Source organism: Oryza sativa, chromosome 2 (assembly GCF_034140825.1).
Source record: "Oryza sativa Japonica Group chromosome 2, ASM3414082v1".
Lineage (NCBI taxonomy): Eukaryota > Viridiplantae > Streptophyta > Magnoliopsida > Poales > Poaceae > Oryza > Oryza sativa.
Genome location: NC_089036.1, coordinates 21946497 through 22063259, shown reverse-complemented (window position 1 = coordinate 22063259; position 116763 = coordinate 21946497). Strand labels below are relative to the sequence as shown.

General features: G+C 42.7%; 12 protein-coding genes across 21 annotated transcripts; 8 read left to right on the top strand and 4 right to left on the bottom strand.

The window, feature by feature from the left end:
• The first annotated feature begins 8762 nt into the window (after window positions 1–8762).
• Window positions 8763–13760, top strand: LOC4329716 (probable protein phosphatase 2C 15). Its single transcript, NM_001416682.1, has 9 exons — window positions 8763–9199; window positions 9603–9774; window positions 10150–10300; window positions 10391–10454; window positions 11166–11273; window positions 11798–11923; window positions 11999–12237; window positions 12698–12900; window positions 12975–13760. Exons 1-9 carry the CDS (start codon window positions 8969–8971, stop codon window positions 13007–13009), a joined length of 1329 nt encoding a protein of 442 aa, NP_001403611.1. The 5' UTR covers window positions 8763–8968; the 3' UTR covers window positions 13010–13760.
• A 2619-nt stretch (window positions 13761–16379) lies between these two features.
• Window positions 16380–19500, top strand: LOC4329715 (thioredoxin-like 4, chloroplastic). Its single transcript, NM_001416680.1, has 4 exons — window positions 16380–16852; window positions 17009–17062; window positions 17191–17312; window positions 19210–19500. Exons 1-4 carry the CDS (start codon window positions 16412–16414, stop codon window positions 19235–19237), a joined length of 645 nt encoding a protein of 214 aa, NP_001403609.1. The 5' UTR covers window positions 16380–16411; the 3' UTR covers window positions 19238–19500.
• Window positions 19501–19694: 194 nt separating this feature from the next.
• LOC4329714 (uncharacterized) lies at window positions 19695–21123 on the top strand. Its single transcript, NM_001416681.1, has 3 exons — window positions 19695–19890; window positions 20460–20528; window positions 20627–21123. Exons 1-3 carry the CDS (start codon window positions 19720–19722, stop codon window positions 20825–20827), a joined length of 441 nt encoding a protein of 146 aa, NP_001403610.1. The 5' UTR covers window positions 19695–19719; the 3' UTR covers window positions 20828–21123.
• A 1118-nt stretch (window positions 21124–22241) lies between these two features.
• Window positions 22242–24089, top strand: LOC4329713 (uncharacterized). Its single transcript, XM_015769756.3, has 4 exons — window positions 22242–22430; window positions 22540–22636; window positions 23595–23747; window positions 23838–24089. The coding sequence occupies exons 1-4, from the start codon at window positions 22289–22291 to the stop codon at window positions 23872–23874; spliced, it is 429 nt and encodes a 142-aa protein (XP_015625242.1). The 5' UTR covers window positions 22242–22288; the 3' UTR covers window positions 23875–24089.
• A 3861-nt stretch (window positions 24090–27950) lies between these two features.
• Window positions 27951–33057, top strand: LOC4329712 (beta-1,3-galactosyltransferase 7). Its single transcript, XM_015769753.3, has 11 exons — window positions 27951–28363; window positions 29555–29654; window positions 29749–29807; window positions 29912–30114; window positions 30768–30831; window positions 31478–31550; window positions 31642–31762; window positions 31844–31931; window positions 32017–32142; window positions 32219–32328; window positions 32418–33057. Exons 1-11 carry the CDS (start codon window positions 28254–28256, stop codon window positions 32564–32566), a joined length of 1203 nt encoding a protein of 400 aa, XP_015625239.1. The 5' UTR covers window positions 27951–28253; the 3' UTR covers window positions 32567–33057.
• A 1068-nt stretch (window positions 33058–34125) lies between these two features.
• On the bottom strand, window positions 34126–39364 carry LOC4329711 (uncharacterized). Its single transcript, XM_015769750.3, has 5 exons — window positions 38668–39364; window positions 36656–37311; window positions 36485–36571; window positions 34903–35877; window positions 34126–34724 (listed from the first exon to the last, which is right to left on the bottom strand). The coding sequence occupies exons 1-5, from the start codon at window positions 38774–38776 to the stop codon at window positions 34578–34580; spliced, it is 1974 nt and encodes a 657-aa protein (XP_015625236.1). The 5' UTR covers window positions 38777–39364; the 3' UTR covers window positions 34126–34577.
• Window positions 39365–50162: 10798 nt separating this feature from the next.
• On the top strand, window positions 50163–53195 carry LOC4329710 (uncharacterized). Its single transcript, XM_015770892.2, has 2 exons — window positions 50163–50331; window positions 51719–53195. Exon 2 carries the CDS (start codon window positions 51745–51747, stop codon window positions 52831–52833), a length of 1089 nt encoding a protein of 362 aa, XP_015626378.1. The 5' UTR covers window positions 50163–50331; window positions 51719–51744; the 3' UTR covers window positions 52834–53195.
• Window positions 53196–54029: 834 nt separating this feature from the next.
• On the bottom strand, window positions 54030–57081 carry LOC4329709 (uncharacterized). Its single transcript, XM_015770891.3, has 3 exons — window positions 56172–57081; window positions 54697–55033; window positions 54030–54569 (listed from the first exon to the last, which is right to left on the bottom strand). The coding sequence occupies exons 1-3, from the start codon at window positions 57045–57047 to the stop codon at window positions 54433–54435; spliced, it is 1350 nt and encodes a 449-aa protein (XP_015626377.1). The 5' UTR covers window positions 57048–57081; the 3' UTR covers window positions 54030–54432.
• A 2723-nt stretch (window positions 57082–59804) lies between these two features.
• On the bottom strand, window positions 59805–63320 carry LOC4329708 (uncharacterized). The gene is made up of 2 exons (XM_066307873.1): window positions 62679–63320; window positions 59805–59955 (listed from the first exon to the last, which is right to left on the bottom strand). The coding sequence occupies exons 1-2, from the start codon at window positions 63172–63174 to the stop codon at window positions 59951–59953; spliced, it is 501 nt and encodes a 166-aa protein (XP_066163970.1). The 5' UTR covers window positions 63175–63320; the 3' UTR covers window positions 59805–59950.
• Window positions 63321–81263: 17943 nt separating this feature from the next.
• LOC4329705 (homeobox-leucine zipper protein HOX7-like) lies at window positions 81264–95367 on the top strand. 6 transcript variants are annotated; one of them, XM_066307020.1, is made up of 10 exons: window positions 81264–81534; window positions 84008–84124; window positions 85812–85864; window positions 86927–87042; window positions 87576–87648; window positions 88751–88910; window positions 93117–93376; window positions 93524–93777; window positions 94392–94471; window positions 94638–95367. In XM_066307020.1, exons 7-10 carry the CDS (start codon window positions 93184–93186, stop codon window positions 95074–95076), a joined length of 966 nt encoding a protein of 321 aa, XP_066163117.1. In that variant the 5' UTR covers window positions 81264–81534; window positions 84008–84124; window positions 85812–85864; window positions 86927–87042; window positions 87576–87648; window positions 88751–88910; window positions 93117–93183; the 3' UTR covers window positions 95077–95367. The 6 variants fall into 6 exon arrangements, with proteins under 6 accessions (XP_066163117.1, XP_066163119.1, XP_015626180.1 ...); XM_066307022.1 differs by having other exon boundaries at window positions 87576–87656; XM_015770694.3 differs by having other exon boundaries at window positions 84008–84128.
• Window positions 95368–105284: 9917 nt separating this feature from the next.
• LOC4329704 (probable protein kinase At2g41970) lies at window positions 105285–108128 on the top strand. Of its 2 annotated transcripts, none has more exons than XM_026022593.2 (8): window positions 105285–105511; window positions 105769–105942; window positions 106063–106316; window positions 106409–106535; window positions 106824–107097; window positions 107207–107339; window positions 107448–107534; window positions 107617–108128. In XM_026022593.2, exons 2-8 carry the CDS (start codon window positions 105858–105860, stop codon window positions 107746–107748), a joined length of 1092 nt encoding a protein of 363 aa, XP_025878378.1. In that variant the 5' UTR covers window positions 105285–105511; window positions 105769–105857; the 3' UTR covers window positions 107749–108128. The 2 variants fall into 2 exon arrangements, with proteins under 2 accessions (XP_025878378.1, XP_015627379.1); XM_015771893.3 differs by having other exon boundaries at window positions 105313–105511; window positions 105717–105942.
• On the bottom strand, window positions 107296–111277 carry LOC4329703 (pentatricopeptide repeat-containing protein At1g09900). Of its 4 annotated transcripts, none has more exons than XM_015771889.3 (3): window positions 109417–111277; window positions 108412–108547; window positions 107296–107725 (listed from the first exon to the last, which is right to left on the bottom strand). In XM_015771889.3, exon 1 carries the CDS (start codon window positions 111212–111214, stop codon window positions 109550–109552), a length of 1665 nt encoding a protein of 554 aa, XP_015627375.1. In that variant the 5' UTR covers window positions 111215–111277; the 3' UTR covers window positions 107296–107725; window positions 108412–108547; window positions 109417–109549. The 4 variants fall into 4 exon arrangements, with proteins under 4 accessions (XP_015627375.1, XP_015627377.1, XP_015627378.1 ...); XM_015771891.3 differs by having other exon boundaries at window positions 108494–108547; XM_015771892.3 differs by having other exon boundaries at window positions 107296–107554; window positions 108494–108547.
• Window positions 111278–116763: the final 5486 nt, after the last annotated feature.

Sequence of the window (116763 nt, the reverse complement as noted above, 5' to 3'; positions counted from 1 at the left end):
GTCTGCAAAAAAATCGAACATCATTTTCGTATATAGCTCCTTAAGAGACCCGCATGCAAATCTATTTTCGCATACGGGTCTCTTAGGGAGCCACATGCAAAAATAAGCTTATTTCATATGTTGTCCTTTTAGTGCTTCGCATGCGAAAATAACCAATTGTTTTTTTTAATTATCTCCTCCTCTCTCTCTCCCACTAAGTCCTCATCTTCCCACTCTTTCCTCCGGCGACGGCAGCGGGGAGGGCGGAGGAGGCGCACGACAGCCACGGTGGCCCTCCCCCGCGCGGAGGCCGGCGGAGGAGGCGCACGGCGGCGGCAGTTGTCCCCCGCGCGGATCCGGCAACGATGACCCGCCCCTGCGTCGATACGGTGAACGGCCAGCCTCCCCCGCAACAATGGCTCGGGTAGATGCAGCGGGCTAGGGTTTTGAGTGGCAGTGGCGACCAGGTGGTGCCGAATCCATGGGCTAGGGTTTGGATCTTTTTTTAAAACTTTTTATTTTCACATACAGATGGCTTAAGCGACGACATGCGAAAATCGGATTTTCACACGTGGTTGTTCTACCCGTATGCAAAGATTTGATTTTCACATACACCAGATGGATCACCCACCCGCATGTGAAAATCAAATTTAATCGTCTGAAAAAAATGTTCAGTAGTATGCGAGATATATGGCCACAGATCCCACCCCATAAATTTTTTCACCCTGTCACATCGAACGTTTGAACACTTGCATGGAGTATTAAATATAAACGAAAAAATAACTAATTACATAGATTGTGTGTAAATTGCGAGACGAATCTTTTAAGCCTAATTGCGCCATGATTTGACAATGTGGTGCTACAGTAAACATTTGCTAATGACGTTTACAGGCGGATTCTGTAATTTGTTTTGTTATTAGACTACGTTTAATACTTCAAATGTGTGTCCCTATATTCGATGTAACACACCAAAACTTTACACCCCTGGATCTAAACACAGCCTATATATTGTTAGCATCGGCAGTTTATGAGCATCAAGCACGGGATTTTCAACATGGAGCTGTTTAGTTCGACCGATCGAAGGACTGGAAAGGATGGGCTGTGTCTCTGTAGCATTATTGTAGCAAATAATGGATTAATATACCTTGTTAGATTCGTCTCGCAAAATAGCCCATAGATTATGAAATGGATTTTATCAATAATCTACGTTTAATACTCCTAAATAGTAAGATTCCGAAGGGCTATCTAATAGTCCGGAGGATCCAAACAGGGCCTGTGTCGGTTGAGAGAGTTCGATCGATCGATCGTCAGCACATGCGTAACTTGTCCGCGGGCAGAATGATCAGTTCAAAAAACATAGTCACCACCTTGTTGATCTACAGTACGTAAAGGAAAGGTAGTCTCAATGGTTGGACCTCTATTTATTTAAGGAAAAAGTACGGATCTACCCCCTAACTCGAAAACCAGACATCGTTCACCCTCTACTATTCATACTGGATGAATAACCCCCCTAACGCTGTTCCAAGTGGTTTTGACTTCAGTTTGCATACGTGTCCGCCAACGTGGCATCCGGTCAGAAAAAAAATCTAGGCCCACATGTCTACTCTTTCCTCAAGCAAGCCCTCTCCAATCCCCATTGCCCCCTACTTCCCTGTTCTCTCTCTTTCTCTGTGTCTATGAATGGAGGAGGACGGAGAGGGACCTCACTCGAGGAGACAGCAGCGGCGGCTGGTGGCGGAGGCGGATCGGCGTGAGCTCGGCCGGTCAGGTAGAGCTCCTCCTCGTAGTCCTCCTCAGCCTCGTAATCGTAATCGTACATCGCGGCATCTGAGTGCGGCGGCGGAGACAACCATGACCTCCACAACGACCATCACCTCGCTGCCACCGTCTCCGGCGACCACCACCTCATCGACGGCAGCGGCTGACGTGACAGCGCATGCAGGGCTCCACCCTGTTTGTCAGCGTTCTGTCCAGCCCCGCCCGCAATGCCCCCTTCCCCAGAAGTGAAGGTGCGGCGGTGGAGGTGAGCTCTTCATTAACGGCCAAATCCGGCCAATGCGGCTCCCGCCGCTCGAGCGCTCGACGACATCGGCGGCAGCGGCGAGCCGACGCGGGAGCATGTGAGGCTGGGGTGGGGGACGAGCGCGGCGGATACCTCTCCGTTCCGCACATGGTTGTCTCTGCCGCCGGATCTTCATCTTTGATTGTGTCGTCGTCGCCTCCGCGATCGCTGCCGGTCATGCTGCCAGTCGGCACCGCTCTCGCTTCCGCCTCCATGCCGGGCGCGCTTGCCGCCGGTCGCGCCGCCAGTCGTGACGCTCTCGCCTCCGCCTCCATGTCGGGCGCGCTTGCACCCCTCCATGGCGAGTGTGTGCGGGAGAGCGGGCTGGCCGCAGCAGCCGCGCGGTTCAGAGGAAGAGAAGAGAGAGGGGGGTGGTGATCTGACAAGTGAGCCCTAGCTTTTTTTAAAAAAAAATTTGCCGACTGGACTACCACATGTGCTATTCGAACCCTAAACCGCTCTCAATAGTACCCTGGGTTTTTTTTGTCCGGTATTAAAAATTCAGGGTGAACGATGTCTAGTTTTCGAGTTTAGGGAGGTAATTCGGTCGACCGCTATAGTTCAGGGGGTAATTCGTACATTTTCCTTTGTCTGTTGTATGTTGGGCTTTATGTTTGAGCATGAATGATATGGTTTTTGATGAGTCATCAACTTTATCCTATATGCAGATTCTTTTCAGGGCAATTTATTGGTTCCGGTCCTGGGCTCTGCTACAAAAGTGTGATGAAGATAACAAATTTCTAAAGTCAACGTGTCGTAATCTTGAGATAACTGTTATGCATTTTTTTTGTCAACTTTGGATTGAGGTTCACAAATAGGATCTGATAATTATGTACTCTTTATCTTGTGTTGACGTTTATTGCTTTGTATTCGCTTTAAATTTGGGAGTGGTTTTAAGCTTACTTTGAGATAACTCGCTTTGAATGATTTGGTGTAATAATTGGCCGTAGCTCATTAAGCAAAGGCCAGGATGGTTTTCTGTTCATTATCTTAAAATATAAAAAGTAAAACACTGTATGAACTCCCAATGCCTATAAAAAAAACCGTAGAAATATATATCCGTTTACACAAACGATACATCTTATAAAACTATCGGTCGAGATCCGTAGAGTTGAATCGAATCTTGCTCTACACAGTAAATATTTAATTATGAACTAATAGTAATAATTCCTTTTTCTCTAACACAACTTTTTAATTACATCCTTACCCTAAAAAAAGGCATTTTACATGCTTACGGGCCGGCTCACATTTTGTCTTTACAATGGTTGAGCCCCGTTTGTTTTAGGAGCAAAAATATGTGGTGCAAAGGTTCAAAAATAAACGTACGGATTCATCCATGCCACCTCGAGTAGAATATGTTTACTTTTAGATTTGAGTAAAGTGTACGAGCGGTCTCTAAACTTGTGCATATGTGTCACCTAGGTCCTTAAATTCACAAAATGCATTTTTTTGGGCTCCTTAACTTGTCTAGTGTCTAGGGTATCATATAGGTCCAAATAGGCTCCAACTCACTCCGTGTGCTGATGTGTCATACCATGGTGGTACCTATGTGTTAGTAGAACCCATATGTCAATCGTATATAGAAAAAAAAATAAGAACATTTTTTCTCCTCTCTTTTTTCATTTATTTTTTTCAAAATTAAAAACATCATTTTCTCTCCTCTCTCTCCTTTATTTTTAAATTTTATTTTTTATGCGAATGACATGTGGATCCCATTTACACGTAAGCATCACTGTCGCATGCCACGTCATCTCACAGAGCAGGTTGGAGCCCGTTTGGACCTACATGACACTCATGACAAGTTCGGGACTCAAAAATGTATTTTGAGTGTATAGGGATCTAGATGACACATTTGTACAAGTTTAAACACCGCGCATGCACTTCACTCTTTATATTTAATCTGGAGTAGAAGTTTTACTAAAAGTATATTCGAGATAACGTGGAGGAATCTCATACGTCCAATTTTTTATCCTACGATAATTTTCAGGTTTGCACTACATATATGATTTACACCCTATATTTTCGCGTTTTACGAAGAGACTCCACTGCAATTGATCTAGGAATCTTGGTGTTACTGTTTGCATGCAATGGAAGCAGTAGTAGTAAGCAGAGTGGCATACTGGCATGGATGAGGCCGTGCTCCTCTCTTCATGGACCTACGGGATAACGGGCTAACGGGCAACTGCCATGCATTGCTAGCCGGGCCCATCTCCGGCCTGAGCCGCTCGTACCACTAAGAAATAAGTTCACTTTGTGACCCTCAAAAGTGATCGAAATCTAATCCGTGACCCTGAATCGCAAAACCAGATATCTTCACCTCCCAACTCTTAAAACCGGTGCAATTTGACTCCCTCGGTGGTTTTGGTGGGCGGTTTTGCTGACGTGGCGCCTACGTGGCGGTATTGACCCTGTCTTTCTTACAAGTGGCGATGACGTGGAGCTTATGTGTATTAGAATTTAAAAAAATTATGGGGCCCACATGTCATTTACACAAAAAAATATTGTGAAGCCCACATGTCATTTAAAAAAATTGTGGGGCCCACTGACATGTGGGGCCCACATGTCATCCAATCTCTCTCTTTCTTCTTCCTCCTCCTCTTTCTTCTTTCTCTTTTTCTCTCTCTCCCCTTCGGTCAGCGCCGACGAGAGAGTAGCAGCTGCGGCGCCATCGCCCGCATGGAGCGGGGAGTAGCAGCGGGTGACGCCTCCTCCCCAGCGGCAGCGGTCGGCGCCTCCTCCAACCCCATCAGGCGTCGACTTCGACGGCGGGGATGGCTAGGTCAGGGTCCAAGACGGGGGCGTCTTCTTCAGCGACGGGAGTGGCCGGGTCGAGGTCTAAGACGGGCGTCGGCTTCTTCTTTAGCGGGCGACGGCGCCGAGCTCTCGCCCCTCCTCACCCTGGCCGAGGCCGACCTCCACGCCGCGCACAAGCACGCCCCCCGAGCTCCATCTCGCCGCCGCCTCTTTCTCTCGCCGAGCTCCCTCTCCGTTGCCGACGGCTCACAGGAGGGGAGGAGCCAACTGGAGGAGGAGCCGTCCCACTTCACTGCCGTCGCCGCCACTCCGGACCCGCCCGCCGCCATCGGACCTGCTCGCCGAAGGGGGAGAGAGAGATAAGGGAGAGAGAGAGGAACGAGGAAGAAGGGTTAGATTGACATGTGGGCCCCATAAATTTTCCTTTTGTGTGGATGACGAATGGGTCCCACGTGTGTATGTTTTCAATGCTAATGCCACCTATGCGCCACGTCAGCGGGAGATCAGGTCAACACTGCCACGTGGACGCCACGTCAGCAAAACCGCCCTTCAAAACCGCCGAGGAAGTCAAATTGCACCGGTTTTAAGAGTTGGGGGTCAAGATATCTGGTTTTGCGGTTCAGGGTCACGGATTAGATTTCGATCACTTTTGAGGGTCACAAAGTGAACTTATTCCTACCACTAACGGTCACACTGTACGCGGGCCAGGGCACTGAAGAACCCACAACGACATATCCCTGGCCCACGTAACCCATAGCCCACGAGGGCCCATGGATGAGCTCGGTTGAGTGAGAGAGTCCAGATGACACATGCGCGGTGGGCCCATCCTGGTCAGGTGAGGTCAGTGGTCAGAGTTGCCACTTGCCGTTGGGCACATGGCGGTGGCAGGCAGTACGCGTCGTTCTATTTCTACCCGCCACCGTGACCGAGTTGCCGCCCAACAAAATTTCCCGCCACCATCGTCCATAGGCCAGCCAGCCATCACCGCTGGTTTTCTTTCCTATTTCTTCCATCTTTCTTTCATGGGAATTTTAAGTATGATTTGGTTTAAGAGAAAGTTTAATAGTACAGGCGACGTAAGCTTCAAATCATCTATAGTCAATTTAATAGATAATTTGTACAATAGTTACATACTACACTATTAATACCTGGTCCCACTTGTTATACACACTACGTCTTAAAGTCCGTGCTACAGCTGGGCTACAAATCTGTAGCCCCGCTGTTTTTCTCTTTTCTCTTTTATCTCCTTAAAATATGTTTATAGCTGGCTTATAGCCTGCTATTGTACCTACTCTAAGGGGTGGTACCAAAACGTTTCATAATAAATTATAGCCACTCATTGAATCCAACAGACATGACGCAATGGTTCACACTGCTAAAAAAGTCAAGGATCTTACTTTTACCAATAGACCAGGGAACTTGATCATGATGTTATTATTGTATAATAACGACCGTATTATGATATCATCTCCATATAGGTCAACATGTAATAGTGGTTAACAGTAGCACACTCAAAGCTTTGAAATAAGCGAGTGGTCATATATTTTTGATGGTTTTCTAAATCCTTTCCAAGCACATATGACCTTCAATAAAAACATGGCGAAAAAACTCCTACTATATTTTTTTTAATAACTTCCTACTTTACTCATTCTTCTATATTCGTTTGAGGGTAAATTCCACGAGATTCTTTTTTAAATAAAATGAGCTGTTTTCTTATGAAAATCATTCAAAATTTCCCGCCACCGTCGTCCATAGGCCAGCCACAGCCACCCAGCCATCACCATTGGTTTTTTTTCCTGTCTCTTTCTTCTTTCTTTCAGGGGAATTTTAAGTATGATTTGGTTTAAGAGGTGGTAGTGTGGTACCAAAACATTTCATTATACTATCCCATAATATAAGACGTGCACATATTTTAAGATTCAACATTTAAAATATTTAGCCAACACCTAGTATAATATGAAATGAATTTTATTTGTTCAAACTTACATCATTAGATTGAGATTTAAATTTACTTTTATATGGCTATAATTTTGTTGCTACAAACCTTATAGCATATGAAAAATTATAAGCTAAAGATTAGTTTTTGAGATCGTAACAACTTTGGCCACGCCTTATATTATGGGATAGAGGGAGTAAATTATAGCCACTCGTCGAATCCAATCAACTGGTATGAAAACCATGGTTCACACCGCCAAAAAAGTCAAGGATCTTAGTTTTACCAATAGACGAGGGAACTTGATCATGATGTTATTATTGTCCGATAACGACAATATTATGATATCTGTCGACGTTTGATGTCGCAATTCCGGTATTTGCATAGTATGGGGATCGTTGGTACTAGGATATACACGAGGCTGAGGTAAAAGAGACGGAGACGAGGATTTTTATACAGGTTCAGGCCCCTGAATTGTTAGGTAATAACCCTACATCCTGTTGGCCGAAGCCGATATTGCTCTTATTCACCATAATCACACCAGTACAATATTTGGAGTAGCCTTGGGGTAGCCTATTTAACTGTTGTCGACATGGCGGTCTGAAGGTCTGACTCGTAGTCGACAACAGGGTAGTATTCCTCCTCGAGTTCGTGCCCGACGAAATCAAAGATAGCGCTAGATCCCTACGGCCGGCCTCTGTAGGTACCGGATATGGTCGATCCATGCGTATCTCTGATGTCGATATCCAGCGGCTTGTCTTGGCGTATGTTGGCTTGTATGTTGATCTTCTGTCTTGATCTATTGTTCCGTGTCTTCTGTGGTGGGTGTTGATTGTGGTGGTCGTGTGTCCCCTCTCCTCCTAGGGGGCCTTATATTTATACCCATAGGTGTCCCCTTGTCCAAGTAGGACTAGGGAAACTGATATGGATATAATCCGAGTAGTACTTGTCGTTTTCATGTAGAACTCTGGTTGTGTTTCATTATCCGGAACTCCTCCTATATCCGCAGGTTGTTTCCGTATAGGACAAGGTATGTGGTGGGTCCTGCCGAGATTTAGTCAACTACTATTAGATATGTGGTATCCATAACCCTGACAATATCGTCTTCATATAGGTCAACATGTAATAGTGATTAAGCTTTGAAATAAGCGAGTGGTCGTATAATTTTGATGGTTTTCTAAATCCATTCCAAGTACATATGACCTTCGATAAAAGCATGGCAAAAAAAACTCCACTTTACTTTTTTCTTTGAGAACTTCCTACTTTACTCACTCTTCTTCCACTCACATAATAAGCGAGCATACGTTTCTATATTCTCAGGATATATTCGGTTCGGAGATAAATTTCACGATATTTTTTTTAAAAAATGAACTGTTTTCTTATGAAAAGCAACCAAAATTTATGTCCTTGGAACGAGCACTAAAACTTCTTCTCTTTTTCTAAAACAAAAACCTGACAGTAGGGTTAGAAAACCGATCAATCGGTTTTCATGAAATCGCTTGATCTCGATTCGTGAAAACCGATCGACAATAGCTAGTTTTGTCACGGTATGGACAAAAAAAATGTCAGTTTTTATCGGTTTTCGATAAACCGATGATGAACAATTTTAGGCTGTGTTTAGTTCCCTTTAAACTTCCAAAAATTCCATCACATCAAATGTTTGGACACATGCATGGAGCATTAAATGTGGATGAAAAAACCAATTGCACAATTTACATGTAAATTACAAGACGAATTTTTTAAGCCTAATTACGTCATGATTTAATAATATGGTGCTACAGTAAACATTTGCTAATGATGGATTAATTAAGATTAATAAATTCGTCTCCTAGTTTACAAGTGGAATATGCAATTTGTTTTGTTATTAATTTATATTTAATACTTCGTATAAAAAATTTTTAGCTGTGGAACTAAACACTGCCTTACTTCGAAAATGAAAAAGGTAAACAAACCCTTCCCCGGCAGGCGGGGTGGTGGAATCCTCGTCCCTCGCCTACTTTTTGCCCCAAAATTGTCTAATGCGCGTAGCGGGCTGGATTTGCGCGTCCTTCCCCCCATGTGATCTCCTCCCTCCTCTCTCCCTCTTCTCTCCTCTCACACCTCCACCACCACCATTCTCCCTCTCCTCCTCCTCCCCCCCAAAAAAAGGGGCACCACCACCACCACCACCACCGCATCGCTCCACGCCAAAACGGGAGCGGATTCGGCGGTGGCGGTGGCAGTCGCAGGGAGGGGGGGGCATGTCGACGCGGTCCAAGTCGGTGCCGGTGCCCGCGGGGGGCGGCGCGGCGACGGTGCCGCTCGCCGTGCTGCTGCGGCGGGAGGTGGTCAGCGAGAAGACCGCGGCGGAGCGCCCCGAGCTGCAGGTCGGGCTCTTCAGCCAGGCCAAGAAGGGGGAGGACTACACCTTCCTCAAGCCCGACTGCGAGCGCCTCCCCGGCGTCCCCTCCTCCTCCTTCTCCGCCTTCGGCGTAAGCGCTCTCCTCCCTATCCATCGCCGTCTTCCGCGACGCCGCCCCCCCCCCCCCCCCCCCCGATCCGGCTGTAAGCCGATCGGTGGTGATGCGCGATCGGGTTGGGTGGGGGGCGAAATGCGGGTGGAAAGTTGGGTAGGAATTTTTTGGTCGGCTCTCGGTGTGCCGTGCCGGAATTTGCCTGATTCGGGGAGTCTATTACTGTTGATCCAAACTAGTACGATTTGTGATGATTTGACGTAGGATGATGATCGATTGATCAATGGACATGATCACGCCGTGTTAGTTACTACAGTATTGTATAAGAATTGCCTTGGGTTCATTTCTAACTGTCAGTAGTAATTGTGATTATGGGATGCATGAATTGAGCTTTAAGTACCTTAACCGCTGTCTGTTGCAGCTGTTTGATGGGCACAATGGGAATGGAGCCGCGATTTACACCAAGGAGAATCTCTTGAGCAACATCTTGACCGCAATCCCAGCTGATCTCAACAGGGAGGATTGGCTTGCCGCGCTTCCGAGAGCGATGGTTGCAGCATTTGTCAAAACTGATAAAGATTTCCAAACGAAAGGTGCGTGAGGATAACCAGCCTGGTGGGTTGAGGTGCAATTTTCGTGTGGCGCCACACAAAAAACCAATAAGGGAATCTTTTGTTTGCTAACTATAAGCGAAAATGATAGTAATAATCTGGAGTTAAGTGACTCTTGCGGTTGTTCCTTTTTGGTAACATTTTTGAACAATTTAGTGTCTTGTCAATGCATCTTGTTACTAAAACCAACCAAAGTTTGATATGCTGCTAGAAAAGACGACCATACATTTTACCATGGAGTTACATGGATAGCCATCACTATTCATTTTTTAATTCTTATAACTACATATTTAATGTTATTATTTGCCAATTATCAGAGCTGAGCCTGATATGTCTATATGTTTTTATTTCTTGCAGCCCGCTCATCAGGGACAACGGTGACATTTGTCATAATAGATGGATTGTTTATTACCGTTGCATCTGTTGGTGATTCGCGTTGTGTACTAGAAGCTGAAGGTTCTATTTATCATTTATCTGCTGATCATCGATTTGATGCCAGTAAAGAGGAGTAAGTTTTTTTTTTTCATCCTGATATACGGCTCTTGATTTTCTCATGTCAATCATCTATCTTTTATTACTTAATAATTTTGATCTGCAGGGTTGACCGTGTAACAGAATCTGGGGGTGATGTTGGTAGACTTAATGTCGTTGGTGGTGCTGAGGTTTGAACTTTCCTATCCTTTTTTTGTCACTCAAGTGACCCTGCCCTGTTTTGTGGTTCAATATTGCCATTTTCTTTGCTTAAGTTCATCACATGGGATTCTTTTTTTTCTGGAAGGGTGTAATATTTGTGTTGTCCATACTCCAATCACAAAGACCCATCTAGTTTGATCTCTTTATTTGTTCACGAATACTTGTCACCCCAAGCTCTCCAAAGCATTCATTTCAGTTTTGCCCCTGCTAATTCCCCCACCACCTGCAGTTTTTTTTTTTTTTTGGGGGGGGGGGGGTTGGTGGGGGGCAATGTTTATCAATTTATTTATTGAGAGTAATTTAGTTGAATTGGATAAAAACAAATGATCTCCTAGTTAAGCATGCGTCATTAAAAGTGACAAGTGTTCGCAAACAGGAGTAGTATGCTCACCACTACAGTAAAATTCTGCAGGATAGTGTGCTGTGTATAGCTGTATTGACATTGACAGCCAATTTTTCTAGCATCATAGTTGCATATGCTAGCCTTGCATCAACAGTGTAGCAGGGGAGGATATGCCATGTTGGTCAAGAGAAAAAGGATGGGGATAGTGACTGATGCAGGTGGAAGCGTAGGAAGGAGGCGTACTGTTGTTCTTTGTTAGTTTACTGCTTAAATGTGTTCCTTTCCTTTTTCTGCTTGCTTCATTTTTTTTTATTTTTGCTTTCTTTTCTACCCCCAGATTGGCCCTCTTAGATGCTGGCCTGGTGGTTTGTGTCTATCAAGGTCAATTGGAGACCAGGATGTGGGTCAATTCATTGTTCCGGTTCCTTATGTCAAGCAAGTAAAGGTATGCCCTGAAGGCGATTTCCAATTATGTTTGTTATATTGTTAGCAGACTAGAGTACTAAAAGAAGTTTCACAGCTTTGATATTTATGTTCCTCAACCCCATTTCTTCTGTAAATCATAGAAGTAGTGAGTCTCTTGGCAAGCTTAATATCTGGCATGACACTCTTATAAATTCTTCCCTATTGTCAAAATTGTCTATTTCCATATATATACAATCTATGGTCTTTGCAACTAGGCTACTTAAAGCTTATATTTGCATTATGCTACCAATGTGAATCTGCATGCTCTCCTTATAGTTTACTTTAATCACATCAGTTTGTCAGTCCTAATCTTTAGCTGCATGCATTGTCATTTGTTTGTTTAAAAAGGTTGCCAGTTATTACCTTTTTTAAAAAAAGTTTATTGACAATTTAAGGCTTATATTTTGTCTCTCAGACATTGACAATTACATGAATTGACAAGGTTATTCATGTAATTCGTCACTTGATTACGAGAAACATTAATATGCTTTCTAATTTCTGTAGCTATCAACGGCTGGAGGCCGGCTTATTATTTCAAGTGATGGTGTTTGGGATGTCTTGACTGCAGAAGTTGCATTTAACTGTTCACGAACACTTCCTCCAGAGGCTGCTGCGGAACAAATTGTCAAAGTATAATTCTCCCTCCCCACGATCTTACCTCTTAAGTAGTACATGATACTCTTCTGACAATTGAAATCCTTTCAGGAAGCAGTGCAACAAAAGGGACTTAGGGATGACACTACTTGTATTGTTGTTGACATACTACCAGACAAAGCAAATCTTACCATGCCACATACAAAAAAGCAACCAGGAATGGGTGTTTTCAAAAACATGTTTCGCAAGAAAACACCATCTGATTCATCATCCCATACAGATAGAGAATATATGGACCCAGACATTGTGGAGGAAATATTTGAGGACGGATGCGCATTTCTTTCCAAACGGTTGGTTCACTAATTCTGTCTTGATAACCCACTATAATAAAATTATAAATATATTTACATTGAATATTACCAACAAATCAATAGCATTAAGTGTGCCCCTCATGTGAGGGAATCAGTTCAAGACACTAACATTATATAGAGAAGTTGAAATTGGGACATACATTTTTCGCTGTAACACAGTCAAATTCAACCGAAGGACCTTCTCAGGAGCATGTGACATAAACATAAGGCTGGAAATATCAAACACGTACCATCAAACATGAAGTAGTTTATAGATGTGTACATCATAAGGAAGGTTAAATGGAGTAAAAATTGACACAATTTGAGCCAGACTACAATATACACTCAAATAGTACAACAGTTGAAATTTTTGGAATTCGAAACTGGACTTTCTATTGCAATCCTGTCTGATCAAACATCCTGAATATGTTTGTTACATAGTTTTTTCTAATCACTACAGGTTGGATTCCGAATACCCAGTTCGAAATATGTTCAAGCTCTTCATATGTGCCATTTGCCAAGTGGAGTTAAAACCAAGTCAAGGGATATCCGTACATGAAGATTCATCACAACCTGGGAACTTGCGTCGCTGGGATGGTCCATTCCTTTGCCAAGGCTGTCAAGAAAAGAAAGAAGCCATGGAGGGGAAGCGTCGTTCACGAGGTCTAATTTGCAGCACTGTTTTATATACTTATTATGAGGCATCAAATTAACTTTCTTATATGTTCTTATTACAGATTCTTCGTCTAGAAACAGTGGGTCAAGTGAATAGTCATTTATTGTTAGATTTATCAGGAAGCTACTGACCTTGCAGCACACCCAGTCCCCCACAAGAGCCGAAGATTTTGCACCACTTGCCATTGTATTTGGTGGCACCTCCTCTTCAATAATATGGACTTTCTCGGAGTTCTGATATAGAACGACAATTGAATTAGCAGGGAGGAGGTGGCTTCTGTTGAATAGCTTTTATGGAAGTGAGAAGCTCGTTGTCTTTGACACTGCTAGCTTCATACCCAGCAGCTTTACTCTCATTCTTTTGACCATGATGGCATCTACATGTTGAAAGATGATCCATGAAGACTGGTATGACATGTCTATTCTGAGGTCAACTAAATTGTGAATTACTGACCGTATAGAGCACTGATGAATAGCAACGGCATTGTGATTCTTAATTAGGACTAGATGACTACATCAATATTTTTTTTTAAGGCCGACCTTGATTCGTGATCGAAAAATATTCATTCCTGTTGAAGTCCAGCCTTTCCTTAACTCCAATGTAATTAGCATCGGAACAGATTCCTTCAAACTGCTGTGATTAATCAGCAAGACACATCTCATTGACCTGTATACAATGTACAGAATCTTGCTAACTAGACAGATATGTTTCTCCAACCTGACCTGTAGCTACTGTTGATTATATTCATTTGATTTGGTGTCCATGCCTGCATACAAGTCTGATCCGCCTGGGAAATGTAAGTGTGGTTTATGGTTCTATGCATGACAACATGAAGATCAGTCAAGGCATACTATTTGCAGACACCAGAGATAAGTACTAGATTTGCGGGATAGCCCATGCATGATGTTTGCTAGTGTTGGAACTTGGAATGCTCTATCTCTTGTAACAGTGGTTTAAACCACTATAAGAGCAAGTATAATAGTAGGTTGTAAACGAACTAAATGTTGAGATGGAGGAGAGGAGAGAGGAGAAGCGGGCTATAAACTTACCGCCGGCTTTGACACAAGAACCAAAAAACTCTGTGAGAGAGACAAATAGGTCCTATATTAATTATAAAGAGCTAACTATTATATCGGTGGACTAAGAAAAGGCTGCAAAGAACCTTATAGCCACCAAGTCGACTATATTATTAGCCTTGCTCTAAGAGCAGGTACAATGGTAGACTATAAGCCTATAAACACATTTCAAGGAGATAAGAGAGGAGAAAGAAGAGCAACGGGTTACAGATTTGTAGCCAGCTGCAGCACAGACTTTAAGATGCATGTGTGTATGACAGGTGGGACCAAATAGTAATTGTGTAGTATATGTTTATATGTAACTATTGTATGAATTGGCTATTAAATTGACTATAGGTGATTTGTGTAGATGATGTTTAACAGTATAGCCAAATGTTAGCTCCAAAACATCTATAGCTAATCTAATAGCTTATTCATATAATGGTTACATATAAAAATATACTACACCATTAATACTCGGTCTCACCTCTCATACACACACAACGTCTTGTAGTTCGTGTTGCAGCTGGCTATAAATTCGTAACCCGCTTTTTTCTCTCTCTCTTCCATTTTCTTCTTGATATATGGTTATAGCTGGCTTATAGCCTGCTATTGTACTTGTTCTAAGTATATAATCTAGCCTTTTTACGTCATATCTAAATAGAATACAGACAATTCACGCAATAGCTATTTCAAATATTTGGTCAACACGTGCAATGGCATAGATAGGAGTAGTATTAAGCTATCTATTAAACGGTTTGGTAATATTGATAGACGGTAACTCTCCTCCACCTCATAATAAATCTTATCTATATATTGATATCACATCATTGTTGGGGGGCATTTAACCTTTTGCCACTTTTAACCCTTAACCAATCCTTGGCTGCACTGTAGCATGCACTCAATAAATGTATTCCCTCCTGTTGCAAATATTCAAACACTTCCGACAAGATTTGGACAAACTTGTAAATTTTAACCATCAATTCTATATTAGAATAGGTTAATAAAATATAATAAAGTTCATGATATTATGGTAATACTTTCGATATACCAAACCCTTTTCTTAAAGCATTTGAGACATCATTGATGGTATGAATTTCAAAAGTTTTACTTAATCTAATCCTAAGCATCAGTATTTATCGAAGGGAGTAGCATGGTTAAGTTGTAATAGACAAATGTTGAGAACAATTTATTTTTTTCCCTAAAATTAGAAAGAAGAGAAAAAAAAATCCATCGGCCACGGGCTCGGCCTAGCAAACAGGTGATTTTTGTGTATTCCTCTATAGTTTAACTTGAGAGGAAACCTTGTATCACGAAGTCCGGTTGAGATTGCACTAACACTTATGAGCCAAGTCTGCTACAAACAAACAAGCACACCTATAACTCAATCCCATTCCTTAGCTGTGAAAACAATTCTTTCTCGCAGTTTTGTTTCTTAGTCACAGTAGTAAAAAAATATACAAATATTTTTATCTAAAGAAAAAAAATCAAAATAAATATCCATAATATGATAATTCATGGCCACAATGCAGCCATGATCACTGCCTCCCTCCCCCTCCTCCGACCGCCGCTCTCTCCTGTTGTCAATTACAATTGGCAATGTAGAGCACAAGGGTGGGGTTGATGTGAAGGAGCACGGCGACGGAGGCAGAGTCATCATAGAGGAGGCAGATGTGGAAGTGCCCACGAGTGAGGCCGATGCCATCCCTTGCCTAGTCGCTGCTGCTGTTTATAAATTTCAACTCCGCCTTTCGCCGGTAGCCACATCAGAAATATTGTGTTTGTTGTAGTGGGCCAATATTGTGGTTATTGTTAAGCTGATCCGACACTAAAAAGGAGAAAGTATAGGTGTTGGAGGAGGAACAAACAGCTCAAAGGACAAAATAGTCTAGAATAGCGTTTCGACTAATACACCTTGATCGAGAGTGACATTTTATCAAGCCCTCAAGTTAGCGGCGGAGCCAAGGCCCGGCCAGCACGGGCAGGCGCCCGCTCCGCCGCATGCATGCATCCATACATTAAAACTAACTATGGTGCTTAGCCATTAGCCTATCTACATACATGCACCATTAGATTAGCACTAATTATCATACTTAGTCATTAGCTAATAGTCCAATTTACTTCTATCCATGATAAAATGCTATATGTATCTGTGTTTACTTATTAATTTGTTTTCTATCGTTAGGTTTGCTCAGGCTAAAAAAAATTTCTAGATCCGCCACTGCCTCAAGTGATGGCATTTTAATTGAACCAAAATTTTTCGATGGCTACAAATTTCTCCAATTCCCAGCTGCGGAAACAATTCTTTCACCCAGCTCTGTTCCTCGGTCACCCACAGTAGCAGCGCAGTACACAAAAAACACCAAGAGGAAAGTTTTGTCAAAAGAAAAAAAAAATCAAAAGCAATATCCTTAGCACGACAATTCACGGCCACAATGCAGCCATGATCACCGCCTCCCTCCTCCCCCTCCCCGCGACTTCCTCCTCCTCCGGCCGCCGCTCCCTCCCGCCGCCGACCACCACCTTCCCGAGACCTCCTCCTCCCCTCCGCCGCCACCGCCACCTCTCCTCCTCCTCCTCCTCCGCGTCGTCCACGGAGAGCGACGGCGGCGGCGGGAGCACGAACGGGTCGCTGCCGGGGCTCCCCCCCGTGGTCGTCGAGGAGGAGGAGGAGGAGTTCTGCCCGGTGGAGTGCGTGACGGAGTTCAAGACGGAGGAGGAGCTGGCCCGCGTCCTGGAGCGCGCCAAGGCGACGGGGGCGCTGGTGGTGGTGGACTTCTTCCGCCCGTCCTGCGGCAGCTGCAAGTACATCGAGCAAGGCTTCATGAAGCTCTGCAAGGGCTCCGGCGACCACGGCTCCTCCGTCGTCTTCCTCAAGCACAACGTACGTTAGTTAATTAAGCCATTCCTGATTAACCCCTCACCCCCGCGCCGCCATTGCTGTGGCAAGCTTGTCGATCGGCTAATTCGTTGGACAAAAAGCCAGAAAATTCTGAATCTGAATCTGAATCTGAATACCGGACGATGCGAATGCATGCAGGTCATCGACGAGTACGACGAGCAGTCAGAGGTGGCAGACCGGCTTCGCATCAAGGTAACCGATCAAATAATCATATCTGACTGGAACAATCGATCGATCGATCGAGTGAGTTCTTGCTGTGGTGGATCGATCTGATCATTGCGCAAATGGTTTGTGAGTTGATCCGTTGAGCATGTACGCAGGTGGTGCCGCTGTTCCATTTCTACAAGAACGGGGTGCTGCTGGAGGCGTTCGCGACGCGGGACAAGGAGAGGATCATCGCCGCCATCCAGAAGTACACCGCTCCATCGTCGCCGCCTGCTGAGTAAGCTAGCTACCATCAAATGTTGTTCCATCAAATGGTAGAATCAGTGTCAACGATCCCTGCTTAATTAGTAAATTCTTGTCTGGCTTCATACATGTACATAAATAAGCCGTAACGCTTACTAGCAACCAAAAAAAAACTCTATAAGTATTTTTATATATACATATTTGTTCTTAGCAACGTAGGTTTTGTTTGGCACAGCTCCAGGTCTTACATCTACGACAAATTTAACGCTTGTATATAATATATTGGGTAAATAGCTAATACAGTCTCTGAAGTTTCGCTTCGAGCTCAGTTTAGTCCTCGAGGTTTCAAATCGTCCAAACAAGTCATCCAAATTAATCATTTGGGTTAATATGGTCCTTGGACTCACAAAAAGTGCCACGTGAGTATGCTAAGGCTGTGTTCGGCACTCCTTGCTCCCAACCAATCTCCCTCGTTTTCCGCACGCATGCTTTTCAAACTACTAAACGATGCATTTTTTTGTAAAAAGTTTCTATACGAAAGTTGTTTAAAAAATCAAATTAATTCATTTTTGAAAAAAAACTAATACTTAATTAATCACGCGCTAATGGATTGCTCTGTTTTCCGTGCGGAGGAGATGGGTTCCCAACCCTACGTTACGAATATAGCCTAAGTCATCATCGCATGCAGTGGTATGAATGAAATGATCATTCTACCCTTATATACTATATAGAAAAGAAATAAAAAAAGAAGATGAATGGTTCACACGTGTATGATCGTTTTAGAATTGTCACTTACGATTGCTGTAGCCAAGCACTGATCGTATAAATTCCTTTGTTGGCCATCCATCCGCAACAATGCTGGGCTTGGGCTGGCCTGTTATTTTTTCTGTTTGTCTTTTTTTTCTTTTCTATATGGTATATATGGGGTAGAATATGATCATTTCATTCATACCGCTGCATGCGAGGATGACTTGGTATACTCAGGTGGCATTTTTTTGGTCCAAGGACTATATTAACCCAAATGGTTAATTTGGAGGACTTGTTTGGACGACTTGAAACATCGAGGACTAAACTGAGCCCGAAGCGAAACTTCAGGGCTGTATTGGCTATTCACATAATATAAAATTGGAAAAATTGGTTATATAGCATCAAAAGTTCACGTTTTTGGTTTTATAGCACCGAAAGATACCGGTTCACTTTAATAACACCCAAAGTTCACCATGTTCCCATTTTTAGCACTTCCGTCAATTCTCGATCTTTTTCGTCCGTCTTGATCTAGCCACACACACGATATGACGTTTCTACCCCTCACAAGTACAAGTAGAATGCATGTCAATGAGGGGTAGAAACGTCATATCGTGTGCGTAGTTGGGTCAATAACGATCAAGACGGACGGAAAAATTGACGGAAGTGCTAAAAATGGGAACAATGTAAACTTTGGGTGCTATTAAAGTGAACCGGTATCTTTCGGAGCTATAAAACCAAAAACGTGAACTTTCGATGCTATATAACAAATTTTGCCTATAAAATTGTAGTGGTTAAAATTTTAAAATTTAATCTAAAATGAGAATAAAATGATTTATTCAAATGTTATCAATGTAATCGTATATCTAGATTAATGGATTCGTGAAGATAGAAACACACAGCTTTAAGAAATCATAAATAATAAAAGCTAATGCTGTAAATTTAAAATTCAAACTAGTAATATGAATTTGAATTTCGCCTGCGGCAGACAAGCTGGAGGGCAAAGTGGCAAACGATGGAGCTGATAATTCCGCCTGCACCGTAAAAGCTAACTTTCTAACAGTGTGTTTACATGATTTACCATATAATGAAAACCAGTCCATTATCTAAAAAAAATATAATGAAAACCAGTAAACATGAATTAATTTGGACTTTGCTTTGATGGCGCTATCCGTTTCACATTGCAGATCAGAGGAGCCATCACAGGAGGGATGATTCCACACAGGGTTGAGTTGCGTGTCATGATCTGAACTCAAAGTATTAGCGATCTCACTACAACGAAGAAATTGGCATTCTATATAGGCCAGTGTATCATTAAATTGTTCAGCACAAAGAGGATGCCGCTATAGTTATAGACTTATAGTTAACACTGCTGCATCTTTTGTGCTACAGCACAATTGTACCATTCCTACGGGGTGTACATTTCCCCCTTAATAATAATAATAAAGAAAAGAAAAACTTAGCTGATTCCACAGTTCAGAGTAACTCCAGACATTTGGAAAAATGAATTTTACGGCGCATGGTTCAAATTACGTCTATAACACGGGAAGGCGTAAATGTGGGTTTACGTCAACCCTGCTCCCGGAATTCGCTGGTGCAGTGTGGGCCCATGAACTAATGTGGGCCTAAATAGGCCCAAATACTCATGACTAGAAACTGAGCTAAGCCCACAGGGGAAGAGGGGGAGACGCGGCGAGATGCGGGGAGTCGGGGGCCCGCTGCTCACCATCGGCGACCTCCTCAGCGACCTCGCCGTCGACGGCGGCGCCGACCTCGCCGGCGGGGAGGTGTCCGTCCCGTCGTCGCCGTCGTCGGCGGGGCAGCAGGCGGAGGAGGCCGACCCATCCGAGCTGAACCGGCTATTCGGGGTTAGGGCTCCCTTCCTCTTCTTTCCTCTCCTCCCCGTTCCTAGATTTGGTCGGCACCAATCGATCGATCCATCCTACCATATGAGATTTAGTTCCCTAATCATGCGTCCGTCCTGCAATTGGTTCGATTTCCTGAGCTATCTGTTGGGTGCCGGTATTTTCTGGTTAAGTAGGTGAAGAATTAATGGGCCTGATACAGTTTATGAGATTGAGGAAATAGTCTACTCTACTTTCAGGCGAGCTTAAGTTGATGATGATAGATGCAAGGGTTAGATAGAGTGGTTCTTGGAAACTTGGATTCATATTTGTGCTTAATTTTGCTTGGCGACTTTGCCAATCTTGTGGAGCAGATCAGATGTTGGACGAACTGAATTTATTTATTTATTTTGCCAGGCCACGAACTGAATTTTTTTTGGTTCAGATGTGCTTCAAATTGACCGTGTTTGCTGTAAAATTCAAATTAAATCTATAGTACAGATGAATGATCTTCAGGTTATAAACGGCATTAGTTTGCAGATGTTCATCATCTGTTCATAACTAAAATTTGCACCTGTTCATCATCTTATCAGGAGCACTATGACAATTTGATGAAAGCGCTGCAAGAAAATGACCCTTCATGGCCTTCATTGATGCTGAAGGTGTGTATCTTGATCTCCTTTTGTATGCCGTTCACTGTAATTGCCTACTCCAGCCATTTAAGCTGACGATGTTGCTTCATCATTGTTTCTACCACCAGCTGTGCACGGCTCTGAAGACCGCAGATAAGCTGGTGAGCTGTGCGAGTATTGATGCTGAGCAGCTGCTGCAGAAGGTAGAGTTGCTGGAGCGCCTCTTAGTGAGGGGCGATCGTGCGGTCACGGCAATAGTTGAGGAACTCCAGCGCTCACGCCCCTCCGAGGATAGTCACTCATCGAAATCAAAACCAAGTGGCAAATAGTGCCGTGATCGTGTTAACTCTTGTATTTGATCACATAGATCAGGGCAACTATTGTCAGTGTTCATGAGACTGAAGGAGCTGTTTGTTGGCCCTTTCATGAATTTCAACAGTATCTGTGTAGCTGCTTATATTCTAGCATTTCCTGGAAAAATCTGTATTTCCTGCAATAGAGTGTGAAATTTGCTTATTGCTTGTTAATTCTCAAACTTGGTTCCTGCTAGTATGCATTCAGGTCTGGAGTCTGGACCCTGAATTTTGAGTTTTGGGTCCAAAATTACAAGGAAAATGAAATCTTGACTGAATTTGTATGATTCATGAAGTGAATTGGACTAAACCAGCTATTTCAGACAACATATTCCAGCTATGGATAGATGCGTATCTTTTGCAACAGAGATGATAGGATCAAACATGCATTTTTGTTCTGCCCGTTTGCTGATGCAGTGTGGGAGGCAATTAGACAAAAGTTTGACCCCAACTTGTGCAGGAGAAACATCACAAACATGAGACAGTAGATTTTTGACTTCCTGATGCGTGGATCCAACATTCAGAATACTGCTCTTGCTGCGACCTTTTGGCACATTTGGGAGGCAAGAAATGATGCCAGGAACAACAATGCTTCTATTCATACGTGGATTTTCTATTCATTTTGGTGTATGTGGAGATCATTGTACAGTACTGCTCCAAACCTGTGAATGTCTCTAGTGTGACGACTCTACTTCAGTTTTAGGATGGATTCCAGCACAGACTGGAACAATGTTCATAAACGCAGATGCTGCACTTTTCCACTCTTCACGTCCAATGGGAGTGGGTGTCCTGATCTGAGACAACAATGGCTCATGTGTTTTTGCTTTCAACGAGCTGATCCCAGGGATTGCGAGTTGCGACGTCTGACATAGATGAAGCAATGACGATCCGTCGTGCTCTGTCCTTGGCAAATGGAAGAAAGGCTTTCAGAAAATTATTTTGGCTCAGACTGCCTTCCGGACATTCAGGTCCTCATCGGTTGCTCATATTTTTAATAAGAAAAAAAGTTCATTAGAAAATAAAAATTAATTTATAAGTAAAACTTTTTTTATATATGTGTTCTTAACAAACTCCCGAGAGTAGCGGCTGGTCAGGCGAACCAATTGGTTTACCGCTGCTTATGTCAGTGCAAATTGGCGGGTTCTTGATTGCGCCGCGTTGATATGTGAATTTAGCAGCTTTGCCCGTGCTTGAATTGCAGAAACTCCATACATATTTACCGTGAAATTTCTGTAAAGATGGCATTGTCTAACCGGTGCCACTACATCAAATTTTACAAACTGGAAGGACCAATGCGTAAAAGAAAATGTATTTTCTTTTTGCGATTAAAAGAAAATGTATACACCCGCAGCAGGAGGGCTAAAAGCAGCAGCTTTGCAAGGACCACACTGAAAAAAAAGCTCTCAACTTTCTCCGTTCCTCTTCCCGGCGGCGGCGATGGATACCACCAGCTTCCCGGCGGTGTGGGCGGTGGTGGGGCCGGGCGTCGCCGGCGCCGTATTCGGGGTCGGCTGGTGGTTCTGGGTCGACGCCGTCGTCTGCAGCGCCGCCGCCGTCCCGTTCCTTCACTACCTCCCCGGTAACACCACCTTCTTCCTCTCTCGCCCTAATCCCCCAAAGATCGAAAGATTGAAGCCTTTAACCTAACCGATCGAGGGTGTTGGGGGTTTGGTTCTTTTCTTTTTTAGGGTTATTTGCTTCGTTCGCCGCGCTCATGTTCAACTGCGTGAAGAGGGAAGACGCCAACTACAATTACTACTCGCCCTACGACGACTCCGAGTGGAGGTGAGGGGATAATTTTAAGTTTTTTTTCTTTGTTTTTCGCTCCTTTTTTTAGGTGGGTTTTGTGTTTAGTTTGCGAGGGTTTCTGCAATCCTGCCTCTGGTTTTGCAGGAGTGTTGGAAACTTCAGTCATGATTTACTGATTCATGGGTATCAGTGCTATCGCTGCTTATGGTTAGATTATTTACTGGTCTGGGAGCTTGATTTGGGAAGATTAATAATGCTTAACCTTGCCAGTTGTGATTTAGTGCTACGCGCATGCATCCATTGGTGCAACTCAGAGCTGTTAGTTTTTGGTGCTTTCTGAAGAATGCGTGTTTACACTTGCGAAATGTGATTAGGAACACAGTAGTGCTCATTTTGTATTCTATGCGTGGAGAAGAGAGCCATATTTCTTTAATTTAGTTTTGGGATATAAAGGAATAGATGCTAGAATGGCAATGATACGAGACAATGGAAACGGTATATGGCTCTGTAAACTGTGATTTACTTTCTCAGAGAAATATATGAAGCATGATTTTTCGTTGTCAATGAGTGAACGAGATTACCATGGAATAAGAGTGAATCATTCATTCATCTTCGATCTGTTACTCTTCTGAGGGATACATCTACATTATACTGACAACAGTTGTGCCACACAAACTAAGAACAGAATGGCACATCATATTAGTCGTTAGTTCATTATTACTACCCGCAACTTATCGAATGTTCGATTTGGTTTTCTGCATGCTGGTGTTTTAAAAGATGATTCTGTTATTCAAACCTCTGACAAGCCAAGACGGCCATGCATAAACCAGTATGTCGAGTCATGATGATATCTAAAAACCTGTCTGATCTGTTGTGTACTTGTGTCTGTCTACTATTACTCCCTTGTAAAGTGGTAACTTTTCCATATTAATACAATTCCATCTGTCTGTCATTCATTATCCACTGTATGACAATGATTACATTTAAATTGCAGGTTGAAACTCTGGCTTTTTGTTTCATACGTGGTGTCTTTTGTTTCCTTGGCTGGGGCTGTTGGTTTTTTGGTCCAAGACGCACTTACAGATACAGGTCCATCTGCATGGACTGGTGTTGCTGGCGTCCTACAGTCTGTGTTTGTGCTTATAAGGTATTAGCTCTACCTTTCTTTGTGTTACATTTTCCCTCACACCCTTATTTTTCTGGTTTTTATGGTGTTGGTGATATTTATGCCTTGCAGTGGGTTGATGTACTGGACTTGTCATTCTGAAGATTGATTTAACAAGTATGCCAAGATAGACGAGGAATGTAAAGGCGATTCGGAAATAACCTTGTTACGGGATATGTGAAATTTTGTGTCGCACTATACAGTTCTGCTCATAGTTTAGTAACTCTGTAAATATAATTGCATAACAAGCAGCTCAAGTTAGTTTCACTGTGTTACTTTGGAGTAAACAGACCTTTATGAATATAAATAGCATATATGGATCTATATCTTTTTGCGCTAACCAATTTTACATGAAGTTTACTTGTTGCACATATGGTTTTCTATACTCCTTTAAAAAGATTCTAATGGTGGTGGCAGATTACATCACCTATTCCCATTGTGGTTTTATACATTATCCCTTGAACTTCTTAATATTACATAACAACTAGATCTACATAGATAGCCACATAAAATTAAATTGAGGTGAGTATTCCTTGTAGCAAAAAGGTGGGTAACGTAATCATGAAAAAATGTTTTATTTATTTAATGCAGTATTATGATATTCTTTTCCTTTTATCCGTAGCAAAGCAAGGGCATTTAGCTAGTTTATTATTAAATGTTAACCATTTCAGATGTCTTTTTTTATCGCGGATAACCGTTTCAGATGTCATCCCTAAGTGAATACGAAATATCTGATACTTAAACGATAAGAATGCGAAATATGATTCAATCAGAAAGAAATAGTTATGTGGAATCAATAATTCATATTTCTGGGGACATGTATTCACTTCGAAGATTGGGTGAGGTATGACAAGTAAGCTCTTGTATCACATCATCTGCTTATGTCCAACCTAAATGCTAGACTGGTCAGTATACTGCATCTGTAAGCTATCCATAATCCTCTTTATTTTTAGAAAAACCAAGTCCAGGTAGTTGCATGCAGAAAATACTTCCTTGAGTCCTAGATACGTTTCCTACCTAAATTAAGTCTACTAGCAACTGATAATAACTTTACAACCTGCTTTACACAATTGCATTCCACATGTTCCACGGAGATGTATGCATAGACTTGTCTGAAGTTATCCTGCTTGAGCTTGACCAGTAGGCCACTGACAGATACACATCTTTGTAGAACAGTGGGAATTTTCTTTGCCTTACAATACACGTCCTGAGTATATTCGTGGATTCTAATTAACAGTTCATGAGTTGGTGTTGATTTGCAGGGGGCTTTTCTAAGCTAAAGAAGTCCCTTTTCTGAAGACTTCACTTGATGTATTGGTCCAACCAAACCTCTGATGCAGAAGACGATAGGGTGTAACAAGGCATGGTTTTCTGGCAAAGTATTAGCCATGCCACTCCTGTGCTTATCAGTTATCAATCATTTTCAATTGGGATTTGGTTGTTGACATTACTGTAGTACTACTTAGGGGGGCTGTTTGAACAAAAAAAAAATTCATGTCGCCATTTCCAAGTTACTATATTCTCTGTCTCAAATTAAGTTCACTTTTATACATGAATTGTCTATTGGACATAGCCTACAGAGGGTGTACTCTGTTGGGTTGGGGGAAAAATAGTTCCTAGATCATGGGTATGATTAGTATGTCACTACCAAACAATGTCAAAAGTGAGAGAAGCAGCTCCAGTATGCCACTTGAACAGTCTGAAACCTCTAGTGTCACAAAGTCACATGCCATAGCCCAATTACTTCCAAAAAGAACATTCAGTTTTGCAAGTTGAAACTTACCAAACATTTCTACCTAACCTGACCTTCTAGTATCCATTTTAGATAGAATGTTTCTACTACCTAACATGGTCAATGTTAAGCTTGCAAATCATCTCCCTACATAATAAAGTACTGGTATATATATGACATCAAATCATATATGTATGCGATTGTGGTCCATGCATGTAGAATCTTTGGTGCAGAATCTAATCATAATTATATAGGCCCGGCTCAAAGCTTATTGGCTTTGTGAAATGATTGGCTGGTTCAGAAACGAGCTGCCAGGCAACCACTGCAAGAAAATGGGTTGTCCACCGGCGTCTAATTGTGATTTGTGATCACAAGCTCATGCATCAACATCCACAAATGACAAATCTTTGTCAATGCTTGACACACCACCTCAGATAGGTTTGTTTAGCAGTGAAGCTTAATTAACCAAGGGGAGATTTTCTTTTTCTTTTTTGGCTTAGGCCATAAGTTGGACTGGCCACAAGCTATGTAAAGCATATGCCAAACAAGTCATCATTTACATGTTCACATAAATAAATTAAGTTTTTTTTAATGTGTATAATCCATTGTGTTCGCAAGCAAAATAGAATCCGTTGTATATTTTAATAGGAGGGGGGAAAGAACCAGCAACTGGATCGAAATAATGCAGAACCAGATCTCAAAGAAAAAAAAAATGTTGGCCGGTGTCCCGACATGAAAGTAAGTTCGTTCTAGAAGAAGATTATTGTACATCTATGCATTCGTAGTTTACTTGTATCCGTTTTTCTAACATACGGCACTATTAACTTTTTTACTTAATCATTTGTGTTATGAAAAAAATAGTGTAAATACAAGTTAGGATTAAAGTTTTCTTATGGTAAAACAAATCACAACAAAACAAACAGCATTCATAAAAGTTTTTTAAGTAAGACGGGTGATTAAACATATCAGAAAGTTAACCATATCATTTATTAAGAAAACATATTAGTATTATATATGTGTGTTATAGGGATGAGTGTACCCGTATAGTGGGGGTCTGCGTTTCTATGTTGTGCTGTGCTTATAAAAAAATATTACATATGCTTTCATGTCATACAATGTATCGACGAGTTTCCAGCCAACCATCGGAATTGCGTAAAATGTCACTACCAGCCAACTCATCGTGCATGGCACGTTGGTGTTGCCGCACGAATGCACGTAACTGAGCTGAGCTAAGCTGGCGGTTTGGACTTTTGGACCATGGTTCTTCTTCCTGCCTAACAACTAGCATGCACTAATGATTCTCTTAACCATTGTTTCCTAATTAATCAGAGTGGTGCTTGCGTCTTGACTATCGAATCTCCGGCTTGACTGGCAAAAGAAATTCCCAACCGTGTTGGCTAGCTCCAATGTCGCCAGCACATCTAATTGGATTATTCTTTTATTCCCCTTTTGCTACTACTCCTAGTTATTAAGTTTATCCATTTTAATTCTGAATGCCAGCATATCAAATTGGCTGTATATTTTTTTTACTTGTTTGTACTGAATTTTCTTATGTTTGGTCATCTGTTCAAATTTCAAAATGTGGTTTTGTAACATGTGGAGACCCAAAATTAGCTCATGTGGTCACATCCAAGAGAGGCATTGGTGACCTAACTCAACACACTGTCCCAGGTAATCCAACCAAGCAGCAGGTACTCCCGTCCTCTCTGGCTAATAGTAATAATTTAGCCCAGCGTAACATCACATGATTAAACAACTAATGGGTTTGTATCCAACCAAAGCACACCAAAGTACATTTTGTATTAATTCTACAACCATTGCAATGTTGCTTCATTTGTATATTCATTCTTAATATACTCCCTTTTATACTTCAAATGAAGAATTTTTCATGCCACAATTAAAGTAGCTGCAAAGCCAAGAAAATTTTTTTAAAGGCCGGACAAATCGACAATTCTATTTTTAGTTCTTATTTTTTAGATAATATTTTCGATTTTTATATCAATATTAAAATACTACTTTCTCCGTTTCACAATATAAGTCATTCTAGCATTTCCCACATTCATGTAGTTGTTAATGAATCTAGACGTATTTATATATCTAGATTCATTAACAACTATATGAATATGGAAAATGCTAGAATGACTTACATTGTGAAACGGAGGGAGTATTACATATTGATCGACGAGCCCGGGTTGCTAGATGATGGACCCACCCACTGAATTCGAGGGAAGAGATTTTTGAAGAAAAAAAAGGGAGGAAGAAACAGAGTTGGAAAACAGAAGAAATATACTGTACTTACCAGCAGCACAGCTCAAAAGGAGAAAGACAAAAACAAAAGAAAAAGAAAAGAAAGAGAGGAAAAGGAAACTGAAATGTTAATAGTGAATAATAATTTTTAAAAGCTGTGAGGAAAAAGGAAAGGCAAAAACAAGGAGGAGGCCATCACGCGCTCCATAGTTTCGTTTGTTTGAGACGGCGAAGCCAAGCAAACCAAAGCAAAACCAGCAGCTGCTTCCTCCTCCTCCTCATCTCTCCTCTTCCTCTTCTCCGGTCGGCTCACCGCCAATCTCTGACCCCTCCCTGTTCTTCTTCTCTATCTCCTCGCGGGTTTGGGCCTTGCCGCGCCAACGGGGGGAGCTTCTTGTTCTTCGTCTTGTTGGTGGTCAGGGTTTTTTTTTTTTTTTGGTTCCGACGATTTGGAGGCGGCCAAGATCCCGGGGGGGGGGGGGGGGCGCGCTGGAGCTCGGCTGGCGGCGATGATGATGAAGGGGAAGGGCGGCGCGGTGGACAGGCGGTCCTCCGCGCGGTGGAGGATGCTGCTGCTCTGCGCATTCTGCTTCGGCCTCGGCATGCTCTTCACGGATCGGTGCGTCTCTCTCCCTCTCCCAGTTCCCCTCTCTCGCCGGTGGCGGCGGCGGATCTCGCCGTGCGGTTTCCTTGTTACGGTGGTCGGGTAAAAAAAGTGGTCTCTGGGTGGTCATTGGTAGATTCTCCCCTGGTCTTTGACCAATCTGAGATTAATCCTTCTTTTTTTTTGAGATCGACCCGTTTGAGATTTGGAGTTTGAAAAGAAAAGCTTTCTAATCATAGCCAATGGCGTTTCGGGCTGCTTGAAAAAAACTTGGCGTGCCAAGATTTGTTTTTCTCCTCTTCCGGAGTTCATGGCGATCTGGGATTCTGGAGTTGGTGAAAAGATCGCCTTTTTTTTTTTAAGAACGGGAGATCGCGTTTCGATGTGGACTGGTGCAGGTGTTCTCTTCTGCTGTATCTGCTCGTGCGTGTGTGGTTAGGTGATGCTTAGCTCACTGTTTCCGCATTAGTTTCTACCCAAAAAAAAACTTTGCTATTTTCATGTTAAAGGAAAAGGGAAAAAAATGCTGCATTTAGTAGAGTGTAATCTGGTTTAATAATGGAAGAAGGATGGGATTTTTGCTGTTTTGGGTGAGCTAATTTTGGTTAGAAATCGAAGAAGGATTGGAATTTTTGCTTGTGTTAGGTGAGCTTCTTTTCACCTAATACCTGTATGAGATCTATCAAAAGCTTGCATTTTGAGGATGTTTTGCTTCTCCCAATGAAGTGGTGGCCTTCCTGTGTGGATTCGTACTTGATGTAGACACTAGACAGTAGTAATGCTGTGTGTGGGCTTATTTTCATTTATGATAGCTTTGGATTCGGAACAACTGCATTATTGTCATTGAGTGTTATGGTCGGATTTAGCTTTTCAACCTTTTTAAGGAGGAAATATATTTTTGCAACAAGTTCAAGTTATACTTTTCTTGATGGAATTGTCTTCAGTAGTTCAGTATATTCCATTTAGACTGGAACTTGGCATACGAACTAGCTGGGATTTGGTATCATAGTTCATAGGTTCAGTTGCTCATTTCAAATATCGAGGCTGTGAAATAGTGAAATTAATCAAATAACGGAAAGGCAATGACACGGGTTATTATGGTTCCTGATCCTTTTTATTTTTGAATTCATGCATTTTGATGATCAGATTATCTTTTCTTGGTTGCTCTTTCATCTCCCTGACGATTTCTTTTGGGTGGTTTTACAGTTTTTGGACGGCACCTGATACCAGTAACCACATCATGTCTCAACGCCGGAGGCAGGATAGGGAGTTGCAACTCATATCAGAGGATTGCAATACAAAGAGGGTGGGCTCCAAATTTAAATAGATTCACATGGTTCTAGTCTTTTTGCCATTGATCTCATGTAATCTGCCATATGCTTCTTCAATTGGATTTGCAGAAGCATGGAGAAGACAAGGACATAATGGGTGAGGTAACCAAGACCCACGAAGCCATACAGTGAGCTCACTTGACCCTAGTTGGAGTTCACTTTATGGTTACGAGTTGCTTGAATATTTGTTTCTGAAAGGATTCTCTCCTTTGGATTTGTTTTGTGGCGTTAGATTGTTGGATAAGTCCATCTCCACGCTGCAGATGGAACTTGCAGCTAAGCGTAGCACGCTGGAACTTCTCCGTGCTGGTGGCTCACCAGTAACCTCAGAAACTAGCCAACCAAGGAAGAAGGCATTTGTTGTAATTGGAGTAAACACCGCATTCAGCAGCCGCAAGCGCCGTGATTCAGTGCGAGAGACATGGATGCCTCAAGGTTGCTATTTCTTGTATTATAACTTTATGGATGAACTAGCAAGACGGTTCTATTATTGTTAGACATTTCATTTTTAATCATCATCATCTCCAAGGCTCTTAGCTTGATTATTTAGTTCCTAGTGGCCCAATGGTTGCTGCTATAACGATATTTGTTGGAACTAGTTTTTCATCACATGCACGTCATGTGGCACATGACACTGAATTCTAAGCTCTCTATTTTATCTGACAGTTTAAATTTAAATAACATATTTTGACTTACTACGAATTAGTTTATTAAGTAGGAAGCAATTCATAGTTCTACTTGGACTAGCTTAGCTTAATCTGTACGAGCATGCAATTAGTCTAGAAGATTGACCTTAGTCTTTGCCATTTACGTTGACGCCATCTTCCATAGATAAGTCATAAGTCGAATGTGATAGATGCTGGTGGTATCTTGCATACTCTTATAGGAGTCAGCACTTAAAATTCCTTCTGGGGTCCATCTTTCTAGGAAATATGTATAATGCATATGATCATTCTGTTCATATAGTTCTGCTAGTAATTTTGGAAATATTTATGATATCATCACCATGCTAATTGTTAGCCCTTCCATTGTTGGATTCCATAAGCTATCATTGTCGTCATTTTTTAACTAGAACTTCTTGTTCTTAGGTGCAAAGCTGCAGCAACTAGAAGATCAAAAGGGAATTGTTATCCGCTTCACTATAGGGCATAGGTAAACAGAGGGTTCTTGTACTCCTAGTGCGTTTTACAGTTTAATCAGTAATCACTTGTCCTTTTTATCTTTGCATGTGGTTTCAATCATACATTTGGACATTCGGTTCTCTTTTATGTTAGATAGCAACTTCTTCCACTATACCTTTATTACCATAACATGCAAAAATATGCCTGCAAAAATAGCATGCAAATAACCTCCTGAAATGTCAGAACTGGGAACTGGTATAGTGGACAACATTATAACATACCTCATGTTGCAAAAATATGTAGTTCTTAAGTATCTTTGTCATCAAGGACATTTGGATTCCATCCTTGTGCTTGCTAAGAGCTAGTTTGTGTGCAGAATACACCAAGTTCCTAAGATTTTTGAGAATGCACTGAAATCTAGTGGATAATTTGTTTATGTAGAACTTTATAAATCCATTTTTGCTTCCTCTGTTTTGTAATAATCAGTTGTGCCAATCTGAAAGGGCTTTTGGTTGTGCATAGCTGACTTCAATGATAAAACCAGAATTAATATACTGCCTTGTTCTATAAATCACCGCAGAACACGTGTTTTCATATGTTCCCATATATGTGTATATCGAAACTTGAAATACTTTTTAAATTTCGTATAAATACTAACTGCTTCGATGGCTGTGCAGTGCTACATCCAACAGTATATTGGACAAAGCTATAGATTCAGAGGATGCTCAGCATCGTGACTTTCTTAGACTAGTAAGTAATGCTTTCCTGCCTTTCAAAGCTTTGAACATGCTTTCCTTGAACCAGCACTGACATTTTACCATGTGTTCATTTGTTCAACCAGGACCATGTAGAAGGGTATCATGAACTCTCAGCTAAGACAAAGATTTTCTTCTCTACAGCAGTTGGTATTTGGGATGCTGACTTTTATGTGAAGGTTGATGATGATGTGCATGTGAACTTAGGTGGGTATATTTTTTTTTTCACGTGCCGATTGGCCTTATGTTGAAATCTATAATAACCCACTTCATGTGACAACATAACAGGAATGCTTGCCACTACCCTTGCTCGGCATAAATCAAAACCAAGAACGTATATTGGATGCATGAAGTCAGGCCCAGTTCTCGCTGACAAGTAACGTTAACTCCCCTATCTTGAAATTTAAATTTGACTTGTAGCTTGAAGTAAATGTCTGCTTGAACTGGCTCCTTTCATACAGGAATGTGAAGTACCATGAACCTGAGTACTGGAAATTTGGGGAGGAAGGGAACAAATACTTCCGTCATGCTACTGGGCAGATATACGCGATTTCAAAAGACCTCGCGACCTACATTTCAATCAACCAGTATGTTTCCTATGCCATGCCATGCAAAATCCTTATGACCGAAAAAATACTAATGTTTCCAATGATGTTTTGTCAGGCCTATCTTACACAAATTTGCGAACGAAGATGTATCACTTGGTTCATGGTTTATTGGTTTAGAAGTGAATCATATCGATGAAAGAAACATGTGCTGCGGGACTCCACCAGGTGCGTTTCCTCGATCTTGACCAATGCTTCTCGTACACGCTTCCATTTTTTCATCCCTTCCCTCTAAATTTTGAATAACAACTCCGCAGATTGCGAGTGGAAAGGACAAGCTGGCAATGTCTGTGTGGCGTCTTTCGATTGGAGCTGCAGCGGCATATGCAAGTCGGTCGAGAGGATCAAGGAAGTACATGCTCGATGCGGTGAAGGAGATTCTGCTGTTTGGAGTGCTCTAATCTAGCGAAGAAAGAAACCCGCTGCCCCGTAAATATTTAACATACAGGGTAGGCTCGCATGGTGACCTTTGCACAGGCGAATGCTCCCTCGTAGGCTCAACGAGGCTGATGATTGATGGAGAGATCTTGCTCCAGCGACAATCTGGAAATGTTGGAAACAGGGCATATTATGGTCTCACTCACCTTAGCTGATGGACTCGACTCATTTCTGGTGGTTTGGATTGACGAGATGGCAACACGGCTACGCAACTACACAAGTGCTAGCTTGAACTGAAATGGTGAAATGTTACTTGTTCAGAGTATTCGGTAGATGTGGCTATTTTTTGGTGTCACCATTGGTGACTTGGTGATGCGAAGAGGGAAGGAGAGACCGGAGTGGCTTGCATTTAGATGTAGGGGGGAGTTGTTTCTCAGGTGCCGTGTACCAAAGTAGAAAAAATCGAAGTGATATGTAGAAAACGTTGTTTCATGCAAATTTTGATCAATTCTTTTTGTAGTTTTTTCTAGAGTATTTTCATTTTTTTAGTGAATTAATCCCTGCCAGAATATGGAGTTGGCTGCTGGCCATGGTGCGACAATCAATAGTCACCGTTTGTTCCTGCTAATGACGTAGCATCATTCACTCAATTTCGTGCAGGTCATTTGACATGTGGGCCATGTGTCAGTGAGCAGTGGAGGATAGGGATGGCAATCGGGCGCGACGGGCACGGGTAGTGCCTACCCATACCCGTGTCCATGAGATTATTTGTGCCCGTGGGTATACCCATTACTACATGACAGGTAAGGATGTTTGCCCATGCCCATTGCCCGCGAGTGTCTTGTGCCCGCGGGCGTGCCCGTTTACCCGACACAACAAAAGCAGTGGAACAAGTCTACAAGCTTCTAAGTTCGAATTGAACTTAAAACATCAAATATTCTCCGTCTCGGTGTGGTGTCTCTCCTTTGGCGGCGATAGAGTAAGGAGAAGAGAAATAATAAGAAAAATAAAAGGGAAACCGTAGAAAACAAAGAACGTAGCTTATGTATTCTAGTGGATTTTGCTCCTCGCCTACATGTAAGTTAGACTTCACGGGTAAACGGGCATGGGTAGTGATTACCTATACCCATACCCATTTAACTATCGGGCATAGCTTTTGACCCAATAAGATACTCATGGGTATAAAATAGAGAACAAACCCAACCCTAATAAAGTTTTTAACCACAAGTAAACGGGCAAACGGTCACAATTACCATCCCTAGTGGAGGACCCTCTCAGTCCCTGGTTTAACAACAGAGTTTTCGAACGCGCTGCAAGGATCAAATTGTCTCATACGAAATCCCTGCATTATAATCCTTGATTCCTTGTAAAAGGATGATCAGCAAATGTCTGCCCATTGAGAACTGCTGGATCAAAGCAAGATCATTAGTAATTGAGAACTGCTGGATCAAAGCAAGATCATTAGATGTTACTATCATGCACGCTCAGAATGCATCTCCCTGAAGATTATCTTATGAAGGGAACACCGAGAAACAACAACTAAACACACCACAGTAAACGAACGAGAGACACAAAAGGAGACAGACCTTTTGAGACCAATATAACTATTCACCTTTCCTCATGTTAAAAACCCATCTTATCTTTTTCCAAAACAAAGATAAGCCCTGAGAAGGGGGAAAACTTGAACCTATTCTTTTTAAAGGACAGCACAGCCATGCGCCTCCAATAACCGGACTTACATTTTGGTATTCCTGGGAAAAAGACGACAAATCCTAAACTTCCTCTGTTTTATCAAGCAAAAAATTGTCAGAGCTACCAGTGAACCCCCACCTCCCCAAATTGCTGGACAAGCGTCAATAGAGGAAAAAAAATAATCTTGACTTGTTAATCTAAGACAAAATTCAGGCCAAGACTCCCTTTGCTACCTGTCTTCTCAGCATCCAAACAAAACCAACGCCCAATTGCTCACTGATGTGTGATTGGCAATGCATTTTTTTGCAGATAGCTACTGTGGCCTTACTCCCTAGCACCTGCGTTCTTCAAGCATTGTTTTTATCCCCTGCGTTAGGCTTCATCAGCTCCTTATCCAGCCCTCTGCCCGAATAGATATACAGGAGAACGATCTTGATGTTGGCATTGTCTTCCATGGACAAAAGTTTCTGCTCTAGCTCCTCATTAGCCCTCACCTGAAAGATTAGAACAAGTGTCACAACAAAATGATAGCAGAAGTTTCTAAGTAAATAAAGATTACTGAAACACTATCAGATTCTAACTTTGGTGAAGTGGGCATGTTGAACAATTATTTTTTGTTTAAGGAAAACAAAGATAGACCAATGAGAAACTAGGATGCAAATGGAAACTTACAGTGACAGCAATCTCTTCCAGTCCCAAAGGTTCCACCTTTTTGTCTTTTTCCCAGCCGAGAGATATCATGAAAGCCACAAAATCAGCAGGAAGACTATCCTCAGCTGGATGCTCCTCATCTCCTGGTTCGGTAGTCTCTGAGGATGAACTAGCTTCCTCACTGCCAGACTGGGATCTCTTGTACCCATCATCTGAATCAGCAGGTGCTGATGATGAACTGCCTTCGGTATTGTTTGATAGGAACACCCGGAATTCATCTCCCCTATCAGAAGGTTCAGATGATGAGATGGACCTGCTTTCTACTAGAAGATTCTGAGAAACCCCATCTGCAGTGTGATCCAAGGATGAATTGTTCTCATTATCAGACAGATGCCTCTGAGATCCATCAGAAGAATTTGCTTCTTCACAGGAACACTTTCCATTTCCCATACATTTTGTTCCAGAATGATATAAGGATATATCTTTTCCAGAATGATACAAGGATACATCTTTTCCAACATTAAGACAAGAATCTTGTTTCACATCAGCTACACTGGATGGTGATGGACAACCTGACTCAGCAGTTGAGCTTGAACCATTTGAAGACTTGATCCTCAACGACTCAAAGAATCTATGCTTATCTCTTGCATTTAATTTTTTATCTACATAAGCACTTTGCAGTATAGAGAGAGGAATGTCATGGGTGGCAACCTTAAGCTTTTGGCTAACACATGGCTTTTTCAGTGGTTCCACTGAAGCAACAGGAGCTGGAGGAGGACTCATAGGATTGTCAGGACAGTCTTTGGCAGTGTGTATAGTACAGTTTTGCTCTCGGGTGAGGATTTTTAGATTTCCTGCGTGAGATACCTTTGAAAGATCAGTTTTAACTGGAGCTCGAGCAGAGCCATTTGTGGACGGTATTAATGATTGATGTGCCTTGATGGGACCAGAAGGATCTCCATTTCTCACACCTTTTGTTTTTGAAGAATTTGTTACCTGAATAATGAAATGAATTACTTAATCAGAACACCCAGTGCTGCAGAAGTTGTGGTGAAACAAAACATAACTAGAAGCAGCAGCTTAACACAAAACACTTTTTTTTTTGGGGGGGGGGGGGGTGGGGGGGTGGGGTGGGGACTCACTGCTAGCAAATAAGGTGGTTGTGGATAAGATCGAACCACTGAACTGGGAATAACAGCAGAGCATCCATAGAATTAGGGATTACTAGGAACTGATAGTTGCAGCTTTTATATATCATGTTGAGTAGTTTTAACACCTATATACCAGGGGGCATGATAGTCTCTATCTCACTCATGGTATTGTAAACCGTCTAGGATATTTCCAAATGGTAATTACACCATGAACAATGAAAAATGTTTTCTGTGCAACAATGGTGATAGGAAATATCCATCCCAACAATAAAAACTCTTTATAAGTTCATTTATGGGATCACTAAAGTATTTGGCAAATAGAAGTGCCAACATTTAATGGAAATCAATTAGACTCTCGCCAAAGACCAAAAGTTAATCACAAATGATGGCAGACAATAGACACCTACTAAATGTGAATCATTATTTTGATGTCAAGGAAAAATATAACTTACTGAAGATTTGATTGCTGGAGATGTCATAGGCCTTAGAGTGTTCTGTCTTAAACTGATTTCTTCCATCTTTTGGGCTTCCATCGATAACTGTTAGGAGAAGAATATGCACATGAATCCAGAAAGCCAAGAGATAATCGCAAAATGTATCAAAAAACTCATTATGTGCAATACCTGAGGCCCAACTGACAAAGGAACTTGCATCACAGTCTCCGCCATGCTCAATGAGATCCCGCTGTTCGGCGCTGCCTCAGGCTGTTTACTAGGAGCCGGTCGTAATACAGAAGATACACCCAGGTTTTTCTTTGGCTCACTTGAGCCAGGGACATCCGCTAGCAGTGAATTCCAACGATCCGGTGCAACAGTTCTCTGAATTGGAGAGGCAGGAGATGGTACTCTGTTGATATCTTGCCTCTTGTCATCAAAAGGCAGCTGTGGAAATTCTCGTTCAAAGGAGCCACCAGTACCAGTATTGTTTCTAGAGGTATTACAATTATTTGGACTAACTACACCTTTATTCCATGAATCTGTCCTCGAGCGGGAACGATTCAATCTATCCCTTTCCGGTCTACATGTACTAAACGACCCAAAACCGTCTGCTGTAATGGACCTACTCTCTCTGTCACGGGAGTCAAATTCTTTCTCTCGCTCCCTTTCCCTGTTTCTACCAAAACTTGCATAACCCCTCGACTTTCCCATACCATCCCGGTCCCGGTCATGTTTACGGGGCCCATTTGAGGAAATCCGTGACGAAGATGTCCTAGAATTCTGGTCACGGTGGTGGCCAGATGATGAATGGTTCCTTGATGAACCACCCCTACCTTGGTTATCTGAAAATGCCAAGAAAATATTTGTTACCAATGTAAATGATCATATATAGTTTACCAAATTCGGAAATAAGTGTCTTAGACTTGACGGACAATGATATCACTAAAAACTAAACAGCATAAGCATCCTCAATGCGAAGCCCTACAATGATAGCACTGAAAACTAAACAACATAAACATCCCTATGAACTAAACAGCATAAACATCCTCAATGCGAAGCATGGTTTCTGTTATCGTGAAAAAACTAAGCACTACCATAAATCCAGTGATATCACTGGAAACTAAATAGCATAAACATCCTCAATGCGAAGCATGGTGTTTGTTATCAGGAAAAAAAACTAAGCACTACCATAAATCCAGTGATATCAGTGGAAACTAAACATCACAAACATCCTCAATGCAAAGCATGGTGTTTGTTATCGGGAAAAAACTAAGCACTACAATAAATCAACTGATACAGCCAAAGAAACTTCTCTGTACTCTACAAACATCCTCAATGCAAAGCATGGTGTTTGTTATCGGGAAAAAAACTAAGCACTACAATAAATCAACTGATACAGCCAAAGAAACTTCTCTGTACTCTATTCCATATGGTCAAAATAAAATGTCATGTCATTTTATAAAGATTACAAATACTTATCACTTCAGTTTTTCTAGGCCCACCAAATGAACTTTGTTAAATGTTATCGGTGATATTATTACATTGACATGTATATAATTAATAGAGGCAAACATGTCATAAATTGAGTAGTAATCACTTGCTTGGTGTGCATATAACTAAAGTATGTCTCTCTTGTAGATAAGTTGTGGCAAGCATGATAAGATTTTCAACAATATCACTATATGTTTACAGTTATTTGAAGAGAGTAGTATCTTAAGCTTTGTTACATTTCAGTGACACCAACAGAGCATGTGCCTAGAAACACCTTATAGCACTCAAACAATAAGCATTATTTCGTGATACAGGACACATTGGTTGTAAAAAGATACAGATGAAATCTACCTGATTACTCTTAACTTTTCCATATCAGTCACCTAATAATCAATTATGAAACTACATAACAAATTCAATCATATCAACCAAAACTACGAGTTAGAGAGTACATTAAGAGAAGATTGCTCCCATGAACATCTCAATACAGAACCACCAAAAAACCCTAAACTCATGTCTGATTGCTATGGAATGAATCAACAACTATCACCGGTTTCACACCGATATCCTGATGCCACTATACAGTATATAACACATAGCAATTCCCAAAAGGGGATATATATCACATTTATAGCATACTAGCAATCACAAGTGCAACAAAGGAAAAGAAAAAAAAACACAAAATTGGCAAGGCCAGTGGAGCTCACCTGGGCCTGGGCGGGGCGAAGCTACGGTCCAGAGGTTGGCGGCTCCCGTGGTGGTGACCTGGCCCTGCACCAGCCATTGCGGCTTGAGCGCCGGTAAGTCCTGCTCCATGGCAGCCGGCGCCTCTCACCATCTACCCACCTAGCAACGGCGGGGAGAGAGGGATGGCTCCTCCTCCTCCCTCCGATCCAATCAGCGCCCACCAGCACAATCAATCGTCCTCCGCAATGCGACACCACAACCACACCACACCGACCTCCGCCTCAGCCGCCTCCTCCTCCCCACAACACCAGGGGGCGACCTCCACCTCCTCCTCCGCTAGGGCAGCCTCCTCCTCCCTCCCCTCGCGCGGGGGGGCCCAAACCCTAGCGAGGCCGCCCTCAAACCCTAGGGGGGGTGCCTCACCCACTAGACACGAACCACACGAACCGCAATTCACACACCCACACACACCAAAAAAGAAAAAAAAAACAAATTCACGCCGCCTCCTCCTCCTCCTCTACTCCTGGAGGCGGGTGCCTCCTCTCCTCTCCTCTGATCGGCGGACGAGTCTCTCGAATCCGCCGGGGAATCGGCGGCGGCGCGCGGCCCGGCGGCTTCCGCGGCGGCGAGGGGGAGGAGTCGAATTGGAAGCGGCCGGCGGCTGCGGGGTGGAAGGGGCGCAGGCGCAACGCGAGAGCGAGCGAGAGAGAAAACAACAAAAAGAAAAGAGAGAAAAAGGGAGGGGGTGGGGGGAGCTAGGTTGCGGATTATTATCGCGGGGGTTTTATAGGATTAAGTCGTGGGGGGGCTCTTGGCTACCACGGTGGCTATACTTAGTTAGATACGGTTTTTCCTTCTCCTTTTTTTTTCATTGGAATAGAAAACTCACGCGTTATTACTACCGGTAGTCTTCTAGATGAACTTTATCTTAGAGTCAGGGTGGTTGTGTATGTGTTGTGCCTATTTTTCTCTTATTACGATTTAACTAATCAAATTAAATTAGTATGATATTGCTGTGTAGATAATATATTGTATGTTTATTTTTTTTATTATTGTTAATGGTTGGTGAAGTGAAAGTGGGTATTATCTAGATAGTTGTTCTTCCTTGTTTTCAATATTATTTTTTATATTAACTGAATGAATAAAGATTGGTAGATAGAGAATGTTTTTATTTATGCCACTATAAAAAATGTCACTTTAAAGAATGTTGCTCAAAATCTAGAAACTGAAAAAAAAAAGAAGAAGCAAAGTCGATATACTACTATAACCTTCTTGTCATCGCCCATCTTCTTCCTCTCCCTCCTCACTTTTGTATATTCCTCTCATCCTCCTTTTCACTAGTAGCCACCTTAAACCCTACGATCCTCACCGGTCATCAATGGCTTCCCTAAACATAGCGGACAATTCATACGCAATAGATACTAGGGTCACCACCTCCTCCAATCTCCTTCAAAGGAACACTTCCTCTTTGGTCGATAGTCCTATGAATCTGTTGAGAAATAGCTCAAGATCAACTTGGTGAATTGAAGTGACTGATGCTTGGGTTTCAAAAGGGGCACAAACAAAAAAAAAGATAACTTTTAAAAGATTATGCATATATTTGTGGTGGTTATAGGAGTTGTCTACCTATTGCACTGATGCACTCAATTGATTTGGGGAGAAACCATATGTAATTAGGAATTCCATGTAATTGTTACCAATTCTCTGTATGGATTTTAGGTGTCGAAAAGCTATTATTAATTAGTCTAAGATTGCATCATCGGTTGCAAGCCGGAGTCCTCATGTGTATCCATTTTGGTTGTGTTTGGACAATTTGGTTGATCGAGTTGAATAGTTATGATTACATTGCTTTTATTGGTAATGCTAAGCAATTTGATTTCCCCCTTTTTATGGGTGAAGTGAAAGTGGATCTTATCTAGACATACGTTTTCCCCCTATTTCTGTGTTATGTTTACTTCTTATTTTAACTTAGTTTGTCAAGACTGGTAAGCAAAGATAAGGGAAAAAATAATTTATAGTACTCTAAAAATTAACTCTTTAAATAAGGGCACTAAGAATCTACAAACTGAATTGTAAAAATAACATATTAAAACATAGTATTGTGTTTGATATATACCATTGTGGCCTTCTTGTCCCTTTCCATTTTCTTCATTCCTCCTTCTCACCGTCCTATAGTTCTCTTCTCTTGTCGTCCAACCATATTGAGCTCATCCACTACTATTTCTAGTCATCGACTCATCGTGCCAAGCCCTACCTTCATAACAACAATCTTCAGAGACTTAGGCCCTGTTTGATTCAGCTTAGAATTATTATAATCTGGATTATTATGAGTAAGCTGAAATAAACAAATAGCTTATTATGATAGATTATTATAATCTATAAGCCAGATTACTATAATCTGGTAAGCCACTCTAAAGGTGCTTATTTTAGATTATTGGGTGACTAACAACTAACAAACAGATAATAATCCAGAGAAACAAACAGCTAGTAGCTTATTCTATGTCGGCTTATTATAATCCAGCTTATAGTAATCTAATTCTATAAATCTAGATTACAATAATCTTAAGCTGAAACAAACAGGGCCTTAGTGTGCTTGGAAGTAACCTCTAGCTTTTTTATGGAATTATCACTTACTAGTGTATTTGCATAATGCTCCCCTCAATCCCTCATACACCTCTCCTTTGGTCTTTTGGTTGGTGAACCATGCGGGAATCCTATACTGCAAGAATATATTTTTGAAAAGAGTAAATTTTGTAAAACTACAAATACTTTATACGATCTATTACAAAACTACAAATTTATAAGAACTTGTTTCACAAAACTACAGATTCAGTGTCTTTGTTTATCACAAAACTACTTGTACTTTGCACATATATCACAAAACTACATATTTAAGAACTTGTTTCACAAAACTACAAATTTAATATCTTCATTTATCACAAAATTGCAGGTTTATTGTCTCCATTATCACAAAGCTATAGGTTTTATAATGGAGACATAAAACCTATAGTTTTGTGATAAATTAAGACACTAAATGTGTAGTTCGGTGATAAACGAATACACTAAATCTATAAGTTTATGAAACAAGTTCTTACATCTGTAGTTTTGTGAAACAAGCTCTTAAATCTGTAGTTCGTGATAAATTGTACAAAATACTTATAGTTTTGTGAAATTTATTCTTTTGAAAATGAAGAGGTTATTACAAGCAAAACATAACAAAAAAAAACAGTGTTATGTAAAGGGTAGTTATAAACTTTGGCAGTCAATTCATGATGACAATGGTTGTGTTTGCTATGTCATTTTTACTTCCTTCTTTCATAATTAGAACATGGCAACAATGACATGTCATAGATTTGTTGGCTTGTGTACTTTTTTGGTTATCAGACACATAATGCACCTTTACTTAAACACGACTATCATGATTCATGAGTAAGGCCTATTTGATTATGTTTTCTATGAAACACTTATATATACAAATAGGACCTCTCACACCATGAATCAATGTCACCAATATGAAATAGGGACACAAGCTCTATAATATTATTTCTATGATGTGTTTATGTACAACGATGTATGGAAAAGAAGTGACGATGGATTAAATATGCTGATAACATTGGCTAGAAGCCTCAATATTTTGTAACAGTACAAAGGTTGTGCATACTTTTCAAGTATTTATAGCATAGATAATGATATGGCAGTGTCATGACCAACTTATTGTAATGTCCTTAGAAAAGAAGATTTCTTATGATAATAGGCCTTTAATTACAACCCCATGAAATCATCTTATATTATTTATCCATATGCTAAGCTGGTCTAGTAAAGGGGCAAAAAAAAAACGAGTAAATTTCATAAAACCCCACTTAATTATGGTCAAAGTTGCACAAAACCATGGGGATTTTGACACGTGATGCATAATCCCAGGTATTATGGTTCTAAAGCTTCACAAAACCACATTGTTAACCAATTTGACATGATCCTATATCAAAATTTTAAAATGCTATACATACATGGACGCAACATTTATATGATGGATAAAGAAAACTCATGAATATTATATGTGATTGTAGAACTAAAAATGTGTTAGATCAAAGTCAAAATGATCAATAGTGTGGTTTTATGATATTTTATGATTATTTGTCACATGCTAAAATTTCTGTGATATTGTGTAACTTAGACCATAATATGTGTGGTTAGGTTAAATTTACTGTGAATAGAGAGAAAGAAGACAAATACAAGGAGATGGAAGCATAGAAGGTGACAGCAGAGGATAATTCAGTGCCAAAGTTGACGAATGAGCTTTACTATCGAGGTTATAGGCCTTTGTGGAATATCATTATATTTATTTGTCCTAATTGTTGCCCAATTTAATGAGCTTATAAAGGCAATTACAATATCACAATAAAAAGTCTATAAGGATAGACACCCTAAAATCGATGCATGAATAAAAACCTTCAAAAGTAAAGTTAGATGTAAATTTCACCACGAGGATACATATGCCATTTTTCTGAAATTTTTCCTATATGGATATAAACCAAATAAAATTTGAAAAAAAAAATCCAACTACCCCCCGCATAAAAAACTTCAAATGGAAGTCCATTTGGCACCCTAAACTTTAAAACCGAACAAAGGTCTGCCATGATATTTAAACAACCATATGCATACCTCTGTTCAGTTTTGGATAGTGGTTTTTGTGTATTTAGGAACTTAAACAAACGGCTTTAAACAACTAATATAATATATTTATGTATCATCAATTGTAGGTTGTCAATTTATAATATACAGTGATGTCATACTATTGTTACGCCGGTACTTTTCTTGTAAGTAAGAGCGAATAAGGGGTAAAAAGAAAGATTATATTTAAGTGAAAATTTTAACATGTATGTCCAGTACGTATGTCACATGATCAAATCTCAGCTAATGTATATGCAAATTAAATAAAAAAACACTTTGTAAAAACACCTTAGGGACCGATATGAACGGTATTATAAAATTTAGGATGCTAAATGTAAGGTTTCAAACTTTAGAATGCTAGATGGACTTTCAAATAAAGTCTATGGGGTTATTTGGATTTTTTTCTAATAAATTTTTGTCCTCCAAAGTAAGATGCTATTATTTTTTAGTAACAAATATAAAGAAGATTCACATAGCACACGTTCATTGTCTTGATGTTGCTCATGCTGACCTATTTTGGTTAGGCTCTTCGGATCGGTAGATCATAATTGGTTAGATATGCATACTGGTACATGTTAAGTGTAACTCGACGTTCACGATAACATATAAGTTTGATGCATTGTATGAGATCGTGTGTGTCCACCTTTTATGGTAAGAAACCAAATACAGAATTTAGGCATGTCATTCTATATAATAGTGACCGGAAGCGGATCCTCTGACTTCGACCACAAAGTCACGGCCGTGCAGTCCGCGTTGTATCCACCATTGAACCAATCCAGCGGCTCTTATATGCTTCTTGTGCTGATCGCTGAAGCAAGCTTGGCCGGCCCATCAGCTCTGTAGAACCACGCCAATTCTTATTTTGTCGCCAGAGTTTTTTTTTCTAATAAAAGGTATCACCGAATATAACACTCCAAATCTTATTTTTCCTGTCTTGGTTCTTCCCTTCTACGTTGTAAAAGAAGCAGTCAACTGAAAATCCAATTTTTACCATGGACCAATTTCTGTGTGGTGAAGTAAGGAAGAAAAGACTAGTAGAGAGCATTATGGATCGAGCAGTAAAATATGACTACTACATGCTTATTATTTGTGATACCTTAATATTACAGAGTTATTTTGGTTTTTTTATTTTTTGAAAACTAGTTATTTAGTTATGGAGCTTGTGTTACAATGCATCGCCTTTATTTTAGTTATGTATTCAGTTTTGTCCTTAGATTGAAGTTCACTCATCTGCTAGTACCCCTTATTTTGCAGGCAACAACGTACAGCGAAAGACCATCGTGGAGTTGATGGGCCGGTGTCGGGTCCCAGAACTAATTACTTGGATCTGACTAAAATTAATGTATCAATCTCTAGATCAGTAAATATTGATACATACAATATAGCTGGTTCTTCATTGCATACGTTAAAGTTTTACAATACTAAGGGTTTTACAATAATAGGTACTCACCTAATTAATCATATGTAGAACTAATACACAGCGGAAGTTTTTATACATTCTGACTAGGGAGGTATAACCTCTAGGGATTCTCTAAGTTATCGGGGTCATCGTAGTAATAGTCATAGGGGTCCTCCTCTTGACCCAAATCTGAAAAAGGGGTTATAAGAGCAAGGATGAGTATTCACAATACTCAGCAAGTTATCATGGAAATATGTTATGCATTAGCATATAGTAGGGTTCTTTGCAAAAAGCAGTAATAAACAATTTGGAAGAATTATAGCAAGAATTTATAAATACGTAGACTTTAAATTTCTAACCAGGGTACCATATGAGTCCCGGTACTCAATTCCATGAGTACGGCTATTCGAATAGTTTCAAAGATATTCTACTGCAGCAGATGTACGATTTACCAGCAGTCCACGACTTGATGATAATCATCAGCTTTAGTCATGGCCCAGTATTAGGTTATTAACAATTGTGGCAACTGTTCCATGAACTTATATCCTCATATGCTCTGAACGTAATGTTAACAGCAGCAAGAGGAGTTCTGGCGTTCCTGAGGTATTCAAAGGGAACTGATCGTATGACACCACGTCATCTCGATCAGGGTTTAGAAATATACCATATAATTTATACTTGAGTATCACAAACCATTTACCTATACATGGTAATGGTTAAATTTGCTCTTCGCGGCTATAGTTGCCTCCTGTGCGAGGACTTAAAAATAAGAACCACTATACAGAGGTACCACATTGCTAATTAACATAATAAATAGGTCTGTCCGCATTCTAGAAACTGCGGTCGTACCCGTTTGTTCGACATAAGTACCTGGTAATAACTATATCGATCGAGACAATACTATCCACCCGGAAATCATCCAATTCTAACGTACTGTCCCAATCTAAGGATAAGATATTTTAGCCAGATTGTAAGCAAAATAAGCAATACTAAATTATCTGGGTTTCTATGGTTAAATTGTGTATATAAAATAGAGTATTGAATAGAAGGCTATAAATAAATAATTTATAAAATATAGGCTTAAATGATCAAAAGGTGTATAGTAACTGGCCTTGCTCAATGTCCTGAGATTGACTGATATTATCTAGTATGTCAGAAGAATCCTCAAGACCTAGGGTTAGACATATAAAATTCAAATTCAAAAGGAATTCAAATAAAATCCAAAAATAAGAAAAATAGAGAAAATAGAATAAAATAGAAAAATAGCAAAAGGGGTCTCAAAAGATAGAGAATGATTTTAGAAGAATTTTTGTCCAAGTTTCACTGGAATTGGATCTATATTTTAAAAGATATTGGCTTCTAAAGTTTGAAAATCAATTAAATGTGAAATGGCACTGTGTGTGGGTCCCACTTGTCAGTCTCTCTCTCTCTCTCTCTCTCTCTCTCTTCTCTTCTTCAACCTCCAGCCGATCCCCAAATGCGGCCGGCGGCGCTAGGGTTTGGGATTGCAGCGGCGATAGAGGAGAGAAGGGGTTGCGGCCGAGGAGGGGAGGGAGCTAGGGTTCTCCAGCGATGGTGAGCGGCAGCGGAGGGGTTAATTTGGTATGTGGTTGGGCTGGCGGCTAGGGTGGCGGTGACATGGTTAAGCTGTGAAGGTGTTCGGGGTAGTGAGAGTTAGACAAGGCTCGGGGAGGGCTCCTAGAGCATCTACGAAGTTCCTAGAGGGATTTAGGTAGCTTGCCGACCTTCGGCAAGGTGCAAAAAATACTTGCCGACGAGCGCCTCCATTGGCGGCGATCGTGCTCACGTCGGCAGCCCAGAGGGTGGCATGGTAGTGCAAACTAATTGCTAAAATGGAATCTAGGGAGTATATAGATGGTTTAAACGAAAGAACTCACCGAGATAAGCTGAGATGAAGGATTGCGGCCGGAAAAACTTCTCGGCGGCGAAAAACAGAGCAGAGCAGGGGCGACGGTGCTCCGCTCGGTGCGGCGAGGTAGAGCTCGATGCAGGGCTTCGGTTAGGACTTAGTATGATAGAACATAGCTGATATAAGATGTTCTAAGGGTTATTTAGGGTGGAGGATGGTTGAAAGGGCGTGGAGTCGATCGCGCACAAGGTGTTCGACCGACGAGCGAGAATGGTTGATGATATGGATTGGTGAAGCAAAGCTTCGGGGTTGTGGGGCTATGGTTGTTGATGATCGATGATGGACAAGGAAGGGATTGGGGTCCTATTTATAGGGCCAGGGGGAAAGGATGAGCTCAGACGCCATCATCGCCATGGATGAGCTCGGGAATTGGATGGGGCAAAGGTGGCAGAGGCTGTGAGAGGGCGGGCAAGATCAATTTGAGTGGCGGGAGGCCACGTTCGAATACTTACCGACGAAGGATTGGCTTGACCACGGGTAGAAACGACTGGCGACGTGTTGGCGCCAATCTAGGCGCGACGCGCGGCGGCGACGAGGGTTAAAATGGCCGGCTCGGCGGTGATTGGTTTGAATTGTGAGAGGGGAAACCACAGTCTATCTTTAATTCAACCGTGCGGCAAGTCTTGGCTCGATTCACCCCGGGTAGAATCAAAATCGGACTCGGCGGCGGCTTTGGACGGGCGTGCACGGCGTCGTGCGGCGGAGGTAGTCCCGGCTTTGTCGTCGCCAAAATTGGTGTGGCGGCGGCGGTCTGAGAGCGTCGTGCGGCTGGCGGTGCGCCAAGGCGGTTGGGCACGCGCAAGCGGTCCCGAGGCCGACACGCGGCGGCTCGGCGCGTGGCTAAGTCGGACGCTAGGCAGCATGCGTGAAGGGGAGGAAGAGACAAAGAAAACCACGGCTTTGAGTAGATTGTGGTCCCCAAGGACCATATCTAAACTTTGTGCAAGATTGGGTAGAGGTTGGGCTGCTCTAGCTGGGCTAGGCATTTCATCGAGCACCTTGAGTGCAATGAACAGTGTTTTCAGAATTTTTTAAATATTTCCCTAGAAAAGAATGAATTTAATCTCTGAGTTTGGAGGGGTTTCACTAGGGTTTGAAGTATAGCAAATTCTCACTATTAATAGGATAAACTAAGGGAATAATTTGAAGTTTGGAATTTGAGAGAATTTGCTCAAATTCACTAAGGTTTAAAATAAAGGGAATAGTTAGGGTAAATTAGTAGAGTTCTAAGAAGTAACACTTAAACCAATTAAGAATCAAATAAATTTTTAAATTACCCTAATCTAGTCAAAAGCCAGCATGATGCAATCAAATTATAGTTTAAAATTTGAAGATGTTACAGCCGGCTTGGCCTGCTTCGGCAATCAGCAAAGGCACGTAAATAAGAGCCGTCAGATTGGCTCAACGGCTGATATCACCCAACTGCACGGCCGTGACTTTGTAGCCAAAGTCAGAGGATCCATTTCCATAGTGACCTGACTGTTTTTCCCTTGCACCTCTGCAGTACAGTAGCCCACACGTAGGTCACACATCAGCAGTAAAACAAACCGAATGCACAGTAGCAAGTCAAACCCGGACGAACTCTCCATCTTCTTCGCCACCGCCTGCCGCCCAACGTGCCTCCTCGCCTCCGCCTTGGCCGCCACCGCTACCGCCGGGACTGGCACGGAGCGGGAGGAGATCTGTCGTCGTTGCTAAAACCACCTGGTGCTGTTGCAAAAATATTTACCACCCCTTTGTTTCTACCAGCTGAGATTAATTTATTAACTCTCTTTAACAAGTGTTGATTTAGTGAAGAAATATTTTCCTTTTAACCAATTAGGTAAGCAACACAAATGCGTATATCCTCATGAGATCGGTTTATCCTCATTCTGCATATTGAAATAAACTTTGTCTCCGACAACGTTACTTGAAATTAATCTAATAAAAACAAGAAGAAAATGGATATATATTCTAGATTATATTATGCTTTCTTTTTATTGCTGGAATAAGGTTGATCTGCATCAATTCCTATTTGTAATTCAGATTGCTTTTATTGCTGGAATAAGGTTGATCTGTATCGGCAAGATCAACAACCCACGGAGAGGTGTATCGATCGATAAGGCGCAATGCAACGTCTTATACGATTGTAGTCGGGTCATCAACGTTTCTCCTAAATCGTAGTTATTATCAACTCATCGAAAGATCGGGCCAACAACAGCCGTGAGTGTAAAGTGGAACTCAAGGTTTATCAAAAACATCCCTCAACCTTTTCCCTAACACCATCTTGAGCTATTTATTAAAGTTAACAAGACTATATAGCACAATAAACCCACTAATCAGGATATATTATTAATCGTTTGAGCTATTATTGGTAAGCATATAAAAATAAACTAAGCAATAAAAATAATTTATGATAATATATCAATGTTAGTAGCGGGTTTAAAAGAAAATGATGGAAAATAATCTATGATGAAAAGAAAACTAAAGCCACTAAAAAATTAATTATTTTGGCTACAACCGATAAGCTAACCAACACATGATGAGAAACTATGTAGCCTGGATAGGAGATGGCCGCCTTTTTTTTTTTGGTTGAAGGGTAGGGTGGACGGGGCTGCCCGGAATAAGGAATATTCCCTCAATGTGCTGGATGAGTGCATCCGACCGATTTGGTTGGATGAAGCCATCAAGTTTTTGTCCTATTCTGATTGGTCGCGGTTGGTTTGATTTTTTTTGTTAAGAAAGCTCCAAAAATTTTTTCTCCTAAACCATTTATCTAATTTATGATTTGATTACACAATTATATTTGTTACTATAATTAAATCTTTAAATAAGATATCGGATGATTATATTTTGATAAAAAAATATATATGACAAACTTTTGGCTTTTCCCATCCATACTATATCCCTCCAACCAAACAAGAAATTTGGTCATCATATATATACAAACCAAACAAAAATTTAGATCGCCATATCTCTACTATTATAAAAACTGAAGATGTTTTTGTCGGTATTTTGATACGTCATCCGTGTATTAGTCGGTTTTTAAGTTTATTTACTTTTGAAAATACATATCCGTATCTGAGTCTTTTTTAAGATCATTCACTTTTTAGTAATACAAAAGGAATCATATAAGAAATATGTTTAAAAAAACTCGCATGCTAACTTGAGACGATCGGACTACTAACTGCAGCTCATGATTTTCTAATAAAATATATATCCAAGCGAACTCCCACAGCGAATTTCATCTTAACTAAAACTATATGACAACAACAAAATTAAAATAGACTTCACCCGTTGCAACACACGGGTATTTATTCTAGTTCAATAAAATATGAATGGCCGTATCCCATCCATGCATGACCGTGAATCAAACACACCGTAAATAACAAATATTGAGTTATAATTGGTCAGCTCATTTTCTAGTTATTTCAAATTTTCAGATTTCCACGTTTGGGTAGGGTGGGGTCGTGGGGATGGTATGTGCAAACAATCCGGGGGGATTAAGTACTAGGCGAAATTACTAACTTACCCTCACCATTAGTGAGTGAGTACTGTAATCCTGTGAGTTTCCACCTCGTCAGTTTGCCCTTCCCCACCGCTGCCGCCTCCGCCTCCGCCTCCGCCGATCCCCATCCATCCATCCGGCGAGCGAGCGAGCGAGGAGGGTCGCCGTCGCTCGCCCTGCTGCTTCCGCCGCATCCGGTACGCAGATCCTCTTTCCCATCTCTCTCTCTCTCTCTCTCTCTCGACCCACGCACTCTTTCTCGAATTTGCGTTAACCCTAGCTTCCGTTCTTGAAATTTGCCTTAACCTTAATACTAGTAGCAGTTTGATGGTTCCCAAAAAGGTTTGGGGGGTTTCAACCGAACCCCCATGTCCCATGTTAGATCCGCCACTGGGAATGTGCCTGTACAATTGTTTGTGTTACATTATGTGCTAAATCTGTTTCTGATGTATGTGAAAAATATCGTACTCTTTTCTTCTTCATTTTGATGCTTCATTTCAGATATATTACAGAGCTTTGAAGGTTTACCTATTTTCCATATGCATAGCTTTGATGATTGGTTTTGATTTTTTTTTAGTGTGTTTTGTGTGTTCAATATTGATTGTATCATACTCTACTACTTTCCGTTGTATGCCTAGCAAGCTTCATGTGAAAGGCCAGTTGAGTTTAAACTATGAAGGTCCCAATACGCTTTTTGGGACATATCTAGTGGAAATAATTATTTTTTAATATCCTAAAGACATTTAGGTATGATACAAAATTTACACTAAAGAAAACTCCCATAGCTTCAGATTGAATTAAATAAATTTACCTAAACTTCTTTCATGTTCTCTTTATTGCATTTCCCCCATTTTGTGCATGTCCCCAAGTGATGTTCAGGCTGTCTAATATGTTCCATGGAAGATAAGTATGGCTTTACTGCAGTGGTGAATGCGGACTATGGAAGATAAGTGTGGTTGTAGTGGTGAATGCATACTGGGTAGCTTGCCTTCATGCTGGATGCTCCTTGTCTCTCAGTCTCAGTTTTCCACCATGTTTGTCAAGTTAATCAGATGCATGGGAGGGGAATTTGCCGAAACCATCCTTTATTTGTTACCCTCCATAAGAATCTCCAGCTTTTTGTATATAGGATCTGTGCAGCAAAAGTAAGTTGCCCTAGCAGTCTGTACAAAGAATATCATATCTATTGCTAACAAAATATGTAAATTTCCTACCATTTATTCTGGTGGCAATTGAATATCTAAGGCCCTGTTTGTAGCATTGGGATTACATAGAACAGAAATTCCTACTAACTGGATATGGTGTCTCGTATGATATCTTTGAGAGAATCATACTTTCGAAATGGGTCCTAAACTTAAGTGCAGGCAGTGATTTTATATCCATGCATGCTTTAGTATCACTAGAATAGAGTGCTAGAGTCACAACTTTAATTTGTAGCATTAAGTCATTAACATAAATGGGTCCTAAACTTAAGTGCAGGTGGTAATTTTATGTCCATGCATTCTTCAGTAGCACCTGAATAGTGTGCAAGAGTCGCAATTTTAATATGTAGCATTGACATATAATTGTCCTTCCATCCTGCAGTTCCCTACTTATATTATTTTGAAGAGATGGGTAGATCTCCAAGGGGCCGGAACCTCCCAGCTCGTCGACGTGGATCATCTTCATCTTCTAGTGATTTACCTTCCTGCTGCTGGAAGATGAAAGGAACATGCGAGCAAAATGATATAGCATTGGTCTCTGAGAAAAAAGAATGGAAAGGAGCTTCTTGCCCAGTTTGCCTGGAGCATCCACATGATGCTGTCCTCCTCCTCTGTACTTCTCACCACAAGGGTTGCCGGCCATATATGTGTGGTACCAACCACCAGCATTCTAACTGCCTCGAACACTTCAAAGAAGCTTACGCAAAGGAGAAGTTGGCCCACAGTGTATTAATTGAGTCTTCACCTGGCCTTTCATTATCTTTGAATTCTCAGCCAGCCAGCAAGCAACAATGTGCAATGGAACTTGCATGCCCTCTTTGTCGTGGGGATGTCAAAGGATGGACTGTGGTCGAACCAGCTCGCCAGTATCTCAATCGCAAGAAAAGAGCCTGTATGCATGATGGCTGCTCATTCATTGGTTCATACAAAGAACTTTGCAAGCATGTGAATTCCAAGCATCCTTCAGCAAAACCTCGTGAAGTTGATCCTGCACATGCAGATGAGTGGAAAAAGTTTGAATGTGAAAGAGAGCGGCAGGATGCCATTAGCACTATCAGAAGCATGACCCCAGGGGCTGTCATTATGGGAGATTATGTGGTTGAGTTTAATGGTGGCAGCAACAACAATTTACTTTCTGATGGAGATGACTTGGAGGAGAGGCTCAACTTCTTCACATCCTTAGATCGCACTCTGAATGAGAGGCTTGACTTCTATGAGTCATCAGATAGTAGTTTGGATGACAGCATTGACTTCTTGGCATCCTTATTTGGCCATGGCAGGAGAATTGCCAGTGGTGATTCATACACCAGAGCTTACAGAAGGTACAGGGAGAGGCCTAGGCGTAATGTCACAGCTAGCTCGGTCGCTGCCTCTGATATCCAGCATGATTCAGCTAACACTCGAAGGGGACGTGTCAGTGGTATTCGGGCCATAGGGAGGACTTCGCGGCGGTACCATCCTGTGGTGACTCATGTAAGGTCAACACATGGCATCTAAGAAAGGGAGCTACCACGGGTTCTGTTCATTCTATCCATCCGCAAGGGAGGCAAAATAACATACCGCGGCATTTGATGCCTGGTTTTCAGAGGATCATCATGTTCTTCCAGTACCTTTTTCTTTGCTGAGACAGGCAGCAACCGAGGATACAGGTTGGACGGAGATCTCTGTTAGGGCACTGCTCATGCCTATATAGGGCAAAAACAGTGCTGCTTTTTTCCGGTGCTGCCTTGCATGGATTTTGTGAATGCCCTTTTCTTTTCCTTCCATTGGATCGACGCAAATGGGTTTTTTTGTTTGGCAGCGATTGCTGTTCCAAAACATGAACATCATGAAAACTTATTGGGCATATTTGCTTGTCATGTGCTGCCGTTTTGTATCCATGTTCTAGTGGATCGCACGTTTGATCCTAGCGACTTATTAGCTATTATTATCATCCATGAGCATATCTTTTGTTTGTTGTTACCATGCTGCAACCTGTTACTGTTGATTTGACAGGAACGCTACAGCAGTCATATCAGTTTGTTGCTATTGAGAAGAAGTTTGGGGAAAGTTGGTACTACTTCCGTCCCAAAATAAGTGCAGTCGTGGGGAACCGTGTCCGACGTTGACCGTTCGTCTTATTTGAAAAATTTATGAAAAATTTGAAAAAAATTAGTCATACATAAAGTACTATTCATGTTTTATCATCTAATAACAATAAAAATACTAATCATAAAAAAAATTCAAATAAGACGAATGGTCAAAAGTTGAACATGAACAATGCAAAACTGCACTTATTTTAGGACGGAGGGAGTAGTTTGGAAAAAAAGTTAGGAGTTTATGTGTGTAGAAAAGTTTTGGATGTGATGGAAAGTTGGAAGTTTGGGAGAAGTTTGGTGTGCACTAAACAGGGCAATTTTGAATTTTGCGAAACATTTAGGGTGTGTTTAGTTCACGCTAAAATTGAAAATTTTGTTAAAATTGGAATGATTTGATGGAAAGTTGAAAGTTTATGTGTGTAGGAAAGTTTTGATGTGATGAAAAAGTTGGAAGTTTAAAGAAAAAGTTTGGAACTAAACAAGCCCTTATATGAGAAATGATCTAATCACTAGGAAGGGATGTCATTGAGCTTTGTAAGAACCATGATTCATCGTTAGAGATTCCTACGCAACAAGAATACAACATCAACCTGAACAAATCTGGAAAAAAAAAAGTCAACCTGAACATCACTGTAATCGTTTCATGAAATCAACCTATACAGTATACAACGATCACTGTTCTCTCATAATCTCATCAAATCAAGCTGGACAACTATCCCATCCCATTATTTTTCATACAACTAATGCTCCATCAGAATCTGCCTCAAACAAAGAACCATAAAAATTTTTAAAGAAAAACATACAGCTAAAAACTTCAGAACTGTTGCTTCGTTTTTGTGCCGGACATGGCACAGAAACTGAACTATTATCTGCAATTTCTGCACTCGATTTTGTATTGTACAATCCAGGAAGCAATATGAGACGATGCAGAGATCTTTGATCATCAGAAATCTCGGCACGGCTGCAGAGCAGAGAGAGAGCTGAAAGCTTCAACAGGAGGCAAAAGCTCCTTCAGGCCTCAGGATATGCCGACCGTCTTCCCCAGCAGCCACATGACGAGGGAGAACTCGATCATGAACAGCGCGTGCAGCCACGTCCGGTCGACGACGAAGCCGTACACCGTGATGCCGGCCCGGTTGTTCTCCAGGTACGTCACTGACAAAAAAAACACCACCACCACCACATCGATCAGGTCAGGACGAACTGATGAAATGAAATGCAGCTTTCACATATGTTTGTTTGTTCTTTTGTTTGTTTGTTTTGTTTTGTTGTGAGCGCTTACCAAGTGCCTGCCTCTGCTGGAAGCAGTGGTTGTTCTGGAAAGGGATGTACTTGGACTTGGGGTGGCCGGAGTCGTCGTCGTCGCTGGAGGAGGAGGAGGAGGAGGAGTCCGACGAGGACTCGCCGGAGGCCATCCAGTAGGCGTTCACGGGCACCAGGTAGCCGACGATGCGGGGGAGGTCCGGGTTGGGGTCCTCCTGGTCGTTGTCGAAGGCGTTGATGGTGGCGTCGGCGTGCCACCCCGCCGCCACGCTCGTGATCGCCTGCGTCTTGTGCGTGATCTTCGCCGCGCTCTGGAGGCACACCAGCAGCCCGGCCACGAGGCTCAGCGAGCAGAGCTGCACAACATGTGAAGCGACAAACAGATGTCAGGTACTCGAGTCTCAGACCGAGGCCACTGAAGCCAGTGGCTGACAGAATGAAAATTTCCAAGTCCCCCGGCAAAAACTTCCAAGTCTCACGGTAAAAATCAGAGTTCACGATGAACGCAGGGATTTACTGCTGGGTTCCTGGGTTAACTATCAGAGCAAACACATTGAGTTATGTTTAATATGGAAAATGATTCTCAAGGAACAGATGGCTGAAACAAAGACCAAGTTTTATCCATTATAAAAAAAAAGGCCCACTGAATGACCACTATAAAATATACTTCAGTTTTATCAGAAATTCCAACATTCCATTTTGCAACCTAATTGTTCTTCCTGATCTTACTTTTGAAGGATAACATTCTATATTCAACTTCAGGAATATGCATTTCCTCAAGCATCTACCAGGGAATTTGTCTCTTTTAACATTTTGCAATACAAATCTAGCTAGCTGTATAGCCCTTTTGAGACACAGACAACTACTGATGGAGTGGTGATGGGAATGTGGATCTAGTTGTCTGCTGTGGACATGTGGTGGGTGGTGGAGGTTCATGCACTGTTCTGTTCTACTTCTAGAGTTATCTGAACATTTGTGCTTCCTTTTCAGGGCGTGCAAGCTTCTTCTAGGACTAACTTTACTTACAGTGTGGCTAGCCAGTAGCCACTTGACCTTGCTCAACCTGATCTGGCATTTTCACTATCCCCAACAGCGGAATTCATATTTCTGAGCTTGTAGAAAGAAACAGGGATAGAGCAGAATTAACAGTTACTAAAAACTGCTTCGATTCAGCCCCTTCTCATCATTCCTGTCCCAATTTTACATGTATCCAATTGCGGTTTCCATTTCCACCGAATCATTTTCCTATCTTGAAGAGATAAATTTGTAGTGATTACTTACTGCTAAATGCTACTACTAATTATGCAGTGAATCGCATCTTTGAACAATGCATATTTCTGATTCAGATCGTTCATGATGCTACTGATATCTTCATACCAAATCGGTAATCGCATCACCTTGATTTCTCGGTGAAGGAAGCAATTACTGCTTACCTTTTAACATAAATCGGAATGGAAGTAAAAAAAAAAGGAGGAGCAGAAAAGGAAGATTTACCGCGAGCTCGCCGGCGGTGGCGAGGTTGATCTGCGCGTGCGGCCTGGTGGTGGCAAGCAGGGCGGCGAACTGGCTGGTGGTGACGAGGACGAGGCAGCAGAGTATGAAGCGGCGGTAGCGGTGGCTGATCCTGTGGAGCTGCTTCCTGATGCGGCGGTGGCTCTCGAGCACGGCGGCGACGTCGGCGAACCTGCAGAACTCGCGCGCGAAGCCCTTCATCCGGAGGATCTGCAGGTAGCAGATGGTCCGGAAGAGGACGCAGACCATGAAGAAGACGGCGGTGCGGTAGGCCCAGGAGGCGACCTCGACGGCGCACGCGGCGGCGGACCACCACGGGGAGCGGAACGGCGGCGCGGCGAGGTACCAGTACGCCTTGTAGGCGGCCTCGGCGAGCGTGCAGGGGAGGAGGAAGCAGGCGAGGACGCGGAAGGAGCCCGCGAGCTCCTCGATGTAGCCGGACCGGACCTCCTCGGAGTCGTCGCGGAGGCGGTCGAGGTAGAGCAGGCGGCGGAGGCCGCGGCCCTGGAGGAGCGCCGTGAGGGTGAGGTAGGCGAGCGCGGCGGCCAGGGTGAGCGACACCTGGACCTGCCCGTCGAACGGCGACCCCCCGCCGCCGACCGGGGAGGGGAGCGCGAGGGTGGCCGCGGACGGGGCGGCGACGGCGAGGAGGAGGAAGGCCGCCCACGACGCGGCGCCGCGGGCGCGGGTGGAGTGGTCGACGCACATCCACGCGAGGCAGGAGCGGAAGCTGTGGAGCTCGTCCCCAGCGTGCGACACGCACCGCGCGTACTGCTGCTTGCGCTGCGCGGAGGACGAGGACAACGACTTCCGCGGCAGCAGCAGCGGAAGCGACGACGGCGGCGCGTCTTCCGCCATGGCCGCGCTTTCTCCTTTCCTTTGGCTGGCCTTCGCCTTCGGAGTCGGGGTGGTGGGGGTTTTGATGGCTTTGTGATGTGAGGCTGCAGGTGGGGCCCCTGGACATGGACTGCGTACGCGACAAGGAAAGTTAGCCAGTTAGCCAGGTGGGACAACGGTATTGGTGAAGGAAGCTGGTCGGAGCTGTGTACACCTGGGTCCTGTGATATTCTCCCCCGGGTTCCCGGAAATGGCCAATATAAAGATGGTCTAAATTAGGATGGTAATTAATTAGTACTACTAATATTTCTTTATATATTTGTGGCATGATTTAAGTGTAAATAACAGGCCGCAAGTTTCCCCAAAGCGTTTTGGGGTGGGTTTACCGTGATCCCACGGTCTAGCGGTAACCGCGTGGTTACCGTGAATACCGTGCGGTTATCACGAGATATATCGTGATTTTAAAAATAAGAAGTTTAACCACACGATTTTGTAAACCCTGATCACAATTCACATCTACACAACCCCCATGACTTATAAACCGCTGTCAAAAATTAAATTTTAAATTTAAATTTAATGTTTTTCAACATTTACTTTTGAATAGTTAAAAAATATATATGCAAAAGTTTTATCTATAAACTATTTTTTAATTATTAATAAACCGCTGCGGTTTATAATAAACCATGGGTAACCAATAGGATCCTGCAACTGCGACACCAATACTAATAGCTGTGTGTGGGGGTGATGTTCACTGCTTTAACACTGGCTGCTAATTGTCACGTTGTGAGCACAATTATTGCGGCTCATCGTGACACGTCGGCCGTCCACTTCCTTGCCCAAGGCCCCCCACCAAATACGAGCTCTCCACCTCATGTCGGAGACAGAAGATAGATACAACAAGACAAACGGAAAGAATCCCAGAGAGAGAGAGAGAGAGAGAGAGAGAGAGAGAAAAGAAGGCCGAGCTACCTGTCAAGTGTCAACAGCAGCGCACTTCACTCCCCCACTTTACCACTATAATCAAGGCTTATGCTAGCTAACCGCTCTATTGATAACCCGTTAGGAATTTAATTAGCACTAGTTCAGTATGGGCTAGCTTGTCGCATGGCGCATATGGTGCTCTGCTGATCTGCTCCGCTGTCTGACAGCCGCGAGTGACAACCATGATCATGTGGTGCCAGTTACTAGTCGCCTGAATCAGATCACTAGGATCGCGGGGTGAACGCAGCGTGCCACCTGCGAACTCCTGTTTTTCTGTCCTGCGAAATGGACAAGACGATGCGCGGCGGTGGCGGCGGCTTCGTCGTGGGTTCTTCTCCGATTGGTAAAACAGTACACCCGGTAGATTGTTATATTTTTCTCACGAAATTATATATAGATTTTCACATTTTTACTATTAGAATATATTAAAATGATAACATAATTTTAAATTATGTACTAACTTACCAAACTAACGTGATATATATGTGGTAGTGGTTTATTATTTTATAATTTTAAATTTTGTTCTATATGGACTCTAGAATACCATTCCAATATTTTTTATTATTTAATTTCGAATTTTCATTTTTTTATAATTTTATTCCCATATGGACTCTAAACCCTTCTTTTCATATTTCTTATTTTTAAATTCCAAACTTTAGTTATTTTAAATTATATTCCTATTTGGACTTTAGCCCCTTCTTTCAATATTCCTTATTTATCTTATTTTTATATGGACTATATATTTCTCTTTCAATATTTCTTATTTTTATTTTTTAATTTATATTTATAAACTGTATTTTATATGGACCTTAGACTCTTCTCAATATTTATTTTTTAATTTTTAATTTGATTTATTTCTAAATTATATTCTATATGGACTATAAACTATTTCCCAATATTTTTTTAAAAAAAATAATTTTATTTACTTTTATATTGTATTTCTATATGAACTATGTAACCTATAACTTTAATTTTATTTTTTTGCGGGGATATAGCTTTAATTTTATTAACATTTAATTTCGAACTTCAATTAGTTTTAAATTGTATACATGGACTCTAGTATCCTTTTTCAATATTCCTTATTTTTTTAATTCTGAATTTTTTGTTTTCTTAAATTATATTTCTATAGACTTTATTTTTTTTCTTTCTATCCAATTAATATAAGGATATCTAGGCCGTTGGAGCAAATGTAAAGGCTCTTTTTTTATTACTTTAATAAGTTAATAGATTGTATGTAAATGTGATATGCTTTCCTAGCTTTCTAATAGTGTAGTTTTTATAAGAAAATAATATGTATAAATTATTTCTAAAAAACTGTGTTTGACCTAGTTCTCAATTTTATAATAGCTGATTCATTTGTACCCTCGAACACTGATCGCAAAATTATTCAGCTATACAGCTTTTTTTTTTTTGAGAAAGAGCGGACAATTTATTTATTACTGTCCACATTTACATTCCTATTCATATTACAAGGAGGATTTGAAAACCAAAGATAACACCCCTCCTGTAAAGTAGAAGCAAACTTAGCTAAGTTGTGAGCATCAAAATTACAAGCCTGATTTTCATGACGAAACTCTACTTTTGCAAAATGCTTCCTTCTTGCCTCAATATCATTTAGGACTGCTAAATATTGGCACCTTGGTTTCTTTGAGATGCTCCTAATGACCTCAAGGCAGTCTGAGGCTATACAGACCTCTGACATATTACAGCCCATAGCTATTGCCAAGCCTTCATTGCATCCAAGTGCTTCCAAAGTTGCCGAGTCAGAGAGCCCTTCCCAGACCATAGCACTGGCTGCCACAAATTCACCAGATACAGTATGACACACTGCCCCAACAGCTCCCTTGTTACCCCATCGTGATATTGCTGCATCCACATTTATCTTTACGCAATCTTCTGGAGGTGGCATCCATACTGGTACTTTAGGATAAGTCAAGTGCTTCTTATCCTGTAGGCATAGAGGAATATTAATCAAATCCATATCAGCTAAATATGATTTAATAAAATGCATTCTTGTTAAAGGGCTTTCATAAAATTCGTCATGCAAAACTCTCCGTCTAGCTCGCCAAATTGCCCAACATGATACAAGTAGCTTCGTCCTGTCTCCAGGTTTTAAAACATCAAGCATGTAAAAGAGCCAATCCTTGGGATCTTTAATATTCGTGGTTGCAATTAGTTCTGCAAGATCATTATCCATCAAAGCCCACACACATTTTGACATAGTACAATGAAGAAGTGCATGATCCCAAGTATCCTCTGCAGCACCACAAACTTTACATATACAAGTTGTACTCATATTTCGTTGCTTAGGCACCTTCTCAGTTGGGATGGAATTCAGTGATAATCTCCAAGCAAAAAATTTCACCTTAGATGGCCAGCTATACAGCTAATAAAAACTAGGAATAAGTTCACTTTGACTCCCTTAAAAGTGACCAGAATCTAATCCATGACTCTAAACCATAATACCGGATATCTTGACCCCTCAACTATTAAAACCGGTATAATTTGACTCCCTCGGCGGTTTTGGATGATGGTTTCGCTGACATAGCGTCTACGTGGCAGTATTGACTAGGTCTTCGTCCTATGTGGCGTTGACATGGCGCTTAAGTGGCATTAGAATTAAAAATATATATGCGGGGCCCATTTGTCATTCAAAAAAGAAATTGTGGGCCCACTGACATGTGGGGCCCACATAAATCCCTTCTTCCTCCTCCCTCTCTTCCTTCTTTCTTTCTCTCCCTTTCTCATCGGTTCTTCCCCCTTCGGCCGGCGGCGGGCGGTGAGGGCCGAAGCTGCGCTGGGTGACGATAGCGAGCAGCTGGCGGGCGGCGACGAATGGCTCGACTGCGTGTCACGAGTATACTAATTCTTCAGCGAGTTCGTGGATATTTGAGGAATTGGAGGGAGGAAAGAGCAGCTTGAGGAGGAAGAAATTAACCAACAGCACAGGTGAAGAGAATGGACTTGAGCTGGGCTGAATCAATCCCTTAGACAGCATTTCTTGGACTTGAGACTCAATCTCATCTTTCTGGGATGGAGTATAACGGTAAGGCCTCACGTTGACAGGCATTGCTCCAGGGATTAAAGGAATGGTGTGATCAAACGATCTCACAGGTGGCAGACCCTGAGGTTCCTCAAATACTGAAGCAAATTTATTTAGCACCTGTTGTACTGCAAGAGGAAATTCTTCTGAAGGTTCCAGGTCTGTAACACAACACAGTTGAACAAGATTTGCTACTGCCTGTCTATGTTTCAACCCATTCAACTATTTGGAAGGAATAAGTCCGCACTGTGCAGTGTTTGACAAAATTCCCTGCAAAGTAACAACTGGATTCCTGCCTTCAATTGTGAGAGATTTAGTAACCCAATTCACAGTCATTGGGCTGTGCTGCATTAGCCAGTCCATTCCTAATATCATGTCATAATTTCCCAATGGTAATATCTTGAGAGTAGTGCAAAATTTCTGTCCTTGAGTGCTCCATTCACAGGCCGGAATTTCAGACTGACAGTGCAAAGTAGCTCCATCAGCCACCTTCACTTGCAAATTAGTAGCAATCTGAGAAAGTTCCGATAACCCTTCTGCCACTCGAGCACTAATGAAACTTGCAGTGCTACCAGAATCTACCAAAATAAAAACGTCCTTGCCTTGAATCTGACCCAACATCCTCATGCATCCACTAGCTTCAGATCCTTGAACTGCATGTACAGAGATTGCCATCAACACCTGACTGTCCGATAAAACAGAATTCTCAGGATTGCAAACTGCCTCATCACAAGCTTCATGCAAAACAGAAAACAGCTCCTGAACTGCATGCAATTGCACAGTGTTAGCACACTTATGAGTGGGAGACCATTTCTCAGCACATATGTAACATAATCCTTGTGCCCGACGCTGTGCTTTAAGAGCTGACACTTTCTCTGAAGATGCAGACAATCTTTTAATTTCCCCTTCCTTCTTCTCATCCACTCTTGCACTCTGAATTACCCCCAAATGACGACCAGGAGGCAATGGTAAAGGAAAAGCTCCCTTAAAATTTCCACCAGTCTTGTGCTGCCCAGAACTCTCAAACTTCTTGCCCTCCTTCACCGGTGTGGAGTCAGATGATTCCAACACTTCCTCCTGCAAGGAAGCAACAGCCAGAGCAGACTCGAGATTCTTGGGTCTCTGAAGTAAAACAGCATTTCTAATCTCCCGACGCAACCCATCAATAAATCTATGTGTCAAGTAACACATATTTACCCCAGGATCATAAACTAGCAATTGATTCATCAATTCATCGAATCGTTCATAATACTCCCAAACCGAACCCGTCTGTTTAATTTGATCCATCTGTCTAATTAGCGAATCATGCTGGTCTCTATCAAACTTATCAGATACTGCAGCGCAAAAATCCTCCCAATTAGGGAACCGCAAGTGAGCTCTAGTTGATCTCAGCCACGAAGCAGCCCTCCCAGAAAAGTAAATGATAGAGACTCTAACCCACAACCCTGGATAAGTGTTATTCACATCAAAGTAATGCTCACACTTCATTCTCCAATCATGTGGATCTGAACCATCAAATTTTGGGAAATCTAACTTAGGGACTCTATGGTTAAACCTACGCTCTCCCGAATCAAAATCATTTTCCCAATCCAAAATTCCCAAAGATGGAGCAGGTGAACTGAACGTACCCTTGACCGAGGTCGGGACCACGGTGGTAACCACACCTGGTGCCCTTCCCCGGTGTTCATGTGGATGTTGGCGGCCACTGGCCCACTTGTCTCCGCTGTCCCCCGCCGCAGCCACGCGCGAAGCTGGTGGCGTAGGAAGCAACGGCGCCTTCCTTTCCTCGTCCGTCAACGGAACTCGAGGGGAAGACGTCGCCGGCGGCGCGGACTGCGATTTGCCGAGCAGGTCCATTTGCTGGCGGATATCACCCACCTCCTCACGCAACTCCTTCACTGCCGCTTCTACTTGCGGTCTCCAGTTGGTCACGCCTTGGTCCAGCTTGTTGACGGCGGTTGCGTCTCGCCTTGCGCCCGATTCAGCGAGACAAGCGACTCCTGAATCTCCATTAAGACCTTGCCAAAGTCGATATTCTGCTTCTCCATCGCTTCGACCTGCAGCTGAAGGCGAGATGTATAGCGTGGCTTCTCCAGGATCGATGCTCTGATACCAAATTGTCATGAGTACACTAATTCTTCAGCGAGTTCGTGGAGATTTGAGGAATTGGAGGGAGGAAAGAGCAGCTTGAGGAGGAAGAAAGAACAGAACAAGATAGCAGGAAGAGAGATTTGAATCAATTGGGAATTGTTGTGTACAATGTTTTTCATATCCCTCTCTCTCCAATCCTGCCGACCTTTATAGCAATGTGCTCAAGGTCTCTCTCTCTTACCGTGGCCCGGTCTCTGACTACCGGGTCCACACACTCTGTGGGTACATGGTCGGTCCGATCTTTTGGGTTGACTTGTGTTCCGAGCCGATGTCGTGACACGCACAGTAGATGGCGATGGCGTGACACTGCGCGGGCGTGCACGGGAGGCGGCAGACAGCAGCGGGCCAGCTGCAAGCCAACAGTGACGCCGGCAAGCAAGCTGCAGGCAAGTCTGCAATTTCATTATCACCAGCAGATAGTTGCTACTGTAGCTTTGATGGGGTTACTAGCTCAGCTCGGGTTCGAACTCGTAGAATGAATTGACGAGCACGTCGTCGGCGAGCTCCAGCCTGTCGAACTGCTTCATCACCAAGTCGAAGTACGCCGGGTACGGGCCGGGGCCGACCTTAATGAACCACGGCAAGCCCTCCAGCTCCAGCGCCGGCAAGCCGATCAGCGCGATGGCGCCGGCCTCCACGGGGACGTGTACACGGCCGCACCACGCGTGGCCGTACACCACGTTGACGGCGCACGACTGCGTGAAGAACGTGAACGCCACCGCCACAGCGCGCGCCCAGAGGAGGAACGCGTCGTAGACGAGGACGCGCACGGGGCGTCCACCTCCACCCCCCGGCGGCGGCAGCGGCCTCGTCCCGGAGGAGCTCGTCCAGCGTCACCGCCCACGCTGACTCGAGGCGATGGATGCGGAGCCGGCGAGGAGATGAACCCCGATGGAGAAGTCGGGGAGGACGACGCCAGCAGTGGCGAGGTGGAGGTGCCGGCAGTGGCGAGGTGGAGGCGCCGGCGACAGGGACTCATGACGCCGGCGTGGCCGCGTGGGGGAGAGAGAGAAGGAAGAGAAAGAGGGAGGATAAGAAGGGATGACGTGCGGGTCCCAGATATCAGTGGGTCCCGTATGTCAGTGACCCACAAAATTTTCTTCTGAATGACGAATGGGTCCCACATGTATGTTTTTAATTTTTAATGCCACCCAAACGCCACGTCAACGGCAGACAAGGTGAACATTGCCACATAGACGCCACGTCAGCAAAACCGCTCTTCAAAACTACCGAGGGAGTCAAGTTGCACCGGTTTTAACAGTTTAGGGGTCAAGATATCTGGTTTTATAGTTTAGGGGTATGGATTAGATTCGGATCACTTTTAATGGAGTCAAAGTGAACTTATTCCTAAAAACTAGCCAAACCAGCTGGAGGCCTGGAGAAGCCAGCCCATCAAGCCCATCAAGCCAGTCCAGCGGCCCAGCTCAATGGACAAAGAGTACAGTACACCAGGCACCACCGCACCAGCTGACCAGGACCAGCACAGCACAGTATGTGCCTAGGGGATGTGCATGTGGTATAAATAGAAAAAAAAATTATTCTTACACACACAGAAAAGCAAAATGCACTGAAAATATAATAAAGAAAACTATATATAAAAGGAATGCAGCAAAATGGGGGATGTGCATGTGGTATAAATAGTAAAATGCATCAATACTAACACAAAAAATGAACACAAAAAATGCAAAAGAAGAAACTGAAAAATATAAAAAAAATGAACACAAAAAAAAAAAGCAAATAGGAGTCTTGGGGATGTTCGTACAGAAAAGCCAAAAAGGGCGTGGTCGGCAGGATTCGAACCTGCGCGGGTAGAGCCCACATGATTTCTAGTCATGCCCGATAACCCAAATTTGTCATATTCATAGTTTCACCGATAAATGGCAGCAAAGTGAACGCCTCAACTCTAGACTTCTGCACTAGCAAGTAGCAACTACCGACCCAAGTTACCAGCAAATCTCTAATACCGATTTCTGGGTCTAGGATCTGCCTTCCGATTGGGCCACGTGGCGCCCTAAAATTTTGGTTAGACCTCACCCAAAAATCTGCCAAGTGTCGATCTGGATAACCTTTCGCGCATATTCCAGTCTTCCAGCACATCGTCCGCCTCCTTCGCCTCTCACGTGACGGCGCGCTTGGTGGCGGAGACGCCGCCCGCACCCCCTCCCCTTCTCCTCCTTCCTGCCCCGGCCGTCGACTCCTCCTTTTCCATGCCCCCGCCGCTGCTTCTCTCCATCCGCGCCACCTCGGCACGCCTCCCTCCACATCTCGGTGGAGCTTAAGCACGTCGCCGCTTCCAGACGACAACTGCTCCTACCGGATCTAACAATGCCTAGCTCGGAGGTGCCAGAGCTTGCCGCCGCAAGCTTGGTGGTTGGATGCCTGGATCCAGGGTGGACCAGCGAGGAGAAAGGGGTTGCCCCATCCGCACCACCCTAGTTCGAGAAGATTTTGGAGGTGTCAGCGGAGCTGTTGGCGGCCGGCAGTCGGATGACGTCGGAGCTGGTCAGCGCTCAGCTGCTTCCTGGTGGCGCCGAGCAGGCCTTGTCCGTGCAGCTTGGTGACCTCAGCCACCTCGCCTACTCCCATGCCAACCAAGCCCTCTTCAGCCCAATGGCCCAACATACTAAATCATGCTTTCACTCTGAATAAAGCTTTAATTGTGGCTGAAATTACTCGAGCTGTGCTGTTCTTTGGCATCGATTTTGCATGATCTTACCAAGAGCAGAACATAGTAGCTTTAATTGCTATTGCTTTTTTTTTTCGAACGTTGCTTTGCTGTATTCTTCCTGAGACGAGTCATTTACTCTACTTTTACTTTATAGTTAGACGTGAATAGCTCCGTATCTTTTGAGGGAGAGCCTAGAAAAAGTTCAAATCAAGATTTGGGGCTTACCAAGAGGAAGGGAAAAAATCAAGGCAAGATTTGGGATAAGGTAATTCTGGGATTCATCTTGTAGTTGCCTTGTAATTTGTCGGAGGAAACTAAGACCTGTTTAGTTCACACCAAACTTCCCCAAACTCCCAACTTTCTATCACATCACATTACATCCAAAACTTTTCTACTCACATAAACTCCTAACTTTTTTTTTCAAATTACCAACTTTCCCTAAATTTTTTTCCAATTTCAGAAACTAAACACAGCCTAACCAATGTTACATATGTTCTGCATTCCTCGGCAGCCTATAGTGAAGCTGCTTAGTCCAGCCTGTCACTGCCAACGCCTAAATATAGCCTATGTTTTCTCTTTTTCTTTGATCAAATGTTTAATAAAATTACAGTAACAAGTACTATCTTCGTCCCAGAATATAAGTATTTTTAGAGTTGGGCACGGTTATTAACAAAGTAGGTTGAAGTGAATGATGGAGGATTGTGATTGGTTGAGTAGTGAAGGTAGGTGGGAAAAGTGAATGGTGGAGGTTGTGATTGTTTGGGAAGAGAATGTTGATGTAGAAGTTATTATATTTTGGGATAAATCTTGAGAGCTAAAAGTTATTATATTTAGGGACGGAGGGAGTAGTGAGTTTGCATTGAATTTTGATACAGTCAGGAAGTTTTTATGTTGGAAATATCCCTCCTCCCCTAGGTTAGTACTGGGTTGGCAATTGGGTGGCTAATTTCGGTTGGGCGCAGTGAAGTGCATAAATTTTATGCTGAGTGGTTCTGTCACAATTAATGGGTCATTGACTTAGCCTTGGACTTCCAAAATTGGGTAGTGAGGAGTGGATGATTTACAAGGAGCTTTGCTAATTTGCGAGTAGAATCGTAAGAGTCTTTCTCTATCCAGTGGCAACTATGCTTTAGTTGGGATGGTGGTTTAGAAGTTACAACCTCTGACAAGATTTGTTTATAAGTCTTCAATTCACGACTCATTTTTTATCAATATTTTGAGTTTTGTGGGTTGATTTGTGAGATGTAAAATTGTACAATGTCTCATAAGAATTTATCAGTAAATGTCTTTGAATGGATATGATTATGTTTATATTAATTTAAAATGATATGTTATTCAATTTCCAAAGATGGTAAATTAATTTCTCTGAATTATTTATATGAGGATGGAAGTGAGGTTTATTTTAATTTCTAAATTGATTTTGCTTTTAAGTATCACCATGAATGTGACTTAAAAACTAATTAAAGAATCCGTCAGTAAACCATAGCACAACCTATACGCATGAATGCATATATTAAAAAAATATGCTAAAATTCATGGTTATATATTTATGGTTTAAACTGTAAACCGAACAAATAGATGAATAGTAATGATATATTTTTAAAGAGTAAATTGCACACACGATACAACAGACAGGTGGGTGCGATATAGTGAAAGAACTTGAGAATTGAACGTCCGAGTGCAACAACTTAACAAGTAAGTGCGTTCTAGTATAAGAACTTAACAATTTATTATTTTGGTGCATCAACTTGGCTAAGCATATGATATGTGAGTTTTTTTTTCACGATGTCAATATGCCATTACAAAGTAATCTTATGGATATTACATTTAATCTTTAAGAACTATATTGCACATAGTAATACAATTTACATCCAATTACCTTTAAGAATTTTTTTCTTCACATTCTCAAATATTAACCGAAATAATAATTTCTAAATCCAGTTTAATTGACTTTCAGTTATTAGTTATTAGGATAAAAATATAAATATACTTAAAAATTGAATTTATATAAAAAAATGCTCCAAATAATTAAGTTGTCGCATAACTCTTAAATTTACTTTATCAAAATCGTACCTACCATGCAAGTTGTTGCATTTATATGATCACTTATAAAGTTCTTATACTAAATTGCACCTACCTGCCAAGTTCGTGTATTAGAATGCTCATTTTTCAAGATATTGCACCAAATTGCACCCACCTGCCAAGTTGATGCACCGTGGATGCAATTTACTCTATTTTTAAATCGTAAAATTTACGATGGCATGGTTCCATAGAGATGGGGAAAAAAAGAAAATAGGGAAGGACAGAGGAAAAAGATGAATCTAACGGGTGTGTCTCACGTGCCGTGCAGATGTGGAAGAAGATGAAAAACGTGGCGGCGAAGTTATGGTTCCATTTTTGTAAAATTTGACTTGCATGGCTACGAATAGACGAATTGTAATATATTTATCTGAATAAACACATTTGCAATGACACAGATCAAATTAACCCTTAATTTTATCGAAGACTTGCTAAATAGTACTGCATGCGAAACGTTTACAAATTTGGACCATTAAAACATTCTATAGGCTAGCACATCAATATTTTCTACTTCCTGATCCAATATGCGGCAAAGCGCATCTATTTTGAGATGTTATTTTGAGCTTAGATTTTTTTTTGCCGGTTTCCGTTTATCTAGGTGTAATATATTTGTCGGAAAATAAACACTAAACTAATTATAAATAACTCTACAATGTTTATATATCCTAAATGAAAAAATATAAAGATTCACGGGCTATTTTTAGTTGGTGCGCCAAAGGCGCACCCATTTTCTAGTATGGTCCGAAATTATCACTCTTACAGGCCAAATTTATCAGCAACTACGAACGGAGATTTTCAATGCCAATGGGCAAAAATTTACGAGCTACCACGGGATAGAATTACCAGCAGGTACGGGCCAAAATCACAAGCAGCCATTAAAGTATAATTAATGGGCTTCTTTTCGATTGCTTTTGTTGGGGTTAATTAATGTTTGCGGAAATTGGGCTCTGTTTAATTTGTGGTGGGCCGATGTCAGAGGAGTTCAGGAGCAGGTTTCAAATGAAATGTGAAGCGTCTTATTAAATACGAACTGAAAAATATTGTGCAAACTGAAATGAAAATGTGAATGCGAAGCGTCTTATAAATACTAGTACTAGTATTATATAAAGAGAAAATTCGATCCATAGCACAGGAAAGAAATCGGTACCAAAAAATAGCACACAAAATTTTCACTTTCGGCGAGAAGCACAGGCCACCGTTTTTCCTTCGTCCCGTAGCACTTCCGTCGCATTGCGAGGTAACGGCGTTAGATCGGAGTGGAGAAAAATATTGTTGGATTCATTTGCCCTTCGTCTCTTCTCCCTTATTCCCCATTTCCTTGCTCTTTCCCGTTCATTCTCTTCATTTTCCGCTCAGCAAACCCTAACCCTAGTTCTTGTTGGCAATGGCGGCTTCGGGTAGCTCAACTGTTCGTGGCTCACATGTTGAGGGATCCATGCTCCGCCATCCTCGTCATGCATCATCCTCTTCCACTGGTCAGATTCGTTTTACTCCCTCCTCATTGTTGCCATTGGTGTATTATCCGGATTGTGGAGAGCAAATTGTTCGGTATGTGTCCCGCAGCAAGAAGAACCCAAATCGAGTGTACTACAAGTGTTCAAACCGCACAGAGGTAAAGTACAAATTTGTTGTGATTTATTTTTGTTGTTTGCACCTGTATTGTGCCTAATAAGGTGATGAATGGGTTAAATTTGTAGAGGAATGCCCCATGCGATTTTTGGTATTGGAAAGAATGCTACCAGAAGTACCTTATCGATCATGGATTGCTGAATGGAGATGCTAGTAGGGAAGAAATCAAGGGAGATAGTTCTGAAGAGGATGAAGTTGAAGACCTAGGTTCAAAGAAGAAGCTTATAGATGTTGTATTGATGATGAGGTCCGAAGTGAAGCAGCAAACTCTCTATTTGAAGATTGCAGCATTTGGCATTGTTGTTTTTGGTGCTGTACTTTTAGGTATGATTGCTGTAGTGGTGGCAAAGGGCTTTCTGTGAGCTCTGCTGTAATCTGGAAGTTAGTTGTGATCTCTGATGTATGTGACAAGTTAGTACTTTTGTATGTTTATGCACTTGAAGTAATGGAGATTATGTGATGATAATTATTCTAATCTTAATGAAATGATGATAATTATGTGACAAGATAGTACTTTTTTATGTTTATGCACTTGCATAGTGTGACAGGAATAAAACATGAATACTTAAGGATCAGATTTTGAGCGCATTTGTTCTACCAAACATGTCCACACATAATAGGATAGATTAACAGGTGCATACAAACATAGAGTTTACATGGTCCATGGTCCATGGTCCATAGAGAGATACAGAATAGATTAACAGATCCATAGAGAGATACAGGTCCATAGATTAACAGGTAGTATTTTGGTTCATTTTGTCCTAACACTAGCTGTCCTTGCTTTTGTCTTTGCTAGCCTGGGAGGAGTTGTCCTTGTAGGCGGCTGAGATGTAGAAACTACTCCAGCAGGATGTGAAGGGGATGTAGGCAGTGGCTGGTGACGGAGCTTGGGGCTCCTCACTGGGAGACCGCGCAGGCCCCCCTTTGCCGGTTCGGCCGGGGGCCCTGGGTGAGATTCTAAGCTCCTGGTCTGTGGAAAGTTCACGAGAGTGGAAACACACAAGACACGGGCGATGTATACAGGTTCGGGCCGCTGAGAAGCGTAATACCCTACTCCTGTGTTTTGGTGGATCTGTGTATGAAGAAGCTACAAAGTGTGAGCCAGCCCCCGATTGTTCTGGGATCGTTTTTCTCCTCTCCCTTTCTACGTGGGCAAGGTCTTCCTTTTATATCTCAAGGGGATACCACATGCACCATCTCTCCCTCTCTTTCTTTTGTGTGGGGACTCATCCTCTCTTCCCTCCAACTTGACTTCTCTTCATTAATGGAAGGAGATTTGTATGGCTGCCGTCCGAATGACCTTCTGATGGGACGGCCCATACCTACCTCCACTTCCACCGGAAGCAGGCGCGACGTGGGAACATGGCTGTCTGCTGACGACATGACCATTGTCAGACCGGTCACAAATCGGTCATTCTTGTCCACCACGTGTCAGTTTAACAATCTGCATGTTCGCCCTTCTTCATACAATATCTTGCCTGTAATGGTTAGAATGAAGCCTGGTATATATCTGACCGGAACCAACGTGCCATCTCCAGGAGCTAACACGCCGGCTCCGGCTAGGGACGAGTGCTTGGAGGCTCTCGTCCTGACGGGATGGGGCGAGGCGTGCGTCAGACCGCCTGTCGCCACCTAACCCACGATCTGATCGGTCTGTGACTGGTCACTGACCGGATAAACGAGCGCGCTGCACTGCGTTACATGCGGCGTTTTGCGCTCGTCCAAACCGCAATAAATGCGGTTAGGTGAGCCCCGCTATGCTCACCTACCCCATATACGCGGCGCAAAACCCACAAGGGGTCGGGGCGCCTCGGCCCTCGGGGCCGAGACGGGAGCGGTCCGACCCCTCAGGGAGACAAAGAGAAGGGCGACCGTATCACCCTTGGGCCCGACCCCCCCGAGGGGGTTAGGCCACGTGGGTGATCGTGTCTGCCTCAAGTCTCTAAGTCATGATACTCCCGGTCCCATGTCACCGACAGTAGCCCCCTGCGTTATGCCAGGGCGATCGCCCTCCCCGAGGGAAGCGGTCGGGCGTGACGCCACTTCTAAGGCCTGGTGACAGGTGGGGCCGGTTCCTACAGGTGCCGTCGAACTACATCACCTAGAGGGCGGTGTGAGGCAGCTGCGATGGGCTTGAGCTGGCCTCGGGGGCGGAGACGAGCTCGGGAGCTGGGGTCCACTCCACCACAAAGTCGGCGAGGGCCTGGCTCTTGATCGCGTGGCTTGGTTTCAAGCGCAAATCGAATTCAGAGAGTTCGATTGCCCATTTCACCACCCGTCCAGTACCCTCTCGGTTATACAAGATTTGGCCGAGGGGATAAGACGTAACCACCGTGACCCGATGCGCCTGGAAATAATGGCGCAACTTCCTCGAAGTTATCAGGATAGCATAAAGCATCTTCTGGGCCTGAAGGTATCGGGTCTCAGCGTCCCGGAGGGCCTCGCTAACGAAGTAGACGGGCCGCTGCACCTTTCGGCGGGGCCGATCTTCTTCGTCAGGGGCCACATCTCCAGGGCGCTCTCCATCCGAGAGGCCACGCGGGGCGCATTCGGCTTCTGTGCCGACGACCTCGGGGTCAGAGGGCGACAGGCGCGGCCTTCCCGCAGTGGCCTCGGGGCCATCCTGGGGGTCGGGGGCGCCTGGCACCGTCGGACAAGCAGGCGGAGGGCCAGCTCCGGTCGTCGGGGGCCTTAGGCCGCCGTTCGGCTCGGGGGCCTCTCCTCCCTGCTCTCTCTCTCTTCGGGCAGAATCCCGGCGGTCGCAAATCGCGCGCATCAGCAAGGGAAAACCGACCGACAATAATGAGCGGCCCCTCGGCTCGCGTTTGCCTTCAACTCCGACGAGGAGTGCGGTGACGACGGTGCGGACGACAGCGACAACAGCACAGATACAGCCTTTAGGAAATCGAAAATGCTTTTATTGAGATACAGATGTAAGAGAAATAAGAATATGCATATGTGGTAGCCCCCGGCCAACCCTGCACGCCCGAGGGGGGTGCGGGGTTGGCCCGAGCCCGAAACCTGACACCCGATCCCCTTTAGGGGTAGAAGCGACGAAGGTGTTCGATGTTCCACGGGTTAGGCAGCTCTGTGCCATCGCCCGTGGCCAGCGGAACGGAGCCCGGCCGGGGGACGCCGATCACTCGATACGGACCCTCCCACATTGGTGAGAGCTTGCTCAATCCAGCACGCGTTTGGACGCGGCGTAGGACGAGGTCGTCGACGCAGAGTGATCGGGCCCGGACGTGGCGCTGATGGTAGCGCCGCAGGCTCTGCTGGTAGCGCGCGGCTCGAAGGGCCGCGCGCCGCCTTCGCTCTTCCAAGTAGCCGAGGTCAGGGAGTGTCGGCTTCCTTCTTTTTGTCGCTCGCAGGCCTCCCCTTTCGGGTGGCCAGCGAAACGCCTTCGACGGCGAGGACATGACCCTCGTCGTCGGAATGGGCCGACCTCTTCTTCCTCCTCCTGTCCCGCCGCCCTGACCGAGCGGCGGACCCGGGGGCGGCCGAAGCTGCCACACTGGAACCGGAGGGGTTCCAAGTCCAGGCCTCCTCCTTGCGAGCCACTCGGTCCACGAGCTGAAAAAGCTCCGCGGTAGTCTGGGGCTCTTTGGAGGCGATCTTTTCGAGCATGCGGTTGTGCCGCACACCCCCCCTGAACGCGTAGATCACCGCGTGTGCAGGGATGCTTGGTATGGTGTTGCGGACTTGACAGAACCGCTGAATGTACGAGCGAAGTGACTCATCATCCCTTCGCTGTACTGCGTGCAGGTCCGCTTCTTCACCTGGGCACGGATATGTGCCTTGAAAGTTCATGGTGAACTGTTGGCACAAATCCTCCCAAGAGTGGACGGACGCGGGTGGCAAGTTCATTAGCCAACCCCGTGCCTGTCCCTTCAGGGCCATGGGAAAGAAATTCGCCATGACCCTGTCGTCACCCCCGGCGGCCTCGATCCCGGTCGTGTAGACCTGGAGAAACTCGGCGGGGTTGACGCTCCCGTCATATTTTTCGGCGATGGTGGGCCGGAACCTTGGGGGCCAACGGACGTTCCGAAGGCTCGCCACAAAGGCTCTACAGCCGACACCACCAACCGGGGGCACGGAGGGCTGATCCCCGCGTCCGTGTTGATGTGACACTCCGGACGAGGAGGCGCCCTCCGTTGCGTGGGCAGCACGTCGGCCATTACGCCGGCGCTCGATACTGATGCGGGCATCCGGCCCCCCACGCAGATCTTCCTGGGTCGGAGGCGCTGACGAAGGAGTGGCGGCCGAATGGCGAGCAACAGCCGCCGCTCGCCGCGCCCTCCGCCTTGACGACACGGAGCCGGTGGTAGTAGCGCCAGAGGTCTTGGTGGCGGAGGACCGCCCACCAGCACCTAGGCGCTGCCGTGCCGTCATGACCAAGTTGGCCACGTCGTCCAGCCAACGTTGGGCTGGAGACTCCGGGTCAGGGACAACGGGCGGGTGACGTAGGAGCGCGCCCGCAGCTTGGAGCGCGCCCTGGGGCGTGCTGCCGTCACCGTAGACGAGGAGGCGACGCTCCCCATCTCGCCGCCCTTCCCCATCGCCCGTGGATGTCGAAGTCGCGGATCCTTCGACCCTCTCGAGCACCTCCTCCCTCCTAGGACTTTGGCGTGGAGGGGGCGGTGGAGTACGAGCTCGACGGCATGGGTTTGGCTCCCCATCGTCACCGCTAATGCTCGGAGAGAGGTTGTGCGCCTTTGCTTGTTCGGCCATTGGGCTGAACAGGAAAAGCTTGGCGCACACGAAAGAGTGCGAGAGCTCAGAAGATCTCTCGCAGAGCCCCCTACCTGGCGTGCCAGATGACGGAGCTTGCGGCTCCTCACCGAGAGACCGCGCAGGCCCCCCTTTGCCGGTTCGGCCGGGGGCCCTGGGTGAGATTCTAAGCTCCTGGTCTGTGGAAAGTTCGCGAGAGTGGAAACACACAAGACACGGGCGATGTATACAGGTTCGGGCCGCTGAGAAGCGTAATACCCTACTCCTGTGTTTTGGTGGATCTGTGTATGAAGAAGCTACAAAGTGTGAGCCAGCCCCCGATTGTTCTGGGATCGTTTTTCTCCTCTCCCTTTCTACGTGGGCAAGGTCCTCGTTTTATATCTCAAGGGGATACCACATGCACCATCTCTCCCTCTCTTTCTTTTGTGTGGGGACTCATCCTCTCTTCCCTCCAACTTGACTTCTCTTCATTAATGGACGGAGATTTGTATGGCTGCCGTCCGAATGACCTTCTGATGGGACGGCCCATACCTACCTCCACTTCCACCGGAAGCAGGCGCGACGTGGGAACATGGCTGTCTGCTGACGACATGACCATTGTCAGACCGGTCACAAATCGATCATTCTTGTCCACCACGTGTCAGTTTAACAATCTGCATGTTCGCCCTTCTTCATACAATATCTTGCCTGTAATGGTTAGAATGAAGCCTGGTATATATCTGACCGGAACCAACGTGCCATCTCCAGGAGCTAACACGCCGGCTCCGGCTAGGGACGAGTGCTTGGAGGCTCTCGTCCTGACGGGATGGGGCGAGGCGTGCGTCAGACCGCCTGTCGCCACCTAACCCACGATCTGATCGGTCTGTGACTGGTCACTGACCGGATAAACGAGCGCGCTGCACTGTGTTACATGCGGCGTTCTGCGCTCGTCCAAACCGCAATAAATGCGGTTAGGTGAGCCCCGCTATGCTCACCTACCCCATATACGCGGCGCAAAACCCACAAGGGGTCGGGGCGCCTCGGCCCTCGGGGCCGAGACGGGAGCGGTCCGACCCCTCGGGGAGACAAAGAGAAGGGCGGCCGTATCACCCTCGGGCCCGACCCCCCCCCCCCCCCCCGAGGGGGTTAGGCCACGTGGGTGATCGTGTCTGCCTCAAGTCTCTAAGTCATGATACTCCCGGTCCCATGTCACCGACAGCTGGGAAGAAGATGAGGCATCACATTTGGACTTAGACCTTGTCTGGGGCTTTGAGACAACTACCACTGCAGGTTTGGTCTTCCTGAAAGAGAACCAAAAAATTGTTAGCAGTACAAAAAATGCAGATTAAGATATCAGAAGGAGAAGCAGGAAAACTAGACCTTTTCTTTCTTTTTTTTGGGGGGGGGGGTGCTGGAGCAGATGCAAGATCAGATAGGTCTACGCACTCAGGTTCCTTGCAAGTTCTAGCTTGATTCCCAAATCCTTGACATCTCGAGCACCTTTTGCACTTTCCCTTTCCTTTCCCTTCAGCACTATTTGGCACACGATTTTTCTGAGGTCTTCCTGCTGATCTTCCAAGCTTTGGTGGCAACATTTTGAACCCTATGTCAACTTTTGGCCATTGGGTCTTGTCTGACATGGGTGAAGCATCTAGGCCCCCGGTGTTAATTTTGGTAATTAATGACAAGCACTAATTGTGGACTAACCGTTGTCTTTGAGCTATACATTTTAAGTTAGGTCCACGTCATATGTGCGCATGGATGATTATCGATGGATTAAAATTGACGGCGCAAAGCAAAGGGAAAGAAGACGGTAAAACTAGCGCTTTAATTTAGAATTGATCGAGGTGTAGGGCGATCAAATTTGCTAGTTTAATTTTAGTTTCGCCGTACTATTAAGAGGGGTAATGACCTAGCAAAGAGATGATTTTAATTGCCACATTAGGTCATTGCATTTTCATTTGTGCTCTCTTTTTCATTATACACACATTCACTTGCAAATTCACTGGGTTCGGCCTGACCAGGGGCGGTCAGACTGGCACATAGTGGCGGTCTGACCGGCGTGCCCTAGCCGGTCTGACCGGCCCCGCGGGCGGTCTGACCGGCGGCACTTTCCCAGTCAGACCGGCCCCCTGGAGGCCGAGATGATGCTGCTCGGGATGGCCGATACAGAGCCGACGGAGCCGTAGTCGGTCAGACCGAGCTGATGGCGGTCTGACCGAGTCGAGGCCGGTCTGACCGGCCACCCCATGTCGGTCTGACCGGTCAGGCCGATGGGGCCCTCTGACAGCACTTCAACGGCTAGTTTTCTAGCCGTTGCAGAGTAGCACGGTCTGACCAGCCACATACCTTCGGTCAGACCGGCAGAGCACAAAGTTGGGGGATTTCGCCACCAACGGCTAGTTTTGGTGGGTGGGAGTATAAATACTCCCCCACCAGTAGCAAGGGGGCTCTCTTGGCACCTAATTCAATTGCATACACCCCTTGCACCTCTCTCACACTCACTTGAGCTTTGTGTTCATCCATCTAGTGTGTTAGAGGGTTGTTTAGCTAAGAGTCAAGTGCATTTGCTTCCATTGTAGAGCTAGTGTGGCACTTGATCATCTCCACACCGGGTCATTGCTTGTTACTCTTGGAGGTTGCCGCCTCCTAGACGGCTTATGGAGGAGTTGCCCGGTGACCTCTCCGAGAAGATTGTGGAGGCGGCCCGGCGCCGGTTTGTGAGTGGTTTGGAGTTCACCACCTTCAGAGTGAAGGAAGAACTACCCCGAGTGATCGAGGCTTGGGTAGTCCTCTCCGTGGGCCGGCTCCCGCCTTGCCCACCCTTGACGAAGGGGGCGTGCGGTGGCTTCGTGGTTGAGCGGTGGAGTTGGGCTCGCCTCAACGGGGAGTAGGAAACCGGCGAGTTTCCGAACCTCGGTGAAAAATCTCTTGTCTCATTGTCTCATTTGATTGTCACATTTACATTTATGCAATTTACTTTCCTAGAGATATAATTGAGCCACTATCACCCTAGGTTTGCAAAACATAACTTAGTTGCTTAGTTAGAGTTCACCCTCACCAAGCCTAGCAACTTAGGTTAGATTTGATTAGGTGTTATTTAATTTTTAAATCGCCTATTCACCTCCTCTCTAGTCGACATCTCGATCCTACAATGGGTACAATGGAACTTGCATATGCAAACTTGAACCTATCTACAGAGAAAAATTCCCCAACATAATCTTCCAAACTAGCTCCTCTGATGGAACAAATGAAAGCAATTGCATGTTTGCATGGCTTGCCAGAAATTTGCCACTGTCGACAAGTGCATTCCCACTTTTCTAGAAAAACACCATAAGTGTTGTGTTTTTTGGTTTTCATATCAAAAACTGTCACCTCTGCATCAGTAAGACCACTTCTTGCAATTTCATAGTTTAGTCCTCTACTCTTGGCATTTAGAGCTCTAACAACACTAGGAAGAATTTTATCTGTTAAGCCTTCTGCAACTCTTTTTCTCCTTGACATCTGCTTCATTATCATTTGTCTTAGCTTATTTACTAGGTCAATAATAGGCAAGCCTTTTATATCACTTATCCATGCATTGAATGATTCTGCAAGATTATTACACACATACTCAATCTTGCATGCTTCTGAAAACTTGCTTCTTGTCCATGCACGTGGATGGTGGACTTCTAGGTACTCATAAGCAGCAGGGCATGCTTCTTTAATCTGATCCATGTACTCTTGGTACTTGTAGAGTGAAAAGGTTCATGCTGCAGGCCACATATTGGAATCAAATACTTCACCCCTGAATTTTTTACTGAAGTTCAACATGAGATGTCGAAAGCATTCCCTATATTCCACTGTTCGACCAAAAACATCACTAATTGTTGTTTGCAACCCTTGCATGCATCAGTATGTATGACCAATCCATCTCGAGTACCTACTGCTTGTTTCAACCTTTGCATGAACCATTCCCAATTTTCATAGTTTTCCTTGTCAAAAATTGCATATGCCATTGGAAAAAGCCAATTGTGACCATCAACTCCAACTGCTGCTGCTATTTGCCATGTATATTTCCTAGTCAAAAAACTAGAATCACAACCTAGATATGGTCTGCATCCTAGTAGAAATCCATCAATGCAGGGTTTTAATGCAACAAATAACCTCCTAAAGAAAACCTTTTCCCCCATTGCATTCACATCGATGTCAACAATGCTACCTGGCATTGATCTTTCTACCTCAGCCTTAAAACTCCACAGAAGCTGAAAGCTAGCCTCCCATGATCCATGGATGTCATCCTTTGCCTTTTGGAGGCCTTCCCAAGTTCTGCCATACCTAAGAGTTACATTATATTTCTTCTCCAACCTATCTTGAAGTGCCTTGGGGCCAATGTTAGGCTCTGTGGTCATTATTTCCTTAGCCCTATCTGCAATCCATCCTGAGGATGCCATCTTCCACTCAGCTTGCTTGTAGTAGCACAAGTAGGAATCTCACTTAAGCGACTGATCTGCAATGCATAACAAAAGTAGGATGAGATGCCAATATTATAATAAAAAGATAAAAAATGATATGCAATAACAAGAAAAAGAGTCAAATAACCTTCCAAACACTAGATTTGGTCTCTTTCCTCGCATATATCCTCCATGTGCAGTCTTTTGTTTTAGCACACTTTGCAATATACCTAGTCTTATTACTATGGCTAACATCGACCTCAAATTCTCCTTTTATTGCAAACTGTCTCATTGCAAGTTTAAAAGCCTCTCCATTTGGGAATGTTGCATCTACAACAAATGTAGGATTCTCCCTGTTGTGCACAAACAAGGGCACAACATTGCCAATCTCATCAATAGGTACTTCCTCTTCAGGGACATGCTGCGGGTCAAAATCATTTGGAACATCCTGAGTAGCTACCTCATTCCCACTTGACCTCTCTTTATCTGTCTTCTTTCCACTAGTCCCTTCCTTCTGAGATTCAAGATCTACAACTCCATATAAGTGTTCTTCATTCACCCCAATTGGTTCATCTTCAGGATCTTCAGGATTACTAATAGGAGTATCATCCCAAAACATAGCTTGCCATTTACTAGATGCTTTTTGTTGCATCTCTTTCTCACCTACAACTACATTGCCATCTCCATCAGCACCACTGCCATCACCATCATTGCCATCACCACCGTTGACATCAACACCAGAGTCATCACCACCACTGCCATCACCACCAGGGCCATCACCACCATTGCAATTGGCATTGCCATTGCCATCGGCATCAGCAACCTCAACAATATCCTCCACCCTAACCAAAACACTAATTTCGCGAAATAGAAAATTTGAATCTACCAGACTTCTCAGTGCAGCATCACTAGTCAGTGGAAGGTATTGTCCTGTACTATCAAGATATAACATGCTAGCTTTTTGATTGGTTCCCCATTCAAAATGTTCTTTAATCTCATCAGTAAGCGCAATCAAGTTGAATTTATCTCTATCAACAACTATGTCCCATTCCTTCCCATCACAAATCACTTCGACATCACCCTTTCGAGTATATGATCGCATAGTAATGCATACCCGATATGCCGAAAAGGGATCAACCCTGCCATAGCAAGATTGATTCCTATAGTTAGCACACACATTCCTAACCCCTATTTCAAAGAACAATGTGATTTGTGATTTGGTTGTAGAACAATCTTACCAAAGAGGGATGTCGTCTGGAGCAACCATCTAAACAGTCTATCAAAAAGAGTCTAACAAAATCACATTCCTGCTTCAGAAACCACAACAAACAAACAAAGAACATTTCTTCAGATCTAGGTTGCCCCAGTCAAAAACCCAACCACAAATTCATCATTGCACATACCGTGAGAGAGCCTTGAGCATGCAGCCGCGATATAGCCGCCAGCTGCTAGCAGTCGCCGTCTCCCCTCTGCTCGCCGCCGTCGCCGTCGCCTTTCCCCTTTCTCTTCCCCTCAAGCAGTGATATCAGCGTAGGACAAATTGAGTGGGCCTTGCTATACAGATAGAAGAAGGGCAATTTGGTCTTTCTATCTGTTGACTAACAGCAAAACACTTCACTGGATGGATGAATGCGATGGAAGTGCTACGGGACGAAGGAAAAACGGTGGCCTGTGCTTCTCGCCGAAAGCGAAAAATTTGTGTGCTATTTTTTGGTACCGATTTCTTTCCTGTGCTATGAATCGAATTTTCTCTTATATAAATACAAATCTTGTGCAAAATTGAATAAAAACTAAAAATAAATTATGCAATTTATTTTTATAAGAAAGGCGTGGTCGGCAGGATTCGAGAACCTGCGCGGGCAGAGCCCACATGATTTCTACTCCCATGCCCACTCTTTTTATCAGTTTGTCAAAAAACGATAAGTATTATGAAAACTTTTTTTTATTCACAATGATACTTTATATATAATAAAATAGTTTTTCTAAAAATATTCCATTTTTTACTTGATTTCTGTGTTTTTTCTCTAAGTGATCGCTATCTCTTTTATATATGTAGGTATGTTTATATCTCTCCTATAAACCTTTTCAAGTAGGCAACCAATCATTTTTAATACTAATCCTCTCGTATAGTGTGTAATATAAAAAATACAATGTAACTATTTAAATTTAGAGTGTAATTACAAATATAAATGTAAGTAATTTATAGTCTACCAATGATTTAACTTGGATCACAAAATTTACTTTAAATATTACAAGTCCCTAATAAAATATAATATATTTTAATTGCTCTACAAGGCAATTTGCCTGTGTGCAGTGACGGTGAGGACGAAATACTTTGTAGTCCCCCCTTCAAATCTTGTAGGCACACACACATTTCAGAATTTGAATGCATCTCAGACCAAAAGTTAGCTAAATTAGATGCAAAATAATAAAGGCTTCATAGGATGTAGATCTCTCTACTCTCTCCAAATGCGAATGCAAAATTTTTCCTGGGCCGGGCCTCCTCCAGCTTTCGGCCCACTACCCCCTCCCACAAGCAAAGCGAACATTCTCTTCCATTTTCCTTCCCTTCCCCACTCGCACGCCCACCGAGCGCGCGGCCGCCGTTCGCCTCGCCCCCCGCCGCGCCGCCGCGGCCACCAACACCTGCTCCGTCTCATCCCGGCGGCCGGCGGCCGGCGCGCCTGAGGGCTGGGTGCGGGGATTCCCCCGGGCGCCGGGAGCCGATGATCGATCCGCCGCCGCCGCCGCCGTGGCCATCCCCGGCGTGGCGGCCGGCCACGGCCAGCCTCCTCCGCATTCATCCTCGCGGTGGTAAACGCTTCCGCTCGCCAATATGAGGTTCAAATTTGACTCCGAGTCGAGCGTCTCCCGGCGCCCGCTCTCCGCCGACCGGGTTGGTGTAGTGTAGAGTGGGGTTTGTACTTGTAGCGGCCAGGGTGAGAGGCTGAGAGGCTGAGAGGAGTATGCTGCCATGGACTAGCCATCGAGGCACTAGGGTTCTCAACTTCGTACTGTAGCCTAGGCCGTCCTGGAGGCTGGACGGCGGCGCGATGCTTACTAGTCCAGGGTTCGAGGTAGAAGTGTAGTGGTAAAACCTCACTTGGAAACCAGACTCAGTTAGCTGTTCTAGGAATGAAGCCTTTGAGTTTGGAGTGATGGTTGTTATCCCTTTGGGCAATTGGGCTATCACAGTTGCGTCTATAGCGACTCAAGTTGTTGATGGCTTGACGCCCATGAAGATAAGTTTGCAGCCTGCGATGCTGCGACTATTAATGTTAGAATCAACTGTGAGATGGATACTGGGTACATTTGCAATTGACATATTCTTCAACGGATATGATCGCTTTTTTCCTTTTCGTTCTGTGGAGACCAATATGTTTTAGGGGCATCACAGAAAGAAAATTTGCTACATAGTGAATCAAGGAATCAACTACATGGGATCGGTTTCTTGTATTTGTTATTAGTGTTTGGGATTATACACCAATTTGTAGCTGCATAAGCAATGGCTCACTGTCACATTATAGTAAACGGCAATAGCTCCTGATGCTGTTTTGAATCAGTTGAAATAATGCCCTGGTGAGAATCTTTAAGATAATTAATTATTTCGTCAACAATTATTCTTGATTTGGCCAATTTGAGCTAACAAGCAGTGAACAGATGTGACTTTTGGTGAGCTGGTTGGTTTAAGAAAGCAATTGCGTGCCCTACAAAGATTTCGTAAACCCAGTGACCATGGAAAGTAAAACTCTAGTCGTTTTTTTTTTAAAAGTAAAACTCTAGAAAATATGAAACAGACAACTGGACGATAGTTTCAGTTGGATATATGTGCTAAGCTAAACAGTTTTTCTAATTAATCAACTTTATGTGCTAATGCTGAACCATAGCGCCTTTATTCCTACTAAAAACTATAATCCATTTGGAAGTTAATTGTTCAAGTGTATGTTTTGTATGGTACTACTATTGATTAAGTGCAAATTATACTTATGGAACTTGGGTCCCCTTACTTAATAAAATTTAATTATGCTTCATATTTATCTTCAATCTAATTGAAGGGCTAGTTTAGAGTTCCTGTGCTTTGTTCTGAGATTTAGTTAGCCAAGGGAATCTCTACCAATTATAATGAGCTTTTTCATGCAATAGCTTCAAAATATGCTTTCAGTTAGTTGTACATCCAAAATTCCAATACAGATATACTGAGTGTCTCAAAAGTCAATGTAATGCCGAATGAAGGCACAGAATTCTGATTATCTTGTAACAAACAATGCTGTTAATGTCCGATCTATGTGATACACCAACTTCCTATAGCTTCCTATGTTGCTCTTCCATATGAAAGTTATAAGGTTCTATAAACTGGCAGGTCAAAACCATTAGATGTTTTCTTAAGTTGGTAGATATATTAAATTTTGAACTTCACAACTACTCTGCTTCATCTGTCCTAACACTTAGTAGTTTTGGTGATGTGGCAAGAATGTTTTACACTAACTCCTTATTTATATAGACTACTTTTTTCCTATTTAGAAGGAAGAGTTCTCTTTGGTTACTTTTGCCTGTTATCATTAATGTGATGTCATTCATTTATTTTGTAAATTTGCTTGTCACTTGGAACTTTTTATATGGTCTTCCTTATCTGTCGTCTATCAAATACTCACACCAGCCAATCAGTTCAAATACTTGGGAGTACATCCAATTTTTTATAGTAAAAGCATGCCATCCTATTTGGTTGAAGGTTGCTAATGATTCTGTGGGAATGCCGAAGTGCAGATGAGAACTTTGGAATTCCTAACCTCATGCCATGAATCCATATGAAAATATAGCACGGGATAGATTCTTTGCTAGCACATGTCAACTGCCAGCCTACCAGATCAGTATAGTAATTGACATGCAACATTATTCCTGGGTATACTGCCTGTGTTTTATCAACTTTGCATGAACGCTATTTGTTGCTTTTCAGTATGACACTAATTTTACAATGCAGAGCATTTTTTTAAAAAATAAAATATCCAAATTCAGTTTGAACAGATGTGATCATGAGAAATTTTTTTAGGAAAATTCAGTAAATACATTATAGTTATTGATTTAATACCATGTCCTTTTTCATTGAACACTGTGCCTTCTCTACTGTATTGTCTTGTATCATGGACAATCACATCGTGTTTCAATTCTGTGCTGGGTTGTTTCGATATATTAATTTGAGCTATGTTGATGATTTACACTAGCAAACTACTTCACATTTTGTAAATTTATACTAAAAGCAATGCTAATGATTGGAATTTTATTCTGTTAGGGGTGTTGTTACCATGGAAAAAGATTGAAGCTTCTGCAATTATATCTTTTGACCTTCTGATAGTCAATTCATTGCTTTTAAAGCATATCAAACTAATGCAAGTTGATGGAAGTGATGGTGGGTAAGAAACGAATCAAATTCTTGCTCTGTTTCTCATAATAATACATTTCTGCAATCTGTAATTTCCATGGTCCCAGTGAAAAACCTACGTCAATATTTTATTTTTCGTATTCACCATATAGAGATAGTCTGGTACAATTTTGGCTTATGAAACCATAAAAAAAACACAAATCTCTGCATTTTGCAACTGAACTGTCACCTTTACATATCTAGTATTGAGGCCCTCTTGAACTGAGCTAACAGAAAGATGCTTCTGCATTTGATTAGACATTAGATCATGAGTACACAATGCATGCATGAGCAATCTTTATTGCCTGAATGCTTACGTCCATAAAAATATACTTGTGTGTTATAGTTAAGTCTAGCTTGTCAGCAAAATTGACAAGATAATGAATGAAAATACAGCCAGGATTTGATTGATCCAGTCAGAGGGTGCTGCTACTTGCATGACTACTGGCCCCCTTCCATTGCTCTGCCTCACTCACTTTTCACGCTATAGTTTAGGGGGAATGAAGCATCTTCTCCAGGCTCCATGTACTTTTCAAATGCTAAACATTCCTGCACAATTAATGCACATTGCACAATTAATGAAGGTAAGGACTCCAGAATGATAATTGATGTCTTTGAGTTTGCTTAGTCAACTTACCTAGCACAGAAAGAGAGATTCATGAGTTATGTTGAATAATAAAAGGTGATGTTTACAACCGAGATGTTTGTAATGCCACCGCCCGATAGGTACAGGGCCTCTTCAGAAATTTGAAGCATCCAGTTTGCTGTGCCGTTGACACCTCCAATTGCAGATCTATATGCAAATGCAGATAATGATTGGTGCTGGGTTTCTAGTTCATATAATATGTATATATTGTCCTATTGTGAGATCACTGCAATCGGTATTCTTGTTACATACGCTTCTTGCGTGCATCTTGTACTTATGGACTTCTTAAAACTCTCTAAGTTGGCTCATAAAATAATATTTCAATACCAATCACATTTGAGCATTGTTCATTGGAATTTTGGTGCTTTGATCTTCCTTTCTTTTCTTTTGAGGGATTAATCTGTTGAAGTGTCAAGTGAGCCGTATTTGTTGGTGAAATCCGTTGAACTGGGAACATGATTTTTTTTTCCAGAAACTAAGATAAATGATGCCCTCGAAAGGAAGCCTCATGTTATTTTCATTGGAAAAGCTTCATATCTGGGTTCATTTTTCATGATTTCTATTGAATATCTGTTTGGTGTTTGAGCTGTTATGTTTGTGCAAAGGAAGAAACTAAAAAGGAATGAAGAAATCATTCAATTGATCCCTGGAACAAGCTCCTGCATTTCATGTCCAAACATTCTATAATGTAAAACATTGTTACGATTTTCCAGGATTTAGCATGGAGACTCGTGCAAGATTCAGCTTCTAATTTCTGTATAAAGTCTGATATTTTAGATCGTGGTGTCTTGCATTGGTTTGCATTTTAGACATGAACTGTGTGTCCTCTGCAGTTCACTCTTTACTAGCATGCTGCTCTGTTTGCCTTTTCTCCCGCGTGCAGTTAGCAGACTGCAATGCCGCATTCCAAAACTAGAGTACACCGGTTTCTGATTTGTTCTGTACCGACAGAATGTAGTACAATGCATGTTGTTTCTAGGAAGAGTGGTAGTACAATTGTACTTATTCTCTCCTTTTACCCTATCACAGGTGACTGCAGATAACAGCAGCAATGCAAATATGCAGTCGCTCTGACGCTACAGGTAAATCACATTTTCTACTGAAAACATGCCCTGAGCATCTGTTCCTTTTTACTTTTGATCCTTGTGCCCTCCTTATCTTTTCTCTGCTTAACTGCATATATACCGTGGACCTTAGCCGAAGCTACTGTTAATAGTAACACACGCACAGACTGAGAGGGAGGGAGGTTTGGTGGGGAAATAAATTAATCTTGCCCTAATGCTCTATTAATGAGTGTCTTGAGTGATACATAAGGCTTATCCCGTAGCACATGCTGTAGGCAAACAATGCCATGGTGCTCCTGAAAGAACATTTGATATAACAAATACGATCACATGCTGCATCCGGCAAGAATTACAGTACTATTCATAGAGGAAGTGGCCGTGGCATGACTTTATTTTATACTCTTTCTTCAATGGCGATGTGAGTTTGCCTAGTTTGTGCTCTTCTATCCAGTATCCACCAATCTCATATGTGCTGCAACCTGTTCCATGCTTAGTTTCTCTTGAATGTGAATATCTTGAATTTTCTTTTTAACATTGGTAGAAAATATGTAATTGACAGCGCTACGCCTACAGGGACACAAACCTCTCATTGTTTATCCATATTCATGAGGGCATTATGACTAAATGATACACTTCCACGTACAAAGAGAAGGAACTAAACTGAACATATTAGATAGACTTTATATTACAAATAATTAGGAGTTGCTCAAGCATGAATGTTATATTGTTATTAGATCTTTAAGCTATACTGCATTCAATAACCTCAGGGCAGCAGTAACATGGACGTGGAGTAACCCGCTTTAAGAATATGTGGGCCCTGGAAGTCAAATAATATAGAAAGTCAACCTTTGAAAAACAATAAAAGCTCAGTAGTGCTCGTGGAGTGACAGTAGTTTATTCTCAGTATGGGAATTGGGGACTCTATGCTTTTGTTTCAATGTGTTCATATGCATTCACTTGTGATGTTTGGACAAATTTGTTTACAACAACTATAAATTCTTAAAACAGTTCATAAATGTTGGTTTTTACTAGTATGAACTCAAAATGCTCATACTTTAACCTGCTGAAATATTTTAACAGGCAGGCAGTCTGAGTTGCATGCATGATATAGAGGACATCAAGACCTGTCAATCGTATTATTCCTAGAAGTGGCACACAAATGACTGTTTACAGATGGCAGTATTCAATGTTATCAGGTTTTCTTTTCATATATTTGATGCCTGTTACACGCAAGTCAAATACTGGAAATGATCCCATATTATATCTTTCTAGCAAAATATAGATGTGTGCTTTAAAGTGACTTGAAAAGGCTATGACAGTGTTGTTCTGGCATGGCCTCTTTAAATTATGCCATCTATCATCGGTAAACAATGGTAAAAATGTTCATTTAACATATTTCATGTAAAGTGCAACTTAAATTGATCTTATAAGAGCTAATACATAACCCTTTTCTAGTATATAGGAAGATGCATTTAAGACTGCCATGTCATTCTTGAATCTATCCTTGTTTAAGGTGCATTGTTTGCTGCTTAGCACAAAATCAAGAATTGGAAAGTTCTATGGGATTGAAACTTAATAATCTAGAGCATGAACTATCTGAAGTTGGTATTTGCAGGTCATGAACATAGCTTGATTGTTATTCACATATTTCCCATGACTAACATTATAAACTTGAATTTCCTAATAAGTCAGTTGACAAGCATCTGTACATCATTGTTTTTTTTTTCAGTTGTGGCCGCTAAGAAATGATCATGGACAAGTCATGTAGCATTTTAATATTCAAGAAACTGCCATGCTACAAGGTCACTTGGTATCTATTGCATATTGTAAATTTTGTTAATTGTGATGCCGCTGTTTTAGATCTATGTTATCATGTTCTCTTCTTATAGTTTACGTCGAGTATAATTGACGTAAGAGAATGACACCTCAGTTCCTATAGCAGACACGCAACTTACGCGATGTATTGTCATGTTGCACACTTATTATTTCCAATTAATAATTATCATGTAAGAACTAAGAAGGATAGATCAGCTGATGCATTTCTGTAGGAGGCATTCATTAAATATGACATATACATATCACATTCGTTGGCACTATACATTTCATTTTACACCTATACCTTTCATAACTAAAAATGAACAATTATTAAAAATTTAAATTTTGTGTATTATGACTGTCATAGTGTCATTCCTTACCATCTTACGGATCTGTTGGTTCTCCAGTTACACATTGGTTAATTAAGTTAGCAATAAGAATATGTAGAATGCTTAACTGTTATAGTTTTCCCTGCCAAGGCTTTGTTCTGTGGTAACTATGGCAAAATATGGCATGGAGTTCTTCAGTTTCGGCACAACATAATCAGTTGTGCTATTTGGTTTGTCAGGCTATTAGCACATCTGGATTATGTTCTTTAGTTTTGCTTGGTTCATCCCACTTCAGTTTTGTCTGTATGGAGGGATAGCATGTGCTTGTGTGCTGCAATGTTTTTCAGTGCATCAGAACTTTTTGTACTGTATGAAATTATGAATTGTCATGCACATCTAGATTTGGAGCAGTTCAAGTTCTACATATGGAACACGATACTCTGATGTGTAAAAGTTTCCAATAAAGTCCACGTTAAACATTCAAATTTGAGAGAAAATAGCGCTAGTGTTGTTATCCACTTCGACGGAAGACTCCACATGGCGAAATGTGTTCTTCAATCTAGAAGGATATTCTAGTTTACATATATACAAGAGGCAGTTTTTTCAAGTGTTAAATTGGTAATGATGGATTAATACATTGATTGATTTGTATTTCAGATTTTAATGTGCATGAATTAATTGGAGAGATTGCCGATATACACAATGTGCTTGGTATTAGTATTGCATCATGAAAGTTAATCACTGCATCAACTTTTTTCAGAAATAATCTATCTGGTGTCCCCAAACGGTTGATGTTTTTCCAATAATTTGGAACCACCAATCAATAACCAAAGGTCTTTGCTACATCTGAATCGATGAAGGCCTGCTGCTAGTGCTTTTCTGACGACAGGTGGTGTAAGATTGTTCCCAACAGATCTGAGGTATGTTTCTTCTTAAGACATTGCCTGCATTTATTGATTGGATGCCTTTACGGAAAAGCATCATATGAACCACAACATGTACATATTAAATGAAGGATATGGATGAAGTTTTGGTGATTGCATCTAAATGCAGAAACATAACAAACACTCAATAATATCTTATGAGATGGCGGCATACAGAGAATCTGATTTTAAGTTGATTTCTTGTGGTCTTGTGAAAGTGAACAACAATTGCAAAATAGGTTATTCATGATTTGGTGTTACTTTGTCATACAGCTCTGTCATAGCACATAAAATAGAGTCAACCATGATTTATGAAATACCAAGTGAATGACTAAAATGTGCAATACCAAGTAGTTTGGATAACACAATATTGGAGACTGTTTCAATAATAGAGGCTAAAATCACGATACCTGAATGAAAGTTGAATTTCTGCCAATTAAAGAGAATACATACTCCTTGAGAAAAGCAAGCTAGAAGTGCTCTTAATTGCCAAATTCTCTTGTAAAAATGTCTGCCTAGTTGATACTAAAGACTGATTCTGTTTTAAAGCCTAGATTTGTTTTACCTTAAAAAAAGAACTCCAAGTCTTTGAGCCCTCACTCTGTAATCCGACAATAGCTACTTATGCAGCTGTTTCTGCTAACACTTCAATCAAAGCTTTTGCATCACTGGTCAATGTGGATTGTATGGTGAGTAAACTAGAGCGAAGCTTTGTTGATGACAGTGTAGCTTGCAAATCCAATTATATTGGTTTATACAGAGCATCCGAATGATGGCATTCTAGCCATTCCTATACCTCACTTTTATTATAGTTTAGAAGACCTAGTAGCAATGAAATTGCCAACTGGTTTGGATAGATTGATATCTGACTTCACTATTTTTGTCCAAAAAAACAACTGATTTAAGACCTGCTACTACCTCCATCCCAAAATGTAAGAAGTTTTAGGGTTGGACATGGGTATTAAGAAAGTAGGTGGAATTTAATGGGAGAATGTTGTGATTGGTTGAGAAGAGGAAGTAGGTGGAGAAATTAAATGGTGGAAGGTTGTGATTGGTTGAGAAGAGAATGTAGGTGAAGTTGTTATATTTTGGGATAAATTTTGAATTGTTATATTGTTATATTTTGGGATGGAGAGTAATATATTTGGCTCTTTAAGTCCTGCTAGGAGGTGTTGTGGCTTGATTTGAATCCATTTTCAACTAAATTGTTCTATAGTTTTGAAACATAGTTTTGTTATGGAAATTTAGTACCCTCACTGTATTTCTTTTTATGCTGACACATTGAAAATGCTATCACACTTATCTGGACCAGTTAGCTTTGGCATCTAGGATGATACGCATCAACCTTTTCCTGAAGGTTTACTTCTGTTGTATTGATATGTATGCTCTTTTTCAAAGCATATCACTTGGATCTACATACTCCTATTATCTCATTGTACCGCAGCTTCATGGGTTGTTAGGAATGGGTTTTCATAAAAAAGACAAACTATATTATGATAAAATGAACTGTCACATTTACATTTTAAAACTAGTATTGTTTGTGCTCTACTAAGAAACCTTCAGCTTCTCCAGACCCAGCCTTCAGAACATCACCTGTTTAAAAATACTAATCGGGTTTTAATACAAGAGAAATCATAGCAAGATAGGTTTGCTGTTTGCATGTGGCAACCAAGTTTCTCCCGTTGGTTAAACGAAAAAAAAGTAAATGCACGATAAGGCATGAAAAATTAGTTGTATTACTTTTCTGTTGAAGACGCAACTCTCTTGAATATAAATATAAAATATAACCGCAGAGGACTTCTCCCCTGTGTTTTGTTCAAAAAACAGCATCATCTCCAAACTTCAAAGTATTATTTTCTAATTTTGTGATATGTTTTAAAGTATGAAGAACATTTCTAGCACACAATGATGTGGCATGATAACCAATGGTATTATAATTTGTAGAGAGCTTTATTCATTCTGCCTTCACATTTGAGTCTTTCAATTTGGAGTTAAAATTTGAATACAATTTTACTATACGTTCATAATTTACTGAATGGCATAAAACTAATAGAAACTTCTATAAAACAATACTGCTTCTATAAAACAATACTGAGTGCTTCTTTTTGTTCCAAAATATAAATACGTACTGATCCATCAAATAAGTAGTACGTTCAGACTTTAAAAACAAGGGCTAGATATTACAGGTTTTAGTGCTGATGCTTCAGTCTGCCATCTCTGAAAGCAAGATATATAGATGAAAAAAATAGTTTTTTTTTCTGGAACATTCAAAATCAGTTACTTGCAAATATTCATGAGGGTCGGAATTTTGGCCTCATCACCATCAGTTGAGTGCTCTATACTGAACTGTCTACTTTCATCTATCTAAAGAATATTCTCAGACGCAGACAATAATAAAATGATCCTAAAATTCACTCATTTTTCTGTCCTATTAATTTTAGATCCATAGGCTGTCAACAGGCAATTTGTCTTCATGATAAAATTATACCCTTGACCATGTCAATCAACCTTTTTCTCTATTATATATAACCATACATTGTCAAAGAATATTATAAATATATTACTGGTTCTAATTGTCAAAGTACGGCCTTGCTGAAATTTTACTGAAAGCAATGTTCTCATTTTATAAGGTATGTGATAGATTCCTACTCAAATCTTTCTTTTGCAAGTAGAGCAATAACAGTCCTTAGTTGTAATCTATGACATCCCTCTAGTAATATCATTACGTGATGATTGGAATTCATGTGCATGTGTGCTGCATGATTGATGTAGCAATAATCAAATTTTCTGCAATGTATTCCATCAGGACACCAGAACCTTGGGTTGACTAAAGTCACTGTTGGAAGATTCATCAGTTTCAGTATAATCTTTATGCATTATCATGCATAGCATTAAATTCATTGTGGTCAATCAGTAGTATACTGTCTCACTATACCAGAATATAGTCTTAGTTTGAACTCATGCTTCATGTTAATTAGTCCAGATGAAACTTGCTCAAGTTACATAGCAATTCTGGTTAGATGCATCTAATAGGAGTTGCTTTAGCATTATTTACTTGTAGAACCCACACATCTGTACTCACTACATACTCAGCGTGTTTCCTTCTTAAATCATTAACTTCTTTTTCCTTCTTTTTTTTTCTTTTTGCATAGAATCACATTCTCATACTATCATGGTCATCTATATCAGTAGATATAGGCCCCACTCAACTCAGTTCATAGATGATTCCAGTTCAGATTTGACATATACAGATTCTAGACATTACCAGTTTACCACAGCTTTCCTACTTACCACCTGGTGATATACGATTAATTCAATGAGACTTTATTGCATTATTGTTTTATTTTATATTCATTTTATACCACTGGTTTATTAAATAATCTTTGAGGAGGGATAACTTCTGAAGCAATTTTTATGACAAAGTAATTTCTACCTTTGTTATGCTCAGTATCACTGTCTGTACAATTAAGTGATAATTCAAAAACTGTGAATAGATGGAAGCTTTCAGCCATGCTTTTTCTTTCAAAGTTAAAAAATGTTGTACTGGAGGAAATAATCTCTCCTTTTTCCCCACCTAATTTCCTTCTGTTTCAAGAAACATTATGGTCAGTTGACACGGCTCTATCGCAACCATTGGAAATCTTTAATATTTCCTATATAACTTCTGCATATTGAGACATCTATATATAAGCTATGACTACAAAAAGAAATGGTATGTTTTAATTGCCTAAAACGAAGTACAATGATTTGGTAATAAAAAGACCTTTTATGCATATGAAAAATACTAAACTACTGTGAGACATAAAGAGTTCATATTTCTCCAATATTATTTACATTCGTTAATCAGAAAGAATATATACTGAAGGAACAACTCAAATATAGAATGTCCATGCGGAAAATCCTCTTGGAAATAAGCAAACCTTCACTGATATAATAATTCAAGAATCACCGAGCTAATGGCACATGAACTTTTGATTCCAATTATTTGTGATTAGATTGATCACCTTCCCTAGCATTAAATAAACAGTAATCTAAAACTATATTCTGATTACTTAGTCATCTTGGATACTGTTATTTTATTATTCTGGTCAATCTCTGATGATTGGCCCATCACCACTATATATATGATAGTTGCTTATTGCTTCCTCTTTGCCTCCTCACTCCATGACCCCTCTCTCTCCTTGATATGGAACTTGAGCTTAGTCTAGGGGACTCTCCAGCTCCAGTGAAGGCCACCATTGCGCCTACACCGGTGCTTATACCAACATGCATGGGCGATGAAGAAGACCTGGAGCTTGTGCTTGGAGTAAGAGCAACTAGAAGAGATGAACAGGATGACCAGACAACATGCACACAATCATCAGAAGAAGCTATGGAGGGAGAAGAAGATGAAACTCGCCCTCATGGCGAGGCTCCTGTCGAGAGCTTGAGCTTCCCTCTGTTTGTATCCTCTGCAGAGACCGGTAAGCGAAGGAGAACTTTACATATTTGCTCTGTTGTTATGATTAGTTGCAACTTCCAGGTTGGTCTGTAGGTGGTTTAGTACAGCAGAGCTTAATATATAAGAGCATGAAAAATCGTTGGATGGTGATGAGTCCTTTTCTGTGTAGGCAGTGCGAATTCAGAGATGTGCACACGTGGTTTTGATGTGAACACTCGGCCAGCAGACGGAGGCGCAGAGGCAGGGAGGCCTTCGTCACCATCTTCTATGCAGGAGGCATCCACGAGACAGCAGGTAGCTGATCAGGAAGCTGCAGACGATGAGGATAACGGCGGTGGTGGCGCGAGGAAGAAGTTGAGGCTATCCAAGGAACAGTCCTCGTTTCTGGAGGATAGTTTCAAAGAACACAGCACCCTGACTCCGGTATGTGTCGTATCTTGCTCAATCTTTCCAACTTTTACAAACCTATCAAGCATCAGACCGCATGTCCTATCAAGTATATCAGGTCTCTTAATTTGCAGATGCTGTCTAGTTCATATAAATTAGAAGGATATTGTTCAATCAACTTAATTTACCTCCTCTTCTTGACTTTGTTCGAAGAGATCAGTTACATATAGTTTCGATGCTACAAAGCGTTGAGAGTTATAACAGTTTGATGGATTCCATATGTTCTTCAGGAAACCCTATATAATCATCACACATCTCTGTTTTCTACTAACACGGTGCCTTAGATTATGAAATAGTCCAAATTAGTTCCAGAGGACATTGGTCTTCTGATGGCAACGGATCCTTGTAACAAAATAAAAATTTTGAAATCTTGGCAATAAATGTTACATCTCACTTCAGTGGTTAACTTACATATCACATGTTTGATTTCACACTCGAGTGTGATTGGGATGTTAATTTACAGTTTAAGCTTCCTTTAGAAAAAAGTTCCAGCATATCGCGATTAAAGTCAATAAAGCTAAAGTTCTTTGTTTGCATAAGATCGATACAGCCGAAATGAAATCAAAAGTTACCTTTCATTTCGTATACAGAAACAAAAGAGTGATTTAGCTAATCGGCTCAACCTTCGACCGCGCCAAGTGGAGGTCTGGTTCCAAAACAGAAGAGCTAGGTAACAAACAAACCATACCATATACTACTAATCTCCCTTTAATTTGCTGTGTTCTCCAATATCTCAACCAAATTAAGAATGATGCTAGCTATAGCTAGCTATTCTCCAAACTATATCATGATTCATGAATCAATCATCTCAACATATATGTATATATCATTCTCAGGACGAAGCTGAAGCAGACGGAGGTGGACTGCGAGCATCTGAAGCGCTGCTGCGAGAGGCTGACGCGGGAGAACCGGCGGCTGCAGAGGGAGGTGGCCGAGCTGCGTGGCACTCTCCGAACCACCACGTCGTCGTACCCGCCGCTGTACGGCCTCCACCACCTACCAGCTGCTGCCGGCACGGTGTTCCGGGTGTGCCCTTCATGTGAGCATAGCAAGGTCGTTGCTGCGGCAGCTTCTGAGAGCTTCTCTCCGCGCGTCTTCGCCGGCGGCGGCGCCCCTGCCGCCATCACCGCTGCCGCCGCCGTGCCGTCTCCGGGCGCTGGCTCACCGCCGTCGTCGTCCGCCGCTTTGTTCGGCGCCAGACGGCCTCATTTTGGCCCCTTCGCCGCCGCCGTCATCCCGCCGGTGCTCCGCCGCCAGCCATCGGCGACGTCGTGAGGTCTTAGCTTGCAGTTTTTTTTCTTGCACTGCATCTGCATGCACATGCTAATTAAATATGGGATATATATATACGCGTGCATTGATCATGTAAATGTTTTCCCTTTTATGTTTGTTGTTCATCAAAATCATGCTTATATAGGGAAATATGTACATATAGTTCTGTTCATAGAAAAGATTAAAGTCATACATATACTTTGTAAAAATGTAAAATCTAAGAGTAGAGTAGTGAATGTATCTCTCTCATGCGTGCCTAACAAATGCTATGAAGTGTTGTGATCTTGGAAGCTACTTGGTGTGAAACTGTGAATGTGTATTATACTAGTGCATGTATCTCTCTCATATATATACCTAACCAATGATACGGTGTGTATTGTGATCTTGTATACATATATGTACTGTATTAGTACTTTCCTCCTGACATATATATTTAATCATTTGTTTATTGAAAAAATTTATACAATTATTATCTCTTTTGTTTCATAGTATTTTAAGCATGCATAACTTATACTTCCTCCGTTTTAAAATATAAGGAATTTTGAATGGATAAGACACTTTTAATATAATGAATTTGGATATGGATTTAAAATATAAGAAATTTTGGACGGATAAGAAAACTTTTAGTATAATGAATTTGGATATGGAGTCTGTCCAGATTTATACTACTAAGTAAATCTCTCATCCGTCCAAAATATCTTTTATATTTTGAGACTGAGTAAGTATTTTATAAAGTTAAAGTTTTAAATAAGTTTAATGATAAAACGTATGTTTAAAAGTGATGTACATTTAAAACGGAGAGTTGTAGGTGTTGGAATTAATTCTCCGGTTGCGTAATTGACCTTTGGTCGGTTTGTCTTTACGCGTTATGATAAGGTTCGTACAACATCATATCATGCATATGCATCCTCTCCATCCTGCAGGTAGCCAATGTGGCACATGGCTAATAAAGTTCCGTTTCCATTTGTATGCTAATTACTGTATAGAACATTGTTGACATATGGCTATTAACTATATCATTTTTCGATTGCACGTCACCAAACACATATCCATTTAAAGCGTGTGCTGATCCTTACACATGGTCAAGAGACGGAGAGCCTGTAAAAATCAAACACCATATCCGTTAGTTAGTAAACGTAATTAAAGGCAGGGTGGAACCGAGAGTAGAACAGTTAAGACTAGATCCCGGCCCTAAATACCTTTTTTAAGATAATAAAATAAAATCCAGTCTTTACTTAATGAACTACAATAAATTATTATACAAATTCGCTCTAAAGCAATCGCACACAGATAGTTTCACACGAACACACCGAGATTTAACAAAACGCAAGCACAAACGAATAAGCACCAAATACAAGATAAAGAACCCATAATTATTGAAACCCTAAATACCCATTAAAATAATACTCTAAATTTTAAACAATTAGAAGAAAAAAAAGGCCTAATTAAGTTACACATACAACTCCACCATCAAACATGCCTCGGTTGTCATGCACATTTATCCAAAGGTAATTAAATGAGAACCATACCAATCCGTGATGCTCAATTATTAGATGCAAATTGATCACCATTAATCATTGAGGATCCACTTGGCGCTACGTACGCACACGTGTGAAGAAACATATTGAAGCTTCTCTCGTTGTTTTGCGCAAGTGTCACACCGGAATGGACTGCAGGCAGTTTAATTACATGACTAATTACGTGGTTTAGTTTAATTACTCTTGGGCTGGGGAGTTGTTGGATTAATTGAGTAACACAAATGTCACAGTTGAAAAGATCATTAGCGACAGGTAGAAGATAGATAGATAGATAGCTCTAGCAACACGCTACCTATGTTTTAGAACATGAATACCATTTCCCTGGATTATGCCGGAATTGAACTGCGGTTGGATTTGTCCAACCAGGATCGATCTATCTTTAACTAATACTCTCTTTATATCAAAATATAAAAGATTTTGATTGATATGATATATTATAGTACAATGAATAATATGTACATTTTTGCCAACTTCGAATGAAGGTTCACGAATAAGATTTCAATAATTGTAGATATTTAATCTTGTGTTGATGCTTATTAGTTTGTGTTGCTTTCTGTTTTGGTCTCATTAGATTGTGAACGCTTTTGAGCGATTTGGTGTAATAATTGGTTGTAGCTCGTTGAGCAAATACTGAAAGTATATTTCATTATCTAACAAAAAAGAATCATAATACAACGAATTTGGACAGGCTTCCTGTATAGATTTATTGTACTATGATATGTCCCATCCAACCAAAATCCATTATATTTTAGGAGCGGAGGGAATATAATAACAATATTTTGAGAATATATAACTGTGTACGCATGGGTAAGCAAGTGCACATTTTTTTCAAATCCGTAATTAAAATTGTAGTTAGGTTAATCTCACGATTACGTAGAACCTGGAGCTGTGGTTAATCGACGCTAATTAATCGGCTAATTAACAAAGCCAAGTTGCTGAAAGGGCATGCAGCTAGCCGGGCTCTGTACACGTGTGATGGGTGACCAGATAGAGAAGGATTTATTCGCCATCAGGACTTGATTGGGTGGGCCCATGGAGGTTTGGATCGGAGACACGTGTCATGCTAAGCTAATGCAGCGCAGTGATAGAGTGAGCTAGCTAATTTGCACCAACCATGAGTTAACCAATGAACGGTTCAAATTAAACCACTATTTTGCTCTTTGTTGCTATATGTTGATTAATTGATCACGACGTGTACTGATCAAATTTCCTGTAAAAATGATCGGTCGATCGTAACATTGGACATCTGGACGTAGTGATGTCGTAGATATGCAGATCGATCGATAATTATTGCCAGATCAATCTCCAATTAATCAAAGCTCTTTTTGCAGGATTATATATATATATCCATGGTGTGACATGACTGATTGTATGCAATCATATCAGGTGTTAGATGGAGGTTAAAGGTCGATGGGGACTTTAGATGGAGGTTAAAGGTCGATGGGGACAACGTGATAATGTCTTCAATTTCATCCGTGCATGTCTCGTATACTGTACAGGTATTGATGGATGCATGCGATGGTCGTATCATATATCGATGTGATATGTTAGTTTGATTAGATGTTCATTTGGCATGTTAGATTCCTAATTATCAGTTTCACAAGTGGCCACGTTCTTTTCTGACTAAGATGTAGATTCTAGATCGATAAACTGTGAATTTTATGCAAAAACTTTTTATATAAAAGTAGTTGTAAAATATCAAATAAATCTATTTTTAGTTTGTAATAATTAAAAAATAATTAATCATGCTCTAATGGGTTTTTCGTTTTACATGCTCGTACTTAATCTTGATATTCGCCTACGTTTATAATGGGTGTTGGTTACAAATCTGTTTACCCTTGAGCTCATGGTGACCAGATCTAACGGTCTCAGTATAGCGGTATGCCTGTTGAAGGGACAACCATGTTGCCTGCTCCGTTAATCCCTAGTCGCCAGCTCGCCACATAAATTCTCTAGGCAATTCATATTATCTGCGCCCGCTGCCACTACAACATGACCCTTCAGCATCGAGATGCTGAAATGTAGTTGCCTACCAAGAGCAAGCCAAAGTCGAGCCACGGTTAGAAATGTAGACACCTCCGAATGAAGTGGTTAGATCTGTAGAGAAGAATTAAGAGAAGGAAGAGAGGGAGAGGGAGAGACACGACTTATATGATATTTCACCCCACATGCGGCTCGGCTTGACTCGGTTTTTTGCCGGTTCATTAAAAAATATTGATAGAAGTTTTCTCTATTGGTTAAAAAAACCGATACTGTGATTAGCATTTTTGCTCATCCAAAAATATTTGCAGGGTAATTAGTGGCATAAATACATATATTGTGGTGTTTGAATCTCCTGAAGATGAAGATGAAGATAAAGATTGTTTCACGTAAAACGAGGTGGTAATAATATGTGATTAATTGAGTTTTAATTATTACAAACTTGAAAAATAGATTAAACTGATATTTTAGAGCAACTTTCATATATAAAGTTCTTGCACGAAACGCACAGTTTAGTAGTTTGAAAAATATGCCACGAGTATCTAAAATTTAATCCATGTCTTGTTGGAGAAACGAACACAGAGTGTTGCACGTTTTTACAAGCAGGGGCAGTGTCTCTATAAACATGCCTAAATCCTTTTAAATCACTATGTATTTTTTGAGAGAGCAAATATCCTATAAGTTAAGCCCTACTCGAGTTCTAGGCGTAGAAATTTTTTTGGCTCCACCCCTGTATACCAGCAATAGGCCAACGATTATTGATGCATAGTAGGAGTAGCTAGCAGAAAAGATGAAACTGCTAATAGCGCACATGCAGCACGCGCGCGTCAGCGCACGTACGTGTACTAATTAATCACCAACAGGAATAAACCCTTGACACGCCTTATAAATTTTCCAACGATGATGATTATCATGGAAAGACAATTTATGCTGGCAAGACAGCAACAGATCGATTGATACAATTGACACACACACAAAAAAAAAAATGTCTGCTGTCGCATGGTTAATTCTGTCAAATATTAATTAGCTAACCAAATGACACATACGTGTCGGGTTCTTAATTAAATATTACAGTTTGGGGTCTAAATGTCTAATTACCTAATGGCTCAAAATGTGACCTAAGGTTAGGTAGAATAATTAATCAGAGATTGACGTGCGCATTTGATGGGAAAACATGTGTATAGTAATTAATTAAGTGATATGTTTTTGTTTGACTTCGGTAATTTTCAAGCGTACGTGTGTAAATTAATGTGTAAAAGAATGGTGCGATATGTGTGATGCTTAAAAACAAGTAAAATCGCACGATTTGAGAATGGAGTTGCCATTGTTTTGTCGCATTCGTTAACTTTTGCATTTACGGGTTCCGGCCGGATGATACTGGGGACGACGTAATATGGACACACAGTATTTCCGACGGCTGAAAAATATGGGGCCATCTAAGGAGGGAAATGGTTAGAAAAACTATGTACCATTTTTATTTTTATTTTTTTTTCTCAAAAATGGAATTAGAATGGTAGACCCGAAAACGGTAACGATATCAATAATATCGGTATATCGGAAACAATACCATCAGAACGGAATATACTATTGGTCAGAAATCGAAAATTCATGTCGGAATCAACGGAGTATGGCATAGCACACATTTAACTATGCACGTAGATGACTTTTTAACTTTATTATTGCATCGTCACACTCCACATAACACTGTTATATGATGATTAATGATATGATAATAAGTTTGACAAGCAATATAAATGGTTTGTTGGAACCATGCCACCCTAATTTTGCAAAATTTGAGATATGCCACCCGTATCTCAATGACATGTAGGACCCACATGAGTCAATGACATGTGGGTCAGGGTGGCATATCAAAAATTTTGCAAAATTGATGTGGCATGGTTCAAATTTTCCCTATAAATAAAATTCAACAATACTTTAACATTGATAAGTTGAGGAGACCAAAGTTCACCAAAATCCACATGCCATGTCAGCCATGTCATAGGGTTAACAACATTTCCCTTGTCACTTCCTCTTTTTTCGGGCTGCAAGCTTACCAGCCTTCTTTTATTTATGGGCTTCCGATGGGTTGAGCTGGCTGAGTCGCTGGGGAACTTTTGAAATCTTTTCGGAATTTTGACAAAAAATACCGTACAACTACGGTTACCGACCAAAACGGTGGAAAAACCTCCATCCCATTTTCACTATCATTTCCAGAAGATATTACTGTTTCCATTTCCACCATAATCGGTTACCAATACCGACTGAAACGATCGATGCAAACTGGAGATGGCAGCTGGAAATCTCGGAAATTTCCGTACCGTTTTCACCGGCCATCTTTTTGTTGAAAGATTTTTTTTCCTTATTTCTTCAACACTTTTTAACTACTAGATCCACGCTCAAACAATTAATATATTAACTTTTTTCTTTAATTTATACAAATGAAATTATAACTTATTTTTTAGAATGTTATTATATTTTTAGCGTGGATCTTGCTAAATATGAAACAGTAAACTATAACCTAACAAATTAAAGCATAAAAAGAATCTAGATTAATCCTGTAAATAAAAAAAAACTAAAAGCTACATTGAATTTGTACTTAATTAAGTTGTTTTATCCTTCTCAACTCAAAATGTAAATGTAAGTAGTTTTGGAATTTTTAGTCACTATTGTTTTTCTTCTTGTACGTACTTGCTAAATAAATGTTATTATTAAAAAAAAGTACATGACTCATATTTTTCAATGTTGTACTATAAATTAAAGGCAACTAAGTCATTTGATTTATTTTCTTCATCCTTGTGACACAAGTTGAACTAATACAGCTTACATTTCGAAAACAACCACACCTAGAGCAATATATAGAATTATAAGGTACAACCAAATTCGGATTTTAGTACTTAATTTTAAAATCAAGTAGATATTTTTTTCCGATGATTTTCTTCAGTGTTATCATTAATGGACGACTATAAGCTACAACCAAATTTGGATTTTCTAAATTTTAAATTTTAGATGTGGTTGTTAAGCTTAAGAGCAAGCGGTGGAACTATCTTCAAAATTAATTCTAAACCATGGAAAAAAAAACGAGCCCTACTACACAACTTGTTCTCCAAATCAAACATATAGCTTCCAAAAGTGAGAATAGGATGGAGACACATCAATTCCCTTTTGGTATACAAGCACACATATATTCAACCAACGCATAAGTTGGATAGATATATGGCCCGAGTCAGCAATAAGCGCAACTTGCAGGTTTTGGATACGCGCGTGCGCGGCGACGTTGACGCGCGCACGCGTGCTGCATCGCGCGCGCTGACGTTGCCTACGGCCCGGCCCATGCGGCCCACAGAAGGTGTGGACCTGTTGGTCCCCAATCGTTTCAAGCGTCACAGTGGAGGCCCAAAACTGAAGAAAGGATATGAGATGGCTTTTTTTTCTTAAGAAAATAAGAGAGCATAAGCTTTACCTCATATGTATTGATAGAGCATAGGAGATGACTAATTGTAGTGGGAGAAAAAAAATCAAGGTCATGTATTTTGTCTGTCACCCCAGTGGAATTTCTGATCGTTGCAATGATACAAAAAAATTGGATGCTTGTCAGGTCAGAAACAATGGTAAAAAGGTTTCTGTTACATCAGTTGAATTACTGTTTGTTAGAACTTAGAAACAATTAATCTTAGGGTGTGAAAACGGCTAGTCAGCCCATTAGACATGAGGCTCGAGAAAAAGGATACGGGATAGAAAAGTGGGTACCCGTGTATCTTGCGTGTAGGTTAAGTTGGCAATGGTGTCAGAAAAATGCACCAGAAGTCGCCTTCCTTGATCCATAAGTGGTCACTGTCACAAATCTCGAGAATAACCGTCAAGGAATGTTCAACTACATCTACGACACCTTGTGGTCCCGCTGAGACAAGGAGTACATTATGTGCGCCTATAATCAATAGTAAGTGTGTTCCCTAAATATACACAACAGCGTGACACATATAGCTTTAGTATTTAACTTTCACTATATTAATGCTGCAGTGCCCATTGAATCCTTCTGGTCATAACACCTAAGTGGAGTACATGCCACTACCTGAACTCCAGAATTGATAAGCAGGCATATGATTGGACCCCTATTCAACTAACGATAGATGAAGTGTGGGGCCAATACGTGTAAAGAGGAGGCCTCAGGAAGATAGGACATGACACCCTCATCCACAAAAAAGACTTCCCGGTGAAGTAACAAATAGGTGACCAGCACGGATTCCATGTGTGCCACAACATGCGCCTTCTATATATACAGAGAAAAGGTGAAGACTTTGGCTGAATTTGAGGTCGGTGGTCTTAATTGTGATATACTAACTACATCGATGTACATATATATGATCGATCAACTAATCTTGAATTATGACAATGTAGGGCAAAATTACCAAGTCTCTGCCTACCAACTTTGAGGAGATTCGTGAGGAGATAGCCGGCTTCATCCTCCGCGAAATAATTAACCCCAAAGGAATGTTTAGGCTTAAACTAAAATAATGAATATTGTTGAACTTTTATATTTAGGCAATGATGAACATTGATTAAGACCTTGATTATGTAACTATGATGTTTATATTTATGTATATATTTCTTATGTCTATGTTAATACTTGCTAAATAAATATTTCATCCAATTAACTCGGTTTTGCAGGTGAAATATGTTAAATATGTGAATCGACGTAAAATATGTGAATGGATGTGAAATATGAGATTAAAATAGATGTTCTGTGAATATGGTTGTGTGAAATATATTGATAGCTGTGTATGTGAGTGCATGTATATGAATGGGTGATGCTGGGGATATTGTATATGCATGTGTTTCTGTCATTTTTGCAACGGGCATGGCTAGCAAAGGCCTGAGGTTAGCCAAAAAACAAAATTTATTTTTTTGTGGATTATACTCATCTGTGACGGGCCATAACTTAGTGCCTGATTGAGATAAGGGTCATCTGTGACGGGCTATAGTTAATGCCCGATTGAGATGATGGTCATCTGTGACGGGCTATAGTTTAGGCCCGATTGAGATGAGTATCATCCCTGACGTGCTCTAGCTTAGACCCGATTGAGGTTAGTAGTCATCTGTGACGGGTGCTATTTGTGGCCCAATTGAGATAGATCATCCGTGACGGGCTATAGTTTGACTGGTAATCTGGGTCAAAGCTATTGGTGACGGGCTTTAATTAGGGCCCGATTGAGATAGGTTCATCCGTGACGGCCGTTTGCCCGATTGAGATAACTGTTCATATCTGTTACTTCTAGCATGTGACGAACGCCGTGCCCGATTGAGATGGGGCTTACCGTCCGATTAAGATGATGGTATCTATTCTAGTGCGTTAGTATCCTCATGCAAATTCAAAACGTTAGATATTAGACTCGTGGAAAGGATACGGGAGAGAGAAAATTAAAGTGAATACTCGATACTACCTGCATATGAGTTCGAATCATACTAGAAGAGTTTGTATATGCTTGTATTTCCTGTATTATCAAACATATAGTCATCATTTAATGAGCTCCTAAGTAAAGAGGGTTAATTGGATTCATGCCATTATAATTTTGCCTGTTTCGAAATATACCATTACTATTTGTGAAATTGGAACCATACCATTACAAATTTATAGGCATTCCAGATGTGCTATTACTACCTCTTTGAAGCATTGTCAGAAATTTATTGACCAAAATGCCCCTTCCTTCTTCCTTCTTCCTTCTTTCCCCTTCCTCCTCTCTTCCTTTCCACCAGTGCCATAGCAATGTCTAGGAGTGAGCGCAAGGCGAACCAATCAGCGAGAGTACAAGTGCCATCGGTAGCGAAACGAGCGAAGCTAACGCGATGACAGTGCATGCGAGCTCGTGGTTACCCTGAAAGAGGAGGCAATGCCCATGAAGCACGGATTGGCGCACACCATAGCCGTCGTGTAGACAATGCTCGAGCTCAAGCACCACATCTCTTCTCCAGTGACGTCAGAGGACGGCGAGATGGTGGTGAGCTCCACCTCCTTTCCTCGTCGGGCCTCTTCCCGCCGCCGCGTTAGATCTACCCTTCCCGCGTCCATGCTACTCCACCACACCGACCACCGAGGATGGGAGCCATGGGAGGGGCTTTGGTGGCAATGGAGTTAACCTTCCTCTTCCCTACCAGAAGACATGTCAGCCTCTACGCAACCATTACCTACTATTTGAATCGTTTTCCTCAATCCCTCTAGCTCCAGTATGAAATGAAGTGGCGGCTCTGCATCCGCTAACGACGCCTCGAGGATAGAAGGCCGCGGCAATCGCTAAGATGGATGCCCTCCGCGCCCAAGCTCATTGCTGCGGTGCCAGTGGAAGGAAGAGAGGAAAAGGGAAAGGAAGAAGAAAGGGACATGCATTTTGGTCAAAAAAATTGATAATACTTCAAAGAGGTAAACAGTGGTATATTTGGAATACCTGTAAAATCATGATGGCATGCTTTTAGTTTCATGAATAGTAACTGTGTATTTTAAAATGAGTAAATTTATAATGAATATTAACTGTGTATTTCAAAACGAGTAAATTTATAATGATATGGATCCAATTAACTCTAAAGATTATGGCACACCTCCATAGTTTCATATCATGTGATCGTGCTAACAATAGTCAATAATAATGGGGAAGGTGCTCAAGCACAGAGGTTAGTTAATTACTCCAATTAATTGACGCGTCCGTGCGTGCGTGTGTGCGTGTGGCGGTTAAAACGGGTGGGAGAGGGGGCCAGGGGGGTGTGGCTCCTTTGGCGCGGAAAGAGGGGGAGCTCCCGCCATTCCCCACCATTAACCTCTTCTCCCGGGGAACAAAACACCGCTGTTCTTCCCTTTGCCCCCCCTCGATCGATCGCCATCGATCGATCTCGTGCGGGAAGCGATCGATCTCGTGCGGGAATCTTTGGGGGAGGTAAGAATTTCTACCGTTTTCTGCATGCCGATCCAGATCGCATATGGAGCATGCATGCATCCTCTGTTTTCTTGATCCACGATCCCCTCATTGCTTCCGATGATTGCTTGATCATCTGGAAATTGTGCGTTGATTTTAATTTCTTTTCAGTTAATTTTCTGTTCCTCGGAAAGAGATTGATCCGTTTCGTGAATTGATTCTTCAGGGATTTAATCTGTTGGTGTGCACGCGAGGAATTAATCGAAAATGGTTTGCAGGTCGTGCGCGATGATCCGCTGAGCGGGGGGCGGCCACCAGATCAGCCCGCGCATCCAACTCCGGCGAGAGGAGGAGGAGGAAGAAGAAGATGTCTTGCTGCGGAGGCGCCGAGGAGGACAGCTACGGCCCGCCGGCGAACCAGGCCGCTCCGCCGCCCAACGTCAATGCTCCCGGTGCGTCTCCACATTCCTCTTCTCCGGCGGCGGCGGCCTCCTACATTCCTCTCCTCCTTTGCTGACCGATTTCGTGACCGTCTCTTGGTCTTCTTCTCCGGCGACGGCGGATGGAAGCAGGGAATAGAGGCGGGCCGAGAGGGCCGGGGGCGGCGCGGCCGGGCGGGCCGCCGAAGCCGGTGAACATCGACGTGCCGGCGATACCGTTCGAGGAGCTGAAGAAGATCACCAGCAACTTCAGCGACCGCGCCCTCATCGGCGAGGGCTCCTACGGCCGCGTCTACAACGGCACGCTCAGCGACGGCCGCGCCGCCGTCATCAAGAAGCTCGACCCCGGCGCCTCCCAGGAGACCGACTCCGAGTTCTCCGCCCAGGTGTGCCCCAAAACACCCCACTTCTTCTTCTTCCTCCTCCTCGCGACATGAGCCATCTTAGCTTTTTGCTCATCTTCATCTCGTCGCCATAGATAGCGATGGTGTCCAAGCTCAAGAACGAGTACTTCCTGGAGCTCTTGGGCTACTGCTTGGAAGACGGCAACCGCATGCTGGCCTACCAGTTTGCAACCATGGGTTCTTTACACAACATTCTTCACGGTAATAAGTCTTTTCCATTTCACTACTACCTTATGTTTTTCTTACATAATGGAATAGAAAACCATCCCAGTCATTACTCAACGAACTACAGCCGATTATTACACCAAATCACTCGAAGCAAGTGTACTTCAAAGTAAACTTAAAAAAACACTCCCAAATTTAAAGCAAACACGAGATAAAGAGCAACAGTAAAATCCCGACAAGTTTACGCCCATGTGATCAGGGGGCGGAGCCAAAAAATCTCCACACGTAGGGCTAAGCTAATTAATGGTTTTGGATGTGATGCAGGTAAGAAGGGAGTCCAGGGCGCGGAGCCCGGCCCGGTTCTGAACTGGGCGCAACGGGTCAAGATAGCTTATGGGGCGGCGAGAGGGCTGGAGTACCTCCATGAGAAAGTGCAGCCATCGATCGTTCATCGAGATGTTCGGTCTAGCAATGTTCTTATATTCGACGAGTTCAGCTCGAAGATCGCCGATTTCAACCTGACGAACCAGGGCACCGACACCGCTGCCCGGTTGCATTCGACTAGGGTGCTAGGAACATTTGGATACCATGCTCCAGAGTAAGGGAGAGAATGATTGATTTCTCGCGTATCAGACTGTACAGCATGCTTTGCCTTTTGCAGGATTTACTTGCTGACGATTTGTTGGTCTGATTATGGTGATGTTCAGATATGCCATGACAGGGCAAATAAATCAGAAGAGCGATGTTTACAGCTTTGGCGTGATTCTATTGGAGCTACTAACCGGAAGGAAACCAGTTGATCACACCATGCCAAAAGGGCAACAAAGTCTTGTCACTTGGGTAAGGAGAAGTTTTATCCTTCAACAAAAGATAACTTATTACAATATATCCTATTTCAATCTTTCCATTTCCAATGATCTTACATATACCATGATCTTTGTGAGGCAGGCTACTCCAAGATTGAGCGAAGATAAAGTTAAGCAGTGCGTCGATCCAAAGCTCAACAATGATTACCCTCCGAAGGCTGTCGCAAAGGTAGCTATACTGTAGCAAATCTGACAAAATTCAGAAAGCAGCAGTGAGTGCCATTGTTTTTTCTTTCATGATTTTTTTTCAGCTAGCAGCAGTTGCAGCATTGTGCGTTCAGTACGAAGCCGACTTCCGACCGAACATGACGATCGTCGTGAAGGCAATCCAGCCTCTTCTGAATACAAAACCAGCTGGGCCTGCAGAGCCACCACCTGCCTGATCAGATTGTATGGGAGTTCTGCTCTAGGCAGACAGGGGAAAAAAAACCACACAAACTTTGCATGGTTTCCTGTGTTTTCACATCAGGCAGTGTATGTTTTAAGAAGCCATGCAACTTGGAGGAGCACCAATTCGGCATGATTTTTTGTAAAACACTGATCCATTGGTACCACAGGGTATATTACATATAGAGGGGGTATTTTGCTAACTGGTGTAATGAATTAAGTTATTCTTTGTCGTGTCATGGTGTAATTTTAAGGTCCTTCAAAAGCTTGCATAGAACCAAGGATTGCATGATGCATTCCCAAGAACTTCCATGGCTGCCTCTTTTTCTTATATTTGTATAGAACTTTGGAATTAATAGTAGTTTTTCTTCTTCTTTTTTTCTGTTGGAACTACAAAGCTGGGGCTAAAATCCTGTTCCTGAATTCAGGTTTTGGCCAGGATGGAGATTAAATGGTGCACATTGCATAGATGTACACCTAAGATGCATTTTTTTTGGTACATTGCATAATTGGGAAGACACACAATAATAAGCTAAATGGTTATGCCTAAACCAAAATTCATTTGATTTGACACGGGAAAAACTATTAGCTACAGGAGGGCATCATATACTGGTGAGCCTGAATCATTACAAATTTATATGCAAAGGTTCACAACTTACAAGGTTATCAGTGCCTTGCATATATATAAACAGATCAGTTTTGATGGACAGTGAGGCTCAGATTCACTGTTTGTTCAAGTACCTTCTGGTGGCAATCTGAGAAAAGGACCTCCATTAGCATTTGAGCACGGCAAGACTGCAATAAAAACAGAGCAAATTAATTAAAATATAAACTAAATCAGCGACTTTAGTATAATATGACACATTGGAAAGGTTACGCCTAAGGATGGTAACTGCATAAGTGAAAATCATGTTTCTGGTCTGACATTTGACATAAAGTGGCCAGGTGCCATCAATGTCTTAGTGGTGAAGGACTGAATCCAATAATTTCATCATTTTCCCATCACAAGCATGGAAAATAACTCATTGAGAAAGAAGTTTTGAATCACATCACTGGGCACTGACCAATTTCTGATGGTACCCACAATCCAAAGGGAAATCTGGACTTCCAGCCTTTTCTAAAATTTAGTTCAAATTTTATGTTGTCATTCAATTTAGATGTAAATAGGGAGTTTCAGATAGTAATCAACTGGTCATTTTTCATGTTTTCTACTTGAATTGGCAAATTCTGTAGCTCACAGTCTTAGATTTATCCCAAGTCAATTCTGTAGAACTGCAGCTGAGAAAGCGGCATGTTTAGTTTGAAACCAATTAGGGTGTCATTACCGTGTCAATGACTAAGATAAGTCAACTCTGGCTTACAGTACAGGAGTAGAGAGAACAGGTAGCCTAATGCTCATCACTTAGCATATCCCTTCATTCCGCTAGTTCATATGAAGTGCTAAAGCATATTGAAGCAAGAAATGCCCAATCAAAACAGGTCTAATATGTATCTCACACTAGTATGATATATCATGTAAGGACAAGAATGTGAAACATGAGACCATGTTCAACAATAAGGTAAAGTATGTTAAATAAGACAAGAGTTATGCAGAAATTCCAAGCAACTCGAAGACTGAAGTGGGCTGTAAGCCTGTAAGGTGGGAAGTGGATGAAAGGACTCACATGTTGTCAAGAAAGCAACATCAATTAGGTGAACATCCAGTAAAATCTCCTCTCCTGCTGAAGAGCGAAGATGCACAAAATCTCATTCTCAGACCCTCGATACTCAGTTGATCCTCTTATATGTATTCATAGTTCAATCAAGCAGTCTAATGGCTCCCTTATTTATCAAGCTCTTCCTTACAACACCTCTCGAACATAATTCATCCAGCAAATCCCGTGCCTCCTTGATCAATCCCTCATAAGCCAAGCCTTCAATCAATATGGTGTAAGTTGATTCATTCGGCATGCAGCCATTCCCTATCATGTAAGCGAAAAGATCAATGGCACTGTGTGTTTCACGCCTTTTGCAAAGCCCAAGAATTATCGCATTGTACAACACAGTGTTGGGCCTTATGCCCATATCTTGCACTTTACCAAATGCCCTAATTGCATCTTCAATTCTATCTTCTCTACAAAGACCAGCAGCTATTGTCGAGTATGTGATAATATCTGGTTGGAGCCCTTTGCTGACCATCTCATTGAGCAGCTCTAGTGCTTCCTTTGTCTTCCCAGCCTTCGTAAGCCCATCAATGACCGTGTTATAACTTATCAAGACAGGAGCGCAGCCCTTGTCCTTGAGTTGATGAAGCAATTCAACAGCGACGTCAACCTCACCACTGCGGCAGAGTGCAGTAAGTAGAGTGTTGTATGAAACGATGTCTGGATAACAGCCTCTGGACACCATCAAATCCAAAAACGCCATCGCTTTATCCATCTTTTTTTGCTTGCAGAATGCGTGGAGAAGCGGGTTGTAACTCAACGAATTAGGTGTGCAACCGTACTTGGGGATCTGCTCAAGGACTTCCAGTGCTGGCTCAACCAATCCTTTCCGGCATAAGAAACTGATGAGCATGTTAAAAGTTACCACATTTGGAGGGCAACCCTTCTGGCCCATCTCGCCCATGAGCTCCTCGGCATCCTCCCATCGCTCCGCGGTACACAGGCCCTTCAACACAATGTTATAGCTAACTGTGTTTGGTTCACAGCCATATGACGGGAGGTTCTTCAAGAACTCAATGGCATCGTCAACCCGTCCTTCTTGGCAGATTCCATTGACAACGACGTTGTAGGTGACAATGTCCGGGGTGCACCCCTTATCTCGCATCTCGTCGAGAAGCTTCATGGCCTGCTTGTACCCGCTCCTCTTGCACGTGGCCTCGAGGAGGATGGTGTAGGTGACCACGTCCGGCACACATCGCCGGCGGAGCATTTCGTCGAGCACCGCCAGCGCGTTCGCGGTCCGGCCGCGTCCGCAGAGGCCTCGGATGAGCGTGTTGTAGGTGTAGGCGTCGGGCTCCACGGGCATCTCCGCGACGAGCCGCCGCGCGGCGTCGAGCTGCCCCGCGCCGCAGTACCCGGCCACCATGGCGTTGTACGCCATGACGTCGGGGCCGCACGCGGCCAGCACGCGGCGGGCCTCCGCGGTGCGCCCCGACGCGCTGAGCTTCTTGATGAGCGCGGCGCAGGTGCCCGCGTCGGGCCTCCGCGCGGACCCGACGAGGCGGAGCGCCTCGTCGAGCTCCCCGCGGCGGACGAGCGAGCGGAGGCGGTCTCCGGAGGAGAAGGAGGAGGATGCCCGGTGGGACACGGCGTTGGGGGCCGCGGCGGCGGAACCCGCTATGCGGAGGCGCGGCCTGGGGGCGGCGGCGGCGGGTCTGGGCGCGGGGAGGGGAGGGTAGGGGCGGGACGAGGCGAAGGAGAGGAGGCCGGACATGGCGGGCGGCGGCGGCGGCGAAGCTGTGGGCGCGGGCGCGGCCATCGGGCACGGGGGACAGTGGCGACGACGACGATAAGGTGGGGAGATTGCGAAGCTGTGTGCGTTGCCGCACGGGAGTTTTCATGGGCCGGAATATTGTTTGCTAGATGGGCCTCAGTGACAGAAGTATTTGGATGTGAGCGGAAAAAGTACACCGAAGGTCCCTCAACTTGTCATCGGAATAAAAAACGTCCTCGAACCGCAAAACCAGATATGCGAGGTCCCTTAACTATATAAAACCAGTCACCCGAGGTTCTTAGGTGGTTTTGACCCAGTTTTATCCTACGTGGCTGCTGAGTCAGCATGGGACCCACGGTGGGCCTCACATCTCAGAATGCCAACTCATCACCTCTCTCTTATTTCCCCTCCTCTCCCCTTCTCTCTCAGTCTCTCACTTTTCTCAGGCTGACCGGCAGGTGCGGACTGCGGAGGAGGCTGGCGGGGCAGCCGGCGATGGGCGGCGCTGTGGCGACTGCTTTGGCCGGGGGCGCAAAGGAGGGAGGCAGTGCCTCGTTTTGGCGGGTCCCCCCCTCTTCTCTCCCTTCTTCCTCTCTCTCTTCCTCGTTTTGGCGAGCCGGTCGGCGGGAGCGGAAGAGGTCTGGTCGCCGGTGACGAGCTACACAATGGCAGCGGCAACTTTGTGCGACGGCGACAAGGATGGAGTCGACTTGCAGCTAGAGCGCCGCCTTTCCCCACAACTCCCACAGCGAGCACGTGAAGAGGGAGGAGGCGGGGAGGCCAGCAGCGGCCCGTTCCTCGTCGTCGTCGTTCTGCGGGGACGACGGCCGCCGGACCTCTTCCTCTCCCCTCCCCCCAGCTGCGCGCGGTGGAGGAAGCCGCGGCGTCGTCCTCCTCCTCTCCCGCCTCGCCCCGTCGACGCCCGCGCCTTCCGGCCGCCCGTCGACGCCCGCACACACCCGCGCCTCCCCATTGACGATGGGGGCGACGGAGGCGCCGCTCTCCCCGTCGCCAAGAAGTCCCCCTCATCCTCCTCCTCCAGGGCGCTCGACAGAGACGCGGCGGAGGCCGAGGTGTGCCGCCGGCTGACGAGCTCGCGGCGGGAGGCGCTCGGGCTGTATCGGGACATCCTTCGGGGACGCGGCTCCTTATCGGCGGCCGCGACGCCGTGCAACAGGCGCTCGACCGACTCGCCGAGGCATCCCACCGCATGGTCGAGGCCGAGGAGGCCAAGCGCCGATGCGTCTCACCGTGGCGGCCGGGCGGCGGCGGGGTGGTGGCGCACGTGGGGTGCGGCGATTACGACGGCGTCGCGACGTGAAGCGCAGCGTGCCGGTGTGGGAGCTCAACGAGCATGAGGAGCGGCGGGTGTAGGCGACGGCGCGACATCGCCCTGTCCTCTTCGCGCTTCCCCCTGGCTACCGCCGCAGCCGCCCTACCCTTCTCCCGCCGGGCGCCGGCCGCCGTCGTGCCGCCGCCCTCCTCTCTCCCACCTCGCCTGCTGACCTCTGCATCGCCGCTTAGCCTCGCCGAGAAGCCGCCCAGAAAGAGAGAGGAGGAAAAGGAAGGAAGGTGATGAGTTGGCATCCTGACATGTGGGGCCTATGTGGTTCCCACGCTGACTCAGCAGTAACGTAGGACAAAACCAGGGTCAAAATCGCCTAAGGACCTCAAGTGATCGGTTTTATATAGTTAAGGGACCTCGCGTATCTGGTTTTGCTGTTCGAGGACGTTTTTTATCCCGATGACAAGTTGAGGGACTTTCGGTGTACTTTTTCCTTAGTGAGCTGGGCTAAAAAAAGGAAAAAGTCCAATTAGACCCCCTCAAATAGAACGGATAAGATTTTTATCTCTCAACCATAAAACTGGGCATATCGACTTCTCCAACTATTAAAACCAGGTAAAATGACTTGCTCAACTTTTTTTAGGGTGGTTTTAGTTGACATGGCACGTTGACTTGGTCTAAACGGTTGACTCAACATACTGGGTCCACGTATCAGTGCCTCGTCTTCTTTCTTCCCCTCTCTTCCTTTTCTCTTGCCTCATTTTCTCCACCTCATCGTCTATTCCGGGAAATAGCGGCAAGAGCGCGGGACGGCAACAGATCCAGGGCCCAACAACGTCGAAGAGACAGCGAGCGAGCCGGCATCGAGGAACTGCCAGTGGCCACGCTCGCGGCCGGTGGAGGAGGCAACGATAGGAGGATACGCCATACTAGAGTAGCTCAGAGCCGCAACCAGTGGAGGAGTCAGTGGTAGAGGAAGCTCAGAGCGACGACCTATGGAAGAGTCAGCCGAGGCGATGCCCAGGCATGGCTTGCTCCCGGCGTCTTGGAGCTTGGATACGGCACCAGAGCCGCCGGCCTTGCTGGAGCCTAAAGAGGACGAGGCGAAGGAGAGTGCTAGACCCCAAGTTAGACTTTATCACTCCTTTTTATATTTTGGGCCCATAAGTTGTTTACTTACTTAGTTTTCTTTTGAACTAAGCCACACTTATAGCATACTAATTCACAGACACGGTTTCGAGCCATGCCACATTTTTATCTAAAGTTAGCTGTGGCAAACTTAGACACCAACAAAATAACAACCCCTCGGTTGATCGAACCGAGTGATCATTCAGTTTCTTCTTTCTTGTTACAAGGGATCACTGGTTTTACCCTTTAGGATATGCTATCAATTCTTGACGTACGTCGTAGGCTTGAGCTGTTAGGAGTTGGAAGTTGCAACCACCCCCTGCGACCTGAGCCGGCGGAGAAGGAGGCGAAATCACCATCAGTCCTCCCCCCCCCCCCCCACCTCCCCACCCCCATCCACCATCGCCATCCGCGACTCTCGCGACTTCCCAGCGCAGCGCCACGACGCGACACCACCCGCCGCTCGCTAGCTGCTTCCCCTCCCCTCCCTCTCGTGCACGGCACACTGACCTGACCGGCCGCCGCGCCGCGGCCACACGCTCGATCGATCGCCCCGCCCACACCAGCATCGCGGAAAAGGCCCATGCTGCTGCCGCCTCCGCAGGCGCAGCGGCGGCGTCGTCTCATCCGCCGGCCATGGCGCCGCGACCGCGAGCAGCAGTAGCACTCCTCGTCATCATCCCCGTCCTCCTCCTGCTGGTGCTCCTCCCGCGGCCACCTACGACCTCCCCCAGCTCCGTCGTCGGCTTCGCCGCCACCAGACGGCTCAGCGGCGGCGCCAACAGTGGTCCGCCGGCCCACGCGCCGTCGGCGGCACCCTCCCCGTCCCCCGGCCGAGGCCGCCTCCACCCCACCACCACCACCAGCGCCGCGCCTCGTCCGCCGCCCCCGCGGGGCTACGGAGGGGAGAGGAAGCGGCGGCTCAAGCTCAACCTCGGCGAGAGGGTCGGGATCGCGCTCGCCGCCGTCGCCGCGGCATTGCAGGTGGCCCTCGTCGGCGCGTGTCTGGCGTTGCTCGCTCGCCAGCTCCGGCGGGGCAAGCCCCGCGACAGCGAGGATGCGGCGGCGGCGGCGTCCTCCTCTTCCGCGCCACCGCCGGCGTGAGTTGTGGAGTTCGATCGCCGCGAGACGGCGGCGGCTATGAAAATGTATGACAGTGTAGTGGAGAGTGGAGTATATATACGTTATTTGGCTTAAATGTAAAAATATTTGAGTGAAATTTTACATGAATTTGGTCAATTTTACGAATTGCTAGGTATACTGGAGATCGGATATCCTTTCTTCCTTCTTCTTCAAGCTAGTTTGAAAAAAAGAAAAGAAAAGATGGAATTTCATTCTGAATGTCACCAAAATAGAAAGAAATTCCATTGAAATCCAAATTCAACTGATATTTGAAAATTTTAAAAGAATACATTCTCTTCGACTCTAGGGAGGCAAAGAGACATAAATATCACAATTTTAATTAAGAAACAAAAATAAAATAATCTATCTATCTATTATATTGTTAAAACAGCTTTGAAAGGAGGCACCACGTTCGCTGTGGGGGCTAGAAATTCTCACATTAATCGGAGAAAAAGAAAAAAAGAAAAGAAGAGTCCAAGTAGAAGTACAATCTAAAAATAACTGAAATTTAGAATTAAAAATAAGCAATATTGAAAGAAGTTTCCATATAAGAACCCAATACAAGATTAATCAAAATTCGAAATAAAAATAAAATAAAATCTAAAATATAAAATTAGAAAAAGGAAAGGAGAGTCCAAGTAGAAATACAATATAAAAATAGCTGAAATTCGGAATTAAAATAAGCAATATTGAAAGAAGTTTCCATATAAGAATCCGATACGAAATTAATCAAAATTCGAAATAAAAATAAAATAAAATCCAAAATTAGGAAAGGATTGAGAGTCCAAGTAGAAATACAATATAAAAATAGTTAAAATTCAGAATTAAAAATAAGCAATACTGAAAGAAGTTTCCATATAAGAACCCAATACGAGATTAATTAAAATTCAAAATAAAAATAAAATAAAATTCAAAATTAGGAAAGGAAATGAGAGTCCAAGTAGAAATACAATATAAAAATAGCTGAAATTCGGAATTAAAAATAAGCAATATTGAAAGAAGTTTCCACATAAGAACCCAATAAGAGATTAATTAAAATTCAAAATAAAAATAAAATAAAATACAAAATTAGGAAAGGAAATGAGAGTCCAAGTAGGAATACAATATAAAAATAGCTGAAATTCAGAATTAAAAATAAGCAATATTGAAAGAAGAGTCCACATAAGAACCCAATACGAGATTAATTAAAATTCAGAATAAAAATAAATAAATCCGAAATTAGCAAAAGAAAATAAAAGAAGAGTTCAAATAGGAATATAATTTAAAATTAGCTAAAGTTCGGAATTAAAAATAAGCAATATTGAAAGAAGAATCCATATAAGAACCCAATACGAGATTAATTAAAATTTAGAATAAAAAATAATATCCAAAATTAGAAAAATTAAAAGAGAGTTCAAGTAGGAATACAATTTTGAAACAACTGAAATTGAAAATAAAAAAATAAAAACATTAAAAGAACACAATACGGTATTAACTAAATTTAAAAAAAAACTGAAATTAGAAAAAAAAGAATATGATTTCAATTTGGAATACAATTTATAAATAACTAAAATTTGTGATAAAAATAAAGATTATTGAAAGAAAAGACCATCTAAAATATATGACGAGATAAATTAAGTTATAGACCTATAAAGGAGTAGAGTGGTGATGGTTGATACGACATATAAAAATTATTAATAGAACATCAAATAGAATCCTAATGACGATTAAAAGGAGGGAAGTCAGGCAGGCCATAAAGCAAACGAGTAAGGCGGTTGCCGGGACTTCTAGAAAGTAAAAAAAAACATTGATAATCATATTTGATTTTTAAAATCTCAGTGACAATAAAAAGGAGAAGCAGCAGGCGGGGTGTATAAGAGTATAATTGCAAAGCCGCCGACGGTTGGCGGGTCTTCTAGAAAATAAAAAAAAAATGAATTCCAACGATAGTTATGTTCGATTTTTAGAATCACAATGACAATAAATAGTAGGCGGCGGATGGGCTGTAGAGGGGCATAGTGGCATTGTTTGATGGGACTTCTTAAAAAATATAAAAAAATAAAACTACAAGTCCAATTTT

What these genes read in the sequence shown, in the direction of transcription:
- LOC4329709 (XM_015770891.3), bottom strand. Translation starts at nt 57,047, where the DNA reads ATGGCGGAAGACGCGCCGCCGTCGTCGCTTCCGCTGCTGCTGCCGCGG. An exon ending in CCACCGCCGGCGAGCTCGCG is followed by an intron (nt 55,034 to 56,171) that starts GTAAATCTTCCT and finishes CATGTTGTGCAG; the next exon opens with CTCTGCTCGCTGAGCCTCGT. An exon ending in CCAGCAGAGGCAGGCACTTG is followed by an intron (nt 54,570 to 54,696) that starts GTAAGCGCTCAC and finishes TTTTTTTGTCAG; the next exon opens with TGACGTACCTGGAGAACAAC.
- LOC4329713 (XM_015769756.3), top strand. Translation starts at nt 22,289, where the DNA reads ATGGATACCACCAGCTTCCCGGCGGTGTGGGCGGTGGTGGGGCCGGGC. An exon ending in GTTCCTTCACTACCTCCCCG is followed by an intron (nt 22,431 to 22,539) that starts GTAACACCACCT and finishes TTTCTTTTTTAG; the next exon opens with GGTTATTTGCTTCGTTCGCC. An exon ending in TACGACGACTCCGAGTGGAG is followed by an intron (nt 22,637 to 23,594) that starts GTGAGGGGATAA and finishes TTTAAATTGCAG; the next exon opens with GTTGAAACTCTGGCTTTTTG.
- LOC4329708 (XM_066307873.1), bottom strand. Translation starts at nt 63,174, where the DNA reads ATGACAATTTGGTATCAGAGCATCGATCCTGGAGAAGCCACGCTATAC.
- LOC4329711 (XM_015769750.3), bottom strand. Translation starts at nt 38,776, where the DNA reads ATGGAGCAGGACTTACCGGCGCTCAAGCCGCAATGGCTGGTGCAGGGC. An exon ending in TTCGCCCCGCCCAGGCCCAG is followed by an intron (nt 37,312 to 38,667) that starts GTGAGCTCCACT and finishes TGGCATTTTCAG; the next exon opens with ATAACCAAGGTAGGGGTGGT. An exon ending in TGGAAGAGATTGCTGTCACT is followed by an intron (nt 34,725 to 34,902) that starts GTAAGTTTCCAT and finishes CTAATCTTTCAG; the next exon opens with GTGAGGGCTAATGAGGAGCT.
- LOC4329715 (NM_001416680.1), top strand. Translation starts at nt 16,412, where the DNA reads ATGATCACCGCCTCCCTCCTCCCCCTCCCCGCGACTTCCTCCTCCTCC. An exon ending in TCGTCTTCCTCAAGCACAAC is followed by an intron (nt 16,853 to 17,008) that starts GTACGTTAGTTA and finishes GAATGCATGCAG; the next exon opens with GTCATCGACGAGTACGACGA. An exon ending in CAGACCGGCTTCGCATCAAG is followed by an intron (nt 17,063 to 17,190) that starts GTAACCGATCAA and finishes GCATGTACGCAG; the next exon opens with GTGGTGCCGCTGTTCCATTT.
- LOC4329716 (NM_001416682.1), top strand. Translation starts at nt 8,969, where the DNA reads ATGTCGACGCGGTCCAAGTCGGTGCCGGTGCCCGCGGGGGGCGGCGCG. An exon ending in CTGCGGAACAAATTGTCAAA is followed by an intron (nt 11,924 to 11,998) that starts GTATAATTCTCC and finishes AAATCCTTTCAG; the next exon opens with GAAGCAGTGCAACAAAAGGG. An exon ending in TGCGCATTTCTTTCCAAACG is followed by an intron (nt 12,238 to 12,697) that starts GTTGGTTCACTA and finishes TAATCACTACAG; the next exon opens with GTTGGATTCCGAATACCCAG.
- LOC4329704 (XM_026022593.2), top strand. Translation starts at nt 105,858, where the DNA reads ATGTCTTGCTGCGGAGGCGCCGAGGAGGACAGCTACGGCCCGCCGGCG. An exon ending in ACTCCGAGTTCTCCGCCCAG is followed by an intron (nt 106,317 to 106,408) that starts GTGTGCCCCAAA and finishes TCGTCGCCATAG; the next exon opens with ATAGCGATGGTGTCCAAGCT. An exon ending in TTTACACAACATTCTTCACG is followed by an intron (nt 106,536 to 106,823) that starts GTAATAAGTCTT and finishes GATGTGATGCAG; the next exon opens with GTAAGAAGGGAGTCCAGGGC.
- LOC4329705 (NM_001416679.1), top strand. Translation starts at nt 93,100, where the DNA reads ATGGAACTTGAGCTTAGTCTAGGGGACTCTCCAGCTCCAGTGAAGGCC. An exon ending in TGTATCCTCTGCAGAGACCG is followed by an intron (nt 93,377 to 93,523) that starts GTAAGCGAAGGA and finishes TTTTCTGTGTAG; the next exon opens with GCAGTGCGAATTCAGAGATG. An exon ending in TTCCAAAACAGAAGAGCTAG is followed by an intron (nt 94,472 to 94,637) that starts GTAACAAACAAA and finishes TATCATTCTCAG; the next exon opens with GACGAAGCTGAAGCAGACGG.
- LOC4329710 (XM_015770892.2), top strand. Translation starts at nt 51,745, where the DNA reads ATGGGTAGATCTCCAAGGGGCCGGAACCTCCCAGCTCGTCGACGTGGA.
- LOC4329714 (NM_001416681.1), top strand. Translation starts at nt 19,720, where the DNA reads ATGCGGGGAGTCGGGGGCCCGCTGCTCACCATCGGCGACCTCCTCAGC. An exon ending in AGCTGAACCGGCTATTCGGG is followed by an intron (nt 19,891 to 20,459) that starts GTTAGGGCTCCC and finishes TCATCTTATCAG; the next exon opens with GAGCACTATGACAATTTGAT. An exon ending in GGCCTTCATTGATGCTGAAG is followed by an intron (nt 20,529 to 20,626) that starts GTGTGTATCTTG and finishes TTCTACCACCAG; the next exon opens with CTGTGCACGGCTCTGAAGAC.
- LOC4329712 (XM_015769753.3), top strand. Translation starts at nt 28,254, where the DNA reads ATGATGATGAAGGGGAAGGGCGGCGCGGTGGACAGGCGGTCCTCCGCG. An exon ending in AAGACCCACGAAGCCATACA is followed by an intron (nt 29,808 to 29,911) that starts GTGAGCTCACTT and finishes TTGTGGCGTTAG; the next exon opens with ATTGTTGGATAAGTCCATCT. An exon ending in CGCTTCACTATAGGGCATAG is followed by an intron (nt 30,832 to 31,477) that starts GTAAACAGAGGG and finishes ATGGCTGTGCAG; the next exon opens with TGCTACATCCAACAGTATAT.
- LOC4329703 (XM_015771889.3), bottom strand. Translation starts at nt 111,214, where the DNA reads ATGGCCGCGCCCGCGCCCACAGCTTCGCCGCCGCCGCCGCCCGCCATG.